A 144179-nucleotide genomic window follows, 5' to 3' on the forward strand; every position below is an offset into this window, starting at 1 on the left:
GATATCAATCACTGGATTGTCTGGTCCAGACTCGATTATTTACAGACCACCGTCATATAGCTGATATATTGCTGAGTTCGGCGTTAAACAACAAACAAACAAGTCCAGACATCTGAATGATGTCTTGTGTGAAATTGAGGCATTATCTGTGTGGAAACACCCATTCTCCTTGACAACCAGATATGTTTGTTGACAAAGTGATGCTCGAACGACTTGAATAAGACTTGCATGGACTGTCCATTGACCTGAGAGCATCCCCCAAAGTCTGGACAGGTGACTGGTGCTGGTTGTTTTGACTGTTAACCGTGTCACATGATTCCATCCATCACGTCACTGCCATGTTGCTGTTTTACTACCAAAGAGTTGCCATGACAACAAGGTTGGTACTGGTGCTGTTTACGCACTCTCTGTCTATATCATATCTATATTGTCTTCTAGGACAGCAGTATTATTCTACACTGGCATATATCTAAACAAGTAAGGTACTGACCATTTAATATTCTCTGGCAGCCAAGGATTTGTGCGAGTTAAGACTATTTCTTCTTCACTGCTCCGAAACATTCTATTTATTTTTCTGATATCAGCTGGCTTGTCTTGTTTGCAGGACTTCCAGCCTGTCCACTGAATAAATTACTGGTACCATTTGATTTAATGTTTTTCCTAACCAGCATCCTCTGGAAGAAAATATCTAATCTCATGGCCCAATGTCAAATGGTTGTTTCCTTATAGCACGTGTCCTTTACTGGGCTAGGTTTCTATCGCATTGCAAGGTCTTTCGCCATGGGAAGGCACGTGTCCTGTTCATATATAAAAACTTACCTTTCAAAAAGTGCTAGAACTTTTACTGGAGACCACTATTAGGATCTGAGCCAGAGCTATCTCATTTTGTCGCCATGACGACATTCTTGTCACCATGACCACAGTCACTATGCAGGTAATGATGTCTTTCTATTGTTTATGTAAATTAATGTTGGATATATGTGGGTATTGTCACGTGTGATGTTAGAGGCTATTAATGTTGTTACTATGTAGATGGCAAGCTTCTGTCAGTTTCAAGTAGAACTTGTATGAAATATAGTTCACTGTCACGTTTTATTTGGAATTGTATTCAGAATGCAATCTGTGGTCATACTTCAGTTGAACTTGTATGCTGAAAAGTCCAGTCATGATTCAGTAGAACTTTTATATGGAATACAAGCCTCTGTCACTCTTCAGTAGAATTGTATGTTTATCACGATTCAATGTCACGCTTCAGTAGATCTTATTTATAAAAAACAATCCACTGTCACGCTGCATTGTACTTATCTGTGGAATACAATCCACTGTCATGCTTCAGTAGAACTTATTTGTGGAATACAGTCCACTGTCGCGCTCCTGTAGAGCTAATTTGTGGAATACAGTCCACTGTCACGCTCTTGTAGGGCTTATTTGTGGAATACAATCCACTGTCATGCTACTGTAGAGCTTATTTGTGGAATACAATCTACTGTCACACTCCTGTAGAGCTCATTTGTGGAATACAATCCACTGTCACGCTCTTGTAGGGCTTATTTGTGGAATACAATCCACTGTCACGCTACTGTAGAGCTTATTTGTGGAATACAATCCACTGTCATGCTCCTGTAGAGCTTATTTGTGGAATACAATCCACTATCACGCTACTGTAGAGCTTATTTGTGGAATACAATCCACTGTCACGCTCTTGTAGGGCTTATTTGTGGAATACAATCCACTGTCGCACTCCATGTAGAGCTTATTTGTGGAATACAGTCCACTGTCACGCTCCTGTAGAGCCTATTTGTGGAATACAATCCACTGTCACGCTCCTGTAGAGCTTATTTGTGGAATACAATCCACTGTCACGCTCCTGTAGAGCTTATTTGTGGAATACAGTCCACTGTCACACTCCTGTAGAGCCTATTTGTGGAATACAATCCACTGTCACAATCCTGTAGAGCTCATTTGTGGAATACAGTCCACTGTCACGCTCCTGTAGAGCTTATTTGTGGAATACAGTCCACTGTCACGCTCCTGTAGAGCTTATTTGTGGAATACAGTCCACTGTCACACTCCTGTAGAGCCTATTTGTGGAATACAATCCACTGTCGCACTCCTGTAGAGCTTATTTGTGGAATACAATTCACTGTCACGCTCCTGTAGAGCTTATTTGTGGAATACAGTCCACCGTCACCCTCCTGTAGAGCTTATTTGTGGAATACAATCCACTGTCACGCTCCTGTAGAGCTTATTTGTGGAATACAGTCCACCGTCACCCTCCTGTAGAGCTTATTTGTGGAATACAATCTGGTGTAATGTATTATGCAATGTGCTGTAATGGTATAACCGGTATAAAGTCTTTGATAGGCATTTAGAAGGTGGAAGAACATGGAGACATGATACTGTTATTGATAACAATGAAGAAGCTGTTATCCATCAAAGTTTCATGTCTTCAAGAACTTGTTTTATATTTCTGTTTGATCAGTATGGTGAGCTGTGTCAGCTGTTTAAGCATGCTCCACCACCACTGTCAGGTTAATGCTGAAGGGACAGTTTTGTTATTTACAATGTATTTGATAACGAAAACAATATGAATATCCCCATTACATTAGGCACTCCTTATAGCAATGTCCCCACTACATAAGGCATTCTTTATAGCAATGTCCCCACTATATAAGGCAATCTTCATAGCAATGTCCCCACTATATAAGGCACTCTTTATGACCATGTCCCCACAACATTTAGCACATCATGATCATGGTACATACTATATGTTGATTCAGTAAGGAAGCTGTGATTGTGTTGTTTGATGTAGCAGCTAGGAGAGAGTGTGTTCTTGTATTGCCCACTGCTATACATGTTTCCTCCTGTAGGCTCCCCTGTACTGCCATGTGTGCCGCTGTGTACCTGCCTTTGTAGCACTGCCATCTTGAAGTTGTATTGATGAAGCGCTTATGCAGGCACAGGGACCATAGTCTTGCCAAGGCTGTCAACTGGATACCACATAATCTTTGGGCTTGGTGTAGGTCATTAAGGGGAAATACTAGTGCTGTGCATAGCTCGGTGGACACCTTGTTAACATGTCAAACTAAAGTACTGGGTTTGATTCCCACCCAAGTTATCCCCTGCAATCTCTAAATCTTTCCCTCATTTCCCACTCTCAAAGATCGCGGACCTAGCAAGTCAAGACCCTGGCCCCAGTGCAATATCCAACAAGTCTAATGCCGGCCATTAGCATAATATCCGCATTCCCCGCAAGTGTGGGTTACATATTCATAATATATATACATACATAATATATGGATTTATATAGCTGTGGTATTTACTGCCTTTTATTGGTGTATTATTTAACATGTAGTTTATTCGTAAATTATGTTGCTTGTTATACATATCCACTTTTATGCACAATCTTTTGTCTATGTGAGATTTGTGATATTGGAGGTGTTAAACAAAGGGAGACAACCCTGCTAAATACACTCTGTCAAATGACATATTTGTGTCAAGTCCCTGAAATAGTCAATGTGTTTTTTGCAGTGAGGTTTGCTTCATCATTATCAAATATTGTGATAGTTGACAGAAAAATGGAATCTCCCCAGCACATATCAGTGCCAGCGATGTCCAATATTTTCAATATTTACAGACTGCTTTTCAAATGACTGGAAGAGTCCCTGGCAAAGATTGGTTCCATCCCACCTTAAGTGATGTTCTTTATCAACGAAGTCTTCAATTTGTTTTTTCTTTGTTAATGAGCTTATCCTATACTCTGCTGTAGCTATTAGCGATGCAGTTGCTGCCGCCGTTGTGTAGCTCACTGTGTGCAATAAATAAATCTGTCAGTCAGCCACCTGTCTGTCTGTTGTTCTTAATGATGATCATAATGATGCTGATATGGCAATAACTTATGGAGTGAGGGAATGTTGTTTTGCACATTCAGCAATATTTGAAGCTCTGTCACGATTCTTTAACAGTTGAGCGTAGGCCACAAGAACAGGTGACTGAAAACATAAGCAACAATCTGGGTCATCAGGTCCTGATGATGCTATGCAAGTCACAGACACTGCCCATCCATCAGTAGTTTGGTCTCCTAGGGTTGGTGGGTTGGTTTGTTGTTTAACGCCGCACTCAGCAATATTCCAGATATATGACGTCAGTCTGTAAATAATCGAGTCTGGATCAGACAATCCAGTGATTAATATCATGAGCATCGATCCACGCAATTGGGATCGATGACATGCATCAACCAAGTCAGCGAGCCTGACCACCCGATCCCGTTAGTCGCCTTTTACTCGCCTTTTATGACAAGCATAGTCACCATTTACGGGAAGCATGGGTTGCTGAAGACCTATTCCACCCCGGAATCTTCATGGGTCTCCTCCTAGGGCATGGTATGAAACTGGCGTTTATGCATGTTCCTTAGCCAACACACTTATCTATCCACATTATTATAGATAACAGCAATAAGAGTCTCAGTGGTTAATGTGTACATACTTGAGGCCAAGTCGTCCTAGGGACTGTCCTGTGCAGAGTTATGTCACTTTTTTGTGCCAGAAACCTATGCTCGTTGGATCCAATCCCAGATTTCCTGATTATGTTGGAAACTTTGGAAGCAGGTCAAAACGACCTCATGTAAGAACGGCCCCAAAGGGTAAAGTCAAAACGGCCACAGAAAAAAGGTCATAATTGCCACAACCCATAGTGAAAAAGGCTACACTAAAAAGTCAGAACGCCACAGGTGAAAATATAGACTGCAAACCCAATTATGGTGTCACATGATTTGTTTTATACATAGTGTACATATAAGAAGGAATAACAGTTCTTAACTGACCTTTTTCACACTTCGCTACTTCCGGTTTGAAAGCGAGGCTTGGAGAGCAGAAGGTGAAGGCTGGATAGCACATGAAACACATGGAGATGTCAAGAAGGCACGCAATCGGGACCAATTGTGACAATTTAACCACCCCGTTACATGTATCGTAAGTATTGAACATTGTTCTTATTCTTATCATTGACAAACTATTCAACTGTTATCTGGTCTCCTTACCGATATAAAGTTTAGTCTGGCCGTTCTGTTGTGATTTCAATTTAAAATATCCATGACCACCTGGTAACTCCCAGTGCAGTTTATGGTAGCTGAACAGACTTAATACAAATGCTACTGAGATCTTGTAAAGAATAATTCATTGTTTATACACCATTAAGCCAAAATATTTAATGTGAGTTATAACAACTTTGTGGGTTGTATTTGAAGTCGAAATATCGACCTTTTGACCATATCTAGATATATGTCAGAAACTAACTAAATTGATATGTTGATATAATGTATCACTGTAATCTACTGAGAATTTACAATCGTAACAAATCAGAATTTTGCATCAGTTGTGTATTTGATGTAAATTGTAATGGACTCAAATGCGTTCCAATAAAATATTAGACCTCTAGATCTACTTGTGCTGTCAATATTGTGAAAGTTGTTATTTTGATTCTCAATGTTGACAGATTAGATACCATGAGGTGTAATATTTCAACTGAATTATTACATAAAAGGTGTTTAAATATTTGAAGTAAAGTACAGTTTGATCTGCAATTTTGTAAACAATATTTCTACCAAAATGATATTTACTTTACTGTACCAAATTAATTATGTCATGAAATGAACAAAAACCCAACTAATTAATGGCTAGTAAATGTTCAATCTACATGTGATCTTTATATAATTTACACAAACAGATAACTCTTTAACAGTTTGTATTCAAATATTTCAAATGCATAAATTGATATTGACATTACTATAAGCTTAAAGTATAAAAAGAATTATTTTTAATTCCAATGCGTATTGCAATCACAACTCATTTATTCTCTTTGTTTAACTGTGAAACCCATCTGGCTTTATGTCAACAAACATGTTTTGAAACTTTAAAAACAAAATGATTTCTTTTATGTAAGCAATTGCCATGCATTATTGATTATTAATCATATCAATTTATATGTAAGAATATAGTTGTGCTTACTGTGTCATTTGCAATAATTATATTGTTATTATGTAATATTTTACTATTGTTAACAATCTTTAGAACTTTAGTTTATTTCAATCAAGTCAAGTGGTGTGATCATTTTAATAATTTTTATAATTCAATCGAAACGAGAAATATAAAAAAATATAAATACATGGAGGAAATTTGTTTTCCTTGTCAAATAACGATGATAGCATGAATTTATCTCATCTTGTGATGTGACAAAGTTAATATTTTCAAGTCAAGATATCAACTTTAGTAATCAACAAGAAGAGATAAACATTATATTTGACAAAATAAATTCAAGTCTTATATTTTCTTTGTGATCTTCATGACCTTACCATAGTGTCAATGAGGTAGACTGTCTGTAGGCATGACAAAACGTGATATTTCACCTGATTTTGATAAAAATCATATTTATTTCACTCTAGCGAAAGTATGTTTTCAATATGGTCAGACTAAACAAAGTATGTCATGATTAAATACATACCGGTAATACAAATATCAAAACGTGTTTCATTAAAACAAGAGTAAATTTCTGTGTGATATTGATATAAAGAGCTGTAGTACACTGTCATTAAATTGATGCATCTGTTGAGTTTACTGTTTACACAGAATATACTGTTTGAGTTTTAGACATATCAGATGAATTGATGCCTTCAAGATTGTTCTAAAGTTGCATGTAATGTTACACACTGTGATTAATTTTCCTTAAATTTCTCAATTTGAGATGAATGTTGTTTTCTAAATAAGCACTATTTTGAGAGAAGGTGAATATGAATTGTTTATAAAAATATTTTATTAAAGTAGAAATATTATTACAATATTATTGAATTATTCATTTCAGGCCAGCGAGTCAACACAATGAAGTACTAGTATCCGGTGATGGATGTCTGGAGGAGCTTTCTGCTGACAGTAACACACTGGTTACAATGTGCGTCCTGTCAAAGGACGAGGAAGTGAAAAGCCATTTTCTTTCAATCAACAAATGTGCTTCCTGTCACATTCCACTTAAATGGGACAAGGAAGTTAAAAACCTTATTCACTCACAAAACAACATGGCGAATATTTATCAGACACTAAAAAAGCACATTGTACCATTTGTTTACAAGCAAGAAACATTATTTCTTCTCCTGGAATTTAATTAGGTGCTTTTGACTGACAAAGACAACCGGTCCATGTTAAGTTTTGAAAACTTATATTGTGAAAAATACAGATATGAAAATTTTGGTTTGTTAATCTTTGTTAAATATAAGAAATCCAGATTGTTCCATCAACATCATTTGTACCGATACATATATATTATCTTGGCTTGATTACCAATTGAAGTTGATTCTTTTTTATCTTTTGTTATTTTAACTGTACTCATATCTGATCAAGACATTTTCAAAATATTCAGGATAAATGTATTAGTAGCTTCCTTTTGATATACAATTACCTATCATCATACAGGATTAGGTGAGGGTGTTCAAGAAGTTGGTGGTTGTGCATTATTTATATTTATCAATTTTAGTTTCCTTTTAACTTATTTTAAACAGTTCACACATTATCACTTTTGTCGTGCACGGTGCAATCTCAGTCGGCAATAATCAGTTAAGTAAGTGATGTTTGAAGAACAAGTAAAGTATCATCTGTCATTGTACACACTGAATAGAGTTATCGCCCCTTCTGAATATATATTTTGACACACGAATTATTTTGTGAACTAATTTCATTTACATCGTAATATGTTAAGATGAAACTCATAGCAGAAAAAGTGTCTTTTGTCAACTGGACTCATGGCAAAACGATAGTGCGTTGTGCAGTAAACACCACTATGAAACGTGAAATAAACATGATCGACGATCTCGGGTTTGCCAAGCCACACACTGACTGAGCAAATTTGCAAAAGTACACTGGCGTGTTTCATGTTATGCGGTTCATTTGCAATACAAAACTTTTGTCATTGAATGTACTGTCACATTGTACCTATATGCCGACGAGGTTATGATAAAACAATCTATTTCTGAAATACGTATCTCGAAATAGCACCTTTCGATTCACTTCCGGGATCCTGACAGCAAAATGCTAATTCCAGTGTATTACAGGCATATTTTAGTTGGACCTCACGATTAAATGTGAAATATTTTCTGTATTAGATACAGAGGATACCATTTTTTTGTTTGTTTGAAATGTCCATCAGAGAAATGCACAACATGCTGTCTGTTCCCTATGAGCTGATGCGACTCACACTGCATGGAGCTATGCTCTCCAAGCCTCGTTCTCGATCCAAGATGGCGAAAGTGTGAAAAAGGTCAATAGCGCGACCCGTGAAGATCCGGGATAGAATAGGTCTTCATCAACCCATGCTTGCCGTAAAAGGCGACTGTGCTTGTTGTAAGAGGCGACTGTGCTTGTTGTAAGAGGCGACTAACGGGATCGGGTGGTCAGGCTGGCTGACTTGGTTGATGCATGTCATCGTATCCCAGTTGCGTAGATCGATGCTCAGGGTGTAAATCACTGGATTGTCTGGTCCAGAATCGATTATTTACAGACCGCCGTCATATAGCTGGAATATTGCTGAGTGCGGCGTTAAACGACACACAAACAATCTTAATCCGTACCATGTACGCCACTCAGAGAAACCTGTAGGCCGAGGGGGGATGCCTTCTTGTTTAGGGCAGGTACCAACTTGTGTAGACCAATGGATCAACAACAATGTGTGTTTGCAACCCTTGAATTGTCAAATGTATAATATTAAAAGTAGTTTTTTTTAAAGAAATTACAAAAATGTCCATACAGTTACACATATCTCCTGAGCTAAAGTTAAGCTCCAGCTACAGTGAACGAATCCAGCAACATTGATATTTTAGAATCATTTTGTCCGAATTGTTACATTATAGTGTCCCTATTGTTACATATATATCAAATTGTATAAAGCTAAGTCCCTGTTTTGGTAAATATCTTAGACAAAATATGACGGTACATTTTGTTTAATATGAAGCAATTTACCTTTACAACAGACTTTTGAAACTTTACTACAACGAACGAAGCAACAATTGATATTTCAGAATACTTTTGTCAAAACTGTTACATTTTATTGTTTTCAAATATAAAGTCAGTGATAATATGCCTTGACAAGCCAGAAAGGTTGTTGGTTACGGAAAGAGGCGCGTGGTGACGAATGTTACCGAGAATTTAGAAGCCTAGCCGCTCATTTGCTGATAATAAAACTCACCCAAAGGGACCTTCTCATAGTCTTCACGCAGAGAGGTATTGTGTCGGGTTGAAAGTATGAGTTTAATGACATTGGGCTTTCCAATTCCTCTCACGTTAAGCTGACGTGTTGAGGTGTGAGTCGTGTTTAGCCAAACTCGCTACTATCATGCTACAGGGCTGTAGGAGCGGCTCTGATAGCTCAAAGAAAAAAGCGTAATATTCCATCGAAACATTTGTGTATAAAATTATCTTGATTCTAAATTCAAAATTATCCTTAAGAAATTAAAACTTTGTGGATAAAAAATTCGGTGAGACGGGGTTTGGGTGCGGGGACGAAGGCACCGAGTTACGAAGGTTTGCGTGTCCCACACGCGACCTCTTCCTCTACGAGGTAGGAGGCGACTAACGGGATCGGGTGGTCAGGCTCGCAGACTTTGTTGATGCATGTCATCGTATCCCAATTGCGTGGATCGATGCTCATGATGTCACCCAGTGGATTTTCTGGTCCAGGATCGATTACTTATATACCACCGTCATATAGCTGGAATATTGCTGAGTGCGGCGTTAAACAACAAACAAACAAACGAGAGAGGAATGTGACGATTTTATGAATGGTTCCCCCACCTGTCACCTGTCATAAACAAACTGAAATCGATAGAAGCGTCCATACAATCTGTCCTTTGTGTAGTTTCATGGTGTGTCGGTAGACCTCTTGTCTCGTAATATCCCCTTTCAATTTGTTGTAGCTTGCGTATGTATTGTTTCAAACCAATGTCGCTAAACTGTTTGTACAAAAAGAAAATACTTTGAAATGAAAACAATGGCGTCAACGTAACACTATGCATGAATGACATCACGAGCATCAATCTACGCAATTGGGATACGATGGCATGCATCAACCATGCCAGAGAGCCCGACATCCTGATCCCGTTAGCTGCTTGTCACAAGCATGGGTTGCTGAAGATCAATTCCAAACCGGGTGTTCATTGGGTTATGTGTATATGGGTGAGTGAGTGAGTATGGTTTTACGCCGCTTTTAGCAATATTCCAGCAATATCACGACGGGTTACACCAGAAATGGGCTCTACACATTGTACCCATGTCGGGAATCGAACCCGGGTCTTTGGCGTGACGAGCGAACGCTTTAACCACTAGGCTACCCGACAGCCTAATGTGTTTATGGAAAATACTGTGAGGATATATCGGTTTTTCACCACCAGGGCAAAATATCGTTCTTGGGTAAAATACTTCAAAACGCCCCAACTGCGAGTATGTGTTTTTTTGCGATGAAACACTTATATTCTAATTGCGCCCCGTGTGTGGGTGTTGGTTGGCCGGCGAGCTGTGCCCGCTGGTGTGATGTCGTAATGTACGAGAGAACAGTCCACGTCATCTGTATTATTGTGTTGTGACCTCACGCAGTCAACTCTAGTTTTTGGGCGGGGGCACAGGTGGCCCAGTCGTCTAAGGCGCCGCAATTCGCTGTGCAGAGTTGTGTCCCTTGGGCACGCCAGGAACCTATGATTGTGGGTTCAAATCCCGGTTCGCCCCGATTATGTTTCTAGATTTGTCAGCACCATACTCGTGCTCGTGGGTTTCACCAAATTGGTAAACGTCTAAGGCCTACATCACTTCAGGCTTTCCTCCCACATTAAGCTGACACGCCGTGATATAACTGGAATACTGTTAACAGCGGCGTTAAACCGAAATCACTCTCTAGTTTGGGGGCACGGGTGGCCCAGTCATCTTGTCGCTTTGCAGAGTAATGTCCCTTAGGCGTGGCAGAAACTTATCGTCGTTGGTTCGAATCTCGAATTCGACCCGATTATTGTTCTAGGTTTGTCAGTACCATACCCGTGCTCGTGGGTTTCACAAAAGTGGTAAACGTCAGAGACCTGCATCACTTCGGGCTTTCCTCCCACATTAAGCTGACACGCCGAGCTATAACAGGAATACTGTTCAAAGCGGCGTTAAAATTAACCCACTCTCTCACGCACTATGACCGTGGGTTTCATCAAAGCGGTAAAGATCCGTATCATTTCCTGATTTCCTGTCACATTTAGCTAACGCGTCGTGATATAACGGGCACACTGTTCAAAACGGCGTTAAAATTAACCCACTCTCTCACTCACTATGACCGTCGGTTTCCGCATCATTTCCGGTTTTCATCTCACATTTAGCTAACACGTCGTGATATAACGGGAACACTGTTCAAAACGGCGTTACCAAACTCACTCGATTCTTGGTCCTCGGCGTGTTTTACTTGCAAGAGGCGATAAAACGAGATCGGGTGGTCAGTGTCAGTGATTGCGGGTCGCATTCCGTCGACGTGGGATAAAGGTCACTGGTTTGTCAGATCTAGACGGGGCGTATTTCCAGGCCTCCGTGAAATACCCTGAATTCTGCTGACCGGTGTGTATAACAACACACAAACAAACTCACACCAGTCTACCCTTGTAATTTTGGATTACTCTCGATCCATTTTCTTCTACCGTCCATTCCGCACAATTCGCTGATCTTGTGACTAAGAATAAGCTGATGGACAAATTGACTACTGTCAAACTCATAGTCGAGTATATCATAGTAACATCACCGTACGTACTATCGGGGCGGTCGGGTAGCCTAGTGGTTAAAGCGTTCGCTCGTCACGCCGAAGACCCGGGTTCGATTCCCGATATGGGTACAATGTGTGAAGCCCATTTTTGGTGTCCCCCGCCGTGATATTGCTGGAATATTGCTAAAAGCGGAGTAAAACCAAACTCACTCACTCACACGTACGTACTATCAGAGAGATCCGTGAAGATCCGGGTTACAATAGGAATTCAGCAACCCATATTTTTGTAAGGGGCGTCTATGCTTCTCGTCAGAGGCGACTAAGGGGATCAGGTGGTCAGGCTCGGTGACTTGTATCCCAATTGCGTGGATCGATGCTCATGCTATCAATCGCTGGATTGTCTGGTCCAGACTCGATTATTTACAGACCGCCGTCATATAGCTGGAATAGTGCTGAGTATGGCGTTAAACAAACAAACAAACAAACAAAGGCGTCAGAAGAATGGAGTCAAGCCTTGAGCAAACGGGTCGCGTCTGGGACCCGGAATTTGCAGCATCCTACTCTTGACCAACGTTTGGTCTCTAAACATGTGCAATTTTGATGGAAACAAGCAAAGTGAAGAGAACCCACACTGAGACGGGAGATTCTGAACCTCTGTTTAAACTAATCTTGCTTCATTTAGAGCTATAAGATTTTTTCGAGATTCTGGTATCATCACTATTTGAGAAAGATTCATAAACACATGCTTATAATAAAAGTCGGAATCGTACAATCGACTCTGTTTTGGTAGAGAATATGCATATGGAATATTTTTTTATGAATACAGAAAGGGTTACCAAACTTTATGGTTTGCGTCATTTTGACCCATCCTCCCGCATTTCCCCCTCACTAATACATTGCTACCTCGACTATTTCTAGCAGGTGATGTGAGGTGAAATTGGGTTTAACGTCGCGTCCAAGACTATTGCACTTATATAGCGACGTGTCTGCACGTGTGTGTGTTTGTGTGGCTGCTTTGTACTAGTCCGGACTGATGCCGATTTATAGTGTTAGCTCACTGAGATACCATGCCGCAGTTTAACATGAATACCCCACTCAGACACAGTATACTGACTCCGAGTCGACCAGTCCTTGTTTTAGCCCCTTAATGCCGATCACCAGACAGGGTAACAACAAGTACCATCTTTTAACGTCTTTTGGTATGCCGTGGCCGGGGATCGAACCCCGGACCTTCCGCTCTCCGGGCGGACGCTCTACCAGTAGACCACGGAGGCGGTCTATTTCTAGCAGGAATGAATTCATATCACTATTCTCCTTTTCGTTCCCGGCAACCTATTATTTCGTAATAGGCGACCTAGGAGATTAGGCGCTCTGATTCGGTGAATTGGTTGATTGCATGTCATCGTACCCGAATATGCACATAATATCAATCACTGGTTTGCCTGGTCCTGAATAATTACATTCAGTCGCCATAATATCTCGAGAGGGAGATTAATACTCAATAATACTCGCCCTCTCACTCGCTTTCTCATTCTCACTGTCTCCCCCAAAGTAACGAGATGTTTCGTAAAGTTATACTCAGAAGTATACAGACGACACACGAACACTGTCTATCAACACGTTTCTACTCACTGGTGTATTTACACTCGTAAACGAGAATGTCCTCACCACAAGAGTCTGAATACATAACAAGTCCACTTCCGTTTTATTGCCCTGTCTCAAATCTATTCGTGCTCCTCTCCGTACCTTTAACATGCTTTAGGCTTGTATTCTCCCACTCTCTGTCTCGTATCTTTTAGGCTAATATTCCCACTCCCTCCTCCCCGTATATTGAGGCTTATATTCCAATCTCCCCGCCCTGCATATTGAGGCTTATATTCCCACTCCCTTCTCCACGTTTCTTGAGGCTTATATTCCCACTCCCTTCTCCACGTATCTTGAGGCTTATATTCCCAATCTCTCCGCCCCGTATATTGAGGCTTATATTCCCACTCCCTTCTCCCCGTATCTTAAGGCTTATATTCTCTATATCTCCTCCCCGCATCTTGAGGCTTTTATTCCCACTCCTCAAAATTATTCACGCTCCTCTCCGTATGTTCGATGCTTATATCCCACCTCTCTCGATGCTATTCCTACATTTCTCCATATCATCCAGTTTTGAACTCAAGTTCAAAAGAGTCGGGAATGTGTGATCTACAGTGAGACTTGTGTTTGTGGAGTTATCTGCGGCCAAGTTCTAAAATAACGGAACACTGGAGGTCTTGTTGGGAATTTCCCCTGTTGACCTCTGTCTGTGTGGCAAGGTCACCAACACATTTTATCTAGCATCACATCACTTATGTTTACATTTAAAAATTAACTTTTGTTTGACGCCAGTTTTTTTCTCGCCATGTGGAGAAGTAGGTCTGTTGACGAGTGCGGATCTCGCCCGATTCCCGCCGAGGCCGGTATTACGATCAAATCTCGCTGAATAAGCGGAATAAATCCGATTTATAAAGTTAAGTCGGTTGGGGGATATAGAGACTCCTTTGTGTCGCCGCGAGGCGCCTTCAGCGTGAGATTTGATTTAAAAGAACTAACTGGGGTCGGCCAGACGTCATGTTTCCCTCTTGTAGCCGATGCCTTTGTTTCTGAATCAGTAAACTGCTGGCCTCAAAGAACTCTCCAGCCTCCCCTCTCCCCAGGGGGGGATGCGCCACCTTCATCGTGCTGTAAGACGTACATTAAACGGTTTCATACATCCTCATGGCGAGGTCTTCTACCTAATGCTGGAACACGGCTGGTTGTGGGAGAATGGGCGTTGTCGCACAACCTGTAGCCTTGCTCCAAGTCTGTGTTGAAAGTCCATGGATGTATATTAATTCTTCCTTATAATAGGCAGGTCTAGATAAGCGGACCATTCATCTAAGGGCGCCAGTCTCTCGGTTGCTATTATTTATATAATCTAGAAATTATGATTAACACTAATAAATATTGCTCAAGAGACTTGTGCAAGTCTACACGGACGGTAGTGGGACATGTTGCAATGACTTCAGTAATGTCGCCGTCTCCGCTTGAGGGAGAGACTAAGAGCCAGCAATATTCCTAACTCTATAACTGACGCTTGTTAATAACAAAGTAGGAGCCAGGTACGCCAGTGATTGACAGTGAAAGCAACGATGAGGGGAATCACAGCGGACAATATTCCATCTTTATAACTGATGCTTGTTAATAACGAAGTAGGAGCCAGGTACGCCAGTGATTGACAGTGAAAGCAACGATGAGGGGAATCACAGCCGACAATATTCCATCTTTATAACTGATGCTTGTTAATAACGAAGTAGGAGCCAGGTACGCCAGTGATTGACAGTGAAAGCAACGATGAGGGGAATCACAGCCGACAATATTCCATCTTTATAACTGATGCTTGTTAATAACGAAGTGGTAGGCAGGTACGCCAGTGATTGACAGTGAAAGCAACGATGTGGGGAATCACAGCCGACAATATTCCATCTCTATAACTGACGCTTGTTAATAACGAAGTTGGAGCAAGGTACGCCAGTGATTGACAGGGAAAGCAACGATGAGGGGAATCACAGCCGACAATATTCCATCTCTATAACTGACGCTTTGTTAATAACGTAGTATGAGCCAGGTACGCCAGTGATTGACAGGGAAAGCAACGATCCACATCGTTGGCACAGATTCAGCTAGATCGCACATTAAAACCACCCGATTCCAGTTTTAGTCGGCTGATGGTTTCCCGCGGACATAATATTCCCTGGAATCCCGACAGGACTGGCAGCTTTGGAGGAATCGGCGCTCATGCCGCAGAAAACTGGATAAGCTAGGTCAACGCGGTCTGGAATGTATAAAATTAATAAACCTAGACCAGGTCAACCACAGGTAGACTTTTGTGAGCATCGACCGACAAAGTCGGAGAACGTTGACACGCAAATCAACCATGATAACGGTACATAGCACTAACTCGCTCGATCGTCCGAACACAGGTGTGGCGGGGGACCCATTACTCCAGCACAGGTTTGAAGGGGGGCCCGGCCATTACTCGAACACAGGTGTCGGGAGGCCGATTATTCGAACACGCGTGTGACGGGGTTACCGTGAGGATTCCGGGTTAGAATAGGTCTTCAGCAACCCATGCTTGTCGTAAGAGGCGACTAACGGGATCGGGTGGTCAGGCTCGCTGACTTGGTCGATGCATGTCATCGTATCCCAATTGCGTAGATCGTTGCCCATGATGTCAATCACTGGATTGTCTGGTCCAGAATCGATTGTTTACAGACCGTGGCGTTAAACAACAAACAAATAATATGTGTGACGGGAGACCCATGACTCGAACACTTGTGTGACGGGAGACCCATTACTTGAACACACGTATGGCGGGGGACATTACTCGAGCATAAGTTGGTGAGGTGAGGTGAAATTGGGTTTAACGTCGCTTCCAAGATTATTGCACTTTTATAGCGACGTGCATGCACGTGTATGTGTTTGTGTGGCTGCTTGGACTGATTTCGATTTATAGTGCTAGCTCACTGAGTCACCATGCCGCAGTTTAACATGAATACCCCACTCAAACACAGTTTACTCCGAGCCGACCAGTCCTTGTTTTATCCCCTTAATGCCGAGCGCCAGACAGGGTAACAACAAATACCATCTTCTAACGTCTTTTGGTATGACGCAGCCGGTGATCGAACCCCGGACTTTCCGCTCTCCGGGCGGACGCTCTCCCACTAGACCACGGAGGCGGTCTCTCGAACATAACTAGGGCGGTGGGGTAGCCTAGTGGTCAAAGCGTTCGCTCGTACAATGTGTGAAGCCCATTTCCGGTGTACCCCGCCGTGATATTGCTGGAATATTGCTAAAAGCGGCATAATGCCATACTCATTCACTCCAACAGATGTGTGACGGATGACTCATTACTCGAACACAGATGTGCCGCAATATCCATTACTCGAACACTGGTGTGACGGGAGACTCATTACTCGAACACAGATGTGACGGGAGACCCATTACTCCAACACAGATGTGACTGGGGATCCGTAACTCGAACACAGATGTGTCAGGAGATCCAATACTCGTAGACACAGATGTGACTGGAGATCTAATGGTCCAACACAGATGTGATGGGATACCATTACTCCAACACATATGTGATGGTAGACCCAGTACTGCAACACATATGTGACGGGAGACCCAGTACTGCAACACATATGTGATGGCAGACCCAGTACTGCAACACATATGTGATGGCAGACCCAGTACTGCAACACATATGTGATAGTAGACCCAGTACTGCAACACATATGTGACGGGAGACCCAGTACTGCAACACATATGTGACGGGAGACCATTACTCCAACACAGATGTGACGGGGGACCCATTACTCCAACACAGATGTGACGGGAGACCATTACTCCAACACAGATGTGACGGGAGGTTGAACGTTATCCAATCACCCACAATACAGGTTCATAAAAAAAATAATGTAAAATATATTTCACCACCCAATACATATTTACTAATCTTGTCATATTGCCGTCGGATACCAGATGACTCATCTGCTCATTCCCTGAACCAAACTGAACCAAACAGATTCGGGATCGTGAATATATTGTGAATATATTTCCTGAGGGTGTGTGTTCAGTCTTCACTACTAAAAAATATTCCTGACAAAATAATGATCCTTGGTAGTTTTTGTTCAGTATAATTCAAAAGAGACACTAAGACAGGGAAAAACACTAATTAATTGAGAGATTGGAAATTCCTGGATTGACAACAAACACGAGAAGGTTGGCTAGAAAGTTTATTACATTCACGACGTATAAAAATAGTTCTCGCGCGCCAGCACGCGGGAAATATGAACGATGACATAAATACTGGAAACTAGATGGACGATGTGTATGTACAAGCAGCTATTTCCTGAGTGCTGACGCTAGCGAGATAACAAGACAATCTGGCCTTGAAACTCGCAGTTCTGGGTGCACCTGTACCCATCGGTCACGTGATCTATCATTTTTTGGGCCCGTTTTATTTTCCGTTAGTTGCGATGAGCTCGTAGAGCGTAACTTAGCATAACAGTTGTCTCAGCTTCAGTACAGGCTCAAAGGAACATGGATCATTTCTCCGTACCGCAGTGAGGTATCAGCGTCGTCTTAAAGATGTGTTTAAGTAAGAGTTACGACAGCGTTAAGAAGACGTTGGAACTGAGCTTAACATCGTTGCTTAAATCGAAGATAATCTTTATGTCAATCATAAAGACAGAGCCCATTCCTATACACGTCGTTGCGCAACGACTGTCGTAAGTCTATGCAAAGTGAAAGGAGTTACGACAGGTTAAGGTTACGATTGCTTTCGGAATCTTAATGATACGCACATCGCAACTCTCACAGTTAAGCAAAGGCTTACGACGGTTCGTAGCGCAGTGATCGTGTTGTAATCAGAGCTATCTATTCTAGCTTAGCTTACTCCTTCACCTTTCCACAGTTTAACTCGAACGTATTGAGATCGCTCTTTGCTTGATCTGTTATTAATTGAATGTTTTCTGAGAAAAGACTTCGTTAGTGTATTGAGCAGCAACATGTAATATTAGTTTGTACACACACAAGTAAGACACTATTATAACATGAGGACATGAAGTGACCACGTGACCAGCAGCAGTACATCGTGCACCTAAAACACAATTCAGTAGGATGATTGAATAAAGGCAGGTAAGGTAGAGAGCCTTGTAGTAGTACTGCTTCAAATGGGTCTCTCACTATACTATCTAGGAGTAACAGTGTACTTAATATAATGTCGTTATATAATTCATATATATGTACATGTATTGTTTAATTGTTGATGACGTACTTGTATAGGCGTGACGTTTAGCGTCAATTTGAACAGTGTCTTCTATATGACTGTATGTCGCTATCCTGTTTAGTGTCGTGGGCGTTTGTCACTTTAGTGAAACCTACGAGAACCTGAAGCCTTTTAAATTCCCGCTAGTCTGCAAGCCCGATGCCACTAAATTGTGCTGAGGACAAGTGAAAACCAATTATGGTATTCCTCATTTTTTTGTGCATTTGAATGCCAAAATTCTGAGCCAGTTCTCAAAGCTTCAATTTTGCAACTAAATAAAACTGACAGAAAAATTAAACAGAGTGAATAGTTTGGTCGCGTTCACGCAGAACTAGCTTCAAACTCTGAGGACAAGTGGATAAGGTTTACTCTACACTTGTCCTCAGGACAACGTATACGGTGTCGACACACCAGGGATCATACTCGGGACGAATCAGAGATTCTAACCCGTGACTAATGGCCCCTTACTGTAAAGGATACTCCGATCTACAAAAGATCGTAGCGTTAATGCTACACCTATATCTTTACACAGCCGTAACGTTAAGGTCGTTCACGCCTCAACCGTGCTCGTGGATTTCACAAAAGTGGTATACTAAAAGTGTCTACGCCTTGCGTCAGTTTGGGCTTTCACTCAATTCACTCACTCACTAAGATCGTAGAGTGGATCGGTTTGCTAAGTCTCTTAACATACCACCCTAGTCAGTAATGTGGTTTCCACAGCAACATAGAAATCAGTGTCGTCCTCTGGCGTTCATCCCTATTGTTGTCAGGTCGGTTTAGGACATAGCTTTATGCAGATAGGGAATACAGTGTTGAGAACGAGAGGGTTTTGTAATAATAAGATGATTTAATATATAGCTAAACAAAATGTAAAATATATCAAAGATGAAAATGTACATGCAAGTCTATACACATCAGTCTTTTGTCAGTGGCATTAAATGTCCTCCAAGTGCGCATGTCCGCGTTTACAACAACACGGAAAATGATTCATGTACTCAGAACATATGTCGTCGTATCGCACACGTTTCCAACGGAACGTCGTCAAGATAATTCCAATAAGACGTCACTATATATGGCGTTACTGATCGTTCGCTCCACGAAGACGTCAAGATGGTCCAACAAAAGGTCGCTTTATATGGCGGTACAAATGGGCCCTTCGTCAAGATGGTCCATCAAAAAGGTCCCTTGTTATGGCGGTGCAGATCGTTCCTTCATCAAAATGGTCCAACAAAAGGTCGCTTTATATGGCGGTACAGGTCGGCCCTTCGTCAAGATGGTCCAACAAAAGGTCCCTTGTTATGGCGGTACAGATCGTTCCTCCGGCAAGGTGGTCCAACAAAAGATCGCTTTATATGGCGGTACAGATCGGCCCTTCGTCAAGATGGTCCAACAAAAGGTCGCTTTATATGGCGGTACAGATCGTTCCTTCGTCAAGATGGTCCAACAAAAGATCGCTTTATATGGCGGTACAGATCGGCCCTTCGTCAAGATGGTCCAACAAAAGGTCGCTTTATATGGCGGTGCAGATCGTTCCTTCGTCAAGATGGTCCAAAAAAAAAGGTCGCTTTATATGGCGATTTTCCCAGTTCGGTCACAGCTGACCATAGTTGACTATACGTGAGTCCCATATAGCATCTGCAGATACCGAAGCCCTACAGCCATTCTCTTAGCGCCAAAGTCTCTCTCTTATAGCACATCACGTGTCCTTTATCAGGAGAACTGACGTCATTCAACCAAATCGCTTCCTTGGTACTGTGATACACGACCATGTGGCGACCGCGCTACTGTCTACAAGACTCCACAATGTATAGCAATAGTGAAGTTTCATGAAAGACTACTGTGAAATCACGTGATGATCGATCTAGTCCATGATATTTACAAAGTGACAGCAACATCCACGAGACCGGAAGTGAAGGTGTATTTCAAATGGCGGAGATCGTAGCGAGATCAATGATTTCAGGGATCGAACTTAAAACTAGCCCAGTAGCCCTAGAGCTGAGTTCGAGCCCGGATTTTCTCGTGGTTGATGGTATGCAAAATGCCAAAGACTTGTGAGTAGTAATTGTAAAAACACTTTTACCAAAGCAGTCATAGTTTCCAACACCATAGCTTGTGCTGTCATTAGCTCACGTGACCATGTCACGTGATGCCCGTGACGGAACCTCCTCCAAGATGACGTGCACTCTCGTCCGTGGAATGATTTTCAAAATTCACTGTTGTTATACGTCTAGTTATAACCTATTGCCCCGTTCTTGACGTCATCAACTGCACCGGCTTTGTAGAAACACACACAAACACACGAGGAGGCCTCCAATACTGTTGAGTCCTATCACAGTGGCGCTGTTCACACCATTCGGCGGATCGAGCACAGACAGAAACCCTTCACCTTTCTCCTCAGCCTCGTTACGAAGGTTCCCCGTGTTTCGTCCTCTGAGGGTATTGGTGTCGTTGAGCTGACTGAAGAGGTCAATCTGTGGCGGATCCGGGCACCCTAGCCACCAGCTGCCCACGTCTCTGGGGTAACCGTCATCAGCCTGCAGGGACACAAACATTAATATAGAAATATTATGATCGTCAGTGTTTCTCATTTGAGGATTTGGCGTCCACAATGGCTGTTGTAGGATCGCAATGGTTTAACTGGACACTAGGTTACATGATGTAGGTCTTCATGATCATCAAATAGTAAACAACAGTACTATGTCATGACTCTAGTAAACAATATTTCAGTTATATCGCGGCTCTAGTATTAATAGGGGCGGCCGGGTAGCCTAGCGGTTAAAGCGTTTGCTCGTCATGCCGAAGACCCGGGTTCGATTCCCGACATGGGTACAATGTGTGGAGCCTATTTCTGGTGTCCCCCGCCGTGATATTGCTGGAATATTGCTTAAAGCGGCGTAAAACCATACTCACTCACTCACTCACTCACTCTAGTAACAATATAATAGTTATAAATCGGCTCTACTAAACAGTATTACAGTATTTATATATCGCTTCTACTAAACAATATTAGAGTTAGACCACGACTCGAGTAAACAGTATTACATTTATATCACGGCCCTAGTAAACAATCTTACAGTTATATCAGGCCTCAAATAAACAGTATTACAGTTATATCACGGCTCAAATAAACAGTATTAGATATATCTCGACTCTTATAAACAGTACTACAGTTTTATGGCGGCTGTAGTAAACAGAATTACAGTTATATAACGGTCGTAGTAAAAAGTCATATCTCGGCCCTAATAAACATTATTACAATTATACAACGGCTTTAGTAAACAGTATTACAGTTACATCACGGGAAACAGTATTGCATTGTCGGTTCATATACTGAAAATACTGAAGACTTGTCAACTGCCACGGACTTCCTAAAGCCGACTACAGTACACTACGGTTATAACGAACACGCTTATAACGAACTGACGGATATAACGAACTTACTTTTTGGTCCCGACTATTTGCTGTAGTTATGCTGTATATGTTTATAACGAACTACGGTTATAACGAACTAAAATTTGTAGTCCCCTTGAGTTCGTTATAACCGTACTTTACTGTACATCGAAACTCCCGCCGTGGTAAAGTGTGTCACGTACTGCTTCTCTTAACCTGTATATAATAACGACAGGTGACCGTTCCACCTAAATCTTACGACAAACGACTTACCCTAAAATTGCTGTCATGGAAACGATAGTATTTGCTTCCCGTGAAGAAGTAAGTGCGACCATTCTTCCACTTGAACGCTGCGTCGGCTCCAGGGGGTATCCCCCGCCACACAGACATCGGCTTGGGGTAGGTTGAGTCCACCCGGTTGTCCGAGTAACGCCAGTACTTGTCACCTAAGTCACAGATAGAAATTCGGATAAGCCAGATGCATGTGTTACAACTTTGTCTACTTTTCCCCGTTGACGTTTACACTGTTACGTTGATTCCTGAGCGTAACATCAACGCCATCTTTGTCACGCAAACGTAGACATTTAACGTCAGTGGTCATGTTTCTTTCTACACGTTGTCACGCTACTATTTTAAATATCATGACGTCTGCTATCAACCGTTAATGTCTGCACAGTCACGTTACCATTTTAAATATCATGACGTCTGCTATCAACCGTTGATATCTGCACTGTCACGACACCGCCAGCTCTAATGTCACGCTGACGCTAAAGCTGTCACGTCAACGTCTACTCTATCCAACTTATACATTATTACGTCAATGTATGTGTTGTCACGTCAACGTCAAAACTGTCACGTTGATTATCAAAATGTCAAAATTAACGGCTACACTGTCACATACTATCATAACAATGTCTCTCTCATTGTTTCATTGTCACGTCATCACTGTCACGTCAGCGTCAATTAGTTCCCATTGATTCCCACACTGTCGCGCGACTAGGGAACGCTTTAACCACTAGACTGCCCCCAGGAAGGGGGATGGAGGGTTGGGTGTCGGCAGCACCTATGCATGAGGCGACAAAATTTGGAATCTCATGGGGAATATCGGAATGAACAGCCACATAGCAAACTATGCTGGTCGTAAATGGCGACGTAATGGATCGGTTGGTCAGGCTCGGCGAATTGATTGATGCGTGTCAACGTATCCCGACGGCGTTGATCGTGGCTCATAATATCACTCATTAAAGTTGTCTGGTCTAAACTCCGTTATTTACAGTCCGCCGTCCGCCGCTAGAACATTGCTGGATGTGGCGTTAAACAACAACATTACTATAGTGAAACACTGTTGTGTCGAAGTTGAAGGGCACTAGGTTAATACTTCGAGTTATCCGTAGTTCGGCACAACCTAAAATGATGACTAAAAAGGAATACGCAGCGACCAAGATTTACTTCGAGACAACCGTACGTTTGACACATTAAAGTTCGAGACAACGGTGTTTGACTGTATATGTTGCTAGTAGGCTTACTCCATGCGTGGAACTGTCTCTCTCAACTACGCCAACGGGGATCAATCTCCCGCCATATTCGCTATACCCACTGACGGTCAGCTGACCCGCTGTCGCGAGCTACCAGATCAAACAACTCCCGCCAGCTTCACTATCTCCACATACCGTCGGCTGATTGGTCGACGTGAACAATCAGACTGATACCACATTTCCACTGACCAAATCTAATATCGAAGCTTTCATATCGAATTAAACAACTATATTTACAGTATAGGTACTTGACAGTGTCAAGCCATCGTTTACTCCGCTTGTGACCACCGTCCAACGTCATCGACGCCGATAAAAGCATCCCTGTAATTCAATAATGAGCCCCCATCTCTGGAGCAGTGTATTATGGGTTGGGGCTAGGTCAGTTGGTACACAGTACAGACACCAATTGCTACCATATGATGGAAATAATTAAATTGGGACGCTGGCTTTGAACATTCTCATAGGATTCTTAATTAGATAATTATTCACGCATGGAGATATCATCGTTCCGTTGCCTATCAATATAGACATTAATTTGGTTGTACACTGTATGAAGCCTTTTCAGTCGACCTTCTGATTCTGATTTTGACCTTGATACGACTTCTCACCCCAGGATAAATGTAGATGCAGACACGTCAACTGACGTTGCTATTGGTTGACGTTTGGTACACGTTTTGATAGGTGATCTGTTAGTGTTGATGCACGGTCTGTTGTTGAAGTCACCTACCATTTGATATTCTGGTGGCCCTTGAAATACATTTCAACAAAATTGTCTGCGAAAAGTCTTAAAAAGTATAATTACGCTTCATATATTTTGCCTGCCACAAATTTTGCAAGGTGTTTTTCATAAAATATATTTAGGCTCGTTGTTTTAATAAAAAAGAATATCTGTTTTTGCAGCTGTAGCTGATAAAAAAAGAGGGAATAAACGGCGTTAAACCATACTCACTCACTCACTCTGAAGGGGTCAGATGGGCGTCACTAACAAAAATCGTTACGTTAACTTCAACTCATGTAAAACACATGCAGCTAAGAACATTCACCTCTTCACGAAATATTTCCTTTCATCAAAGATTCATTCACGGAATTAGGTAACATACACATGTTAATTAAAGATTGTTTGTTTGTTTGTTGGTAAACGCCGAATGCGGTCGGTAGGGTACACGAACAGTTTAAGCGTCGATTCGTCATGTCATTTACCTGGGTTTGATTCCCAACGTAATGAAGGACAACTGATATATATGTGAACCGGTCGAGGATGAACCATGAAATGAATCTCACAAGATACTTTGAACATATTGGTCCGGTTATATGACAGAGCACTGGAGTAGCCGGGGGGATAACTTTCGCTGGTCTCGTCGAAGGTAGGAGTTCCCCATGGGGTACATAGTGTGTCTTGGCACATTTATATAGAGGCAAGAACAAACCCACTCACTCTGCTGTCTTGCAATCCGTTTTGTGTTGCATTTATGAACGTAAATAAAGACATGTGCGTACTAATGCCTCTCGTGAGAGTTCACCGACCTTTCACGAAGTATGTCTTGCCGTTGCCGCTCCAGACAAAGGCGGCGTCGATATGGTCGGGGACGCCGCGGAAACCCTCCGTGATCTTTCTTCTGTAAACCAGGCGAAAATTGTAGAACTTCCAGTACGTCTCCCCCTGAAAGATAAGACAGCAATGCTAGAAGACATGGCAATATTGTCGAACTTAAGCTGAGGTTCCTCTGAAACACATGGAAATACTGTCGAACCTATAGTAAGTTTGCTGTAAAAGGCATGGCAATATTGTTGAACTTATGCTGAGGTTCCCCTGAAACACATGGCAATGATGTCGAACTTATGCTGAGGTTCCTCTGAAAGACATGATAATATTTTTCAACTTATGCTGAGGTTCCCCTGAAACACATGGCAGTAATGTCGAACTTTTAGTAAGTTCCCTCTAAAAGACATGACAATAATGTCGAACTTATGCTGAGGTTCCTCTAAAAGACATAGCAATAATGTCGGAAGTTAAAATATGTTTTCAATAGTTCAGCTATATGACGGCGGTCTGTAAATAATCGAGTCTGGACCAGACAATCCAGTGGTTGACATCATGAGCATCGATCCACGCATTTGGGATACGATGATAAGCATCAACCAAGTCAGCGAGTCCGACCACCCGATCCCGTAAGTTGCCTCTTATGTTAAGCACAGTCGCCTTTTATGGGAAGCATGGGTTGCTGAAGACCTATTCTACCCCTGATCTTCACGAGTACACAACGCAGTAGATCTCCCAGTTAGCGTGTTCCTTGAGTTTACAACTTATTATAAGGATGACAAGCGTTGGTTGGTGTTATATGAACATACATTGCATTGATTCCTGCCCTCACATACGGTCACCCATTTAAACACGAACTTAAATACAGAACGTGCTATTCAAACATCTTGACCACGGAAGGCCCAGAATGTGTTAGGCGCCACAGTTGGCTGAGCTGCGTCCCTTGCGCACGACAGAAACCTATGATCATGGGTTAGAATCCTGGTTCTCCCTGATTATGTTTCTAGGTTTGACACCATACCAATGCTTGTGGGTTTCACGAAAGTGGTAAACGTCTAAGACCCTCATCACTTCGGGCTTCCCTCCCACATTAAGCTGACACACCGTGATACAACTGGAATAGTGTTCAAAGCGGCGCTAAACTCAACTCAATCACTCACTCACTCCAAAAGAATCTTTGTTAAATTAATGGCCTTGCTATTTTAAGACGTGTTCTAAACTTTGTCCAACAGTATCACGGGGTCCGGAGTAACTGTTTAACTGTATGATGAGCCTCGGATGGCCACAATGCCTACTTTGTATTACTTAGGATGGAGATCAGTAGGACAGATAGGGCAACTCTCAGGACCACTGTCTGAGTCTTCGAGAGCGACCATACTCCGCGGTGAAGCATCCATCTCCAGTCGCATTCGTGACCAACTCGTGTTATTCCGGCACAAGCCGAATAGCGACTCGTACCCCTCTCATGGCCATTTTTTCGACTGGGTTCCGTCTGAGCGCAAACGGGCATAGGCAAAAGACATGCCGTGATATAAATGATGCGCATGCAATGGTTGTGAGTTGTTTGTGTGTCGGTGGGAGGGTGGGGGGTGGGGGTCCATACCGATTTCCTTACTCGGTTACGGCTGGGTTTCTCTTCAGCGACCATGCATGGAGTTCTGGTCGTCCTCTCCGACAACCGACCTTCTTCAGCCGCAGCAAATTGCATCTAACTTAGCTATTGACGTCCCTGGACGATTCACTAAAGGAATTCAATTTATCTAACTTGCAGAAACTTGACCTCCCAAATGTGTGCAAATCGCTGGTTGGAGACCCTTGAGCTCTGCACTGCGTCATCAGCGCAAGCAGTGTGTAGAGTCTGGCTAGTGTAGGACTATCGATCTCTTCACTTGGAGTCAGTGTGAAAGTATCTCCTTCTACTGAGCGGCGAGGTGCGAGAGGGTTCCAGAGGCGGCTGGCGAGTTAAACACCTCACGCGAGTAATGACTGCAAAACATATCCGCAAATACGTAACAGTTACTGTGGTAATCTGACAGAGTGACGTCAGACGCCAGAGTTAGCGGGACCTGACGTTCTGGTTGCCATGACGACGCGTCTCAGTGGCGCCCTCTATTGAGCTTGGGCCATTGGCCATGCTTCACAGTTCGGTGAATCTATTATTAAAGTGGGGATAATCTATATACAACACAATGGCGTCCGGTAAATGCTGATGACTCTTCCTGTTACGCAGAAGGTCCCGCGGCCAACTGTGAAATGTAGCGGAAAATAATCCCGAGAACTCTTAGATCTCAATCAGAATTCCACTGACATTTTTCAGTGTCGAAACAATGTGTTTTTGGCCGCTGATGGTGCAGAATGCGAGTATTATAAATCCCAATGTGTCGACAAAAGTCGAGCATATAGTATAGATAGGGAGCTCTTGGCTAACATAATGATTCCAGAAACACCTCCTCAATCAGGATCATACCATTCTAGTTATAAAAATGGGTGGCCCAGTCGTCTAAGGCACAGCAATCGCTCTGAAGAGTTGCGCCCCTTGGGCACGCCAGAAACCTATGATTGTGGGTTCGAATCCCTGTTCGCCCCGATTATGTTTCTAGGTTTGTCAGCACCATACCCGTGCTCGTGGGTTTCACCGAAGTGGTAAACGTCGGAGACCTGCATCACTTCGGGCTTTCCTCCCACATTAAGCTGACACGCCGCTATATGACTGTAATACTGTTAAAAGCGGCGTTAAACCAAACTCACTCACTCACTATTGCTATTCATGCTCCACGGTGAAGCGTCCATCTCAAGTCGCATTCGGAACCAACTCGAGTTATTCCGGGACAAGCCGAATAGCGACTCGTGCCCCTCCCTTTTCGACTGAGTTCCGTCTAAGGGCAAACGGGCATAGCTAAAAGAATTGTCAACTCGTTGCGTAATGGTCGCGTCTATTCCCCCGATGCTATTGAGAACACATCGGGATTCACAGTATTATAGAGTCTGATTGAACACCTTTAACTGTATCTCGGCTATGTTTTTAAATGCAGATATATGTAACATAAAACAAATATTCCTGAGGGATTCTTTGACCGCATTCTGCTTCTGGTTAGTCTTTTTCGCACATGACATTAATCGATACGGGGACGAGTCTTTTTGCAGGTTACGGAAAGGGGCGAGTGGTGACGAATGCTCCAGTCGCGATCTCAGTATTAAAGTGCCCTTTTTGAAATTGGGACATTGTCTCTGCGTAATAAGATTAATCATTAACTGCTAAAATGAAATGCATCATATAATTTGAGTCAGCAATCAAAAAGAGATTTTGAATTATCTAAATCAAGCATGCCATGGTTGCAACATTGGTCCGAGCATGACAAAGACTATTTCTGGTTTGCCTGCACCAGACTCGAACAATAATTCCGGTTCAGCTGCTGCCCTCCTCTGTCCCAGGATTTCATCTACATCTACATCCTGTTGGTATATACGTGGGTGTGGCCAAATGTCGTCACCATAACGTCTTGGTAAACACAAAGAGTCGAGAATATCACGTATTTCTTCTCACCTTGAAGAGAAAGGTGTAGCCGTTGTCCCAGTGTAGGGCGGCATCTATTGGCCCTGAAACTTCCACCCAGTCCCAGGAGATTTCCCTGGGGAACCCAGGCTCAATCCCCTTCCCGTTCAACCGGTAGTAGTACCGCCCTGGAACAACCATAGTCAAACATAGTTAGATACCGTTCAACCGGTAGTAGTACCGCCCTGGAACAAGCATGGTCAAACATAGTTAGATACCGTTAAACCGGTAGTAGTACCGCCCTGGAACAAGCATGGTCAAACATAGTTAGATACCGTCCAACCGGTAGTAGTACCGCCCTGGAACAAGCATGGTCAAACATAGTTAGATACCGTTTTACCGGTAGTAGAACCGCCCTGGAACAAGCATTGTCAAACATAGTTAGATACCGTTTAACCAATAGTAGCCCTACTCTGAGACAAGCATGGTCATACATGGTCAGAAACACGTTCAACCCATAGTAGCCTTACTCAGAGTTCGGAGAGCGGATTAATATATGAACTGAGTGAGTGAGTATGGTTTTACGCCGCTTTTAGCAATATTCCAGCAACATCACGGCGGGGGACACCAGAAATGGGCTTCACACATTGTACCCAAGTCGGGAATCGAATCCGGGTCTTCGGCGTGACGAGCTAACGCTTTAACCACTACCCGACCGCCCCTTATAAATGTAAAGCAGTGATGTCATTTTATCGTGTTGTTATCAACTGTACTTGGTCTGACAATTGCATAGTAAGTACTTATTTCTTAATGGAGTCTTATTCACGCCAGATAAAGAGATGTGTTTGTTTTAGAAAGATATGTCTGGCGTACATAACCAGATCTGTCTGGCGTATATAACCATTGTGGTTACGAGTCCCGAATACCGCATACATTGCTGGGGAGAAATGTTCCCTCAGGTCAACGCGGGTAGTTTATGATAGATAGCGTTGACTGAAAACGACCATGCTATTAAAAGATCATAAGTGAGCTCAAAATCAAAGTCTCTCACCTTTAAAAACGTACGTAAAACCGTCCGCGTTTTGTGTAATGGCGTCGATGGATGGATCTCGACATATACTGGGAATGGTGATCTTTGGACCCTCGGTGGGGCGTGGCTGTTCGGGGATGGGCTTCACTTCGTTGCGGGGACCTGAAACACATTTGTATGAGTCTGATTGGGTGTGGAATAAGGGTCTGTGTGGGGGTGTGGCCTCTCGGGTATGGGCGTCACTTCGTTGCGGGGACCTGAAACGCATTTGTATGAGTCTGATTGGGTGTGGAATAAGGGTCTGTGTGGGGGCGTGGCCTCTCGGGGATGGGCGTCACTTCGTTGCGGGGACCTGAAACACATTTGTATGAGTCTGATTGGGTGTGGGATGAGGGTATGTGTGTGGGGGCGTGGCCTCTCGGGGATGGGCTTCACTTTATTGCGGGGACCAGAGACACAGTTATAGGTGTATGGTTGGGTGTAGAATGAGGGTGTTTGGGGACGTGGCCTCTTAGGGGAATGTTTCATTTCATTGCGGGGACCTGAAACACAGTTATAGGTTTATGATTGGGTGTGGGATGAGGGTGTTTGGGGACGTGGCCTCTCGGGGGAATGGTTTCACCTCGTTACGGGGACCTGAAACACAGTTATAGGTGCAGGTTGGGTATGGAATGAGGGTATGTGTGTGGGGGATGGGGTGGGGTGGTGGTGGTCCCTGGGGGAATGGTTTCACTTCGTTGCCGGGATCTGAAACACAGTTATACATGTAGGTGTATGATTTGGTGTGTAATGAGGGTGTTTGGGGGCATGGTCGCTGGGGGAATGGTTTCACTTCGTTGCCGGGACCTGAAATACAGTTATAGGTGTATGATTGGGTGTGGAAACGTGTGTGTGTGTTTGTGGTCGCTTCCACTTTGTTGCGGGTACCCTAAACTTGTATAAAGCGGACACTTGACTTACCGTACAGCTCCTGTATTGCCGCCACGTCGTCGGGGTCCAGGCTAAATGATCTCTGGTAGCCCCGATAGAATGGAGCCATTAAAGCGGTACTGACGTCAGAGTGTGCGAGACCCAACGAGTGGCCAAACTCATGTGCCGCCACCTGGAAGAGGTTGATGCCTGAAATAAAGGGGAGATAACCGCTTAGAGGTGTGAAAGAGCTCTTGGTCTGTCATTTCAGCTGTCTTGTATTTCCTGTTTTCTAAAAGTTCGTGTTCCCGACGTTTCGAGGAACCAATACATCTAACTGAATATGTACCGATGTTTATGCAGGAAATTGATACCGGTATTACATAACCTGATAATCCGTTGATATTAATTCGGCATCATTTGGCGTATAAATATATTCAATAACACCAAAATTCATATATTACATTTCCAAGCACTAAATGTATTGTACTTCTAGGTAACGTCATCACTCCACATACCATCCGGTACAGAGATGGTCCAAGGCTCATCCAGATCAAAATGGGCGTCGCCCCCATATTGGGGGAAGAACGCATGCGCGAGGGTTCTGCCCCGCCCATCAAAAGGATTGCCGTCACCATGGGAACGACTGACAAATTTGACTTCAATATCAGCAGGCCCATGGCTTCGTCTTGTAAATCGGAGCGGCGTCACTTTGCTCCATACCTGAAACCGAAAGGCAGAATTGATAACATAATGGTGAGATGAAGTGGAATGGGGTTTAACGTCGCGTCCAAGATTATTGCACTTATATAGCGACGTGCATGCACGTGTATGTGTGTGTGTGGCTGCTTGTACTAGTCCGGACTGATGCCGATTTATAGTGCTAGCACACTGAGATACCATCCCGCAGTTTAACATGAATACCCCACTCAGACACAGTATACTGACTCCGAGCCGACCAGTCCTTGTTTTAGCCCCTTGGTGCCGAGCGCCAGACAGGGTAACAACAAGTACCATCTTTAAACATCTTTTGGTATGACGCGGCTCTCCGGGCGGACGCTCTACCATTAGACCACGGAGGCGGTCAGATAACATAATGGCTTTATTATGAACAATTGGTTTTATTTAATAGGAATGATAATTTGTTTTACTCGCCCTGCTTCGCAGAGAAATGTGGACGAGACGTACACTATAGGGACTGCAAATAATTGAAGTAGGCCATTTAAACCTCAAGTTGTATGATGGAGTTTGGTATAGCAATAACTGATTCATCTCTTTAAAGTAAAACAACATTTCTGTTTCACGTGACATTTATTGTATTGCGTGGATGAAGACGGGAGCTGGTCACCAGACCGAGGAGATGAAGCCCGATATATAGGTCTGTAGCATCATTAAATCTGCATGGTATCTAGAAGCGAATCAGCAGTCTGCTGGAGACTGTACGGGGTAATATGTCGGGAAAGTTGTTTGTATCAGTGCTCTTTGTGTGATGGAATAATGTGTCCTCGGACCTCTTGATGCGTATTTAGTCCGTAGTGAGGGGAAAGAGCCGACCAGTGCTTGTTTTATCCCCGTCATGCCCAGCGTCAGCCACGGTAACAGGTACCTTTTTAACGCAGTGAGTTACATTTATATTCACAAAGGCAGTGTTTCAGCTTTTGAATTTTGTTTATGTCATAACAACAGCAACCAACTGAGTTCGACACTGAGATATAGCAAACACTTAAAAAGAAGCATGTATGAAATTTTGATGTTACCTGAGAAACGGACACTTTGTGCTAACACTCTGACATCGTCATACCTTCCCTGGGACACGTGACTTACCTTTAACGCTCTGTCAACTTCCATCACAGTTTGCCCCTTGGACAGTTCCCGGCTGAACATGGTGATCCTGTACGTCAAGTCGGTCTTGGCCCACTTGCTTCCTGGGAAGAGACCAACACATGGTAAACACAATGGGGAACATGTGGCTTCATTGTCAGTATTGAGGAGGAGACCAACACATGGTAAACACAATGGGGAACATGTGGCTTCACTGTCAGTATTGAGGAGGAGACCAACACATGGTAAACACAATGGGGAACATGTGGCTTCACTGTCAGTATAGAGGAGGAGACCAACAGATGGTAAACACGATGGGGAACATGTGGCTTCACTGTCAGTATAGGGGAGGAGACCAACACATGGTAAACATGATGGGGAACATGTATGTGTCAACGATCATCATTGAGTTAGTTCCATCCGGACAAACATTGTAAATATACCGTGGATAAAGTTTCTTCATGAAACTGTTCATTTGGAATAATTCCCCTCTGCAGGTCGCACATAATCTTGAACATTGTAGTGTATTGCCATTGTGAGTAGTGTTACAGTTAGTAGTTTGAGCTACCTCGCGCTATGACGTAGTGAATGTCGTCATAACTGACCACATGTACTGCAGCCAAGACTAAGAATAAACGTGTGTAATGGTTGGTTGGTTGGTTTATTGTTTAACGCCGCACCCAGCATTATTCCAGCTATATGACGGCGGTCTGTTATTAATCGAATTAGGACCAGACAATCCAGTGATTAATATCATGAGCATCGATCCACGTAATTGGGATCGATGACATGCATCAACCAAGTCAGCGAGCCTGACCATCCGATCCCGTTAGTTCGCATCTTACGACAAGCATAGTCACCTTTTGTGGCAAGCATGGGTTGCTGAAGACCTATTCTACCCCGGATCTTCACGGGTCACGTGTGTAATGAGTCCTGATGTCTTCGTGGTTGAAGATTTATACGGAGATAGCCTTCAATGTGAGACCACGCGGAGAAACATCACAAACACGACATCAACCCATTTCACCCCACATCGCCTACTGATGCGGCGTTAAGCAACATTGACTCCTCCCTCCGGCGATGTTTCTGATGTATTTGCAAAGTTGGACTAATTAGGACTAAGGGAATTGCAGACAACAAGTCTAGGGCTTAGCCAGTACATGAGCAACGTCAAGATTAACACGATGTCCATATAGTCCAGGCTAATAAATAATCAAACAGCTTCAGTCTCTCAAAGCCCAGCTACTACGATCTGTTTATTTCGTAGTGTCTAAACATAGGGCCAATACATCGAGACACCAATCAAATCAAATCTTGTATCATTTGGTACATAATTCAAGAAACTAGTTCTTCCAATCAGCAGGTCACGAATGAGGTCATCAGTAAGTAGTGCGTTATAGTCCTCGTCTGCTGCTGATTATCAAACATTCATGTCACACCACACACTACCGGGAATGAATATTTAAAAGAAATAAAGCAAGTTCGACCATGAATTTGGAAATTACTCGATTCTGATTAGTCAATCAGAGGTTGTCAAATCACAATAAGTCCCCTGTGATTAAAACAGCCGATTTGACGGCCGCATCACCGCGCAAGCTAATATGCATAGAACTTTTTTCAGTCATCGTCGGTAGGCATATTTAAATAGGTATATCTACAATTATAGGCTACAAATTGCAAAGTTGTGGTTACCAAAATAGTCAAAGGTTGTGTGGCAACACATTTTGGGCAGAAAACACGATAGAAATCTACAAAGATAATGTATTTTAAGTTTTTGGGAAAACAGGGAGCATGGAATTTGGCGCTTTTATACGACTGTGACATATTTTGCGTCACATTGAGCGATATGACGTCATGATGGTGATGTGCGGTGTAGAACGAAAGCTTTACAAAACTTGCTTAGTTTTCTTCAGGGGTGCCAACCTCGTTAGCTAACGAAGTTGCTGATATGCTTTCAATGCCTGTCATATGTTCGAGTGAAGTATTACGGCGTAAACAAACTGCTTGAGCATGTACAGCGCCATGAGACTTGTCGGTGATTCTGTAATTCAGATCGACAACACACTCAAAACAATGGATTCATCCCACGCCGCTTCACTCATTATATTTGCTAACACCAAAGAGTTCGCGTTTTATTTAGTCATTGTAGGATGGAGACAAACATACTGTGTTTTCAATGCGGCGCGTTCGGTTTCAAAAGTTAGTTTTAGCGTGGTAAAATCTACAGGTAACCTAGCTCTTTGCTGAAAACACAGTAGGTCTACTCCTAAATAAACCATGCATACAGGTAGCAAATCAACACCTTGTTCATAATAAGCATCATTATCCAACCTTTCTTTCAGGACATATTGGTTCTAAGGTTTGAGTTAATGCCGCTTTGAACAATATATATCACGGCGTGTCGTTTGTATATACAGTGATACTCACTATTAAGGACGAGGAAGCGTAAGGGCCTTTTTTGGCCCATTGAAAATGTCAATTATTTAACTTCTTATAAACTTGAAATCTTCTTACACTGAGGGAAACTAATGAGGAAACGCTGAAACATCTAGGGAAATATGATTTTCTGTCAGTAGCGCGTATACGAATTCAACACGTCAGAATCAAATTTTGAGGTTAGTTTGTGTGCATTGTTTCCAAAGCGTATTTGGTCGACAGGGCTGGGATCCCATGATAACATATCATTTTACTGTGTCAAAAAAAAGTCTTCCCTTATTCATTTCTATCGGTAAAGCCAACTCGCCTTTCTTTCCCACACTTGCAAGTTTTGGACTTCTGACATAATAAATTCCATAAGAATGGCTAAAATGAGTGAAAAAGGCCGATAGGTTCGTCACTCAAAATGAATGTTTTGCCATATATTTGGAGGTGAGGTGAGGTGAAAAGGGGTTAACGTCTCGTCCAAGATTATTGCACTTATATAGCGACGTGCATGTACGTGTGTGTGTTTGTGTGGCTGCTTGTACTAGCCCGGACTGATGCCGATTTATTGTGCTAGCTCACTGAGATACCATGCCGCATTTCAACATGAATACCCCACTCAGACACAGTATACTGACTCCGAGCCGACCAGTCCTTGTTTTAGCCCCTTAATGCCGAGCGCCAGACAGGGCAACAACAAGTACCATCTTTTAACGTCTTTTGGTATGACGCGGTGGGGGATCTCTCCGGGCGGACGCTCTACCACTAGACCACGGAGGCGGTCATATATTTGGACTGCTGTATCTACATTTGCAAAGAAAGTCAGCTCAGGCCAAAGACCTGCTAATGTTCAAACATTAGAAAAACGCTTACCGGAAACATGTATAGTCAGGGTTTTTGACAGAACGCAGCCTTAGATATACATTACATCTTTTAAAGTCCCAAATATGAACTGAACCAAGTCAAATTCCCATGCATGTTAACACATAACTTTCATAACGATTTGAAAAGGCTTCCCCCTATTTCTTCAATTATGCAGATCTCGTGGGCCCAAAAGAGCCCTTGTCATGCCATGTTTTTTCCGTATCAATGAATCATGACGATACTATAATGCCCCTAAAGTTTATATAGAGAAATTACACCACGAGTGGATGTCAGATACCATTTATCTTACAACGAGTGGTTACACAACGTATCTAAAGAGCGAAAGGGTTAGAAACGTTTTTGAAACGAGTTGTAAGATAAATGGTATATGACAGGCACGAGCGCATTAATCTGTTTCTTACACCCCCTAAAATCGCGCCAATTTTGCATCGAATCGATGCATAATTTTTCTTCTCTCATGACCGCAGTGGCGCAGTGATACAAGGGTCATGAGTGTCATCACCCGGCTGACTGTTTACTACTCATACCAAGTGTGACCCTCCACAAAAATGTTTCCGCCATCTCTATCTATCTTATAGGCAATGATGATAATGCTAACTATACAAGATGAAAGAAAACGTATTAACACTCTGAAACCATAAAGTTTCGACACAGACGTTGGTGAAGCACGAGTTACTTATCAGTAGATTTCAATCTAGAAAGTAGTCCGTCATCATCTGACTATTGGTCAACACCATGGAGTAGCCAATCACGGACCTGGAATTCGATTTCACACATATGTTTGATACCAGGCGTTTCAAATGAGTGTGTGTGTGTGTGTGTGTGTGTGTGTGTGTGTGTGTGTGTGTAAGTAATAGAAGTTCGATGGCTCAATGGCGTTCCTAAAACCAGGAAATATGAGTGTATTGAACGCCTGGTTTGTCTTTCTTTGTTTGTTGTTTAACGCCGCTTCCTGCAATATTCCAGCTGTATGACGTCGGACTGTAAATAATCGAGTCTGGACCAGACAATCCAGTGATTGCCATCATAAGCATCGATCTACTCAGTTGGGATACAATGACGTGTAACAACCAGGTCAGCGAGCCTGACCACCTGATCCCGTTAGTCGCCTCTTACGACAAGCATGTGTTGCTAAAGACCTATTCTTACCCGGTTCTTCACGGGAAAAATCGTTTGGTAGACGGGTTTACGGACTCACAAGGTTTCGCTGTATAAAGATATCCATTGGAGAGGCTAGTTGGGCAGTGGGGGGCACAATCTAACTGATACAGATTACATCATTCAAAACAACACTCGTCCAGTTTTAAGCAATTTAAAGAAGAAAAACCAGGCACCCGCACCTTTCAACAAGAAATGTTCACTCGCAAAAAAATCGAAATTTTCGACATCAACACAAAGGTCCAGTCCAGTGTATGCGGTAGCTGGGAACGACTGTCTCGTAGAGACACATGGGTGATGATATGCATAGTTCATCCACACCACGTGTATAAGTACAATGTTCAAACCTCAGCAAGAACATATGTTGTTTCTTCTCAAACCTCAGACTTCAACCTTCAATTGATCCTGACTGATCTTGTCTCGCGAGATACGACGAGAGTAGATTGAACATGGCGTAGCAGGAGTTTCAATATTTGATGTTTGTACTGACAGACTGGCTGAGAGTTATTTCCTATGAGATGAGAGCGGTCAGGCAAAACCCGTGTGTATTGCTGTCGTCGTGAACGGCAATCTCAGGAAACACGTCTACAGTGAGGCGTCTCGTTTTAGTTTGATTTGCGGTTCCTTGAAATTCCTGTCGATGATTAATTACTTCAACGCAGGAAATATATTTTTTATATGTCTCCCCACGATGGTGTTATTCGTACTGTATCCCCGACACGACACATGACGTCATCACTAGTTTGATGACGACACTGCTTCTGACGTCATATTATACATTTGTGTTAGCAAAGTGTGAACATTGGCCACGATGAGGTGACAAAAAAGTGACGTCAAATCATACGGTATGACGTCATAATGTCCATTTAGTCCCCTGCAGCAGGCTCAAATCATTGCTGTGAGCCTAGGCTGAGGTCCCCCCCCCCCCACACACACACTCACTCCAGGTATAAATCATTCATTTACATTTTTACAGTATTCTACTACTGCTGCTCTGTTTTTGCCTGCAGTTCTGAAATGTTCAGATGACCACGTGACCCTCTGCTTACCCGGAAAGGTAGTAGGTGACTGTCGACATGCAATATTATTTGTAGACAGCTGTGCATGAAAAGATCTGCATATACTACTTTTGAATTAACACTTGACTTCACTCTCTCTTCACAAATGTGAAAGTACGTGTATGTTTAATTTTACCCTAAAATCAGTCAGATCTCAAAAACTTACTGTACTGTTTCACCAATTGTTTCTAATCATAACAATCACATCAGGTTTATGTCAAACTTCGAAGCATGAAAAGAATAAGATGCATTTATACAATGGGGTATACCCCTATCAAATACATATAGATGTTATTTCTCAATGAACTTATTTTCGAGAATATATTAGTTGATTTGGATTTCATAATATAGAAATCAGAGCATATCATAATTGAACACTGTATGTTGATTACATAAGATGTAAAATCCACACACTTCTGCCGTGTTTACCCTTTTACCTGGTACTGTCTGCAGTTACCATCTTCTGCTGATTCCTGTTTCACTGATGGTACGCGCACATGTTAAAACTATATTTTGTAGCTGTAAAGATTTTCAACACCCTATATTGTACTTGTGCATGGTGTTATAATGAGTGATGAGAAATTAGTCTGTCACTGCCTATTATAAACCAAAAGAGATCCTACATGAGATCCTAAAGAGATCCCCAACATGACGAACTCTCTTGAAATAATGTAGTGAACTGAATCAGACTGGTTTCAGCTGTTCTGTATCCCCGCACTAGGGCGAGCTAATATCACCCATTCTAGGGCTTCCCTGGGAGAAGTTCAACGTGTTCCTTTCATCCAACTTCCCTATTCTGGTATGAGTTCACACTTCCCCAGGGGTGACAAACGCTCGCCTGTCCCTGTTGTTTCCATATACCGCCACCTGCCTGGGGGTCTGGGGATGTAACTGTGGCTGCACATGGCGCCCAACCCAGCCCACTGGCTCAGGTGGGCCACAGCAACAACAACCCGCTGGCTCACAGGTGGGCCACAGCAACAACAGCCCTCTGTGTCCATGAAGTAACACTGGTTTTGAGGAGCTCTGTCGCATCTCGTTACCTCCCCTCAGTGCGTTCCTTGGAGGTGAGGTAAAACACTTATGACCCTCAGCCCTGGGGTGATGATGTGTGTGTGTGCGTGCGTGCGTGCGTGCGTGCGTGCGTGTGTGTGTGTGTGTGTGTGTGAAGGTGGGTAGGTGAGTTGGTCGGTGGGTAGATGGGTGGGTTGATGGGTAGATGGGTGGGTTGGTGGGTGGTGGTGGTGGTAGGCTGTGCGGGGAGCATTGAAAACACGTGGGGAACATTACCTTGACGTACAGAGCCACTAGCCCATCACCATGATAGAGAAAGATGATAATTGACAACCAAGAAATGAATAAAAGATTTCAAAAATTGAAAGTGGAGCGAAGGGGAAAGGGGCACACTACTCAAGCACTCGTAGCGAAAAAAAACAGAGGTAGGAATGACATAGAAACGAAAGTTGTCTGAAAATGGAGGATGCGCCCTCTGGTTCCAAACCTGCACTGTACATAGAAGGTTCTTGACCACTGGGTCAACCGTGCCCCCAACACCACCTAGCAGGGACAAAAGGGTAATCTCGGCTCCCTGACCCTCCACGCAGGGAAAATGACGTGTTGCGTGATGCATGTGATTGATTGATCCATGAAACTACAGACACAGATTGTGAGGCGAGCGGTAAACACTTTCCCCTTTTTCTGATGTCTTCAGTGTTGCTGGCGGAATCCCACTGTCGTCTTTGAAGATCCCAGTCATCCACTAACGTCTGTGTTGTATGCCAGCGTTATACTATCACGTATGCAAACGTTGCTATCACATATGCAGGAGATGCCATCACGCATGTCGGGGTGATTCAAGGGAAAGGAGATTGACATGCTTGTTTGATCATTTCCAGAACAAAGGCTGTGAGTAATACTTTGATATCACCCATACAATTATTATTTATAAGCCAGGTCCCAGGTGAGACATGCTCTTTCACTATGGACGTCATCTACACGATGGACGTCATCTGTGTACTATCTTACAGCCAGGCCACTTAACCGTCGCCCATCGATAAACTACTCCAAAGACGAAAACACCATCTAAACGCCAAGGCCATCCATCCAAGTACCATCTACAAATGTATAATACAAGCCATCCAATCAAGTGCTATATATAAGCCAGACCACCAACCTAAGTACCATCTATAAGGCCAGGCTACAATCCAAGTACCATCTGTGAGCCAGACAACAATCCAAGTACCATCTAAAAGCCAGACTGCTACCCAAGTACCATCTATAGGCCAGGCTACAATCCAAGTACCATCTGTTAGCCAGATCACCATCCAAGTACCATCTAAAAGGCAGACCACCAACCCAAACGTCATCTAAAAGCCAGGACACCAACCCAAGTACCATCTATAAGCCAGACCGCCACCCAAGTACCATCTATAAGACAGGTCACCATCCAAGTACCATCTACAAGCCAGACCACTAACCAAAGTACCATATATAAGCCAGGGCATCCATCCAAGTACAATCGATAAGCCAGGGCATCCATCCAAGTACCATCTATAAGCCAGACCACCAACCCAAGTACCATCTATAAGCCAGACCGCCAACCCAAGTACCATCTATAAGCCAGACCGCCTATTCAAGTACCATCTATAAGCCAGGTCACCATCCGAGTACCATCTAAAGTATATTTCTTGTGTCTCACGCTGTGAAATCTCATGAATGTTGCTCACTCACTCACTCACTCATACACCCAGAAATCGAAGTACCACCCATAAGCTCGGTATAAGATGCGAAACAAAGCTGGTATATGTGCACAGGGTCTAAACACTAGGACACAAAATACACGTGTTTGAATGGTTCGCAGGTGCAAAAATAGGGCCAAGAAGGTCACGTGACCTGGATGTAATCCATATAGCCTCGAGATTTACTCTCCAGGAAATAAGAATAATTTGGCGGCATTTTGAATCCATTCCCAATGACTGTACCCAATGCTACATGGACGAATGAAATCCATATGTATTTTTTACCATAGCCTAGAGCAAGTCACCATCGGGTGCTCGTTAAGAATTGTTCCCAGTAGCGGCATGTGTCATTCACAGTTTCACATTTCCTCCCTCGTATAATGCTGCGCTCAAATAGTTCCTATTTAGGATTGGGTCTCTCGAATCTGACATTGCCTCACACAAACAAGGTGCACGATTGCTTGTGAAATGGATAATTAAAGGAAATGCTTGGTGGTTTTGTCGGAAAAGTACAAGTTTAACTTTTCTAAAATTGCATAAATATATAATGGCATTTTTTTCGAGACAGGATCTTGTTCCCATTATATTAGCTCCGGTAGATGCATGGAGGCTATTCCGACAGCTCTACAGCAAACTTCCTCCGTATCTGGTGGCGGAACATGAACTGATGAGGCTGTTTTAGGAGTGTAGGAATTATGTTGGCTTCAGCATTAACGGACCATTCAGGTGCCAACGTCAACATTAGCGGCTCTGTCTTTTGACAAGGTCATCAGTGGTGGTTGAAGGTGCTGCCTTTACAGAATCAGCGACGGGTTGAACTTCTGACAACGTCATGAGTATTAGTACATCCGCGGCTAGCGTTAACAGTCGAATACATGCTGAATGTTTCCTGTGCTATTATCATTGCTGTGTACTGCTTAATGAGATACCAACGTCATCCGTGACAGATGAATCTGTTACAACGTCATCCGTGACAGATAAATTTGTTACAACGTCATCCATGACAGATGAATCTGTTACAACGTCATCCGTGACAGATGAATCTGTTACAACGTCATCCGTGACAGATGAATCTTTTACAACGTCATCCGTGATAGATGAATCTGTTACAACGTCATCCGTGTCAGATGAATCTGTTACAACGTCATCCGTGACATATGAATCTGTTACCAACGTCATCCATGACAGATTCATCTGTCACCAACGTCATCCGTGACAGATGAATCTGTTGCAACGTCATCCGTGTCAGATGGATCTCTTACAACGTCATCCTTGACAGATGAATCTGTTACAACGTCATCCGTGACATATGAATCTGTTACCAACGTCATCCATGACAGATTCATCTGTCACCAACGTCATCCGTGACAGATGAATCTGTAACATCCAGGTCACGTGACTCATCTTTAATCTGTTACAACGTCATCCGTGACAGATGAATCTGTCACCAACGTCATCCGTGATAGATGAATCTGTTACAACGTCATCTGTGACAGATGAATCTGTTACCAACGTCATCTGTGATAGATGAATCTGTTATAACGTCATCCGTGACAGATGAATCTCTTACAACATCATCTTTGACAGATGAATCTGTTACAACGTCATCCGTGACATATGAATCTGTAACCAACGTCATCCTTGACTCATCTTTAATCTGTTACAACGTCATCCGAGACAGATGAATCTGTTACAAACGTCACCCGTGACAGATGAAATTGTTACAACGTCATCCGTGACAGATGAATCTGTTACATCCAGGTCACGTGACTCATCTTTGATCTGTTACAACGTCATCCGTGACAGATGAATCTGTCACCAACGTCATCCGTGACAGATGAATATGTTACAAACGTCATCCATGACAGATGAATCTGTTACATCGTCATCCATGACAGATGAATATGTTACCAACGTCATCCGTGACAGATAAATCTGTTACAACGTCATCTGTGACAGATGAATCTGTTACCAATGTCATCCGTGACAGATTAACAAGAACTGGTCGGCACGAAGTCAGTATACAGGGCCTGAGTGGAATATTCATGTTAAACTGCGGCATGGTATCTCAGTTTGCTAGCACTATAAAATATATGTGCAATAATCTTGAACGCGACGACGTTAATCCCCATTTCACCTCACCTCATACAAAGGTAAACATGAGTCCAACAGTGTTCGACGAAATGCACGACACAACGCAATGATTGTAAACAAATGTCACACATGAAGCCAACTGACTGAACGTAGAGTCGGAAAATGTTTTCAAAGGAACTTAAATCATTAACGGAAACATTGAAAGGCCATTCCTCTCATCACATGTTGTTCTGCTAGGCGATCGATGTGAGAAGGAAGTGCTTCAGACAATGGGTACTCCTCGCTACGTCACTTCCGCCCAGTTATGCCGACATAGCATAAATGCACGTCATTAAGGCAGCTTGCTGCACGTAAAAGTTCGAGAAATGTTTTTTACAGCCCCACTGATCTGGACGGCAGCTGTACACAAAGCTAAACAAAGACTCTCTGGTCTCTATCGGGCACCCAACCACCCCCATCTAACGCCACAGAAAACGATGTTGAAAGACAGCGATGCTAACCGTAAAGGATGTTGACCGTAAAGGATATTGACTGTAAAAGATGTTGACCGTAAAGGATGTTGACCGTAAAGGATATTGACTGTAAAGGGGCATTAACTGCAAAGGATGTCAAAACTGTATACGAGGTTTACAGCTTATAATGTTCACTGTAAAAGATGTTAAAATGTAAAGAATATTATCTGTAAATAAGGTAACATTTTAAGGATGTTAGAACCATAAAGGATACTATTCAGGATGTTAACTGTACATTAACACTGCAAAGTAACTGTTAATGATGTTAAAACTCTAACGGATAATAACTGAGAGTGATATTAACTGCTGAAGATTTTTAAGCAGTAAAAGTTGTTAACGTAAAGGAATTTAACTTGTTGGATCTTAAACTTTAAAAGTTGTTGACTGTAAAGAATGTTACCTTGTAACGTATACCGCTTCCTCCTTGCGCCCCGGCTCATGTCGTCTTTGTCGCTGTTACCACAGCGTGGTAGACTCATTGTATCCTTTGTCTCCTTGTCCATCACACCTGCAACAACAAAAACACGTGGTCACACCTTCAATAAGCAATAAACACGTGGTTACCCCTTTTAACAAGCAACAGTCACGTGGTCACACCACCAACAAGCACCCACCACACGCGGTTGCCCCTTCAACAAACAAAAGTCACGTGGTTACACCGACAACAAACATCCACCGCACCATCTTCCCGAGACAAGGGAATTAACTGACTATAAAAGTCCAGTTTCCACCCTTGCCTAACAAGGCTGGTATTATGGAGTTACATTTTGGCTGGACTAACGAGTCTATGCATGGTCCCATCAAAATCGCGCAACGAAATTGAAATCCTGTTCGAAAACTGTCATGTAGATTTCGGTCGATTGCAGGATTTGTAAAGTATGTTCACCGCCAACTCGTTGTCAACACATTTTTCTAATCTTTTCATGTTTTTAATCAAGGTGCTCACGTGATTTGATGCACTTCGCTATGTCAGACCCGTTTCATGACAATATAGATCTTGATTATCGATCAGATTGTCATCACTGGGCGCCGCCATTTTGTTTGAAGCAAATGTAAGTGATTCCGGAGGTTTGAATCTGATTGGTCCATCGGGGAGGCATAGAAGGGACATAACTCGTAATAGCCACTGGTGGCGCTACGATCGAGCCCAGAAATACCAGCCTAGTTCGGCAAGGGTGGAAACTGGACTTTTAAAGTTAGTTAACTCCCATAATTTTGACTGCTGTCTCTGTGGGGGCATGATTTTGACTGATGTGAGTCCCATCAGTCTGTGAGGGCATGACTGTGACAGCTGTGTCCCATCAGTCTGTGGGGGCACGATTGTGACTGTTGTGTGTCCCATCAGTCTGTGGGAGCATGATTGTGACTGCTGTGTTTCCCATCAGTCTGTGAGGGCATGATTGTGACTGCTGTGTGTCCCATCAGTCTGTGGGGGCTTGAGTGGGACAGCTGTGTATCCCATCAGTCTGTGGGGGCATGATTTTGACTCATGTGTGTCCCATCAGTCTGTGAGGGCATGACTGTGACAGCTGTGTCCCATCAGTCTGTGGGGGCACGATTGTGACTGCTGTGTGTCCCATCAGTCTGTGGGGGCATGGTTGTGACAGCTGTGTGTCCCATCAGTCTGTGGGGGCATGATTGTGACAGCTGTGTGTCTCATCAGTCTGTGGGGGCATGATTGTGACTGCTGTGTTTCCCATCAGTCTGTGGGGGCATGATTGTGACTGCTGTGTTTCCCATCAGTCTCTGGGGGCATGATTGTGACTGTTGTGTTTCCCATCAGTCTCTGGGGGGCATGATTGTGACTGATGTGTTTCCCATCAGTCTGTGGAGGCATGGTTGTGACTGATGTGTTTCCCATCAGTCTGTGGGGGCAAGATTGTGACTGATGTGTGTCCCATCAGTCTGTGGGGGCATGATTGTGACTGATGGGTTTCCCATCAGTCTGTGGGGACATGATTGTGACTGATGGGTTTCCCATCAGTCTGTGGGGACATGATTGTGACTGATGGGTCTCCCATCAGTCTGTGGGGGCATGATTGTGACTGATGTGTGTCCCATCAGTCTGTGGGAGCATGATTGTGACTGATGTGTGTCCCATCAGTCTGTGGGTGGGGGCATGATTGTGACTGATGTGTCTGTGGGGGCATGAGTGTGACAGCTACGTATCCCATCAGTCTGTGGGGGCATGATTGTGACTGCTGTGTATCCCATCAGTCTGTGGGGGCATGAGTGTGACAGCTATGTATCCCATCAGTCTGTGGGGGCATGATTGTGACTGCTGTGTGTCCCATCAGTCTGTGGGGGCATGGTTGTGACAGCTGTGTGTCCCATCAGTCTGTGGGGGCATGATTGTGACAGCTGTGTGTCTCATCAGTCTGTGGGGGCATGATTGTGACTGCTGTGTGTCCCATCAGTCTGTGGGGGCATGAATGTGACAGCACTGTGAGGGCAAGCAGGGGAGATTGAGTTTAAATGTTACATCGCATTGGCAATACTTCTGCAGTCACACAACGACGAGGAGAGTGTGAGAGAAAACGATTGGGTTTAAATGTTACTTCGCATTAGCTATGTTTCTTCAGCCATATAGAGAAGAGTATGTGAGATTGTGTAAGTGTCCATGTGAGTGTGAAAATATGTAAGTGTGTGAGAATGTGATATGTGAGTGAGTGAGTATGGTTTTACGCCGCTTTTAGAAATATTCCAGCCATATCACGGCGGGGGACACCAGAAATGGGCTTCACATTGTGGAATCGAAACCGCGTCTTCGGCGTGACGAGTGAACGCTTTAACCACTAGGCTACCCTACCACCCCGAAAACAGTGAGTGTTAATATGAGTGTGGGAATGTGTAAGAATGATAGTGAGTGTTAGAGTATGTTTTACACAGCACAAGATCAAAATCAAGACGGAAAATCCCGAAACGTGGCTTCGCTACCCTATAAAACTTCGAAGCAGCGAGAACAATTAGCCAATAGGTCACCACACCGCCCCTAATGCGAGAGAGACGAAAACTTGACTCTAATGATGGCGCATCTTCTGTTGACTTGAGGTCAACATTTACCCTAATTATAAGCCACAACGCAAACGACTTCACTCAATGCACCGGCTGCGTCTCTAACTGCACTGCAACATCGTCCAAGAAGAAACGTCTTCAAAAGACAACAAACACGAAAGCTAATTTAAGAATTCTGTTGTAAAACAGCTATAATTTCAAGCTTACAACTCCCAGTGTTTGTCCTTAATCCCTGTTCGCCTCTACACAGACAGTGAATGAGTAGACTAGGAGCAGCACTAATGGGCCGTGTATTACATAACATCCCATTCCACGACAAGACGGCTCCCAGGGCCGTGGTAGACGATGCTGTGGTAAGGAAACTAAGCAGTGAGAACGTTAATTATAACCGAGGCAGTTTTTGTTGTTCGTCAGGATCAATATTTGTGGTGAACACTTCAACCACACTGTAGCCCTGAGGCGTCAATGTGGATTGTCAGATTCATTAATGTACATCTCCTTACGAGGATCTGTAGACTCACACGTTCATGTTCAGGGTGGTATTGAGATGGGAAGCTTAATATTTGATTTGGCCAGTATCAGTGAAAGCGAGGAGGTTTCATATTTAACTGCTTGGTCTTGTCGTTACGATTGGTGTTAAGGTTGGCTGAAAGGATGGTGTGAAGGCTTGTTTTACGGATGGCGTTACGATTAGTGGTAAGGTTGGCTGAAAGGATGGTGTTAATATAAGGCTGATATTACGGATGGCGTTACGATTGGTGTTAAGACTCATTATAAGAACATACTGCTGTGTCTCCTTTTCAAGAACTATTCCTTTCAAGCTTTCAGTATCAAACAACATGCGATTTGAATCGTATATGTCTGACATGGTCAGATATTATCTTGATATTATCAGCCATTTTAACATTATCTGAACTTTATAAGACACAATTAGGACATTATACGACACAATATGGGCATTATCATACACACTCCTCACTCTTTCAGACACTTTGTGTACATTATCAGACACCTTCCGAACTCTTTTAGACACTTTCTGTACATTATCAGAGACTTTCTGTACATTATCAGACACCTTCCGCACTATTTCTGACACTTTCTGTACTTTATCAGACACCTTCCACACTCTTTCAGACACTTTCTGTTCATTATCAGATACTTTCTGTACATTATCAGATACTTTCTGTACATTATCAGACACCTTCCGCACTCTTTCAGACACTTTCTGTACATTATCAGAGACTTTCGGTACATTATCGGATACTTTCTGTACATTTTCAGACACCTTCCGCACTCTTTCAGACACTTTCTGCACAGTATCAGACACCTTCCACACTCTTTCAGACACTTTCCGTACGTTATCAGACACCTTCCAAACTCTTTCAGACACTTTCTGTACATTATCAGAGACTTTCTGTACATTATAAGAGACTTTCGGTACATTATCGGACACCTTCCACACTATTTCAGACACTTTCTGTACATCATCAGACACCTCACGCACTCTTTCAGACACTTTCTGTACATTAACAGAGACTTTCTGTACATTATCAGACACCTTCCGCACTCTTTCAGACACTTTCTGTACATTATCAGAGACTTTCTGTAAATTATCAGACACCTTCCACATTCTTTCAGACACTTTCTGTACATTATCAGACACCTTCCGCACTCTCTCAGACACTTTCTGTATATTATCAGAGACTTTCTGTATATTATCAGACATCTTCCGCACTCTTTCAGACACTTTCTGTACATTATCAGAGACATTCTGTACATTATGAGATACTTTTTCGGTTCACTATCAGACACCTTGCGCACTCATTCATACACTTTCTGTACATTATCAGACACCTTCCGCACTCTTTCAGACACTTTCTGTACATTATCAGACACCTCCCGCACTCTTTCAGACACTTTCCGTACATTATCAGACACCTTCCACACTCTTTCAGACACTTTCTGTACATTATCAGAGACTTTCTGTACATTATCAGACTTTCGGTACATTATCGGACACCTTCCACACTATTTCAGACACTTTCTGTACATTATCAGACACCTTCCGCACTCTTTCAGACACTTTCTGTACATCATCAGAGACTTTCTGTACATTATCAGACACCTTCCGCACTCTTTCAGACACTTTCTGTACATTATCATAGACTTTCTGTACATTATCAGATACTTTCTGTACACTATCAGACACCTTCCGCACTCATTCATGCACTTTCTGTACATTTTCAGACACCTTCCGCACTTTTTCAGACACTTTCTGTACATTTTCAGACACCTTCCGCACTCTTTCAGACACTTTCTGTACATTATCAGACACTTTCTGTACATTATCAGACACCTTCCGCACTCTTTCAGACACTTTCTGTACATTATCAGAGACTTTCTGTACATTATCAGATACTTTCTGTACATTATCAGACACCTTCCGCACTCATTCATGCACTTTCTGTACATTATCAGACACCTTCCGCACTTTTTCAGACACTTTCTGTACATTTTCAGACACCTTCCGCACTCTTTCAGACACTTTATGTACATTATCAGACACCTTCCGCACTCTTTCAGACACTTTCTGTACGTTATCAGACACCTTCCGCACTCTTTCCGACACTTTCTGTACATTATCAGACTTTCTGTACATTATCAGACACCTTCCACACTCTTTCCGACACTTTCTGTACATTATCAGACACCTTCCGCACTCTTTCCGACACTTTCTGTACATTATCGGTCCCTTTCTGTACATTATCAGACACCTGTACATTATCAGAGACTTTCTGTACATTATCAGAGACTTTCTGTACATTATCAGAGACTTTCTGTACATTATCAGACACCTGTACATTATCCACTATTAAACATCACTCAGAAAATATCTGAACATCATCCACCATAAACTCATACACAATCAAGACATTATCCGTACATCATCAGAAATAAACAAGACATCAGTCAGACATCAATCAAATATCAATCAGACATAAATGAAATGTCAGTAAAACATCAATCAAACACCAGAAAGACAACAATCACACCAGAAAGACATCAATCACACCAGAAAGACATCAATCACACCAGAAAGACATCAATAAGACATTAGACATCAGTCTTCATCAGGGCTTGTTGGTGTTTGTCCTGTAGACTTACTGGTGAACCGACTCCAGTTTGGGGCGTATTACTATGTCGAGTGAGCAGTGAGAGGTGATGCGCGACAAGCAGCAAGCCGCTGCACTACCTCTGACGTAGACACACAACATCTGTAAACATTACAAGTCACGCTGTATGCCGTTTGAAGGACAACTTTGTAATTTAATTCTTTACAACTTGAAATTAAATAAAAATTCTGAAACCTGTGCATCTTGCGAGTTTCCATCTCAGAGGGATCGTAAGAAATGTATGAATTAAAATCAATAAAAATTAGTTTTATCTCATCCCGATCAAAGTTCGGGGAAGACGGAAGTGGAGATACATGTAAGCGTGGATGAAGGATTAGGAGGGACGGTAATTGGAAAACTTCCCCAGTCCCGCAGGAGTTACTCTGTACTTTAATTTGAATTAAACTTTTTGTCAGAGTACAAGAGGAAGTCTCTTTATTTATTTCTCAAGGATATCTTCAGTCGTTAGTTCAGAAGCATAGAGTAGGAAGAAGTGGTTTGGAATTGAGGCATGTTATTGTCAGTACCCACTTCTCCGTGAGGTCGTTTCCAAAGGTTGCTCAGACATCGGTCTGTAGTTCGGCAATATATACAATGTGTAAGTAGTTTGATCGCATTGTCTTTGAAAAGCCACGTGGGTTCGACGCCATATGTTGAGAGGGTGGGGGATGGAAACGAAGAAGATGGGGATGGGGGATGTGTGTTTGGTTGTGGTGGTGGGGATGGGGTGGTGGGGATGGGGGTGGTGTAGTGTGAAAATCTTGGGTTAATGCAACATCTGGTTCACCTGCCAAGCAATGGGGATGCTCACCACAGCATGTGCAAACTGTGTCTACAACTAAATAGTTATTTGGGTCTAAAGCTTGGTTTTGAAAGCAGTGGCATCTGCGGAGACAGCTGTTGGTGAGCGTCTAAAGTCGATTGATTCTTCTGGCATTTCTTGTTCAGTAAATGTTCTCACTCTCTCTGCGTGTCTAGAAGAAAATCGCTGATTCGACAAATTAAACAGCTTTGTCGCGTGAAGGAACTGTATCGATAGTAGGTGTCACTGTCACTTGTGGATGACGCACATTGATGAAGTGTCTGTTAGAAAAATAACCCGATTTTTAGGTGTTCACTGATGGCCGACAGGTGTTTACCGACGGACGATAGGTGTTCATTGACGGACGATAGGTGTTCATTGAATGACGATATGTGTCCACTGACGGACGATAGGTGTTCATTGATGGACGATAGGTGTTCATTGACGGACGATAGGTGTTCACTGACGGACGATAGGTGTCCACTGACGGACGGTATGCATCCACTGACGGACGATAGGTGTTCACTGACGGACGATAGGTGTTCACTGACGGACGATAGGTGTTCACTGACGGACGATATGTGTCCACTGACGGACGATATGTGTCCACTGACGGACGATAGGTGTTCACTGACGGACGGTATGCATCATCTGACGGACAATAGGTCAGGGAATATCTAGAGATAGCTTCTCTAGCACACCGGTAGGGAACATCTTGAGATGTCTTCTCTTGCACACCGGTAGGGAATATCTAGAGATGGCTTCTCTAGCACACCGGTAGGGAATATCTAGAGATGGCTTCTCTAGCACACCGGTAGGGAATATCTAGAGATGGCTTCTCTAGCACACCGGTAGGGAATATCTAGAGATGGCTTCTCTAGCACACCGGTAGGGAATATCTAGAGATGGCTTCTCTAGCACACCGGTAGGGAACATCTAGAGATGGCTTCTCTAGCACACCGGTAGGGAACATCTAGAGATGGCTTCTCTAGCACACCGGTAGGAAACATCAAGAGATGTCTTCTCTCACACAAAGGCAGGGAACATCTAGAGATAGCTTCTCTAGCACACCGGTAGGGAACATCTTGAGATGTCTTCTCTTGCACACCGGTAGGGAATATCTAGAGATGGCTTCTCTAGCACACCGGTAGGGAATATCTAGAGATGGCTTCTCTAGCACAACGGTAGGGAACATCTAGAGATGGCTTCTCTAGCACACCGGTAGGGAATATCTAGAGATGGCTTCTCTAGCACACCGGTAGGAAACATCTAGAGATGGCTTCTCTAGCACACCGGTAGGGAATATCTAGAGATGGCTTCTCTAGCACACCGGTAGGGGATATCTAGAGATGGCTTCTCTAGCACACCGGTAGGGAATATCTAGAGATGGCTTCTCTAGCACACCGGTAGGGAATATCTAGAGATGGCTTCTCTAGCACACCGGTAGGGAATATCTAGAGATGGCTTCTCTAGCACACCGGTAGGGAATATCTAGAGATGGCTTCTCTAGCACACCGGTAGGGAATATTTTGAGATGGCTTCTCTAGCACACAGGCAGGGAACATCTTGAGATGGCGTCTCTAACGTCCACATCAGGTGCAACTGCCCCCATTCATTAACATAGATTTACGACTTCTGAACCGGGCCCGGGAGGACTAGCTGCAGTAAGTGCACAGACTATTGGGTTTGCAATGTGACAGATGCCACGTTTCCGACACAACCAGCAAACTCCGGAAGTCCGCTCTTAGTACCTGTCTGTCTGGAGAAATACAATCACAGGTGAAACCTTTAGGAAAGGCATAATTACTCACGTTTTTTTTTGCGAGACGAAATAATGAGAAAACATTACGCTTGATGACATTTTAATGAACCGCAGAAGAAACGGGATACGTGAATTGTTCGTGGAATGTGCATGTCAGGTGTGAGAGCAACCATACCATTACTCAATGCAGGTAACAGGAAAACGTATACAGCCATGTAACAGATATACCAGACAGCAATCTAACATGTTAGGAGTGAGCGAGTTTGTTTTAACGCCGCTTTGAAAAGTATTCCAGTTGTCACGGTGTGTCAGCTTAATGTCTATGTCAATGTCACATATCACATATTATATACTTGTAAAGTAGTGTATCAGATATACGTGTATAGCCATGTGACACATATGCGAGTATAGCCATGTATCATATGTACGTGTATAGCCATGTGACACATATACGAGTATAGCCATGTATCATATATACGCGTATAGCCATGTAACATCCATACGTGTATAGCCATGTAACATATACGTGTATAGCAATTTATCATATATACGTGTATAGCCATGTGGCATATATACGTATATAGCCATGTAACATATATACGTGTATAGCCATGTAATATATATATACATGTACAACCATGTAACATATATACATGCATATCTAGGTGACTGATATACGTGTATAGCCATGTAACATATCTACGTAAATAGCCATGTAACATATGTACGTGTATATAGCCATGTGACATATATACGTGTATAGCCATGTGACATATATACGTATAGAGCCATGTGACATATATACGTGTATAGCCATGTGACATATATACGTGTATAGCCATATGACATATATACGTATAGAGCCATGTGCCATATATACGTATAGAGCCATGTGACATATATACGTGTATAGCCATGTGACATATATACGTATAGAGCCATGTGACATATATACGTGTATAGCCATGTGACATATATACGTATACATCCATGTGACATATATACGTATATAGCCATGTAACATGTATACGTGCATGTCTAGGTGACTGATATACGTGTATAGCCATGTAACATATCTACGTGTATAGCCATGTAACATATATGTCCATATCTAGCTTACTGATATATGTGTACAGCTATGTAACAAATGTACGTATACAGTCATGTAACACATATACGTGTATAGCCATGTGACTTATATACGTTTACAGCCATGTGACATATATACGTGTATAGCCATGTAACAAATATACGTATAGAGCCATGTGAAATATATACGTGTATAGCCATGTGACTTATGTACGTATAGAGCCATGTGCCATATATACATGTATAGCCATGTAACATATATGCGTGCATATCCAGGTTACTGGTATGTACGTGTACATTATTGTAACAGATATCCATGTACAGCAACGTAACAGATACGGGTGAATGGCCATGTATCAGATATGTATGTACATAAATGTAACAGATTTGTGTATAGCCATTTATCACGTCTACCCATGTAGTCATTTTTGTTAACGCCCCACTCAACAAAATTCCAGCTGTATGACAACATTATGTAAATAGACGGGTCTGGACCAGAAAAATCCAATGATCGACATCATGAGCACCGATCCACACAAATGGGATACAGTGACATGCAATCAACGAAGTCACCGAGCCTGACCACCCGATCTATTGAAACGACAAGCATTGTTGCCTGGGGCATACATTCATACCCAGAATCCCTACGAGGACAATGTATATGCGAATAGCTATCAGACAGGTATACGTGTATAGCCACGCGCGTAAATGATTACCCAGTAATACGACTGCTTTACGGCCTAACGCGTATCCCTACACGCTCATTACACTAGACGAAGGAGGTTATCAGGCTGAGATCGGCGGCTTTAATCGCCATACACATATGTGAGTGTCTAACGTGTCTACCAGAGCTCTACTGTCTGTCTGTCGCTATCTGAAACAAATCTGGCCTAGGGTCAAGATCTATAATCACAGATCCAAGTGTTTAGTAACCTAGATAATTGAACTGTGTCAACCATGAGGGTCTGTAAATGAATCACATACCGGAACCGGAAGTGGTAAGTTACGCGAGACGTCTGCCCAACAAGCACCGTAGTCTCGTGAACCTGTGGTCTGGCAATATCTTGGGTTTGCGTGGTAGGGTGTTGCAGGACCCATGGTAACATCAGTATCGTCTCTCCACGCTGTGATACACTAAGGATGTCGTCTGCGGGTAAGTGGTTTGTTGAGGGTCAATGTTCTGTGTGGTATTTATTGAGTGGAAACTTCAAGAAACATGCGTCAAATTTCAGTTAAACGTGGACGAAAGGATATGCCTTCAGGATAACAGAAACACTTGAAGTCTTAAACTAGTTATGCGTGGGTGAGTCTTTTTGCTTGTCCACTGAGATACCCTGCCGCAGTTAATGTGGGAGGAAAGCCCGAAGTAATGCAGGTCTCAGACGTTTACCACTTAGGTGAAACCCACGAGCACGGGTATGGTGCTGACAAACCTAGAAACATAATTGGGGCGAACCTGGATTCGAACCCACAACCATAGGTTTCTGGCGTGCCCAAGGGACGCAACTCTGCACAGCGAATCGCGGCGCCTTAGACGACTGGGCCACCCGTGCCCCCCATATGTATTGAGTGTATTAACAAGGTGGTCGACGGGACAAACGACAAAATTGTATGTCAGTATGATTGACACGACCATCACTACTAACAATACTATGCACTCCACCCTCACCCATCTATTCCAATTACCCCACGCCGTACCCAACTTACCCCTTACCCCATCGCTCTAAGCCACCCACCTGCTACCCCGCCCCTCACACCCGTCCAGTCCCTACTCATCATCACACCCTTCAATCCCATCCCCCCACCCTCACTGCTCCCCCACTGCCCCCATCAGGTGACCACACCTACTTAACCTCACAACTCAAGGTATATCAGCTTCACTAATAAAACAATTCCAAAACTTCGACTTCACATTAAACAAACTTCGGTCTGTTTCCCCAAGAACGAGTTACATAAACTTCGGAATTCAAACCAAATAAGCAATCTCAGTCTCCTTGAGCTTCACAGACACACAGGGGTTTGGCCAAGGAAAGGTTAATGCATTTTCGATACGTTTGTAAACACACCCGGAAGCTCCAACGTTTGCCCATATGCATTAGAGAGCCTGTGGTATCCTATGTGGAGGCAACGTTTCCCTTGCCACGTTGTCCTTGCCACAAACTGTCGACTGTCCCGCTGATTGAATCCGGTGGGGCCATGAGACAATATGGCCCGGGTAATTGGCCCCGCGTGGGTACACAAAAGTAGAGGTAAACCCAGTGACAGATACATATAAACCACTTGGGAAATAACAACATACTTTGAGAAAGACATTGCTCGGGCCGTGACCTTCGTTAAGAGGCGTTTACGCTGGAGATATCGGGAATGTATGATCGACGTGACGGCGCATGTGTAGATGTGTTAAAAAACACAAGCAAACAAACAATCACACGAGGCTCCGTGGCATCGTCTACGAGGCAACTCTTCTCATACCAGGGAATCCCTGAAGACCATTAGGCAATCGCTTCGGTTACCCAATCATATACCAGGCAGTCGCTTCGTATACCAGACAGTCACTTCGAATACCAGGCAACCTCTCAAAATACCTGAATATACCACAGAGACCCTTCAACTACCTGGAAACCCGTCCTACTACATATAAACCCGTCCGACAACATAGAAATCCCTTCGACTACCTCGAAATCCGTTTGACTACCCGGAAACCCGTTTGACAACCGAGAAACCCCTTTGACTGCCTAGAAACCCTCTCAACTACCTAGAAACGCCTTCGACTACCTAGAAACCCATTCGACTACTGAAAAACCCCTTCAGCTACCTAGAAACATCTTCCACTACCGATATACACCTTCCGCTACCTAGAAACCCCTTCCACTACCTAGAAACCCTTTCCACTACCTAGAAACACCTTCGACTATCAAAAAACCACTTCGACTACATTGAAACCATTTCAACTACCTAGAAACCCCTTCGACTACCGAGAAACCCCTTCGACTATCGAGAAACCCCTTTGAATACGTAGAAATCCCTTCGACTACTGAGAAACCCCTTCGAGAATCGAGTAACCCCTTCCACTATCTAGAAACCCCTTCGACTATCGAGAAACCCCTTCCACTACCGAGAAACCCTTCGACAATCGATAAACCCCTTTGTCTACCTAGAAACCCCTTCGACTATCGAGAAACCCCCTCAACTATCTAGGAAACCCTTCGACTATCAAGAAACCCCTTCGACTACCTAGAAATCCCCTCGACTACCGTGAAACCCCTTCGACTATCGAGAAACCCCTTCCAGTACCTAGAAACCCCTTCGACTATCGGGAAACCCCTTCGACTATCGAGAAACCCCTTCGACTATCGAGAAACCCCTTCGACTACCTAGAAACCCCTTCGACTATCAAGAAACCCCTTCGACTACCGAGAAACCCCTTCCACTACCGAGAAACCCTTCGACAATCGATAAACCCCTTTGTCTACCTAGAAACCCCTTCGACTATCGAGAAACCCCCTCAACTATCTAGGAAACCCTTCGACTATCAAGAAACCCCTTCGACTACCTAGAAATCCCCTCGACTACCGTGAAACCCCTTCGACTATCGAGAAACCCCTTCCAGTACCTAGAAACCCCTTCGACTATCGGGAAACCCCTTCGACTATCGAGAAACCCCTTCGACTATCGAGAAACCCCTTCGACTACCTAGAAACCCCTTCGACTATCAAGAAACCCCTTCGACTACCTAGAAACCCCTTCGACTACCGGGAAACCCTTTCGACTACCTGGAAACCCCTTCAAATATAGAAAAAAAACCTTCGACTACCGAGAGAAACCACTTCCACTACCTAGAAACCCCTTCGACTACCTAGGAACCCCTTCGAAACCTAGAAACCAACCATGAGATAAGGAACCTTATGGGTGAAACATCATACTTCATTTTATATTTCAAAACTACGGTATCTCAGGACCACAAAAATATACAAACATGTGGATTCGTTTTCTGCAAAGTCCCATTTTTTCAGATTTAAGACCGTTTATGTAATAATTGCAGTTTTTAGAGCTAATGTAAGATTAATTGAAAGTAGATAGGCATGCCGAAATGCTTTGAAATAATGTTTTCATTACGAACTAACGAGAGAAAAAAACAATATTCTTTTGACAGTTTAAACACTTGGCGAGTACGTTGACGTCAAACGTCTTTCTGTTTGACATCACAGCATAATCTTAGCACACTCAGGTCCATTTAGTCCAGGCAATCTATGCCATTTTTGCACTCAACTTTGAAAAAATTGCATAAAACATACTAAAAGTCCCAAGCAATCCCAGTTTGGGAAATATGTCTAATTAACACAATCCAATATGGCCACCAATTATCAACATATCTTCCATGTTTCAGATCAGGTTCAATGTTTCAATGAAAAAGCATGTGTTGTTTTGCTAAATAGACGTATAAAGTTTCTAGAAAGATATTTACAACTACTGAACGTTTTCGACTGTTGACAAATTACAAAAATTCAAGATGGCCGCCAATTTCAAGATGGCCGACATATTCCCTAAATGTGTGTTTAAACTGTTGAATCTTTTAACTCTAATACAGTGTGCTAGGACTTATATGCATATAACTTGGCACACTAACTCACTGAAGTATAGTATACAAACTCCGTCACCAGAGCTTTGGTGAGCTTCAGTACATGTATATAAGCTGTATATATGTGTTCTGTATCTGGAAAACAGTTCCAGTCAAATTCTAATATTAGTCATGTCACTTTGACATGTTTTTAGTACGGATCATTTGGAGGTGCCTATTAAAAGTGAACTATATTTTATGAGGGAGTACAGATGGAATCAAAATCAATATTAATTTCCCATAGGGGCTCGGCTATCGGTGAAATTATTTTCAGTATTCCACACTGAGGATGTTTGCTTCCTACTGGCGAGGTCACGCATCTTCCACAGTTTTCGTTTTGTGCTCATGCAACGTCACGATGACGTCATTCATTGTTTATGACATCATAAGCGATCTTATGTGACGTCATTCCAGTAATTGATTGATTCAGCTCATCGTGAAAGCAAAAGTTTTGCACATTCATAGATATTTATAAATAATGGTTCGTGACAAATTTCAGTCGGGAAAGAATCCGATCCTAGTACCTCGTAGGTTGCTTTCGTCAGGAAGCCAAAACGTCAGAACAAACGACAAGCTATAGGTAAACCCTACTCGTCTACGACAAGTTGAGCTAATAAAGCCCAGACAGTTGTGATACGTTCGTCCAACAATCAGTGATCCAGGAATAGAACTGGGTCATGCCTGCACATCAAGCAGCCCCTGTTTCATCAAGCAGGCGACGTTAACAAGAACGCCAGACGTTGCCGCTGTCCCGCCCTGTGTGTAATAGGTAGAACCATGAACTACTTGTATGGACGCGGGCCTCATAAAGCAAATGTATCGTGTGTAGAACGGACATGAGTGACGAGATTGGGGATGTGCAGGTAGTCGGGATGAAAATCAATTCTCGGGGGCAATGGGGAAAGGTCATTTAACGATGGTGCAGCAGCTGTAGCGCACAACGTGCCTCACATAAAACAGAGAAATTACAAATTAACGAGTCCGCGCCAGCGCTGTATGAAAGATAAAAAGAGACGCCACTTTGATGATATATTACTTTGAATGTATGTTGAGAACATGCCCTTCATATTTGATGGACCAGGTGGTTTATATAAGTGTGAGGATGTGATCTATTACAGTTGCTGAGCAAGAGGTAGTGATCGAGTGAGTGAGTGAGTGGGTAGGTGAATGAATGAGTGTGTGTGTGTGTGGGGTGGGTGGGGGGGGTGGGGGGGGGGGCTGGGGGGGGGGGGGGGTGGGGGTGTGAGTGAGTGAGTGAGTGAGTGAGTGCTCAGTTGACAATGAGAGCCAGTTCGTATGGCTATGCACGGCTTTTAGCAATATTCCAGGAATAATAATTAATGTAACCCCGAAGCACAGAATGATCGTGTCTAATAACTTTCCGATATATTAGCGGTTCTCAATGCTTATTGGTCATTTGAAGCCACATAGCGTCACCGTGCTGATCTATTGTTTATGAGTCACAAATTGATTACATTACGTCATCTGAACAACAGGGTGCCCTCAGTTTTCTGTAGGGTTGGGATTAACACAATTCCTTCACTCGGGACAGATAATCAGTAACCCCTCGATGCTCGGTGCTTGTTCTGTAAATACATTGTATGGTTCGACTAAAAGAGAGCCGAAAAGTATTAACTTAGGGTGGTGATCATCTGGGTGTTTCTCTTTACTGGTCGTACATTTCGTCTTGTACTATCAACCACTGGTTTGCGAGGTCGTCATTACAAAGCTGAAAAGTTGACGTCAAACACCTACTCACTCACTCACTCACTCACTCACTCACCGGTTTATACCACACCTATTTATTTATTTGTGTGTGTGTGTGTGTGTGTGTGTGTGTGTGTGTGTGTGTGTGTGTGTGTGTGTATTTAGCGACATCGTGGAATTTAAAGTATATCGGTTTTGTGTGGATGAGTGAGAGAGCTGTGATACTGTGGAATATCCCAGTCAGCTGTATATCTCAGATAGGAATAACTGACTTGCTGTAGAAACACTGTCACTGCACGTTACCATATATCCTGAAGTAAATATCCCTCCGCGGTACTCGTGTGATGAAGTCAGTATTACTCCGCGGTACTCGTGTGATGAAGTCAGTATTACACCGTGGTACTCGTGTGATGAAGTCAGTATTACTCCGCGGTACTCGTGTGATGAAGTCAGTATCGTGCCGTGGTACTCGTGTGATGAAGTCTGTATCACCCTATGGTACTCGTGTGATGAAGTAAATATCACTCCGTGGTACTCGTGTGATGAAGTCTGTATCACCCTATGGTACTCGTGTGATGTAGTAAATATCACTCCGTGGTATTCGTGTGAGGAAGTCTGTATCACACCGTGGTACTCGTGTGATAAAGTCTGTATCACACCGTGGTACTCGTGCGATGAAGTCAGTATCACTCGGCGGTACTCATGTGATGAAGTCTGTATCACCCTATGGTACTCGTGTGATGAAGTAAATATCACTCCGTGGTATTCGTGTGATAAAGTCTGTATCACACCGTGGTACTTGTGTAATGAAGTCAGTATCACTCAGTGGTACTCGTGTGATGAAGTCAGTATCACTCGGCGGTACTCGTGTGATGAAGTCAGTATCACTCAGTGGTACTCGTGTGATAAAGTCAGTATCTCTCAGTGGTACTCCAGTGATGAAGTCAGTATCACTCGGTGGTACTCGTGTGATGAAGTCAGTATCACTCGGCGGTACTCGTGTGATGAAGTCTGTATCACCCTATGGTACTCGTGTGATGAAGTAAATATCACTCCGTGGTATTCGTGTGATAAAGTCTGTATCACACCGTGGTACTTGTGTAATGAAGTCAGTATCACTCGGCGGTACTCGTGTGATGAAGTCAGTATCACTCGGCGGTACTCGTGTGATGAAGTCAGTATCACTCAGTGGTACTCGTGTGATAAAGTCAGTATCACTCAGTGGTACTCCAGTGATGAAGTCAGTATCACTCCGTGGTATTCGTGTGATGAAGTCAGTATCACTCTGTGGTACTCGTGTGATGAAGTCTGTATCACCCTATGGTACTCGTGTGATGAAGCAAATATCACTCCGTGGTATTCGTGTGATAAAGTCTGTATCACACCGTGGTACTTGTGTAATGAAGTCAGTATCACTCGGCGGTACTCGTGTAATAAAGTCAGTATCACTCAGTGGTACTCGTGTGATAAAGTCAGTATCACTCAGTGGTACTCGTGTGATAAAGTCAGTATCACTCAGTGGTACTCCAGTGATGAAGTCAGTATCACTCGGTGGTACTCGTGTGATGAAATCAGTATCGCCCCGTGGTACTCGTGTGATAAAATCTGTATCGCCCCGTGGTACTCGTGTGATGAAGTCTGTATCACTGTATACTGAATGTGTTCAATACCAGTCCGTAAGCCAGTATAAAAAGCATTCAGGCTTGTCATATTACCCATGGCCAAATAAAATGACCGATTATCAAACATACGAAATGTAGTGAAAACTGATTATTTCTGTTGAAGTTATCCTCCGGAATCTTGCCTTCGACTAGTTGAGCCAATAACACTTAAAACCTCATCCCAGATGATAATACGCGCCCCTTGGCTTCGGCATCGTTAAACGCACAGATCACGAAGAACGGCACTTCAATGTCGGTCAGCGCTGAACACGCTCTTCACAGATCTGCCTATGCCGCGATTCATCTTTTATTACAAGGACTGTATTAAAGGGAACGTATGTGTTCTCGGTCGGATGCTATCTGTCAATGATCGTACATCCTCTCTCTGAGGTCGACTTAACTGTCCCAGTACGATGGTGTCGGAGTAGACTTCCACAAGCCTCCGAGGCAATGAATATTAGTTTAAATCATAATTCCTAGATCATATACATAATACGAACGCGTTGTCCTAAAAAAAGACTGAATGCTTATCTGGACATGTCGATTATAAGGATAAAACAACGATATATCCATGGCCTTATAATTCAATGTAGCCTTGGAGCAAGGCTAGTGTTGGCGCTTTATCGGCGTTTGTAAAGCGTTTTGGCAAATGCTTTCTGAATTGAGTCAGAGAATCTTGTGCAGACCGTCGTCATTGTGAGGGTATCAATAACTGGTACTTGCTACGCCATGATGTATGTAAACATAGGCACAATATAGACACGCGACCATTAGGGGCTGGTAATTTATAATGGGGGTTTGATGTGTATGCGTGTGTGGTGGTGTTGGTGGTAGTTGTAGGGGAGATGGAGGTCTGAGGACTGTATCGTAAATTGCCGACTATCCATGTTTAATGTCCAGTATTCGTCGTCACACAGAGTGAGTGAGTAAGTATGCTTTTACGCCTCTTTTCGCAATATTCCACAATATCACGGCGGGGGGACACCAGAAAGGGACTTCACACATTGTACCCATGTCGGGAATCGAACCCGGGTCTTCGGCCTGACGAGCGTACACTTTAACCGCTAGGCTACCCGACCGCTCCTCCTCACAAACAAATGGGGGATGGAAGGGGGGGGGGGGGGGTTGTGGTTAATAGCCCCTTGAAGGTGTGAGGTCATTGTCACGATTAGACATGACTGACTTATCTGATAGGGACCGACCATTTGAAAGTAGTTCCTGAAAATGCAAATAAATATCCTGCAACAGTATGATGTGGTTTAGTTAAATAATTGTTTGGTTTGGAGAAAGAAAGTGTATGTCTGGGTGCGATTGCCGAGTGGTTCATATGCGTGTTACTGGACAAACTGAGAATATCCGAATCAGTGTTACAGGCTCTGCTGAAGACGTTCCAGTGGTGTGGATGTGTGTTATCACCTCTCTTCCCTGGACGCCAGATCAGAAGGGAGGTGTGAAGCCTCCTCAGAGTGTCACGCAATCAGGTGGCAGCACGGGCCACGACACGCACGGCGCAGCCTTCGTCACGTTACGGGCAGCAAAGGTCACGGCTCTCGCAGTAAGCCTTCGTCACGTTGCAGGCAGCAAAGGTCACGGCACCCGCAGTAAGCCTTCGTCACGTTACAGGCAGCAAATGTCACGGCTCTCGCAGTAAGCCTTCGTCACGTTGCAGGCAGCAAAAGTCACGGCTCTCGCAGTAAGCCTTCGTCACGTTGCAGGCAGCAAAGGTCACGACATGCACGGCGCAGCCTTCGCCACGTTACGGGCAGCACGGGCCACGACACGCACGGCGCAGCCTTCGTCACGTTACGGGCAGCACGGGCCACGACACGCACGGCGCAGCCTTCGTCACGTTGCAGGCAGCAAAGGTTACGACACGCACGGCGCAGCCTTCGTCACGTTACGGGCAGCAAAGGTCACGGCTCTCGCAGTAAGCCTTCGTCACGTTGCAGGCAGCACGGGCCACGACACGCACGGCGCAGCCTTCGTCACGTTACGGGCAGCAAAGGTCACGGCTCTCGCAGTAAGCCTTCGTCACGTTGCAGGCAGCAAAGGCCACGACACGCACGGCGCAGCCTTCGTCACGTTACGGGCAGCAAAGGTCACGGCTCTCGCAGTAAGCCTTCGTCACGTTGCAGGCAGTAAAGGTCACGGCACCCGCAGTAAGCCTTCGTCACGTTGCAGGCAGCAAAGGTCACGGCTCTAGCAGTAAGCCTTCGTCACGTTGCAGGCAGCAAAGGTTACGACACGCACGGCGCAGCCTTCGCCACGTTACGGGCAGCACGGGCCACGACACGCACGGCGCAGCCTTCGTCACGTTACGGGCAGCACGGGCCACGACACGCACGGCGCAGCCTTCGTCACGTTGCAGGCAGCAAAGGCCACGACACGCACGGCGCAGCCTTCGTCACGTTACGGGCAGCAAAGGTCACGGCTCTCGCAGTAAGCCTTCGTCACGTTGCAGGCAGCACGGGCCACGACACGCACGGCGCAGCCTTCGTCACGTTACGAGCAGCAAAGGTCACGGTTCTCGCAGTAAGCCTTCGTCACGTTGCAGGCAGCACGGGCCACGACACGCACGGCGCAGCCTTCGTCACGTTACGGGCAGCAAAGGTCACGGCTCTCGCAGTAAGCCTTCGTCACGTTGCAGGCAGCAAAGGTCACGGCACCCGCAGTAAGCCTTCGTCACGTTACAGGCAGCGAATGTCACGGCTCTCGCAGTAAGCCTTCGTCACGTTGCAGGCAGCAAAAGTCACGGCTCTCGCAGTAAGCCTTCGTCACGTTGCAGGCAGCAAAGGTCACTGCACCCGCAGTAAGCCTTCGTCACGTTGCAGGCAGCAAAGGTCACGGCACCCGCAGTAAGCCTTCGTCACGTTACAGGCAGCAAAGGCCAAGGCTCTTGCAGTAAGCCTTCGTCACGTTACAGGCAGCAAATGTCACGGCACTCGCAGTAAGCCTTCTTCACGTTGCAGGCAGCAAATGTCACGGCACTCGCAGTAAGCCTTCGTCACGTCACGACAGCAAAGGTCACGGCACGTGCACTGAATGTAATGCAGTGTCGCTAGGACCCTGAATAGCAGGTACAATATGTCAATCCAAGGACAGATAACGTCACGGATATCATGTTAAGGACACCTATATACAATAGCGGATAACGTTAGGGACACCCATATACAATAGCGGATAATGTTAAGGAAACCCATACACAATAGCAGATAACGTTAAGGACACCCACATACAATATCAGATAACGTTAAGGACACCCATATACAATAGCAGATAACGTTCAGGACACCCATATACAATAGCAGATAACGTTCAGGACACCCATATACAATAGCAGATAACGTTAAGGACACTTGTGTACAACAGCAGATAACGTTAAGGACACTTGTGTACAACAGCAGATAACGTTAGGGACACTTGTGTACAACAGCAGATAACGTTCAGGACTGAAATATGCAATAACCACAACCCATTATGAGACGTTAGTAAAACATCAGAGATAATCCACCAGTTCCTGCCATATTAACCAGAGCGCATCCCATATAAACTTCTTTTCTATCATTATTTCTGTGACCACGAATTCTAAGAACAGAAATATATGTGGCGACCGAAGCATCCCAGTCTTGTACACTGAATAGTACTGGTCGGTGTTATCGTCAAGAGGGAACCTGTTGCAACCAGAGACAATATCCATGCTTTGACAACTGTTCACGTCTCCTCCTGAAGACAGAGGTCGTCATATCGAACATTTCCACTGCAACTATATCAATACTGATGCTGATGCCAGGTCCGGAGGACGGAGGGGAGCAGTGTAGACAACAAGTCCACTCGTCAACAAAGTGTGGGCTCGATATCCCCGTCCCCTGCCTGGAATACATAAACAAGGGCCCCACCCACATCCTGGCGCACCCACGCACTCAGAGTCGTGTGTGGATGGTTTTTGTACGGAGATAACGATAGTTATATTACAATCGATAAAGTTCAGCAGATGATGCACACATGAAATGTGTTTCTCATCACAAACATACAGGTAGGTGCACTTGCACTGTCCTGTGTCTTGGACACAAGAGTGAGTATGGTTTTACGCCGCTTTTAGCAATGTTCAAGCAATATCACGGCGGGGAACACCGGAAAACGGGATTCACACATTGTACCCATGTGGCGAATGGAACCCGGTCTTTGGCGTGACGAGATGGCGCTTTGACCACTGGGCTACCTCACCGCCCCCATTTAGCAGAAACGAGAACACAGATATGTCCCACTGCTAAGGAACAATAACGAAACAAGTAATTTGAGACCTACCTGTAACATTTAGGCCGGCCATCCTCTGGAACTGACGAATGGCGTCCTTGAACGAGGCCTCTGTTCGTAAAGCTCCCGTCTTGGGATCTTGGGGCACGAGGTATCCATATTTTATGAGGTAACTCTGGAAAGGAAAATGAATATTTATTACTAACCAGCGGAAAAAGGTTACTGAATATGTGTGTGAGTGTGTGCGTGTGCGTGTGTGTGTGCGTGTGCGTGTGCGTGTGAGGGTGGGTGCATGCGTGCGTGCGTGCATGCGTTACATAGCTGCTTGATGTATTGATACATCTACCAGCGCGTCATCGGTTATCGCGCGGATCTCACCATCGAATGTGTGATGAGGGGTAGGAGTTATGATGCTGGGTACGACAAACGATATACTTAATCAAATCATGATTAAATGTATGTACACTGAACGATATGCTCAGACAAACCATGACAAATAAACGTACACTGTACGATATACCCAATCACATCATGGCACGATGTATGCTTACTGTACGAAAAACTCAATCACATAATGATCATGATACAATGTACGTTTACTGTACGATATACTCAATCACATCATGGCACAATGTATGTTTACTGTGTGATGTACTCAATCACATGAGGGCACAATGTATGTTAACTGTACGATGTACTCAATCACATCATAGCACAATGTTTGTTAACTGTACGATGTACTCAATCACATCATGACACAATGTATGTTTACAGTGTGATGCACTCAATCACATGAGGGCACAATGTATGTTAACTGTACGATGTACTCAATGACATCATAGCACAATGTATGTTAACTGTACGATGTACTCAATCACATCATAGCACAATGTATGTTAACTGTACGATGTACTCAATGACATCATAGCACAATGTATGTTAACTGTACGATGTACTCAATCACATCATAGCACAATGTATGTTAACTGTACGATGTACTCAATGACATCATAGCACAATGTATGTTAACTGTACGATGTACTCAATCACAACATGGCACTATGTTTGTTTACTGTACGATATACTCAATCACATCATAGCACAATGTATGTTAACTGTACGATGTACTCAATCACATCATGGCACAATGTATGTTTACTGTGTGATGTACTCAATCACATCATGGAACAATGTATGTTTACTGTACGATATACTCAATCACATCATGGAACAATGTATGCATTCTCTACGATATACTCAATCACATCATGGCACAATATATGTTTACTGTACGAGAAACTCATATACCAAGAACATAATGACACCATAATGTGCTGTATACTTATACACAAACAATACCATGACCCAATTCACGCACATATCGAACGCTACATTGTTACATCGCCTCTTTCAGTATGGACTTTAAATATAAAGAATCAAGCAATGACTTAGTAATAGTATCGATGATAAATAAGCGCGTCTTTGATATACATTACTCATTTGCCGCTGCCGCCAATCGGTTTTAAAGAAGTGGAATACACGACTTATAGACGCACGTAGACCATATCTATCGAAGTCATTGACGTCAGATTGTCTTTACTTCATATATAAGAGCAGTTATCTCAGTGTTGTGCCGCATCTTCCGCTGCAGTGTGTTGATACTTAATGCTCAAACAAGAGCAGATCGATCTCTAAGACTGCTATTTTGTACACGATGAATTATTACTGAGCCAATAGATTATTTGTAGGGGAAGAGACTCTCAGCTGCTCTTCCTAATGGAAGGTAGATGTTCCTGGACAGCTGCCAGTCTCAGTGTCCGACTGTATACACACGAATTGGGGATCGATTCCTGCAACAACCCACTGGTGTACCTAAATATTTATGATAAATACACACCTATAATTGGCGATTGACGTGTATTGTCCATCAAAGTTGACAGATTGGGGGAGGCTGGATGTTTTGGTCCAGTAGGGCAGGAAGACCGACACTGAGCTAATCAGAGATACCAGAATTAAGAATTGCTAGTTTGGGTGTATTTTTGAAACTTAGGATCCTTATTTCTTTAACTAGGCGAGGGGAGTAGAGCATGTTCTGGGAACAGTCCTGGACATGTCCTATATCAGTGTACATATTTACAGAGGGGAACGACCAAGGACATGTCCTTTACTATTTGTGGAAGCTTACTATCAACATAGTAGAACGAAATAAAACGTCAAGCAATGTGCATGTGTGCTGGATTGGAGTTATGGTGGGGATGATGCACACAGTTTGATTGTGGACTGGTGAATGATGATAATGATTGGTGGTGGTAGGGATGGTTTTTGTAGATGATGAGGATGATGATGATGAGGAGGAGGAGGAGAGCCAGGAGGATGATGATGATGACGATGAGGAGGAGAATGAGGATGAGGAGGAGAAGCAGGATGAGGATGATGATGATGATGATGATGATGATGAGGAGGAGGAGGAGGAGGAGAGCCAGGAGGATGATGATGATGAGGAAGAGGATGAGGATGAGGAGGAGAAGCAGGGTGATGATGATGATGATGAGGAGGAGGAGGAGGAGGAGGAGGAGGAGTGGAGGGTGGTTGTGATAGTAATGGTTGTCAGCGAACCAGACCACCCGATTACGTTAGTCGCCTCTGACGACAAGCATAGTCGATGATGATGATGATGAGGAGGAGGAGGAGGAGTGGAGGGTGGTTGTGATAGTAATGGTTGTTAGCGAACCAGACCACCCGATTACGTTAGTCGCCTCTGACGACAAGCATAGTCGATGATGATGATGATGATGAGGAGGAGGAGGAGTGGAGGGTGGTTGTGATAGTAATGGTTGTTAGCGAACCAGACCACCCGATTACGTTAGTCGCCTCTTACGACAAGCATAGTCGATGATGATGATGATGATGAGGAGGAGGAGGAGTGGAGGGTGGTTGTGATAGTAATGGTTGTCAGCGAACCAGACCACCCGATTACGTTAGTCGCCTCTTACGACAAGCATAGTCGATGATGATGATGATGATGAGGAGGAGGAGGAGTGGAGGGTGGTTGTGATAGTAATGGTTGTCAGCGAACCAGACCACCCGATTACGTTAGTCGCCTCTTACGACAAGCATAGTCGATGATGATGATGATGATGATGAGGAGGAGGAGGAGGAGGAGGAGGAGGAGGAGGAGGAGGATAAGGATGGGGTAGGGGTAGGTGATGGCCAGATGGATGTGACGGTGTCGTTATTGGTCGTGGTGGCACTTCTCCAACATTTGTATCAGGTCTTTATTAAATACTCTGTGAATATATAACCTGTTACTGTTGGCTAGATACGCTTCAATGTCTGTCTGCCCGTGTCTAGACTTGCAATGAGTGCCCTGTGTGACACTGAGAAGCTGCCTCTGTTTAATTAGGTAAAATAAAACTAGTTATAACATACTAGAGCGGGACAATAAAGCTGTATTTAGCAGTCAAGTACAGGGAAATTAGCCGATATATTTCTTCAGCGCGAGATCGGCGGTGTGGAAGAGAATATAGCGTGCAGCCACTATGTCCCTAGAGTGAGTGAGTGATAGTCGGTTTATGACATTATCAGCATTATCTCGACAACCCCACACCCTGGGATCAGACAAACTAGAGATCGATAATGTGCTCATCGACCCGATCACTCAATAAATCAGTCAAGGTGAGATTTCTTCCCTCGAAGCTAACCTGTCTTTGTGGTGTCACTTTACCACAAAAAGAAAATAGCGAGAAAAGATTCTCCTCAGAAGTGTCTGCAGGGCATTTTCGCTGAGAAAGAGTTGTGCCATTCGCAGGTGCGCATTTCAGTGGTGATGCGTGTGTGATTTCCTGTGTATAACATAAACGAACGCCATAAAAATTCAGTTTAAACGGCAGTACAATCGTAGGAGCCTCCATTAATGCTATCATGCTATCACGATACGTCGTAAATGCATCGCGGGTGTATACAAAATATGGATTCAGTGGAAATCACTAATGCTGCCTCGGATTCACAATATTATCTTAACATGAAACTCCTTATTTACACATTACTAATAACGCCATGTGAATGACGCTGTGAATAATGACGTCACGCGACTGGCGCCATGAATAATGACGTCACACACAACTGACGTCACGCTCTACTGCATGTGTACTACATGTTTAATCAGTGTGTACTGCATACAAACCACCTCCGTAGTCTAGTGGTTGAGTGTCTGCCCGGGAGGGGAGGGTCCGGGGTTCGATCCCTCGTCGCGTGATACCAAAAGACGTTTAAATATGGTACTTGTTACTACCCCGCCTGGCGTTTTGCATTAAGGGGCTAAAACAAGCACTGGTCGGGGCGGACACACACACACACACACGTTATATCAATGCATTAATCTGGGTCGCGACGTTAAACCCCAATTAACCTCACCTCACCTCACCTCAGGGGGCACGGGTGGCCCAGTATTCTAAGGCGCCGCAATTCGCTGTGCAGAGTTGCGTCCCTTGGACACGCCAGAAACCTATGAGTGTGGGTTCGAATCCCAGTTCGCCCCGATTATGTTTCTAGGTTTGTCAGCACCATACCCGTGCTCGTGGGTTTCATCGAAGTGGTAAACGTCTTAGACCTGCATCACTTCGGGCTTTCCTCCCACATTAAGCTGACACGCCGTGATATAACTGGAATACTGTTAAAAGCGGCGTTAAACACAACTCTCTCACTCACTCACTCACCTCACCTCACCTCTTATGCATTCTATCATACCGCTACAAGACTTCCTCCCCATTTACATATGAATAATATAATGAATTTCTATATAGGCATACACAAAGAACGGTAATGAGCCTGGACGAGGAATATAAAATCAGTCCCTAATACCTCATGAAGTGGGCACTGGTCAAGTGTTGAGACTAACCGGAGTCCATCCGAAGGTGAGAGGTCAACCAGTACCAGTAAATAGTTCCATTGTCATCTGGCCACGCACAGAAATATGACATCCTGCTTATTGGATGTATTCAGTCTGACGGTCATGTTAAATGTTGTCCTGTTATGGCTATTCAAATCATTTCAAAAGAACTCTTTGTTATCGACCATTAATGCAATGCAATCACAATGCCGCTGTAATGTTGTGTTCAACAAAGATCACTGGCATTGTAAGGTCATCGATCGGACAGTCAGTGGCACTGATCCAACCAATCACCCGCCCACCCCACCCCAAACACTACACAAACATACCCACTTTCCCAATTCCGGAACAACCCCCACGTCACGCTGGCAAACTGATTGTCACAAAGAATGTCAAAGATTGTCAAACTGATTAAGCAAATACTTAAACTGGCATATCAGCTAGAATCAACATGACATGATTTAACTCATTGACATTTAAAGGTAATTTCTAGACATCGTGAGGCTAAGTGAGTAGGTTGCTGTGCGATCATCATAATAAAAACAAATAAAACTAAACTAAAACACACCGATTTGATTCCTAAAAAAATGACCGGTATCCGTTCAAGTCTCGCGTGTTTATTCTTGGGAAATGTGCTCCTATTTAGATCAATGGGAAAGGCACGGAATGCGCCATCTAATGTTTTGATTGTCTTGAAATTTCAAGACACGTACATGTAGTTGAACATTCAATATCATATCTTGAAATTCAAAAGAAACTATGTTGAAAATTCGAGTTGTTATCTTGCAAATTCAAGTTATTAAGTTGAAAATTCAAATATATTGTGTATTCAGATAAACTTTAAAAAAGGCTTCACTTTCGGCTTTGATATAACACTGTTTCCAGATAGAAGCTTGAATATTAAAAATAGCATCTCGAAGTTTCATGAATTTGCAAGATAAAAAGATACCGTTTACAGTCCTAATGGGCTTCTGTGAGAATTGTAGCATCTGATCGACTTTTGGTATGCCCAGAAACAGTCTGTATTGGTGTTTTTCGATCTTTTTAAACTTAATAAAATGGTTGAAAATGAAGAATCAGAACTATTGCATTTTACAAGTTGATCCATACACACATTATAACTGGTTCTAGATTTTGAAACGGCTTGAGATATAAATTATTTTCAACCTTTAACCAGTTGTATTATAAAACCCCGGTGATGTCCGTAACGACATGCGCCTGTATCAACTACTGCATCGACTACTGCATCGACTACTGCTTCAACTACTGCATCGACTACTGCATCAACTACTGCATCAACTACTGCATCGACTACTGCATCAACTACTGCATCAACTACTGCTTCAACTACTGCATCGACTACTGCATCAACTACTGCATCAACTACTGCATCGACTACTGCATCAACTACTGCATCAACTACTGCTTCAACTACTGCATCGACTACTGCATCAACTACTGCATCAACTACTGCATCGACTACTGCATCAACTACTGCTTCAACTACTGCATCGACTACTGCATCAACTACTGCATCAACTACTGCATCGACTACTGCATCAACTACTGCATCGACTACTGCATCAACTACTGCATCGACTATTGCATCAACTACTGCATCAACTACTGCATCGACTACTGCATCAACTACTGCATCGACTACTGCATCGACTACTGCATCAACTACTGCATCGACTACTGCATCAACTACTGCATCGACTACTGCATCGACTACTACATCGACTACTGCATCAACTACTGCATCGACTACTGCATCGACTACTGCATCGACTACTGCATCGACTACTGCATCGACTACTGCATCAACTACTGCATCGACTATTGCATCAACTACTGCATCGACTACTGCATCGACTACTGCATCGACTACTGCATCGACTACTGCATCGACTACTGCATCAACTACTGCATCAACTACTGCATCAACTACTGTACCAACTACTGCATCGACTACTGCATCGACTACTGCATCGACTACTGCATCAACTACTGCATCAACTACTGCATCGACTACTGCATCGACTACTGCATCGACTACTACATCGACTACTGCATCGACTACTGCATCAACTACTTCATCGACTACTGCATCGACTACTGCATCAACTACTGCATCGACTACTGCATCGACTACTGCATCAACTACTGCATCAACTACTGCATCGACTATTGCATCGACTACTGCATCGACTACTGCATCGACTATTGCATCGACTACTGCATCGACTATTGCATCGACTACTGCATCGACTACTACATCGACTACTGCATCGACTACTGCATCAACTACAGCATCAACTACTGCATCAAAATGGGCACTATGGTCGTCATATCACTCACTCAAAGAATTAGAATAACGCTTAGTCTCTGAAAATACATAATTTTGATGGAAACAAATAGGTCCATTAACATTGAAAAGGAGCCCAAGCGGGATGGGAGATTCAAAACCTGAACCTGATGAAAATCTAGGCTTACTTCATTTAAGGCTTTTGCATAACACAAGGGGCTGGGCGGAAGGGAAAATGATATGGTTGTGGGATTAGACCGACTATCAAGAAACGAACGGGAAGTTAAAAGTTGGAATCTTCAAATCCATTCTTCACATTCTTCATAAAGAGAAGAACGCATTTGTCACTGTGCGCCCTAAATGACATTGAAGATGAATACCACTTCCTTCTTATATGCCCATTCTATGCAACATTAAGGGCTAAGTATATACCTGAATATTACCATGTCAATCCCAATTTCTTTAAATTCACATCTCTGTTAAACAACTCTAAGTACTTACTTTTACAAAAAGTATCGATGTACATTTATCATGCAATGAGACACAGAAAACATATTATTTTATAGACTCTACTACTCTGAATGTACAACTCATAAATGTACTATAGGTCTGTGGCCTCCATCAGTACAGAAATTAAGAAATTGAATCACACATTCATAGAAAACAGTCCCAACAAACTGAGGCCACACATTCTAGATGCAACCTCTGCAACAGTGATGACACCAGCTGTCATGGAAGTCCAGTTAATGTGTTTTCGCTGTAGGACAATGACCAATGGTTCATCAAAGCATAAGCTGGGGTGAACTTTCTTTACACCCAGGCAAAAACACCATGACCCGTGAAAGGCGTCAGTGAAGGCCACACATGATGGACACTCGACAATAAACGTCAGACAATTCAATATATATAAACACTGAACAAAAAAAGTCAGGGATGACTGATTTGGGGGATATTTTTGTTGTGAAGATTGAGCTCACAATTTCATAAACATATGCCCCCAAACTTTTTTGTTCAACATATGTTCTCTAGGTGTCGCATAATGTGGGTGTGGTGGATGGTTTTTCGTAGAATAACTGTACATCTGTGCGTGAGATGAATTGACTAAACGCTCTCCCTGTATAGTCGGTACACACACCCGGGGTAGGTGTGCCAGATCAATGAGCATATTCTACGCGAATCAAGAATTGAAGTGAGTGGGTGAGTGTTGTTTGACGCCGCAGTCATAGCGCAGCACACACACACCCCTTTGACAATTTAATGTTGTTTATAATAGGAAGGACAACGGATATCAGTTAAGAAATACGGAGGTCAGTTGAGATATACTGAGATCAGTTAAAAATACGGAAATCGGTTAAGAAATGAGTTGTTGAAAAAAACAGTTTTCGTTTTCTTCTTGACGATTTTGCGAAGATTTGATGTCATGAGGTTGTGGATCACAAAAAAACAGACATTATCGACTCTGGACAAGACAATCCAGTGATTGATAGCATGATCAACTACGACCATCGACTATGATCTTACAAGTACGTGTCTAAGTATTTAAGTGCCCTGATGACATTTACTTAATCATTCGCGTGAACCACCTTAGGTGCCTGCATAAATGACAACAAGTTATGAATACCATCAATGTTATCTGACAAGTTCTTGTTTAAATATAAAAAAAACCTATTTATTTAAAATGACTTTAAATGTCAGTACTGCGATTAAAATCTGCCAAGTTATAAATCGGTTTTTTCTGCCTTCTGAACACGCAAAGAACTCATTTGTAGCATAAGATTATATTTAAAACGTCGGAGGCGGATCGAAGGAGGGGGAGAAGGAAGGGGGTTGCCGTTTTTTTCTTGACTCAGTTACCACAGTTTCAAATCAGGTCCAAACAGTTTATGTTTACTACGTATACTAAAGGGTGAGTGAGTGAGTTAGGTTTAACGCCGCTTTTAACACTATTCCAGTTATATCACGGCGTGTCAGCATAGTCTGGGAGGAAAACCCGAAGTGATGCAGGTCTCAGACGTTTATCACGTCGGTGAAACCCACGAGCACGGGTATGGTGCTGACAAACCTAGAAACATAATTGGGGCGAACAGGAATTCGAACCCACACTCATAGGTTTGTGGCGTGTCCAAGTGACGCAACTCTGCACAGCGAATCGCGGCGCCTTAGACGACTGGGCCACCCGTGCACCCCTCCCCCTCCCTCTCCACCCGACCCGGACCCCCGACCCCCCCCCCCCTCCCTCCCTCCCCCGTATACTAAAGAAATATTATCTATTCCCCCAACGCATTGAATGTATTAAGGGTCTCGTGTTAGAACACATGGGCTCTCTGTTACCGGCTATCTTAGTGTTACGCCTGTCGTAAATAATATATTTTAATGTGTGATTACAATCGTCTTGGGGCTAAGGTCGTGGGGCCGGGGCGGCGGATGTCTCCCAGCGGAGCATGTATTACCTGGGTCGGGCGTTCTCACAGTCCGTGTTGTGACATCCGAGTTTATATTCATTCTAGTGTATTGCATCTTCATTCACTTACGTTTAGTCGCTTTCATAGAGTTGCAGGCCGGATGGGTAGAATTCGCCGTAATATTGCTGGACTAAAAGCTGAGTAAAACCCCACTCACTCACTCCATTGCGTTGCTGAAGTCTCGATTCGCACTGAGATAGCCTTCCCACGGGATGACACTCATGTGAGAGTGAGTGAGTGAGTGAGTGAGTGAGTGAGTGAGTGAGTGAGTGAGTTGGGTTTAACGCCGCTTTTAACATTATTCCAGATATATCACGGCGTGTCAGCTTAATGTGGGAGGAAAGCCCGAAATGATGCAGGTCTAAGACGTTTACCACTTCGGTGAAACCCACGAGCAAGGGTATGGGGCTGACAAACCTAGAAACATAATCGGGGCGAACCAGGATTCGAACCCTAAATCATAGGTTTCTGGCCTGCCCAAGGGACGCAACTCTGCACAGCGAATCGCGGCGCCTTAGACGACTGACCCCCCACCGAATCTAGACCAGTCTGTCCAGTGATTGATATAATGAGCATCGATCTACGCAGTTGGGATACGATGAGATGCATCAACCAAGTCAGCGAGTATGACCACCCGATCCCGTTAGTTGCCTCATACAAGCATTGCCACCTCTCACGGCAAGCACCGGTTCCTGAAGACCAATTCTAACCCGGATCTTCACTTGAATAATAATACATATGAATATGTATACACTTTTTAAAGCATACGATATTTTAACGACAAATTAAAGTACGGGTCCGTTGGTTCTTAAAGGAAATCATCGAGTGATGCCCATGGTTGGAAGACCTAAAGTGACACGTGACATTCTGTCACAGAGGAACTGCCTGTCTGCACACGACAAATGTGTTACAGCTAGAAGTTCGGACTTATGTTTAGATAAACTCACTGACGCTAGAAATCGTAACCTGACGTTGCCCAAAGACCAACCACTATTTTTTCTGATCCTGACTGGAATATTTAAATGCCGCACTAATTTATCTTGGATACTGCAGACTGTAGCGTTTAACAAACGCAAACAAACAAACAAACTTAAACACAACAAATTTCTCCTTTGAAGACATCGATCAAATGTCGAATTAACACGCGAGTCGAGATGGCTACAACGACTAGAAAGGAACAGAAAAACAACCGATCTTGTGCGGCAAACAGCTCGCGATGTGAAGATGTTTGAAATACACCGCAAATTTCAGCTTCAAAGAATTAAGTCTTCATCCGAAAAAAATCCAGATCTCCATCTCCAAAAGATAATTTATAGAAAAACAAATATGTCATCCCACCCGTCGTGTAAGTGTATGATATGTCACATCCAGAGTATTATGGAGAATGTGTTTTAAATCAAAATGTATAGAGTTGATCCACCAGACGGCGTTATCACGGAGCGGATCCGTTGTATGGATACACAACAGTGTAATATACGGGATTTAGATAGTTATATCTTGTCTTTATCAGTTTGAGTAAAACCACACAGGCACTCGTTGAATCGAGCAACAACCAACTCTGTGGACCTGTAAGCCAGCCATCTCCCTGACACAGCACCTGTAGAGAACAATTGTTTTCAATATATGGCCGTGTCCACGTTTCGTGCGTGAAGCACGTGCTGACGTTTCCTACTCGCGCCAGACCTGACTTCCGGTATGCTGTGGTAATATACAACTGCCCTCTCGCTCTCAGTTGGGTAAATAACGGTTGAAGTAATCTCCGTCTCGTGTCACACATGCGCAGAGCCATTCCGCTTTCCCCGGAAATGAAGTCCAGTCCGAGGCCAGCATATCAACACTTTGGGCATGTTTTTCGCAGGGGTCGAGTCACCAGGAAGTCATTATACCTGGTAACGGATATGAGAGCACATGCTCTGACTACCGGGAGACAGAACGCCGGGGACGCAGGCCCACAGACCGGCTCGACATGGGGACGGGTAAACTCAGAAATGAGCATATATTACAGAAAAAAACAGCTGTTAAATTACAGTTATAAAATATTATTAAATGAAAATTATAGTTATAAAATATCATTAAATGAAAATTATAGTTATAAAATATTATTAATGAGCGAAGAGGCTTTTATGCCAGGAACTACGGTAATCTAGACTTGACAAATATCATAGACTTTCATGGGTTGTATTGGATATGTTTGTTTCAGGGTCTGAATGAGAGACCACGTGACGAGTTACTTCTGTATGATTCTTACGCTACACCCGCACATACTGACAGAGGCAGGTGTTGCATGCCTAGGGGGTTGGCTGCAGTGAGTGAGTGAGTGAATGAATGAGTGAGTTGGGTTTAACGCCGCTTTGTAGTAATGTCACTTTTGTGGTGAGTGGCGGAAATGGGGAGAACCCGTGAAGATCCGGGGTAGAATAGGTCTTCAGCAACCCATGCTTGCCGTAAAAGGCGACTATGCTTGTCGTAAGAGATGACTAACGGGATCGGGTGGTCAGGCTCGCTGACGTGGTCGATGCATGTCATCGTATCTCAACTGCGAAGATCGATGCTCGTGATATCAATCACTAGATTGTCTGGTCCAGACTCGATTATTTACAGACTGCCGTCACATAGCTGGAATATTGCTGAGTGTGGCGTTAAACAACAAACAAAACTGGAAATAAGGAGATGGGGCTTGGCAGTGAGGCCGGGTGGGGTGAAGGGACAGGTTGAGGGTGAATTATGGGCTTGAAGTAGAAACGCGGGGATAAAGATGAGGGGTGAGGAGATGGGATAAGGCAAGGAGATGAGAGGTCAGATGGTGGGACAGGGGGCGGGGTTGGTGGGGTGGGATGGAGGAGATGTAATGTACTGATTTGGTGCGTTAATTCAGTGAGTGAGTGAGTTGGGTTTAACGCCGCTTTTAACAGTAATCCCACAATCATAGGTTTCTGGCGACGCAACTCTGCACAGCGAATCGCGGCGCCTTAGACATCTGTGACCCCCCCCCCCCCCCCCTCCCCCGTGTGTTAAAGAGGGCGTGGTTGATAAGATAGGGGGTACAGGAGACATATCTAACCTAATCATATAAAACTCATAGCTCTACCCGCAGCCATACCAGTCACTTCCTGGCTCCAGTTACCCACGTGTTATGTTTAATTGAGGCCACTAGCTCAGCCAACGATGTCAAATTACGAACTGGAAACAAACTATCCGATTACAATCGGATCACATACTCCATCGACTCTCTACAGTCCATTACCACACCTCCATATGAACACCCGTGACCACCCAGCAGCTTCAGCACGTGGGATTAATTAGCACGTGTACGTCATGAACGAACGTACTGCCAAGTCATCCCTGCAGCTGATGGTTCATGCCCAGTGTTTTCTTGTCATGTGTGATGTAGTAGCATTCTGTGTGAGAAACTGGCTTCTTGGTGCAGTGGCGCAGAACGAGAAATGTTGAGCACAGATGCCTCATACACAAGTGCACTACAGGATATGTGTGATATAATATCTCCATTCAACTCCGTTTCCCGTGAAGATCTGGGTTAGAATAGGTCTTCAACAACCCATGCTTGCCATTATGGGTGGCTGTGCTTGTCGTAAGAGGCGACTAACGGGATCGGGGGGTCAGGCTCGCTGACTTGGTTGATGCACGTCATATATCCCAGTTTAGTGGATCGCCGACGGTGTGGATCGTTGATCACATCAATTACTGGATTGTCTGGATCAGATGCCATAATTTACAGGCTGCCTTCAATCTACGGAACTGGGATACGATGACATGTTTCTTTGTTTGTTATTTAACGCCACACTCAGCAATATTCCAGCTACATGATGGCGGTCTGTTAATAATCGAGTCTGGCCCAGACAATACAGTGATTGAGATCATGAGCATCGACCCACGCAATTGGGATACGATGACATGTTTCAACCAAGTCAGCGAGCCTGACCAACCGATTCTGTTAGTCGCCTCTTACGAAAAGCATAGTCGCCTCTTCCGACAAGGATAGGTTCCAGCAGCTGAAGACCAATTCTGACCCGGATATTCACGGGGTAGCGGGAATAGTATTGCATGCGGTGTTAAAGAACAGATAAAGAAATCTCAATAGATGTTTATACGGCAGGACAACAGAACAACCTCTGCATCAACATCGCTTTCAAAGAGTGTTATATGTGATACCCCGACGTGATTTCTATTTTTACCTAGGAAAAGGTCATGTTCAGTGAATTCACCACTTTTCTTATTCTCTACATAGTTAAAAACAAACTGATTTCGAAAACATGTATCATTACCTGTCAAAAAGAGTGAATTTTTACGCCGCTTTTAGCAATATTCCAGCAATATCACGGCGGGGGACACCAGAAATGGGCTTCACACATTTTGTCCATGTCGGGAATCGAACCCGAGTCCACGGCATGACGAGCGAACGCTTTAACCACTAGGCTACCCGACCGCCCCCTGTCGAAAAGAAACTGTGCCACTCTCCCTCTGGGAAACTGTGTTGTGCTACAGGTTACTGGCTCATTACTTCTCAACAAAACTGTCGTACAAATATCAGAATTTATGACTGCCGTTCCACAACGCCATAGTGACTGTGCAGCGTGTCCCACTCCAACATAAGGAGTGCATCTACTCCCTCTATATTGACGTAACTTCCGTTCCAAAATATCCTCTTCCGGTATTTTACATTGGGTGGCACATCCTGGCATGCGCAGTGACTTTTTGATTGTATGAATGGCAAAGTTAACGTGTTACACGACCACGTGGTATGTATCACCGCGTCAAACGTCTGAATCGAGTTATGTAGCAAGTTTTGTGACAAGAAACGTTCAAAAACGTTTGTCCAAAACAACATTTTCTTTGACAGCGCGGCCAGAGCCTATGACGAGAACGTATTTCATTCATGAACTCGACCTACAGGTGTGAGGAAGTGCACAGTCTAGGAAGCAATCTGATATGGCATTAAGCGTAATGATGATTGTGTCTCTGTTTGCATCAGGATGGCTAATTATTTCCACACTGAGCTAGATAATCTTGCGTGGATAAACATAGAGGTAAGATAAGGGTTGAATGGATGCCAGAGGTCTTAAAAGTTTTGTTCTTATAAGAGTTTTGCTACATACGTATTGCAACGATCTGTAAAGTCGTCCTTCACCTTGACCTTGCCACGGAACAACGTACAGGAAGCAGATGGCCCTTTTCGTGGATATTTCACTGGCCCAACAAAATTTTAATTGTAAGCGATGATAAAACTGATGCTCCCATGTAAGCACGTGACTTGACTGCGACGTGAGTCACGTTATTATCGACAGTGGCAAGATGCCCCGATAATAGTCACGTCTGGAAGAAACCTTCGTTTTGCCATTGCTTCTAATAACGAGTTTAAGGTTTTATTAACATCATCATCATCATCATCATCATCATTATTGTTGTTGTTGATATTATCACTATCATCATCAGTAGCAGCAGTATATGTTATGATGTTTATCAATGAAACAGTTAATGTTAATGATTCTCCTAATTAATGAGTCAAATCACATAATTAATGCCCTAAAGTCATGACGTATGTGGGAGTCAAGATAAAACAGATAAAACCCCACAGAGATACAAAAATGTCTTGAAACGTAACAAGGGTAGACTGGCAGTTAATGCGGGGTTTCCGCCCCGAGTTTGTTTCTAGGTTTGTCAGCACCAGACCCGTGCTCGTGGGTTTCACCGAAGTGGTAAACGTCTGAGACCTGCATCACTCCGGGCTTTCCTCCCACATTAAGCTGTGATATAACTGGAATACTGTTAAAAGCGGCGCTAAACCCAACTCACTCACTCACTCACTCACTCACTATTGCGGGGTTTCAAATCCAAAAAAGCTGACACTTAGACGCCTTTGTATCATGCAACTGCTATACATGTACTTCAACTGTAGCGACGAAGCGTGGATATACACGTTATATAACATATCGACCAACCAGAACTCGCGTTCTCAACCAATGATAGTCCCCTATTAATATGCGGATATATTTGCGTATTTACCACTGATAGATACAAATAACACGTGGTATTCAAATTATGTCAAATTTACCCACACAAAAATACGTTCATTGCATGATTACCAAACGAGCGGCATTTATGGATGATGTACGCGCAGTAAGTGTCATAGGTCTTGACATGTGTCGCAGCTTCCGGCTCCGAATTTTGTCAATGCCATACGCCCCCTGGTGGCCACTTAGGTGTATGGAAACAACAAAATAGTCCAGTCACACTGCCGCTTGAATTAACAACAGGATAGAGCGCTTTGCAGGGTGAACGATTCCAATTGTCTTATACCGCTCTTATTTTGCCGCAACAACCAGAATCCTAAAGGAGATCGTGAAAGGGCATAATACTAGTAATAGAATGGAAAACAAGCGAAAGAAGCCAGCATAAGGAAAGCGAGATCGGTTGTGCGCAAATCAATTAGTACCGCGCCCGTAAACTGCGCCTCGTAAAATGTCCAGCTTTAAAGGTGAAGGTCGCTTCTGTCACACTACTTCCGGTGTGCAGGTTAACGAAGGTAAAACGAGTTGTAACAATGACTTGGACGAGTTCCACGTACATCAATACTTTTACTGCACCCCGCCACGCAAATAACAGTACTTCCATGTGTCGAAACATAACTACATTATAAGTTATGTATGAAGAAACGACAACTTGGTGTCAGGCAAAGTCCTTATCAAACCTATCTCACTTGGAGTCCCAGTATCACTCAACACACGAAGGGCAAATGTGGTTTTTTTAAGCAGTTAAGTTTTATACCCAGGATCAATACCCTCGTCCGTGTTGTCGGCCACGTCGTAGTTTGCTGTAGCTGATGCCGACTTCACAACTCCGTTAATGCATCTCTGACAGGTAACTATTTCAATGTGACGTTTGATATTCGAGAATTTAAATATCATCTGCTGTTGGAAGTGGAACATTAGAGCTTTAGACACTATTTTCATAGTTATATTTCTCCCCAAACCCCATGCTGAACATTTTGTTCAGACAAACGGTTCGAATGATGAAAACAGAGTAATTTGTCATTTCTTCACTTCACAAGTGGGAAGGCTTTAAGTGGAAGTACAATGTGTTATTCAAAGGGACGCATTTCTTGTTTTTGTAACAAATGGGAGCTTAGAGTTTGAGTTGGTAGAAATTAAACTGACAGTTTCTTTAAAGTGTTTGTCGGTTGTGATTGTTACAGTGTAGCTGAGATTATAAAGAGGCAAGAAGTTTTCACAGACTTGACAAGCATAGTGACCGAGCGCTCTTTAATCATCATCATCATCATCATCATCATCATCATCCTCATCCTCCTCCTCCTCATCATCATCATCATCATCCAGCATGGTTGATTAAATAAGGTTTTACGCCGCTTTTAGCAATATTCCAGCAATATCACGACAGGGGGACACCAGAAATGGGCTTCACACATTGTACCCATGTCGGGAATCGAACCCGGGTCTTCGGCGTGATGAGCGAACGCTTTAACCACTAGGCTACCCGACCGCCCCCATCCGGCATGGATGTAGGCCATCGGCCCATACAGCTTGTTCTTTGAATTACACATTTGCACTATTGTTTCTTAATGGCAAAGTATAAATACAAACATAGACATCAGTATGTTACATTTCTGTGCAGTGGGATGTACAAACATGTAGCATTTCTTGTAAAGGTTAATTTGACGCAGATCTGCATTGGCGTTGTACTTTTCAAACTTCACAAAAGGAGACACCAAGAATGGGTACACATTTTACTCATGACGGGATTGGAACCCGAATATTCGATTCGCAGAGTGATAGCTCTAAACACTCGATATGGACCATATGGGTGGCAGTGGCGTGTGTGTGTGTGTGTGTGTGGTGTGTGTGTGTGTGTGTCTGTGTGTGCGTGCGCGTGTGCGTGTGTGTGTGTGTGTATGTGTAGGGGGTTGGGGCAGTGGGGCTCTACGTCACAATATTCCAGCAATATCATGTCGGGGACAAACCAAACGGGCTTCGTCTCTGTCGGGAATCGAACCACAAGTCTTCTCCACAGGCCATTGACCAAATACATAGACGATTAACACCAAAGATAAAGATCATCATCATAAATATCATAATATCGCCACCTTGTGTGTGGCAGTGACTGATTAGATGTGATGTCTGTAACAGACTCAGAAGCCAATGTCGTTGAGAGAAGATCAGGACATAGCTTCTATTTTAGCATCGCTATTTGAGATCTTATTGCACCATGCCATCCCTGAAGAGTCAACTACGAGCGATATGGCCATTATTGCTTTGAGAATCTTCGCAACGCACTTGCCAGCCATCCATCAACAAGCATGCATTACCATTCCCTGTGATGTCCTTCTTACGAAAGTTACTTCCATTGTTCCCTGTACATTATCAAAGTTATTCAGAGTCCATTAAAAGATCTCCCACCAGAATAACCCAGCCTTTGAACGGGTAGCACAAAAATACACCTTGCAGATTCAAGGCGATACTAATCGATAAAACGGAAGGATACATCTGTCAGTATCTCTTGACTCGTTGGTTTTCGTTTTGAGGCGAGAGTTGCTGTAATGCACACACTCTATAACCTCCACTCCTGCTTTTCATCTCATTGTCGGGGTTTGCACAACTGTATATACGCGTCTATTGTATGGTGAAGTGAGGTGAAGTGAGGTGAGGTGAAATGGGGTTAAACGTCGCGTCCAAGATTATTGCACGTATATAGCGACGTGCATGCACGTGTGTGTGTGTGTGGCTGCTTGTACAAGACCGGACTGATGCCGTTGTATAGTGCTAGGCCCCTTAATGTCGAGCGCCAGACAGGGTAACAACAAGTACCATCTTTTCGCGTCTTTTAGTATGACGCGGCCAGGGATCGAGCCCCGGACCTTCCGCTCTACTACTTGACTTAGTCCTTTAGTATGGTCTATAAGCGAGCGGGTGAAATGGTTCAACGCCGCTTTGAACAGTATTTTAGTTATAGCACAGTGTGATAGCTTGATTGGGGGGGGGGGGGGGGGGGGTGATGTAGGTGTTAGACCACTTTGGCGAAATCCACAAATATGGGTATGGTACAGACAAACCCAGACATCGGATTCGAACCCACAATCACAAGTTTCGGACACGCCATTTTATAAGAGAACAATTACTCAAATACCTTCGGTTCGGTGCCTGAAATAATTCGCTTATACCCAAATAAGTAGTAGTGATAGAAAAACATGTTCTGTCCCCCCAACAAAAATCCAAGACAACCCATGCTTGCCGTAAAAGGCGACTAACGGGATCGGGTGGTCAGACTCGCTGACTTGGTTGATGTATGTCATCGATCCCAATTGCGTGGATCGATGGTCCTGATGTCAATCTCTGGATTGTCTGATCCAGACTCGATTACCAACAGACCGCCGTCATATAGCTTGAATATTGCTGAGTGCGGCGTTAAACAACAAACAAACAAACCAACCAGTCTACCTGAGACTTATACCGTTACTTGAATAACAAATGCGAGGATGTATATCGACGTGTCGCTTTAAAGCCATGTGTCCTTGAGAGCGTTAATCACATCGGTTAAATCGATAGACAGTCAGTGCGACTGCTGTCGTAATAAGATCGATAGTCAATCAGTTAGACCACTGGCGCCATAGGTGCAGCTCTAACAGAAACACACAACTGTCAGGTGCATGACGGGTAACGACCCAGGATACAAAACTGTTCAGGAACGGTAGACAATCTCGAATCATCAGAAGCTTCCCGTGAAGAACCGGGCCTTCAGCAACTTAACGGCGACAACAGCTCGCTCTCATGGTTGATGTGTGTCATCGTATCCAAATTGCGTAGATCATTGCTTATGACGTTAATCACTGGATTGTCTGGTCCAGCCTTGATTACTGACTGACGTCCCAGACGTTTACCACTTTGATGAATCCTACTAGCACGGGTATGGTTCTGACAACCCTACAGACATAATCGGGGAGACCCGGGATTCTAACTCATAATCGTAGGATTGTGGTGTGCTCAAGGGACGTAACTCTGTACTGCACAGTCAACTCTCGGGCAGGGCCCTGTTCCTCAAAGCGATCTTAGCGCTACGATGATCGTAACCCTATGTTAAAGTATGGGACTTACGATCACCTTAGCGTTAAAATCGCTTTGTGGAACGGGGCCGAGGACAGTATGGCTGGGAACGTCTACACGACGACAAAGTGACATTAAAGGGGTTTACTGAATAAACTGCCGGGCAAGAGAAAGTATACACTTTAAACTTGGATTTGCACAAACAATAACAAACGTTTTCTAACCATTACAAGGCTCAAAATAGTCGCCGAAAAACTGCAAACTTAGGTTTAAAACACAACTTGACACCGTATAGAAATAACCATCGAATTATCATTTTTCAAACATGGGTGTGTACTTTCTTTTGCCCGGCAGTGTATGCTGCTAATCCTCATGCTACCATTATTTCAACAACATTCCGAATGGGAAGGAGTTGCGTCATTTGTTATGACGTGAATCTGGGCAGGTAGTTACACGCCTAATGTAATAGCCGTTTATCAGTATCACAATTTCTTGAAGAAAATATACGTGCCAGCGCTGTTTTCGTAAATTTCAGTTCTTTACCATCGTCATTAACATCATTTCGGTTTGTAAGGTGAGAAGCACCAATTTCTTCATGAAATACAGTAATGACGTACCTCGATCTCCGCTCTGCCGCCCAAACGCAGTCAGTTTAGGCAACCCAAGTCTAATAACAACACTGCACCCATAGCCGTGTGTTTACAAACTGAACAAAAGGACATGTGCACTAAAGTGTTGCTGGTAACGCCCTCTGGTGGCCGGACTTCGTGTGAAGGTGTAATTTCCCCACAGCCTCCACGCAGACCGGCCATGTGGGGATTACTGGGTATTGATCATCCCTGTCTTATATAAGGCATCACATGCATTGTTGTGGCCTGCAACAATGTATGTAGGTACTGTTTCCATGGTGACTGATTGCAGTGCTACTAATTGATGAGTACTTCTACAGTCGCACGTACTTTGACGGACATTATTGAAGAACAAGGTGGGATCGCCATGACGATATGACGCGCAACACATGTAGGTTTAGAACGTTGGCTCGTCACGATATGACGCAGAACATAGTGGTCGTGTAGGTGTAGAACGTTGGCTCGTCATGGGGATATGACGCACAATATAGTGGTCATGTAGGTGTAGAACGTTGGCTCGTCATGGCGATATGACGCACAACATAGTGGTCATGTAGGTTTAGAATGTTTGATCGTCATGGCGATATGACGCACAACATAGTGGTCATGTAGGTTTAGAATGTTTGATCGTCATGGCGATATGACGCACAACATAGTGGTCATGTAGGTTTAGAATGTTTGATCGTCATGGCGATATGACGCACAACATAGTGGTCATATAGGTTTAGAACGTTGGCTCGTCATGGCGATATGACGCACAACATAGTGGTCATGTAGGTGTAGAACGTTGGATCGTCATGGCGATATGACGCACAATGTAGTGGTCATATAGGTGTAGAACGTTGGCGTATCGTCATGACAATATGACGCACAACATGACGGTCATGTAGGTTTAAAACGTTGGATTGTCATGACGATATGACGCACAACATAGTGGTCATGTAGGTGTAGAACGTTGGCGGATCGTCATGGCGATATGACGCACAATGTATTGGTCATGTAGGTGCAGAATATTATATCGTCATGACGATATGAGGCACAACAAAGTGGTCATGTAGGCGTAGGACGTTGGATCGTCATGACAATCTCTCTCTCTCTCTCTCTCTCTCTCTCTCTCTCTCTCACACACACACACACACACATAGAACTTGAAGTAATTCAAAATTCATTGTCAGGGAGGAAACAGTATTCTGTTTGCCGTTATTATGTTGTGATATGATTCTCTGCCAGACAATAGTGACAATATGCGAGAGTGTTACTGAACGAGACTCCGTCACACTCCGCGAGACACATCAAGTTACATGAGAGTTGTCATGCCAGGGAGAAATGCTTGCAGTAAATGTTCAAATGTGGGAAGCAAAACAAGTGTCATCAGGAGGAGTTTGGTTACTTCTACCCAACTGTAGGTTCATTGCCTTTGTATACCTGCAGTTCTGTGAAGAAATAAAAAAAGTCCAACTTGTCATGAAAACAAAATAGAAAATCCCATATTATCAAAATGCACCATGCAGTTCACTACTAGACTGATCTGTTCAGCAAGTTCACCTTGAATTACTCAATAGCTTAGGAGTTCTCTCCGGACACGAGCAAGTTTTTCGTTTTCGGTATATCAAAGTTGTTATGACCAGAAAAAAATGCATATCAATCCTAGATCAAACAGGCGCCAGTTCACCACTGGACTAATCTTTATAGCAAGTTTCAACAAGAAATATTCAATGGTTTACGAGTTCTGCACTGGGGACCAAAACCGGACGGAGGACAGACTGACCGACCAACGGACATGTAGATTGCTATACCCCCCCCCCCCCCCTCCCAACACACACACACACACACCCACCCCCACCCCCCCACACACATACACACACCACCCCCTCCGTGTATTAAAAACCCTCCGTTTATTAAAAATGTAGGTTAAAGCATATAAAAAATCTCAGCGACTGTACCGCATCGCTACCACCACACCAGCCATGAACTACTTCTAACTTGACACAAAGGCTTCAGTCGTCTAATTGCCCCCAGTAAAACATGCTGCAAGGTCAGTGACATGAGCAATTTGACATCACGAGAAACACAAGTACTGGGGAGGAGAAGGAGGGGGCGGGGGGAGTGGACGGGATGTATATACGAGATGGGGTGAAACTGGATGGGTCGGGGAAGGAAGAAATACATTACAACGATATGGCAATACGTTAGAGAGTCGCCGACTGAACACACAAACCACTGGGTGTATGAGCGGAGTATAAGCCTTGTATCCTCAGATGCTGGAGCACTTGGTCCGGCCCACATAATGGGAAGTCCTGATATATCGTGCAGTGGATGTAGATTGACTAGCGAACTGGGTCAGTCTTGGGTATTACACTGGCCAACTGTACGGCAGAGTTCGCTCTGTGTCGTGCCAGCACTTTTGGTCATTAGACTCCGCTCAATTATACCATATAGCCCCAACATCAAAGGCACACACAACACAGGGGACACACGCATGAAGCGGTATCACACAGGACTGTGGGAAGGTTGTCCGCAATATGCAATAGTCTAGCTATATCACGACTGCCTCGATACAATCTAGTCTGGAACATGAAACAGTTTGTTGTTTAACGCGCACTCAACAATATCACAGCTATATGACGAGGTCCAGTAAATAATCGAGCCCGGGCCAGACAATCCAGTGATTTGTATCATGAGCATCGATCTGCCTACGATGACATGCATCAACCAAGTTGAGACTGACCCCCAAGCCCGTTAGTCGCTTCTAACGACAAGCTTGAGCCATTCTAACCCGGATCTTCCCGGAACTCAGAGACTGAAGTCACACGAGCAATATAGGTGCTGACAGACCAATGGCCACATTCTTGACGAATCTGGGATTAAAGCGAGTGAGTGAATGTTTAATTACGACGCAGGCAGTTCTTGTTCATCTGTATAATGGCGCCATGTAAACTTTCGAGTCAGGGTTACACAAACCAACGACTGAACTCATGAGAAACTATCCACGCCGTCAGTGCACGAGGACACATAAACACACAATCAGTCAAGTCAGATTCAGATCATGGTATCACGACTCCTATTCATCCCTGATGCATGGTGGCCAAGGTAGCACAGGCCACAGGAGGACATACAATGCTTGTCGTAAGAAGCGTCTAACAGGAGCGCTTCGGCAACGGACCCGTGAAGATCCGGGGTAGAATTGGTCTTCAGCAACCCTTGATTGCCGTAAAAGGCGACTGTGAGGCAGCTACTGGGACCGGGTGGTCAGGCTCGCTGACAGGGTCGGTTTGCGATGATCGAGATATCACAGGTCCAGATTCCAGACCAGACTATGAAAGGAGTCGATTAGAGTGAGAAGTTGGAAGATGGAAACTTAGGTTGAAGCGCGAATATACTTGTATAAACATTGTTTTTATCATAAATAGTTTTGATGCCAACGTGTTCCTATAGCTAGAAGACCCGTTAAGATTCGGAATAGAACAGGTCTTCCGCAACCCATGCTTGCCGTAAAAGGCGACTATGCTTGTCGTAGGAGGCGACTAACAGGACCGGGTGGTCAGGCTCGCTGCCTTGGTCGATGCATTCCATTGTATCCCTATTGCGTGGATCGATGTTCATGATGTCAATCACTTGATTGTCTGGTCCAGACTCGATTATTTACAGACAGCCGTCATACAGCTGGAATATTGCTGAGTGCGGAGTTAAACAACAACAAACCAACCAACCAATCAAATCCGGAACATCCCCGGGGCTCATTGTTAATTGATTACTCTTTATGTATATTACCCAGCCCCGGGATGACTGTTATCTTATATTCACAGAACACATACAGTATACGAATTAACAATGCATGGCGTAGTGTATATTTTATTGTTCTTCATTTAAATGAATCCACGCCATTTGACTTTAACGTCGTAATAATTGATTTTTGTATTGTGTAAAGAATAATTGATCTTGATGACAGCTCCGTGAAATACAAATCAGGCTGCACAGACCCTTCAGTGACCTTGACCTTCTCTGTGCCGAACAAGCCCCAGCTTTGAAGCCGCGCGCAATGTACACAGTCTATGTTTTTTTTCTCAATCAACTTGGCAATCACGTTGTCCCCCAGGAACACCATCCATTTGTTTATTGATTTTTATTTGGCCTTCTACGATACCGATGTAGGATGCGCGTTCATCCTGTTTGTTATTGTATCACCGATGGGCGTTCTAATTCGCCTGGAGTCGGTGTCGGTGCGGGTTTGTACCCTTGTTACTGATGTAGCGAGTAAATGAGTAAATGGGGTTTTACGATGTTTTTAATATTTACAAGCATCCCCATGAATGGCTTCATGCACAATAGCGTTTAGGGGAGTCGAACCCGATACTTCATTAAGAAGCTTACCCACGAAGCTACCCCCACGCTCCTTAAGATCTGACAAATTTCTTGACGATAAAATAAACTAGTAATTGCCTCATTACTGTTATGGAAATGTATATTCTCAACTAACCCTCACAACACACACACACACACACACACACACACACACACACACACAGAGGGAGACTCTCTCATCATCCAAATTCACTATCGACGTGCACATGACTACCAAACTACCTCTCCCCCCCCCCAACACACACACACACATACTCACTCTCTCTCTCTCTCTCTCTCATCATCATCCAAACACCTCATACAAATTCACTATCGACGTGCACATGACTACCAACCTACCTCCCCACCCCCATCCCCACCACACACCCACGCACACACACGCACACACAACACACACACACACACACACACACACACACACACACACACACACACACACACACACACACACACACACACACACACACACACACACACACACACACACAAACTGAACGCCTGGAAGGCTGCTATTACTCTGAAAAAAATATCTCTAATATTGTTCATCAAATTAAAAAAAGGCGCAGCAATCTGTATCCCTATGGCACAACGCCATGCTGTTAAATTTAGTTATATCTGCCTTTTAGGCAAAGCGGACGTATGTGATCTGTCGTATCGATCGTGGGCAAAACATAACTTAACAGGCCTCGCTTGTTGAAACATCAATTCATGACAAGTCCTCCGATACTGATTCAGAAAGGTGTTGGATTCCAAGTCAGCCTGACTAGCGCTGTAGTCGAGATACGTCGCCAACTGGAATATCTCTTGTGCCTTTATTTTCTTATTACTTGGCTTACGGATATTAGGTCGAAAAAGAAAAAAACGATTTAATTTGTAATTTTTTATTATTTTTTTTTATCTCCGAATGGAATTAACTTAACACAGGTGAAAGAACTTGAGCTGATTCTAGTGTCTTTGTTGCTTCTAGCTTGTGTTGTTATTGAAGTTACGGCTAGGTTGGACAACAGGGAGGCTTGTTTCTGGCGAAGGCCAGTGTCGGTGGCATTGCGGGTAGAGTGCTCGCTTGTTCCGATATACTGACTGATTGTTGACCGACTATTTGATATGAATGGGGTTTAACGTCGCGTCCAAGATTATTGAACTTACATAGCGACGTGAATGGACGTGTGTGTGTTTGTGTTTGTGTGTATGTGTGTGTTTGTGTTTGTGTGTGTGTGTGTGTGTGTGTGTGTGTGTGTGGCTGCTTGTGCTTGTCCGCAGTAATGCCGATCTTGTTGTGCTACCCACCTGAGATACCATGCCGTGGTCTAGTGGGGAGTGGAAGGTCAAGGGTTCGATGGTAAAAGATGGTACTTGTTGTTGTCCTGCCTGGCGCTCGGCATTACAGGGCTAAAACAAGTACTGGTCGGCTCGGTGTCAGTATACTGTGTCTTAGTAGGCTATTCGTGTTAAACTGCGGTATAGTATCTCTGTGCTAGCATTGTAACATCGGCATTAGTCCGGACTCGTACAAGCATCCACACAAACACGCGTGCATGCACGTCGCTATATAAGTGCAATAATCTTGGACGCGACGTTAAACTCCATTTCACCTCACCAACCTATCAACCCGTCAATCCAGACGTTCGCCGTAGTAAGTGACCGACACCTTCTAATTCCCCTATGGCGCACAATCTGAACCTGCGCCTGTTTACGATGATTTTCTTGCCTACCTGATTCTGATTCTGTATTTCTCGATAGACCACCGACGGTGGTACAAGAGCATACATAAAGTACAGAGATAAATATACATCAAGAAGGTTGTGGGCATTTAGATTTAGCTTTCAAAGCCATAAATGCATATAATACATATTTTGATAGACGTTTTAGCTCGTTTAGTTTGGTTGTTGAAAATAGTCTTTTTAATTAAAACATATTTGACCAAGTTAAATATCTTCTCGGAAGAATTGAATGTCTTTTGTTATCAAAAGCTTGACATCGAAATATATAATGGAATTCATCTGTTATTGCTGGGTTGTTGGTTGGTTGGTTGGTTGGTTTGTTGTTTAACGCCGTACTCAGCAATATTCCAACTATATGACGGCGGTCTGGACCAGACAATCCAGTGATTGACATCATGAGCAATTGGGATCGATGACATGTATCAACCACGTCAGCGAGCCTGACCACTCGATCCCGTTAGTCGCCTTTTACGACAAGCATAGTCGCTTTTTACGGCAAGCATGGGTTGCAGAAGACCTATTCTTCCCCGGAATCTTCACGGGTCGAAATTAAATATAGATACATGTAGTTAGCTATTGGTGGGGAGTTACAGAGTGAACATAGACGTTGTTCCCCAGGTACCGGATTCCAGCTGCCAGTCTCGACTGGTAAATTGTGCTTATTTGTGCGAAATCATAAGAGCGGGCCAATCCAGACATTCGCCGTCGTTAGCTCACCGACACCTTCTAATTACCCTATGGCGCACAATCTGAACCTGCTGGTGTATACGATGATTCTCTTGCCTACCAATGTCCACCAATGTGATCTGGCGGGCACTGACTGAATTCATTCACCGGTCTAAGTGGGTACTTCAACTGAAGTGACAGTTCCTGATCCTGTGGTTACTTCCCAAGGAGTTCTTCATGTTTTGACATAAGGTCAAGGTGAAATGATGATCAAGGTCATTCACTGAACATGTTCACTTCCGTCCTCGCCATCAAAACAAGTCAAGATGTAGTGATTCTAATCAGTAAAGTAAAACAGTTTCAGAGTGAGTGAGTGAGTGAGTATGGTTTTACGCCGCTTTTAGCAATATTCCAGCAATATCACGGCAGGGGACACCGGAAATGGGCTTCACACACTGTACCCATGTCGGGAATCGAACCCGGGTCTTCGGCGTGACGAGCGAACGCTTTGACCACTAGGCTACCCGACCGCCCCAAACAGTTTCAGAAGCTGCCCGTGTATGTTGCACGTTCTGGCGACAGGCTTCTATAGGAACGTTCTGGCTATAGTTTCTTTCTTTCTTTCTTTGTTATTTAATGCAGAACTCAGCAATATTCCAGCTATATGACGGCGGTCTGTAAATAATCGAGTCTGGGTCAGAAAATCCAGTGATTGACATCATGAGCATCGATCTACGCAATAGGGATACAATGGAATGCATCGACCAAGGCAGAGAGCCTGACCACCTGATCCCGTTAGTCGCCTCTTACGACAAGCATAGTCGCCTTTTACGGCAAGCATGGGTTGCGGAAGACCTGTTCTATTCCGAATCTTCAAGGGTCTTCTAGCTATAGGAACACGTTGGCATCAACACTATTTATAATAAAAACAATGTTTATACAAGTATATTCGCGCTTCAACCTAAGTTTCCATCTTCCAACTTCTCACTCTATTCGACTCCTTTCATAGTCTGGTCTGGAATCTGGACCTGTGATATCTCGATCATCGCAAACCGACCCTGTCAGATATCGATGTTCTACCCAGTGTAAATAATGTGTTTAGATTGTACAAACAACCCCAGCGCATTGCTTTTGCCATAAAATAGAGTCCTAACCATGTTTTGAATTGTGTTAATAATATAAACACGTTCTGATAAAAAATATGTCCAGAAAATCGAGGTTTGGCGTTAGAACATTTCACAGTTTTGGCAACATCATGAATAGATGTCAGCTTCTTTATTATGAGGATGATTCGGAATATATGCTTCATCACTTGAAGGAGGAGGCATATATTCTGATGAAGGAGTAAGCATCTACTCCGAAACGTGTGTGTTCCTCATAATAAAGAAGCTGACATCCACACATATTCTCTCTCTCATGTCTGTCACTTCTAAATGCCATTCAAAGACTTAATGTGGTAAAGTACCCGTGTAGACCCATGAAGATCAGAATTAGAATACGTCTTCAGCAACCCATGCTTGTAACAGGCGACTAACGGGATTTGGCTGACTTGGTTGATGCATGTCATCGTATCCCAATTGCGTGGATCGATGCTCGTGATATCAATCAGAGGAGTGTCTGGTTCAGACTCGATTATATACAGACCGCCGTCATCTAGCTGGAATATTGCTGAGTGCAGTGTTAAACAAACTAACAATAGTATCTATGTAACGATTTATGGGTCAAACACCCAGTCCAAGCTTCACAACAGACCAGCATCAACACAAATGACCTTCAAATGAAAATGTGCCATATCAAATACTAATTTCAATTAATCATGAAACCTGTCTGGGGTACAAGACTCCCAAAGATCCATTTGCACCTAATCCCACAGCCGGGGGCCAACGCACAATGATCGACAGGCAAAGGTTGCGTTATTTAAATCAACAAAGAGTCACAGCGTTCCATATCTGGTAAACTTGCTGAGAGGTGAGTTTGAACAGGATTGACTTAACTGGTATTGAGATGCTCTGGCAGACTTTTGCGATGGTATTACTGCCAAAACTAAATGCAATAAATGATCGATGTTGGGACAATGGCAACATGCCAGGCAGAATATACGGCAAGGAGGGATGGAAGGTTAATAGAGAGACGCCGCCAGCACTGCGAACTCCTGAGGGAGATTTGGAGAGCAGTGGGCCCGATACTGCAGAGCTCATACATGGATAAAGCTGTTCCAGCACCTTTGGCCGTGCTAGAGTGGCGAGGGACCACCTGTGTAGGTATGCGAGATAACGCTGGTCGAGCACCTGCGGGAGTGCCAGAGTGCCGTGGGTGGACATTGCCATTACCAGGGCTAACGTTGGTCTAGAACCGACGGGACACAATTGCATACATCATTGATAGTGGTGTTCGAGAGCCATTGGGAGTGCTGGAGTGGCGATGTACTACAATTGCATATATATATTAATGTTAGTTGAGTGCGTTGGGGTGAGTTGGAGCGTCCAGGGGCTGAAGTGCATATATCATTGATAACGTTATTCGAGCACCTTTGGGAGCGTCGATGTACTACAATTGCATATATATCTTTGAGTACCTTCGGCGAGTAAGATCGTCGATGTTCCACAATTGCGTATGCCATAGACAACGTTAGTCGAGAGTCTTGGGGTGACTTCGAAATACTACCATTATGTATAAATAATTGCAATCGACATCCTGGGGGAGTGCGAGAGGTCCAAGGGGTCACCATAGCGTATGCCACAGACAAAGCTGACCGTGGCGTCAAGGGTCGTTATCCGCACCGCGCGCATAAATTTCATGACCACAATCAAAACACAAGTGAAAACACATTGTCTCCAGAACATTGAAAACAATAAGCAACAATGACTAGCCTCTGGACTCCGATCTGATCGACGTGAAGGCTTCTGTACAACCCGTCCTGCAGAGTATCGATGTTAGATTTGTGTTAGACATGCAAATCCACTTACCCTGGGTTACACCGGTCCTCACATACAGACTCGAGTGCTTGTTTATGTAAAACAACACATAACAATAGCCGGTAATTTGTATTGATACAAACACAGAGGGCTTGAGTAGGGTCAGATGAAATCGATGTCGCCTGGCCCGTTCTACAGTGTAACTGCATGTGTACAGGCGTGAGTGAGTGAATACGGTTTTACGCCGCGTTTAGCAATATTCCAGCGATGTCACTGCGGGGGACACAGAAATTGGCTTCACACATTATACCCGTGTCGGGATTCGAATTGGGTCTTCGGTCTGACGAGGGAACGCTGTAACCACAAGGCTACCCGACCACCCCCAGGCGATGAAGAGATCACTCAAAACTGCTGTCAACTCTCTGTAGTCCGGACCCCTGTAATCCACACACCCCACTATCGGGTCGCTTACTACTGGCAACGTGTATAACTTGTTCATCTGAAAACCCCTTAATCAGGAATATTTAAGCCGCATTAACGGAGATTAGTGAATACAATTTAACCCTTTAACACGAAGTCCACCGAACCATCGACAATACATCGAGCTGGCCATTGTTCGAGATAAGTGAAGCGCCGTTATTAATCAGTAGTACGAAGCATCTTTTGTCGGCGCCATCATGTGAAATCATCCTATGAGATACACTGATAAAGTAATTCGAGAGAGCAAGGTTTCACTGAAATGCGAATCGTTTAGAAAAGGTCCTATACAGCGAAACCTTTATAATAAGGACGGTATCACTAACAATGATATCGTGCGGGCTAATGGGTTACCGGATTAACAAATAAAGGATTAACGAATTATGGGTTCGTCTTTTTCATAACATGCTGAACAAAATAGGCAAGGGATCATGAATAATAATGGGATATTTTTTTGCATTATTGACTAAGCCCACAATTTCATAAAAATATAAATGACGCTCCCTTTTGTTGGATACAGAATATTTTGTTGGTCACTCCACCAGGACTACAATTTGTATCTGTAAAATGGGGAGGTAGACAATTGTTGTCTCATATATTTTCAGGGGCGGTCGGGTAGCCTAGTAGTTCAAGCGTTTGCTCGTCACGCCGAAGACCCGGGTTTGATTCCCCACATGGGTACAATGTGTGAAGCCCATTTGTGGTGTCCCCCGACGTGATATTGCTGGAATATTGCTAAAAGCGGCGTAAATCCTTACTCACTCACTCACTCATGTATTTTCAGGACATCTAGCATTATCCAGGGTACACTATTGAGAACAATGAGGCAAAATGATCAATTATTCAATTATGTTTGTATCTGCATCATTGCGGTTGAGAAACTATATTTGTTAACGTTGTTTCTGTCATTAGCATTGAACACGACAACTGGATGAAATATTGCCCTTCCGCCTCACAGAACAATACGGCAACTTGTTTAGCAATCAACTCATATTACCCCGCAAATCTATTTTAATTCAAAAGTTTATTCGCTTTGCGATGTAATGATCGCTTTAAAAAAACCAAGGAAATGACAGAGTTACAATAAAGCAAATAAAGCAATCAATACTGGAATTACTTTATTAAGTTCTTGTCTCTTATAAAATCAAGTGCTAATGCCGTAAGCGATGATAAGTTCACCAGAGATACGCTAACTCGGACTGAAATAGCTCATGGCCGAATGTTTAAAAACAGAAGCAAAGTATTAACGAATAGACGTTTACGATTTCATTTCTTATTGATTGAGTGTCAGCTAGATCAAAGCGATAGTTGTACGCTATAAATCACTACTAGCACACGGGTGTGTGACTCACCTATGGGAAAATCACTTTTACAATTCATCCTCGACTATCAAGGGTTTTATATTTCACTGCTACTGATAAATACCCCGAAGCCACCCGCCACCATAGCGTGTTTTCCAAAGTGACGTCACCACCTCCATATCTTGGTTTGCACGGAATTTCTCTCGCTGATGAGTGTAATTGCATTGAAAGAAACACTGTAGCGTCTTCAAAACGGCCCCAAAACGAGGCTATGGAAGCGAATGGGTCCAGGGTACTTAATAAGATAAATGAATTATGCCGCTGATAAACGAGGATGATTCCAAATGGTAATAAAGTCCTTGATGTACTAAAATGGTCAATGATATAATATAATAATAAAGAGGTGATCGGACCGGGGAAAACAGTGGTCGAGAATATGAGCTTCGAATCAAGCCTGCGTACGATGCGATATAACGGGATCACACATGTTTGTGAAGATAGTGGCGTTGCTTGAGTTGGTGGGTTCGCTGTGTTGAGGGTTGTTGACCACCATTGAGGCAGGTCGATTAACCTGGTACTGTGTTGTGTGTTCCACCTGAACGATATGCCTTAAGATTTACGTTGAGCAAACGACACATGGCGCTGTGGATAGAGCGCTGCAATTAGATGGAAGAGTTGCTTCCCCTAGCCGCACCAGGATCAAACATCCCCCTACCCCCATCTATGACCTTGGTTTTCCCTAAGTTGTTGCACATTCCAGTAGGGTCAGGACCTCACACAAATATCTCCTCGACTCGTCTCGAAAGGAGCTGTTTGTTGACAGAGGTGAGACGAACAAAAACATCCTATCTGGAACATAGCATTGTCTTCACGACTATATTTAATGCACGAATCACTGCCAAGACGTCAAGCGGACTTGATATGCAAACCAAAAACCCGTCGGTAATCGTTTTACAACAGCAAAATGCCGTTAAAATACCTATCACGAATTCCCGTCAGTCTGTTCTACCGAGGTAATGGTAAAAAGGTTCAGTTTGTATAATCATAAACTGCTTTGTGCGAAGCGTCAGAGCAACACCACTGATGCTGGCGGGGCTCGCGTATACAAAACACAGCACGAACAACAACACTGACTCACATAAGCGGCGGCGAACATAGCACAAGTACTGTCAGCGTTCCATGGATGCTTCATCCACCAACATCAGTAACCGAAGCATACCGTTACAATGTTAATTACCGCGCGAACTGATAGGAATATGGTTATGAAGATATTAGAGAGTCTCCGAGCCACCTAGTGCCAGGCGCTTGTACTGAGTATAGTTTGGCACTGCCCAGCAATATCAAGATGGACCCAAGCAATAGGCTCCACATTTTGTACCCCTGACGGGAATTGAACCAGGGACTTCGGCGTGACGAGCGGACGCTTTACCTGCTAGGCTAGCCCGTCGCCAACACGGCGTTGTGAACGTCAGTGATGGTGTTGTGGATACGTTACAGCGAAGAACGTATTTGTGCCATATTTGTATTGAAATATATATTTTGGTTTTCTTCATATGGTCGACGCGACCATGAAGCCCGCTGGTCGCTATTCTCGCCCCCCAGGGCCATTAAAGGGCCACTATGCTCCACCGTCTTTCTCCTGTTTCAAGTCTAGTTGCAGTTGTTGTGTGTATAAATTCGACAGTCACACCCTGTAATAGGGGTAATTGGTGGATGTACATCGTAAAATTTAATTAAGCAGGCAGTTGAAATGGCGTTTAATCAGTCAATCATGCAAGGACTACCAATTTGCCAGAGTCTAGTCCAACTTTAACACTGTACTGACAAATCTTAGACGGTACTAACGAGCGAGCGAATATGCTTATACGTCGCCTTTAGTGGGGAATCAAATCCAGGCCTTCGGCGTGACGAGCAAATGCTTTAACCACTAGGCTACCACACCGCCCCTAGACGGTAATAGGAACACACCATCAATATATAATTTGGCCAAAGACAACTATCTAGACTGCAAACAATTGGAGCAATAACAAACTCCAAAACATTCCAAAAGTAAAAACCTGTTCTTGAACACAAACAACTGGAAAAGATACGAGAATGTCATGTTCTTCTGGAACCGCCATAAAACAAGGGGGTCCCGCTATAACGCTGGTGCTAATTCTACGCTTCCCTAGCGTAGTGCTAGACTTGCAAAAGTCTCGTAGGCAAAAAGTAGCATTGTCATGATTTCTAGATTATATTTACAATAATAACAAGTTGTCCGCCCCAAAAGACGTCATTAAACTGACCGCATATCTAGACTTGCCTTACACCCATGGACTTATAATTCAGCACGGCCTTGGAGCAAGGGTAGTGTCGTACGTCCATGGTCGTACGTCCATGGTCGTACCTCTCTGGACACACCGACCCCTCCCTCCCCTATCCCCAACACCCCATCAACCTTAATTAACCGTTACTCCACCTTTGTACTTACCAACGTCAAGGCACTATTTTAACAACAGTCTGACGGTGATTTGATTTTGTTCGGTGGTAAATCTACCCATTGATTTTCTGACAGAGCCTGGTGTAAACACGATCTACAACTACAATCATGGACCTTGTTGATCGGCCTCCTATGTACATGCACGGCGTGGAGATACGTGTTCCAAGTCTCCGACTGCGACGCTGTACTTTCAAATCTATTATTACATTGCGGGACCACGGAGAGTGAGTGAAGTGGCTCATAGGAGTTAGTGTCTCTTATACTGAAACATCTCACTTACCACGCGCCTCGGTGCACTGCCTTCATCTCTACTTGAAATCTGTGCACAGTATTCTACACGTAATCCACGACACCTTACATTCTTTGTACACGGCTCAACACGTAACTTCTTTACTTTAAACTTTTGAGATAATTACCCATATACAGTATTCTACATGTAAACCATGACACCTTACGTTCTTTGTACACATCTCCACACTTCACTTTTTTACGTGAAACTTTTGAGATAATTACCCATATACAGTAAACTACACGTAAACCATGACACCTTACGTTCTTTGTACACGTCTCAACACGTAACTTCTTTACGTGAAACTTTTGAGATAACTTCTTATATAGAGTATTCTACATGTAAACCATGACACCTTACGTTCTTTGTACACATCTCCACACGTAACTTCTTTACTTGAAACTTTTGAGATAATTACCCATATACAGTAAACTACACGTAAACCATGACACCTTACATTCTTTGTACACGGCTCAACACGTAACTTCTTTACGTGAAACTTTTGAAATAATTACTTATATACAGTATTCTACATGTAAACCATGACACCTTACGTTCTTTGTACACATCTCCACATGTAACTTCTTTACGTTAAACTTTTGAGATAACTACTTATATACAGTATTCTACATGTAAACCATGACACCTTACGTTCTTTGTACACGTCTCAACACGTAACTTCTTTACTTTAAACTTTTGAGATAATTACCCATATACAGTAAACTACACGTAAACCACGACACCTTACGTTCTTTGTACACGTCTCAACAACGTAACTTCTTTACGTGAGACGTTTCAGATAATTACCCATATACAGTAAACTTAACGTAAACCATGACACCTTACGTTCTTTGTACACGGCTCAACACGTAACTTCTTTACGTGAAACTTTTGAGATAATTACCCATATACAGTAAACTACACGTAAACCACGACACCTTACGTTCTTTGTACACGTCTCAACAACGTAACTTCTTTACGTGAGACGTTTCAGATAATTACCCATATACAGTAAACTTAACGTAAACCATGACACCTTACGTTCTTTGTACACGTATCAACACGTAACTTCTTTACGTGAGACGTTTCAGATAATTACCCATATACAGTAAACTTAACGTAAACCATGACACCTTACGTTCTTTGTACACGTATCAACACGTAACTTCTTTACGTGAAACTTTTGAGATAATTACCCATATACAATATTCTACATGTAAACCATGACACCTTACGTTCTTTGTACACGTCTCAACACGTAACTTCTTTACGTGAAACTTTTGAGATAATTACCCATATACAATATTCTACATGTAAACCATGACACCTTACGTTCTTTGTACACGTCTCAACATGTAACTTTTCTAGAAGACTACAGACTCTTCTTAACTTGGTACAGTTACGTCAGCATGTATATTCTGAGCAGAGCGTGTTAATATTTTGATCCGGTGGGAAGGTAAGGAACTCGCTGGAGATGCGGTTCTCTTGTCACAATTCAGAACTTTTCTTGTTGAAGGTGCGAAAGTAATCACCCCGCTATGTAATAACTCCCAAACAGCCAATCTAAGCTTATACATAATATATGAATAGCATGTTGAGGGGAAAAAACTACAAACGTTAGTTTTTACATATTTCACAGTGAAACAAATATGAGACGCGAGTGGAATGCAAACGCCGTTAGACGTCCTACCGTAGATTCTCCAATACCATACATTGCCATGCAGAAAACAGAAATGGTAATTCGATGGTTATGTAATTGATACGGGTATCACAGTTGTGGTTTGTGACTACGTTTGCGCCTTTTTTAGTCCAGTAACGTTTTGATAACGGTTTCATAATTTTTTGTCAAATGCGATTTCCATGTGTATACTTCCTTTTGCCCGGCAGTGTACCAGTATACAGTAATACCGGATTTCCTCCATCAAATCTGCTGTTTTAAGTGATCAGTTGTAAACAACGTAGCATGAGCTGATGTCTTCATTGTCGTCACTGATGCAGCAGCATCAGCAGCATCTGTGTTAGACAGCAGACACAGCGACTCCCCGTAATGCGCCGCGATTCGCTATGCAGAGTTGCGTCCCTTTGGCACGCCAGAAACCTATGAGTGTGGGTTCGAATCTCGGATCGCCCCGATTATGTTTCTAGGTTTGTCAGCACCATACCCGTGCTCGTGGGTTTTACCTGCATCACTTCGGGCTTTCCTCCCACATTAAGCTGACGCGATATAACTTGAAAAGCGGCGTTAAACCCAACACACTCACTCACTCACTCCCCGTTATGAACTCACTGGCTGGCTGGGAGAGAATATCTAAGACTGCTCACATTTGCGACAGATGTCTGTCTGGTGCGATGAAAGCTGCACCGATGACCCCATAAACCCTCTACAACATATGCATATCAATCAGAATCTCAGTCACCACCGACAATCCCTCCCCTTCCTCTAACCAACACGTGGGCAGCACACGTTACCGTGCGTCTAACGGCAGTTCCCATTGGTGGACCTCAGGCTCTTCAACAAGCGGTGTGCGGAGTTAGCATACAACACAGCCAATACAATACCACTTGTCAGGTTGCTACTCCAAACACTGCATGGAGTGACGAAAAGTGCGTCTTCTGTACGGAGTAGATGTCGGTTCGGAGTAGATGCGTATAGTCTGCATATGTTTAACATGCATGTGCATATTTGATAAGATATAATCGGCATACAATGTGTATTTTTCAGTTCTCATCGTGTCTGTTGCAGCTGCCAGACACATCAATTATAAACATTAATGGATGCTGGTTTGACGCTATCTCAAAGTCTTTAACTGTTTGACTCTGTTTGACAGGACAAGTCAGATGGGTTACGATGTACTGCGCTATTGCGAAGAACACAAGGTCCCCGTTTCACAATGCGATCGAAGCGTCACGACAATCGTAATTCTATGCAGCACGACCGAAAGCAATACGCCAGTTATAACAGGGGGCACGAGTGGCCCTAGACTTGCACAAGATTAGGTAAATAATAAGAACGTGTTGTCCCTATGTGAGACCGGAGTCCTTGCTGTCCACATATCTAGACTTGCCTAATAGGAGGATAGAGTTACTACACATTCATGGACTTATCTTTCAGTACAGCCTTGGAGCAAGGCCGTGCTCGTGGGTTTCACCGAAGTGGTAAACGTCTGAGACCTGCACCACTTCGGGCTTTCCTCCCACATTAAGCTGACACGCCGTGATATAACTGGAATACTGTTAAAAACGGCGTTAAACCCAACTCACTCACTCACTCAGTCACTCCCTTCGGGCTTGCCTCCCACATCATCTGACACCCCGTGATGTAACATGAATACAGTTGAAAGCGGCTTTGAACCAAACTCAAAGCAGATATACTATGTAGTCAAGTCTTGTCTACATAAACAAGAGGTTGCATATGATCTCGGCTTTAAACCCGCCTCTTGCAACCGATCGTGCCAGGGGATATCCACGGGGAGATAACTCCATGCACCCAACATGCCCCTCCTTGTCCAATGTGGTTAGTCCATTCATGCGCGTCACTAATCAGACGCTGTCTTACATCTGTTATACGTATGTAGCAATACTTTTGTATTCATGTGTGAATGATGTACGCTGACTACAGCACGTCCCGGGACCCAAGGCAACAGGGGAGAGGGTGGGTAGATGTAAGATATATACAAACATACGTTCTGTAAACAAAGCCACGTGCGAGTGGTGCAATCTTGCGGGTATTCACGCGCACACACGGGGGTCTCCGACTGATGCCTGCCAAGGATCGCAGGAAAAGGATAAGATTTTAATCTGCTAACGAATTCAAATTAACTTCAAGGTGACGTTGACTTTAATGATCTAGCACAGCTGCTTAAGATAAACTTACTTCCACATACGAGTGTGTCTCTTGAAATTAATATAAAGATGGCATGGTCCTGCCAAGCGCGACCTGAGACGTCTTGTGTTAAACATATAGTCTTCCTGACCCCGTGTGATTTGCGTTCATCGCGAGAGCATCTACATATTTACATCCCATGTTCTTTTGTCTACTTCCTCTGATCCGCTGAGACACGGACATGGTTAGTGGTCAAGCCACGAGGAAAGAACGCGGACCTAGATGACCAGATGAGCACGGACATACCTGGAAGCCAGGGCAGTGCGGTCATACAGGTAACACAACTGTAATTACAGGTTACAGTATTCGTGTACAAAACTACAGGTTACAGGTCATGTACGTACTGACAATACTTTCAATGAAACAACACGCAATCCAAATACTCTAAATGACACAATACGCAATCCCAATACTCTAAAAGACACTACACGCAATCCCAATACTCTAAAAAACACTTCAAGCAATCCCAATACTCCAAATGACACAATACGCAATCCCAATACTCTACAAAACACTTCACGCAATCTCAATACTCTAAATGACTCTACACGCAATCCCAATACTCTAAAAGACACTACACGCAATCCCAATACTCTAAAAAACACTACACGCAGTCCCAATACTCTAAATGGTACTACACGCAATGGCAATACTCTAAAAAGATACTACGATTTTATTCCACTTGCAGCGACAATACACATTAATGCTACACGCAATAGCCACACACTATAGCACTACAGACAATGACACTGCGCGTTAATACTAACGCAATGACAATACTCTTTTATATACAACGCACAATGTCAATACTTCCCAGTGACACTGCGTGAAATAACATCTGCTTATATCAAGTCCTACACGCAATGGCACAACACGTTAAAATGGGAATACAAAGCGGTGTAATAGTACGCGCTGTGACACTACTCTAAGTACCACTACAGGCAATGAGAATACACTTTAATACTACATGCATGACAATACATTTTAATGATATATGCATGATAATACCCATTAATACTATATGCAAATGAAATACGCATTAATACTACGCGAAATGGCAATACGCTTAATAGTACACGCAATGACAATTCTCTAAATGACGCTACATGCAATGAAAATACACTTTAATACTATTTGCAAAGGAAACACTTTAATTCTACGCGAAGTGACAATACGCTTAATAGTACACGCAATGACAATTCTCTTAATGCCGCTACATGCAATGAAAATACACTTCATTACAATATGCAAAGGTAACACTTTAATTCTATGCGAATTGACAATACAACAGTACACGCAATGACAATACTCATAATGACACCATAAGAAATGGCAATACGCTTCAGTACTATAATCTATACGCGGAGTGACAATTAATCTTTAATTCTACAGGCAATGACAATTCTCTAAATGGCGCTACAAGCAATCGCAATACACTGCAATACCATATGCAAGGACAATACACTCTACTAGTACACACAGTAGCAATCAATATGCCTTATTACGACACGAATTGGCAGTACGCTTCAATACTACACGCAATGATAATACGTTTGAATTCTACAAGCATTGGCCATACATATAAATACTACCCTCGGTGCCTATAGGATGCCATCGATCGACAGTGACTATACACTATGATGCTAATCTTCATGCCAATATATCATATACTTCAATAATACGTCATGGTTTGATACGCTGTGATACTGGCAGACACGGCAATACGCTATAATGATAACGGCAGAGAAATACGCTGTTATAGGTGCAATAAAACTACAATCTATTATTGGCACGATACCTTATGGGTATACAAATGCATACAAATATGTTAGTCTGCATTAAACTAAAACGTGGAATACCCACCTAAGAAAGCGTGTGTACGTTACCATACACCAGGAATACACTCGCCCATACTACACGTGTAAACACACGCATACGTACCAGACAGGAATACACACATATAAACACAAAATAGACACAGGAAGATACACACATGCACATACACCCATATAAAAAACATACACTTAGCACAAATACACACGTGAATACATTGGACTGGTGTAGATGAGAGTATTTGAATTGGTGGTGATTAGTGAATTGTTGTAATAGCATTGATTGAAATCTATTTCTGTACCTATTCACTTTAGGCAATGTTGTGAAATGAAGTTTCTGTGATGCAGTTTGGAGCTTAGCTTTCATGATGAGATCGACACACTGCTATCAGATGCTGTGTGCAGTATCAATGCCTCTCTACGTCCCGATTGTGTATACGTAGAAACAGACCAGAACGATCACGTTTCCTACTTAACCCCTCGTTGTTGTATATAATCAAGAAGTTGGCACTCAACAATACATCGGCCAATCTGCAGCATATTCAATACAAGAAACACAGTCATTCTCCCGTCATTCAATATCTCGGAGACTAGGCAATATCGTGTCTTAGCTTCCCCGAGGTTTAAATGGATCGCGGGTTGTGGTTTAACACTGCTAATCAATAATGAGCTCTGAGGATTTGGTTACAATGTATAAGATATTCCTTACCATTCCATCCGAGCTCGAAGCTACGTTGTCTTGTGCTGTATCCGAACCAGCAAGAAACATCACCAACACTGTCAGTGTCCACGCCGTCCCCTCGGCGTTCATGACGAGAGACTACACCACCCGATGTCGATGTCGTCACCAGCTGCCTCTACCACCACACCCGGCAGCCAGCACACACACGCACCCTGATGTCGCCGGCAGTTAGGGTAGGTAGGAACACACCCCTCTCTCACCGGCCTCTCTCGAGTATAGCACCCTGCACTTCCAAGGTTAGCGAGAACTTACAACTCCCTTCCTCGAGCCGTTATCCGTCCTGTGAGGGAAAACAGACACGTATAGCACACACGGGAGCTTCACGTCGCTGTCAGCTGGCACCGTTGTTGCTGTGGGGAGAGAGCGGCGGTGTACGCGAGCCCGAATCCAGAATCCAGAATCTCATCTACCGTCTTGAAACCAACTTCGCCTCTCGACCGCCAGCCACTGTTAAAAGCGAGACCTGCTTGCGCTTGCTAAATAATTCATATACGGGGAATGTAATTTCTGTGTGGCCCGGCACACAAGAAATAAGTAATTGCTGTATAGGGATAGATGGAGCGAATGTTTTCCGCGAGACGAGCTGTGTAGCGCTCTAACTGCCCAGTGCTCGCCGCGCGAAGAGGGAAGAACCCACCGCTGCTTGTCGTCTGCTCCCGTGGTAGTTCAGCCTTCCTCTTCCTCGTCGTAGGGACTCTATGAAGCTGTGTCTCTCACTCCAAACTTACGTCCTTCGCCACGCTCAGTCTGCTGTACACTGCCATACTGCTCAAAGACATCACCCGAGCTGAAAACTATATAATAAATAAGTCACCACGAGCAACGATTGACATGTGCCTTTTATGGTAGTGCTATTTTTAGTGGTCGCGGGAAAGCCCCCTTTAAGTAGGTCAAAGCATGTTGTGACGTCATGTCATTTGCATTGTTGTAAGCTGAACCGACAATTTTTGGCGCCTTATTAAGCATGATTCATTTACCTACATTTAATCAACTTAACTGTACGGAGTGACCTCGCCGAAAGCGACTTGTGGTGTGTGAAGCTCGTGTATATAGTCTAGTGGTTGCCATATTACTACTTACATATAACATTTAACAGCGCGCATTACCATATTTACACCACATAATTTCGGATAATCATTATCCTTTGTTTACAAATACTGTGTTTCCTTCCCTCAGACAGACAGACAGACAGATAGACAGATAGACATATATTTATTAAAGCTGCACTTGTAACAAAAGATTACAATCAATCACTTTGCGATTTATGGAAGGCACTAAAACAATATAAATATAGTGAGTGAGTGAGTGAGGTTTAACGCCGCTTTTAGCAATATTCCAGCAACATCACGGCGGGGGACACCAGTAATGGGCTTCACACATTGTACCCATGTCGGGAATCGAACCCGGGTCTTCGGCGTGACGTGCAAAGGCTATAAATATAGGTATGTATATTATAAAGATGGATCGCTCCACGGACAGAACATAAGACAATCGGTGCAATGAACTCACTATTTTATCCTAAATTTAATTACGCCGCCGTGGTCTAGTGGTAGAGACTCCGCCCATAGAGCGCAAGGTCCGGGGGTTCGATTCCCGTCCGTGTCATACCAAAAGACGTTACTTGTTGTAACCATCCTGGGCCTCGGCATTAAGGGGATAAATCAAGAACTGGTCGGCTCGGAGTCAGTATATTGTGTCTGATTGAGATATTCATGTTAGACTGTGGCATGGTATCTCAGTGGGACCGCCATATTAGCACTATACATCGGACTAGTACAAGCAGCCACACAAACACACATGCATTCAAATCGCTATATAAGTGCAATAATCTTGAACGCAACGTTAAATCCCATTTCGCCTAAATTAAATTAACAAAATGGTATCGATATTTAGGATTGAAACTGGCTGATCTAAATGAACAACTCTTCATTCATGCGGTGGGGGGCACGGGTGGCCCAGTCTTCTAAGGCGCCCCGATTCGCTGTGCAGAGTTGCGTCCCTTGGGCACGCCAGAAACTTATGATTGTGGGTTCGAATCCCGGTTCGTCCCGATTTTGTTTCTAGGTTTGTTAGCACCATATCGGTGCTCGTGGGTTTCACCGAAGTAGTAAACGTCTAAGACCTGCATTACTTCGGGCTTTCCTCCCACATTAAGCTGACAGGCCGTGATATAACTGGAATACTGTTAAAAGCGGCGTTAAACCCCCCTCACTCACTCACTCTATCTAACGGGATCGGAGGGTCAGGCGCGTTTACTTGGTTGATGCATTTCGTCGTGTCCCAAGTGATTGGATGGATGCTCAAGAAGTCAATCACTTGATTGGCTCTCCGAGACTCGACCACCGTCATATAGCTGGAATATTGCTGAGCGTGGCGTTAAACAACAAACAAACAAAACATATTCCACTCGTGGGGTTCTTACTTTTTTAATGCATTTCACTGTTTTCGTAGTCATCGTATCATATACAGTAAACTACGTTTATAACGAACACGCCTACAACGAACTGACAGATATACAAACCATTTTTGGTCCCGTTCTTTCTCTGTATATATGCTGTATATGTGCTTATAACGAACTACGGTTATAACGAACTAAATGTTGCGGTCCCTTTGAGTTCCTTATAATCGTAGTTTACTGTATATCATAAAATTACATGGCATTACTTTATATTGCTAATATTACACATGTTCTATAATACGTTGGCACAAACTGTTGGTATGTTATTTTACGCCGCAGTTAGCAATATTCCAGCTACACGATGGCGGTCCCGCTTCTGTTTCATGTTAATTGCATTTAATATCGGCACACAGCTTGTTTCGAAAACTTGGATAATATTATAATAATGTATGTGGTATGGTATATATACTGAACAAACAATGTTAAGCGTCATTTATATTTTAGAACATATGTTTTTTGTAATGAAGACTGAGCGTATAATTGCATACAAACATCTGATGATCCCTAACTTGTTTTGTTCAGTATACCCTTAAGCACCTGAGTCGAATATGGGGTACTGTGTGTGTCTACTGGAGTGAGTGAGTGAGTATGGTTTTACGCCGCTTTTAGCAATATTCCAGCAATATCACGGCGGAGGACACCAGAAATGGGCTTCACATATTGTACCCTTGTCGGGAATCGAACCCGGGTCTTCTGCGTGACGATCGAACGCTTTAACCACTAAGCTACCCGACTGCCCCTATGTCTACTGGAAGATGTGTGTGTGTGTGTGTGATATGCCATGCCTCAGTTTGGTGAGGTGAGGTGAAATTGGGTTTAACGTCGCGTCCAAGATTATTGCACTTATGTAATTGCACCTATGTGTGTGTGTGTGTGTGTGTGTGTGTGTGTTTGAGTGGCTGCTTGTACTAGTCCGGACTGATGCCGATTTATAGTGCTAGCTCACTGAGATACCATGCCGCAGTTTAACATGAATACCCCACTCAGACACAGTATACTGACCCCGAGCCGACGAGTCCTTGTTTTATCCCCTTTATGCCAAGCGCAAGACAGGGTAACAATAAGTACCATATTTTACCGTCTTCTGGTATGACGCGGCCGGGGATCTCCGGGCAGACGCTCTACCACTAGACCACGGAGACGGTCACATGCCTCAGTTTGACATGAATACCCCCCCCCCCCCCCCCCCCCCCCCCCCCCCCCCCCCCCAAAAGACACAGTGTATTGACGCCAACCCGACCAGTCGTATTTTCAACCCCTGATTGACGAGCGCAGGAAGGGTAACAACACGTACCGTATTTTAGCGTATTTTGGTATGACGCGGGCAGGGGGATCGAACTCCCCAAACTTCCGCTCTCCGGGCGGGCGCTCTACCACTACACCACTGAGGCCGACTACACATCCGTCCTGGTCTCATTTCCTCAAGCATGGTAGCTGTACGACTGCGGTAAGTCGACGTTGGTGTACAGGACTTACGACAGTCACAGCGCTGTGATCGCTTTGTGAAACGAGACCTTGGGTTTAACCTAGACGACGGAAACGTGGAGTCATCATGACGCATTCGTCGACAAAATATTAATAACAAAAATAGATCATGACTGAAACATCTTTATCTTCTGGGACGTTTTGTAGGAATTAGTACTGACTCATAAGTCCTTTGAAGATCCGGGTTGGAATAGGTCTTCATCAACCCATGCTTGTTGTAAGAGGCGATTATGGGAGACAAGTGAGGGGAGACTAACGGGATCGGGTGGTCAGGTTCGCCGACTTGGTTGATGCATATCATCGTATCCCAATTGCGTGAATCGATGCTCATGATATCAATCACCGGATTGAGTGGGCCAGACTCGATTATTTACAGACCACCGTCATATAACTGGAAAACTGCTGCGTGCGGTGTTATACAACCAAAAAAAATGATTCATAAAGAAATATTGCATAAGATTTGATTCACTGGAAGTTTGATTAAGTTTATTTTGGATGAAAATCGCGTCCACTACACAGGATGTGAAATCATGAGCACCCATGATGCGTATACACGTATCTCAAACTATTTGCTGTAAAGTTTTGTGAGACTAACACGTGAATAACCGCCCATGTACCTTCAGCACGTACGATTGTTGAGACCAAGGTTTACAAACCGTAAAATATGATGTAATAAGTTGTGTGAGAGAAAATAGTTTTGTTTAAAAATTAATCTTTTAAAACCGATTGCTGTTGCTGGAAATATCGTGGCATTTAACACTTGTGACGCTGACCTTTGCCTACGACACTCGACACTGAGAGGTGATTTGGGGGGGAGGGGGGGGGGGGGGGGGGGGGGGGGGGGGTGTGATGACTGTAGACGTGGTCTTTCTTCTCTGTTTGATGTGTGCGTCAGAGGACCCAACATGTCACGTGGTCGACGTCTCAGACTCTCATGTCGTCCCACATTAGTCACATCAAACGCATTGTAAAAACAAACAAATTGTGAGATTTTATCAGGAAATATCTTCAACTAATGAATACTTGATATACAGTCAAACACCGTTGAAGGGACTTACGTAAATACTTCTAGTTAACCCAGGTTCGGCACAACCGAAAGTTATGAATTATAAAGGAATTCGCAGGGACAATACTATTACTCGAGACAGCCGTAAGTTTGACACATCAAAGTTGACACAACGGTGTCTGACTTTTAAAATTCATATTTTGCTATTTAATCGTATCTTGTATACTTTTCATATCATATTTTGTGTGTGTTATATTTTCCCCTTTCTTTTCAAATTCATTTATATTCAGTCATTCAATGTTGAATATTTGTTTATATTCGTTGTTACTGCGAGTCATTATTACGTCATGGAATGAACGTCGATCAAACAGAATTTCAAAGTTTGTCACACGCCAGGGCAGCATAGATATAAAACGACGGCGTAGATTGCGGTACCAAGGTGGGTGGGGCGTCAGAACTTGCAGTCACGCGTGTGACTCAGTGTGACATCACAGGGGACAGGGGTCGGAAGGTCCGGGGGACGGATGTCAACTTTGTTACACAATGTATCAGGAGATGCGTGTGTTTCAGTAATCATAATAACGCAATACATATCGGCGGAAATTGGACCCTAGTGATATCACAGCATTACAAATAATAATAAGTATGATAATAATAAATGTAAGGTCCTGTTAGTTACTGAATGAGTACGTGTGAGTTTTTCGTCGCTTTTAGCAATATTCCAATAATATGATTGATATCATGGCAGGAGACACCGGCAATGGGCTTCATACATTGTACGGATGTGGGGTTTGCGGCGTGCGGAGCGAACGCTGAACCAGGATACCCCACCGAAATACCCCAGCAATATGAGTGAGTGAGTGAGTTGGGTTTAACGCCGCTTTTAACAGTATTCCAGTTATTTGTCAGCTTAATGTGGGAGGAAATCCCGAAGTGATGCAGGTCTCAGACGTTTATCACTTCGGTGAAACCCACGAGCACGGGTATGGTGCTGACAAACCTAGAAACATAATCGGGGCGAACCGGGATCCGAACCCACAATCATAGGTTTCTGGCGTGCCCAAGGTCCGCAACTCTGCACAGCCTTAGACGACTGGGCCACCCGTGCCCCCTCCAGCAATATGATGGCAGTCTGAAAATAATCGATTGTGGACGAAACGCACCAGTGATTGATGTTTTGTACATTCCCTTCTTACTCCCAGTGGGTGAGTGAGTGAGTGAGTGAGTGAGTGAGTGACGACACACTCAGCAATATTCCACCTGTATGACGGCTGTCTGTAAATAGTCGAGTCTGGACCAGACAATCAAGAGGTTGATATCATGAGCATCGATCTACGCAATTTGGATCGATATCATAATTACATCAACCAAGTCGGCGAGCTTGACCATCCGATCCCGTTAGTCGCCTTTTACGGAGGCATGAGTTGCTGAAGATGTATTCTACTCTGGATCTTCAAGGGTAAAGGAACCATATATGGACATAAAGCAGGGAATTAATTTCCTTGTTACGTCGTCGGATATGAGTTGGATACATTTTAATATTTAAGTCTGTGTTATAAATAACTCACACACAATACAGGCCAACATTTACATAAAACGCGAGTTCTTTGTTCTCAGAGATCAACATGAATCATTTCGCCGGCGGCGGAGTCACGTGGGCTGTCACATGACTTGACCTTTCACTGCCATACCTGTCCAGCGCCATCACCACATGTACACGTGGTGTAGCAGATGACGTCACTTGGAAAAACAATGCTTTGTTCGTGTGGCATAAAATCATTTATCTGTAACGTGATATGTAAAAACTGATATTATATGCATCCTTTAACAATTTAAATCCAATTATAGTCATGGAATATAATATTCTTTAGGTACTGATGAAATGAACTCTCGGAATCGGTAAAAAAAAGACTTTAAAAATAGATTTTAAAAATAAGAACTATTGATGTATAATAGCATGCTTTGTGGAGGGAAACAAGGATGTTAAAATATACCTGTACTCATCTTCCATGTCTTACGGATAAGAAGAGAAACCAATGGAGGGATGCTGGACTCGATATGTACAAAAATAGACTGGAATTAGATCGAAAAACATAAAAAATGAGCATCACCTGCTCCGCCAAGGAAAGGAAAGACATTTCAAGTATGTGTGCGTCACCAACTGAACGTTCAGTCTCTTTTTCCTCTGCATCGCATAAGGAAGATTTGCACACGACTCCTTTCAACGTCTTATTTTAAATAACTGGTTTACGGATGTTTTTTTTTTCAACAACTGTAAGACCGCTGATCAAAACAATAACAAGATTATAATGAAGAAAAAACTGTCTGTATTGATCTCATGAAAGAACACGTCGGACGGGTGAAATAAAAAGATACATACAAATTATATGTTTTTTTGTATGAAAGGGCTACGGCACACTTACATTAATGTCATCAAATAAATCGTTATTTCGTTAAGTCTTAAGGTTAAGTCGAAGTTGTCACTGTTCTTACCATTTTAAGTTTTTATAATTGGATAAATTATTTCAGGTGGGATCAAAGAACTAATGTTCTCAAAATCCAGGAAGGGGACACCGAGCTCATGTGTGTGTAGTGTTCAAGGTCATCAAGGTCGGGCAGTGTCCGACAGTACTGTTTGTTTGAAGCTTAACGCCGCACTCAGCTATATCCCAGCTATATGACTGCGGCGATTAAATAATCGAGTCTGGGCCAGGCAAACCAGTGATAGATATTGTGAGCAACACATAGCCGCCGCGGTATGTCTACATGTTACACCAAATCACGGAGCCTGACCACCGGATCCATTTGTTCGCTTCTACGACCAGCATAGGTTTGTTTAGACCGGTACGTCTACACATTACACCAAGTCACTGAGCCTGACCACCGAATCCATTTGTTCGCCTCTTACGACCAGCATAGGTTTGTTTAGACCGGTACGTCTACACGTTACACCAAGTCACTGAGCCTGACCATGGGATCCATTTGTTCGCTTCTTACGACCAGCATAGGTTTGTTTAGACCGATACGTCTACACGTTACACGAAGTCATGGAGCCTGACCACGGGATCCATTTGTTCGCTTCTTACGACCAGCATAGGTTTGTTTAGACCAATTCTAACCCGGAATCCCCGCGGGGCACTGGACTATATTGATCCCAACAGCCCTTCGCCAATCGGGTTATGAGTAAGGAAAACAGCCTTCTATTATGTCCTTTATAATTTTCCAATTATTCGTATTACAGCGTATATCTACAATCTGTGTACTTTAATACGGGACGTCGACAGAAATGGACACCATTAATGCCCGGATGTAGGACTGATTTCGAGGAATATGAAATTGTATTCGGAGCCAATTCGTCCAACAACGAGCTTTTGGCAGTCGATGTCGCCATTTATCTTCAGCCATTCTGACGGCAAGGATGAGGAGACCCGTACTTATGTAAGCGAATATCCTGACGTGTGTATTTTAGGGCTCACCCCTGGCATTTCTGCTGGCAGTGTATACAGTTAATATCGAAACAAGGTGAACTCGGCGATTACCCCTTTTGTTTTTGTTGTAATGTTTAACATATCGAGTTTCTGAATCGTGCCGAGCCTTAAACCATGTCAGATAAAACACACTATCATTTTTTTTATTATTTTAATTGTTCACTAGCCTTGAACAGTAGTCAAATCTCATCATCTCCAACGTAAAGGGTTGATAATAATCTTTGAGCTATCAGTACATTCGGTCATCACAAATATTCGATCAAAACACCCTGAAGAGCAATATAAATTAGTGGGAAGTTTAAAGCAGGTTCTTTGGAAATAAGGCGTTGAACAGTGTTTTAGTTCTGGAAGATATATTGGCGTGACGTCAATTTAATCAAGAGAAACGCCAAAAATCATGCGTTTACTATCTGAATGAAAACCAAGGGATAATGTGCTGATTATAATCGGGTCGAGAAAGGGATTCGAACACACAGCTAACAGATCCCCGAAGCAGGGGCACAATTCTGCACATCGTTAGACTAATATCATTGGCCTCTCGTATTGCTATTCGAAGAAAACATTAAGAGAAAAGCTTATCAAACATACGTCCATTTACGTCATTTTTATCTAATTTATGTCCAAGAAGAGGCAAAAACGTGCAATCTAAATAAATCATAAGTACAGGTTTTTAATTTTTACAGTAACTAAAGAGAATCCTGATTTGTCCTGATGGGATTGTTCATGGTTTAAACTGAAGCCATCTTTGTGAGGTTGACAAAGGAAGAGCACGTGACAATTGTCACATGACAGTACGAACGCCCTGTGTTGGACTAGTGTCACGTGACAGCCAGATCTGCGCAGTGATATGACGTGTAAAGTAGAGCCGGCACAGAACAGAAGATATGAGATCAAGAAATAATGCGAGTTAATTCATAAGTGATTTGCTACCTTTGTATCGATTGTGACTGACTCATGGCTGAATCAGCGGCTATATCTGGCGGGCGAGCTATACATGATCAGCAGCCATTACGTACGTCATCATGATGTGTCTGACGTTACATCAGCTAGAGCAGTCACTTCAAGCTGTTTCCACACGTCTCCATACAATCCAGGGACTCATCGGGTTTACAAGGGAAACGACCGGGACCGATTAGCATTACTCTTAGCTCTGGTTCAACTGATTCAAAACCTAGTTTTGTCTGCTAATTTTAACCTTTTATGAATATCGATATGATTTAATGGGATATGGGTACCATAACGTGGAGCACAGCACACACCCCTCCCCGAAAACCACCTACCCCCACCCCCACCTCCCCACACAAACACCACCCCTGCATTAAACGCCATTTGTATGTCTCCAGTATGTGAGTGAGTTGGGTTTAAAGCCGCTTTGAACAGTATTCCAGTTAAATTTAATCGCGGCGTCTCAGCTTATGTGGAAGAAAGCCTGGTCTTAGACGTGTACCTAGAAACTTCTGGTATGTCACGACGTGTTAGTATAAGAACGAAAAGGCCACTGGACACACTGGGGTTTAGTAACTCTGAATAACTCTGAGCTTAACTGCCGTAAGACTGCGATTGTGGTGAACCCACATCATTTAAGACTTACGGGAGGGGTTTAACCTAATAATCGTTAAATGTCTGCGACCTGCGTCAGTTTGGGCGTTGCTGAACATCAAGCTGACACGCCTTGATATAACTGAAGTACGGAACAAGCATTGTTCACTGGCCACCCTGGGAAACAATGTTGGGTTTCTCCTTTCAAAGATAACATTTTACGATGTCTTGATGTAGTGACTCAAAAATATTATTTCACAAGAATCCCAGCCCTGCTTCACTCCTCCTTCCGTCCTCCCTACAAACATATACATGGTTAACATGAAGCGGTTAACCTACAGCATAGTCAACCTATAGTTAGTTAACATATAGCATATATATATATATATATATATATATACGTATATTTCCTTAACTTTTGCAGTTCAAAGAGAGCGTAGGTTGCTGGTTGCTAGGATAAGTGGGGATCGTGTGGTAGAAATGGTTTGTTGTCCCAGTAATATTCACATTGGCTCAATTAATGTACGCAACCCACGCTCTCCCCAAAAGTAACTCCAACCCGTCTTCTACCCTCAAGTAATCCCTCACACGCTCAATTCAACAATAACCACAACCCACACCAAAGACAATAACCCCTCCTTCAGCTAACAATAACCATACAACCCACAAACCCCCGACAGTAAACACACACACTCTCAGCCAACAATGACCACACTCACACACACACCCGACAGTAAACACACACACCCTCAGCCAACAATAACCACACCCACACCCACACACGACAGTTAACACACACACCCTCAGCCAACAATAACCACACCCACACACCCGACAGTAAACAAACACACCCTCAGCCAACAATAACCACACCCACACACACACCCGACAGTAAACACGCACACCCTCAGCCAACAATAACCACACCCACACACACACACGACAGTAAACACACACACCCTCAGCCAACAATAACCACACCCACACACACACCCGACCATAAACACACACACCCTTAGCCAACAATAACCACACCCACACACACACACGACAGTAAACACACACACCCTCAGCCAACAATAACCACACCTACACACACACACGACAGTAAACACACACACCCTCAGCCAACAATAACCACACCCCCACACACACACCCGACAGTAAACACACACACCCTCAGCCAACAATAACCACACCCACACACACACCCGACCATAAACACACACACCCTTAGCCAACAATAACCACACCCACACACACACACGACAGTAAACACACACACCCTCAGCCAACAATAACCACACCTACACACACACACGACAGTAAACACACACACCCTCAGCCAACAATAACCACACCCCCACACACACACCCGACAGTAAACACACACACCCTCAGCCAACAATAACCACACCCACACACACACCCGACCATAAACACACACACCCTCAGCCAACAATAACCACACCCACCCACACCGACGAATTAACCACACCCACCCTCAGCCAACAATAACCAACCCCATCCACACTCTCGACAATAGTCACTCCACCCACAATAACCGTCTCCCTCCTGAACCCCACCCGTCTTCCTCCTCACAATAACCCCACTCGTCGTCCTCCTCACAATAACCCCACCAGTCATCATTCTCACAATAACCCCACTCGTCTTACTCCCCAGAATAACCCCACCAGTTTCCATCCTCACAATAACCCCACCCGTCTTCTTCCTCACAATAACCCCACTCGTCGTCATCCTTACAATAACCCCATCCACCCTTATCCCCTGAATAACCACACCCGTCTTCATCCTCACAATAACCCCATCCGCCCTCATCCCAAGAATAAACCCACCCATATTCATCCGCACCCGTCGTCATCCCCACAATAACCTCACCGGTCTTGATCCCCACTCCCCCTCATTTCCAATAACCCCATCCGCCATCATCTCACTCACAAACTCAAACCACCCTCATCCCCACAGTGATCCCACCTCCCTCAACCCCAAAATAACACCACCCGCTCTCAACCTCACCTCAACAATACCTCCTCACACTGCAGTGTATTGCCGCTGACTTGTCGCCTGCAATCCCCACCCCCGCAAGTTTGTGGTGTCTCCACCGGTGAATAGGTTACCTTGCGGTCTATTTCGAGCCCGGCCCCGCCAGGAATAACGGCATCCCCTACTTATACCTTGTTGCGGCCACTTGAGTCCAGGTAATGTGTGATAAGTGGCCTAACCAGTCAATGGGGCGATCAAAGTTCTCGATATGGCACGGGCTGACCAGAATGGCTACATCTGTCGAGGTGCTCTGTAATCCACTCTCGCGGACGAGGCGTGTGGCAGCGTCTTTCAGGTGACAATGTTGGAAGCTGTTACATCTTGGTAGGTTGACGTGTTTTTCGAGAGAATGCTCGTTCATCTATGGCAGTTCGTTCTCTGTGAACCTGGACTATGTCCCGAAATACCCACAGCCCTTATCCATCCAACGCTACACATCCAAGTTCGTTCTAGCAAGTCCTGGAACTGTGTGACACTACCCACAACAATCCAGCACACCCAGGACGACCCCGCCACCACAGCACAAATCACCGCACAACAGTACAATCCATCGAACCGTAGCACAATCCATGTTACCACAGTACAATAAAATATCTACCACATCTTCACAACACCCCACCACACCCAAGCCCCACCCACCACAAACAAGCCCGACCCACCACACCCCAGCCCCCCCATAACAGCCCAGCCCGACCCACCAACCCAAGCCGAACCCACCACACCCCAGCCCCACCCATAACAGCCCAGCCCAACCCACCAACCCAAGCCGGACCAACCACACCCCAGCCCCACCCACCACAACCCAGCCCGACCCACAACAACCAATCCCGACCCACAACAACCCAGCCCGACCCACAACATTCCAGCCCGACCCGCAACAACCCAGCCTGACCCACAACAACCCAGCCCGACCCACAACAACCCAGCCCGACCCACCACACCCCATCACGACCCACAACAACCCAGACCGACCCGACACACCCAAGCCCCACCCACAACAACCAAGCCCGACCCACAAAACAGCCCAGACCGACCCACCACACCCCAGACCGACCCACAACAACCCAGCCCGATCCACAACAACCCAGCCTGACCCACCACACCCAAGACCGACCCACAACAACCCAGCCCCACCCACCACACCCAAGCCCGACCCACAACAACCAAGCCCGACCCACAACAACCCAGCACGACCCCCAACTTGACCAACCACAAGCAACCAGCCACAGTCCAGCACAATCCATCACACCCAATCTTGAGCCACCACGACCCATCGGCGCACAAAACAATCCACAATACAATCAAGCAGACCTAAGGACGATCCATCAAGGCATAACCAATAACATACCTAAAATATTCACCACACCCAATGACACACGACAACCACGTGCAATAAGCCGCTCCCAGCACAATCCACCAAATCTTAACACAATCCACCAAATGTGCCACAATCCAGGACTAACCACACCCAATCTCACTGTCCGGCATGTTCGAGCACTCCACTTCATCCGTGGACACTAAATCAAACATAACCCCCACTAAACCCCAACAAGAGAACCCACCACATCCAGCAGGTCCCGACACATCCAAGACAAGCCATTAGTTTCCCTTCACAAAGGACTAACCAAGCAAGACTACCATACCCCAGCAAAAATCACTCAACCTACCCATAGCACTGCCATAGCACAATGCAGTTAACCCCAGCATCACCCGCCACACCCATCCTCAATCCACCACACCCATCCTCAATCCACCACACCCATCCTCAATCCACCACACCGATTCACAATCCACCACACCGATGTATAGCACACCACACCCATTCACAAACCACCACACCCTAGTATAGCACACCACACCCATTCACAAACCACCACACCCTAGTATAGCACACCACACCCATTCACGATCCACCACACCCTAGTATAGCACACCACACCAATTCACAATCCACCACACCCCAGTATAGCACACCACACCCATTCATAAACCACCACACCCCAGTATAGCACATCACACCCATTCACAAACCACCACACCCTAGTATAGCACACCACACCCATTCACAAACCACCACACCCTAGTATAGCACACCACACCCATTCACAAACCACCACACCCTAGTAAAGCAGATCACACCCATTCACAATCCACCACACCCTAGTATAGCACATCACACCCATTCACAAACCACCACACCCTAGTATAGCACATCACACCCATTCACAATCCACCACACCCTAGTATAGCACAGCACACCCATTCACAATCCACCACATACAAACCAAGTCCAACCACCCAGTCAAAGGATATGAGTTCTTCGCCACACGTAAGCTTTCAGGGTAATTCTAGATGTCCCCGCCGTGAAAACGATGCTGCTTTATTAACTATACCATTAAACCCAGTTCGCCCACTCACTCACTCACTCACTCACTACAGTTAAACGTGCAAGTTGGCTTGAAGGCCCGACCATTTAATATTCTGGAACGGCAGAGAGGGTTAAATATTTGGAATAGAGATAAGATACTGTTCAGCTATAGCTACAAAACCAGATGTTTTATTTATTTAAATCTACGAGCCTGAAATTGGTTTAAAGAAAAACACCTTGCAACAGTGAGGCTGGCATTTTTGGCAACAACCTGTTCAATAATGATCGGGGACAATTTATTCTTTTTGATGAAATCCCAACAAGCAAAAAACAAACAAACAAACAAACAAACTACTCATGCTCTATATAGTGACTTGTGGTTACAATGGACGAATTAAGAGAGCATTCTTTGTCTTTACGACTGTCCGGAGTGTTTCTCACGACCGACATAAGCTCATTGAGTCATCACTCGTCATTTTCCGACCTCGGATCTTCGTAGAAGTAGAAGTAGAAGTGGATCCGGTGGCCACAATGGTTTCCGACAATGGTCAGCTCTCCGAGGAGTGATCACTTGGGCGGTCAGCGGACAGACTCTCTGCCGTAGCTCGATAGACATGGCACCTCGAACACCGCTGACTTCTAACAACATTCATTCACACTGACCAAGGTCCGAAATACCCATTTAAACATAAATGTATTTCCTGTCATTCAAATATAATTTCTCGTTTCTATTGAGATTTAGCACATGTTTACGGCGGCCCATAAGGGACATGGAGTCTGTTTTCAATATTTTGATATTTCAATTACTTTCATCGTAACCTTTTGCAAATTAACACAATTTGTCACACAAATATGTGATAAATCATGTATAAAAACAACCGAAAACATGGAAAATGTACTTTCAAGTAGTTATTGAATCGTTGAAGTGTGAAGCGAAAAAGTCAAATACTAAAATGAAAATGTCAAAAACAAAAACGAAAATGTCAAAAACAAAAGCGAAAATATCAAAAACTAAAATGAAAATACAGAAAACTATTTCCAACGCGGTGTAAATAGTTTTCACCGCGGTAGAAATATTATCACCGCGGTGGAAATAGATATCTGCATTTTCAGTTTAGTTTTTGACATTTTCGCTTTTGTTTTTGACATTTCCATTTTAGATTTTGACATTTTCGCTTCACTTTTCAGCGATTCAATATCTTCTTTATACACGATTTATCACTTATTAATTTTGTATGACAAATCGTGTTAATTTGCAAAAGGTTACGATAACAGTAAGTGAAATATCAAAATATTGAAAAACAGACTCCATGTCCCTTATGGGCCACCGTACATGTTATATAATGCCACTTTTAGTCTGGGTTATCTTGCAAGGGAACAGAGGTGTTCCTTGATTACGGAAGCTCTCCACACATCCCCCAACACCTTACACCAACGCGCCCGGCGCTTCGCCCCCTGCTCTTTACAAAGGGGGATCATGTTGAGTGGCGTTACGACGTCCTTCACAGGCGGCGCTCAATCATCAAATGAGTGTAATTATTCTCGGCGTAATGAAGATGTTGATATCACGGGAGGAAGAAAAGGTGAAATGACGACGTGAGCGGCATGCAGCGACCCAGGCAGCACTACAGCGTTGACGGCGACATTGATAGGTACTTTGACGTCGGTGGCGGTGACGAACGCTGTCTCCTGATTTGCTACAAGATCAACGGAGAGGGATCAGGGCGCGACATTCTCTGCACTCCAGTCAATACGATGGCATTCATACAATGGTATGCAAATGACAATCAGCTTTCTGGCTTTGTCAGAAGGGCAAAAGCATTATTTTTTCACGGGAATAATATAAGTAGGGGTGACTAACGCTATAGGCATGGGCCACGTTTCACAAAGCGATAGTAAATCAAATATTTTTACACAGACTTACAAAGTCGCAGTGCCCAGATAGCTTTGAGGAAGGAGCGGACACTAGTCAAAGTTGTGTCTTCATTCAGACGGTACTTGTATGATGAAGATATATCGGGCAGGAGTGAGTGAGTGAGTGAGCGAGTGAGTGAGTGAGTTGGGTTTAACACCGCTTTAAACAGTATTCCGCCTATGTTCACGGCGTGTCAGCTTAATGTGGGAGGAAACCCGTAAACCCGTCTAAAAACCTTTGGTCAGAGATCTTTCCAGTTCTGCGCTTCCTCGCAAACTACCACCTGATCTTAAGCTGTCGCCATCGCTTTCATCCTTTAAGGCTCATCAACTCCATCAACTCTACTCCCCCATTCATTAGCATTACTTGCTAAAACTATGTATCTCCATGAGCATTAACTTGGTGAATGGAATCTGGCGCAGTATAAATGGACTTATTATTATTATTATTTAAGTGATGCAGGTCTCAGAGGTTTAACACTTCGGTGAAACCCACGAGCACGGGTATGGTGCAGACAAGCCTAGAAACATAATCGGTTTGAACCAAGAACTAGCCCACAATCATAGGTTTCTGGCGTGCCCAAGGGACTTGAATCTGCATAGCGACCTGGGCCCCCGTGCCCCCTAATGAGTGAGTGAGTGAGTGAGTGAGTGAGTGAGCGAGCTTGGCTATTCCACCACCCCTATGTGAGGAGTGACATATACTATGAGTAGAGGCCAAGGACTTTCAGCTTATAGTTGTCTTTGACCTGATAGAGAGTTGGAGAAGATATTATTAGCACTTCAAGACAAACAATTATCAGAAAAGCGGTTTTCCATGTACACATTCAAATAAACCCATCACTGAAACTTTCCAGTCATGGAAGCCTATGCTACCATGTTTGCATTCAGTTGCAGAGAATTCAATCAATCTTTATTAGCTGCTTGATAAGCTAGGAACTGAATACTTAGCCAAGGGTTAGCCAGAATATGTTTAAGCAGTGAGCTAGATATACTTTACCACATCCCGATATATTAGTGAACCAGAGGCGTTTACCAACTATAGATTCTCACCAACAGTAAAACAGATTGAATCAAACTTCTGACAGATCGAGGGAACTTGATCGCAAGGCACTGCATCTTACATTTCGAATCTGCTTCTCATCCCGCATTATCCAATATTTATAGTCAGCAGTCGATATCCTATGCATTTATACATGTGAACTGTCATGGTGGATAAAAACCATGATACCAGATACCGATACTGAGTGGCATTTGCTCGCAACAAATAATCACAACACACGCAAACAGCACAATTCAATTTAGCTATCTGTCTCCCTTGTCGAACGTGAGTTGTGCAGCTGTCTCCGAGCACTGTCGGATTGTGTCTGGCGGGATGGCAAGTCAGTTGCCGTTCTTGTCCACCTCAGTATTCAAAAAGTATCTGTCATCGTCCTCAGCATTGCGGCAGGTGCCCGTCTTTGTCTGCCTTAGTATTACAAGAGGTGCCCGTCTTTTTCTACCTTGGTATTGCAAGAAGTGCCCGTCTTTGTCTACCTTGGCATTGCAAGAGGTGCCTGTCTTTTTCTAGCTTAGTATTGCGGCAGATGCCGTCCTTGTCAAACTCATTATTGAAACGTTTACCTGTTCTTGTCCGCATTCGTATTATAACAGAGGCCCGTCCTTGTCCGCCTCATATGGCAAAGATGACCCTCTTGGTCCGCCTTAGTATTGCAAGATGTACCCGTCCTTGTCTGCTTTGGTATTGCAAGAGGTGCCCATCTTTGTCTGCCTTGGTATTGCAAGAGGTGCACGTCTTTGTCTGCCTTGGTATTGCAAGAGGTGCACGTCTTTGTCCGCCTTGGTATTGCAAGAGGTGCCCGTCCTTGTCTGCTTTGGTATTGCAAGAGGTGCCCATCTTTGTCTGCCTTAGTATTGCAAGAGGTGCCCGTCCTTGTCTGCTTTGGTATTGCAAGAGGTGCCCATCTTTGTCTGCCTTAGTATTGCAAGAGGTGCCCATCTTTGTCTGCCTTAGTATTACAAGAGGTGCCCGTCTTTGTCTGCCTTAGTGTTACAAGAGGTGCCCGTCTTTGTCTGCCTTTGTATTGCAAGAGGTGCACGTCTTTGTCCGCCTTGGTATTGCAAGAGGTGCACGTCTTTGTCTGCCTTGGTATTGCAAGAGGTGCCCGTCTTTGTCTGCCTTAGTATTGCAAGAGGTGCCCGTCTTTGTCCGCCTTGGTATTGCAAGAGGTGCCTGTCTTTGTCTGCCTTAGTATTACAAGAGGTGCACGTCTTTGTCCGCCTTGGTATTGCAAGAGGTGCCCATCTTTGTCTGCCTTTGTATTGCAAGAGGTGCACGTCTTTGTCTGCCTTGGTATTGCAAGAGGTGCCCATCTTTATCTGCCTTAGTATTGCAAGAGGTGCCCGTCTTTGTCCGCCTCGGTATTACAAGAGGTGCCCGTCTTTGTCTGCCTTAGTATTGCAAGATGTGCCCGTCTTTGTCTGCCTTATTATTGCAAGAGGTGCCCGTCTTTGTCCGCCTTGGTATTGCAAGAGGCGCCCGTCCTTGTCTGCCTTAGTATTGCAAGAGGTGCCCGTCAGTTACAGTTAGATGTCGGTTTCCGTTTAGTTACGTGCAAGGGGCAATTATGGGGTTGTATTGGTTCTTAATTGGCTTTTGAGTGATGTGAAACATACTTGACTTCTAAGAGGCAGAATGTATCACAAGTAAGAAACTAGAACGCTCTCTAATACGTTGTCTAGGTATTCTGTTAATGTTGCAGTCAGGGCTCTGAAAGATGCTCTCCGCCTTGCTGTGGAGTGCCATGCTGCCATGCATTGCCGTATGGCGAAGACTCTGCTGGAGCTGCCGCGACAATAGGCATTATCTTCCCTGTCACGTTCTGGTATAGATTTTATGGAAAGCTTTTGTCAACCGAGGTTTCAACAGCTTTAGAGACGGGCTCAAGTTTGATATCCGTTGATCTTATTTTCGGCCAAGTTGTCTGGGTTGCAGACCCTGATTAAGCGTTTCTATCATGCGGAGGAGGTTTCATTAAACACCTGATTCCGTGTGGACCCTTTACTTAGAGCTCCATACAGTGTCAAGCTATGCTCAAAGTCTGCACCTAATAACTGCCCGTCTTCTTTCTGTCTCCAATCCCCAACACTGTCAAACAATAGGACGTCCTAATTGCGCTCCTCCGACTCAAGACACTTGTCAGCCTATCTAAGATGTCACATGGACACTTGTCAGCCTACACTACATGTCACATGGACATTTCTCAGCCTACACGAGATGACATAGATATACTTGTCAGCCTACACATGTCACATGGACACTTGTCAGCCTACACGAGATGACTTTGAGACTCTTGTCAGCCTACACGACATGTCACATGGACATTTGTCAGCCTACACGAGTTGACATAGAGACTCTTGTCAGCCTACACGAGATGACATAGAGACTCTTGTCAGCCTACACAACATGACACATGGACACTTGTCAGCCTACACGACATGTCACATGAACATTTGTCAGCCTACACGAGATGACATAGAGACTCTTGTCAGCCTACACAACATGTCACATGGACATTTGTCAGCCTACACGAGTTGACATAGATACACTTGTCAGCCTACACGAGATGAATAGATACACTTGTCAGCCTACATGAGATGACATAAAGACATTTGTCAGCCAACACGACATGTCACATGGACATTTGTCAGCCGATACGAGATGACATAGATACTCTTGTTAGCCGACACGAGATGACATAGAGACACTTGTCAGCCAACACGACATGTCATAGAGACACCTTTTAGGCCCAAGACGTAATATGTCATAGTATACGTATCAGTCTATTCAAGATTTCATGGCAACCTCCACTTTTATCTCCATTTGACTTCCCATCTCACCCCACACTATTCTCCAACTCATCCCACCAAAAACTATTCTCCCCACCCAAACCCACACTATTCTCCCCATCTCACCCCACACTATTCTCCCCACCCCAGACTATTCTCCCCACCTCACCCTTCACTATTCTCCCATCCTCACCCAACACTATTCTCCCCACCCCACTCCAAGCTATTCTCCCCACCCCTCACTATTCTCCCATCCTCACCCTTCACTATTCTCCCATCCTCACCCCACACTATTCTCCCATCCTCACCCCACACTATTCTCCCCACCCCACACTATTCTCCCCACCCCAACCCACACTATTCTCCCCACCCCACTCCAAACTATTCTACCCATCCCACACTATTCTCCCCACCTCACCCTTCACTATTCTCCCATCCTCACCCCACACTATTCTCCCATCCTCACCCCACACTATTCTCCCATCCTCACCCCACACTATTCTCCCCACCCCAACCCACACTATTCTCCCCACATCACCCCACACTATACTCCCTATCTCACCCGACTCTTTTCTCCCCATCTCACCCACTCTATTCTCCCCACCTCACCCTTCAGTATTATCACCACCACACCCTTCACTATTATCCCCCACCCCACCTCACTCGTCACTTTTCTCCACACCTCGTCCCACACTATTCTCCCCGCATAACCCAACACTATTCTCCCCACTCCACCTCACACTATTCTACCTATTCCACCCCACACTATTCTCCACGCCTCACCCCACACTATTCTCCACACCTCGTCCCACACTATTCTCCCCACATAACCCCACACTATTCTCCCCACTCCACCTCACACTATTCTACCTATTCCACCCCACACTATTCTCCACGCCTCACCCCACACTATTCTCCACACCTCGTCCCACACTATTCTCCCCACATAACCCCACACTATTCTCCCCACTCCAACCCACACTATTCTACCTATTCCACCCCACACTATTCTCCCCACCTCACCCTTCAGTATTATCCCCACCACACCTCACTCGTCACTTTTCTCCACACCTCGTCCCACACTATTCTCCCCCACCCCATCCTACACTATTTTCCCCACCCAAACCCACACTATTCTCCCTATCTCACCCTTCACCATTCTCGCCACCTCACACCACACAATTCTCCACACCTCACCGAACACTATTCTCCACAAATCGTCCCACACTATTCTCCCCATCCCACCCCACACTATTCTAACCACCCCACACTATTCTCCCCACCTCACCCCACACTATATTACCCATTCCACCCCAGACTATTCTCCATGCCTCACCCCACACTATTCTCCACACCTCGTCCCACACTATTCTCCCCAACCACACTATTCTCCCCACCTCACCCCATACTATTCTCACCATCTCACCCAACAATGTTCGCCCCCATCTCACCCAACAGTATTCTCCCCATCCCACCCCACACCATTCTCCCCACCTCACACCACACTATTCGCCCCCATCTCACCCAACACTATTCTCCCCACCTCATCCCATACTATTCTCTCCACCCCACCCCACACTAATCTCCTCACCCCACACCACCCCACACTATTCTCCAAACCTCAACCCACGCCATTCTCCCCACCTCACCCAACTCTATTCTCCCCACCTCATCCGACACTATTCTCCCCCACCCTGCAATATTCTCCCCACCCCACCCCATGCTATTTTCATCACACCACACCATTCTCGACCACTTGAACCCCCCTCATCATCCTCACTTGTATTCTCACTCAAGACGTCGCAGCTTGAGATGAAGATCTAGATTCTTTTATGATTTTTTTTTAGTTTAGCGATGCTTTTGCGGCTTGTAAAGGTCGGGTTTGATAAACACATCGAAATATGATAACATGTCGAAACGTGGGTAATTAAAACGTACACGTGTCCTTTCCTGGGAACTTTCCAAGACTCGTTGTCGTTGTTGTAGGTAAAGCCTAACGAGATGACACTCAGATTTCTTCAAATTTACAAAGGGTAAAGAGAATTCATTGCCGTTTAATAATAACATACACAGCATGAATCATTGAAGTAAGTTGGTGAGTGAGGTGGAACAACACAGAGTTGAAAGTACTGCAGATTTATCACGGCGTCTAAATGCTGAAGGAAGTCTTGTGAAACCCTTGAGCACGGGTATGATGGCGACAGACCAAACACTAGTTTAGTATACCCGGGTAAGCGGGCATTCCGTAAAATATAACGTGTTATAAACTTGCCTTCTTGATGTGAACACAGTTGTGTTTGATGATTGGTTAAAAGTCAGACATTTGTTTTAATTCCATGATGTGAATCGAACCTGCGACCTCACATATCATGTTAAGTTTTGTAACCTCATGTTTTCCCACTGAGCTATTGGGGCAGGCGATGTGTAATTGTTCAGATTATCATGTCATGACTTCATCTAGTCCAGGCTGCGCGTGTTTTTTCTCTCGCACGCTTTGAGCGAATTCCTTTTGTACCGCGATACATTGTATTGTTTCACTATAAGGTATACCGATGTTTTCTTATTTCTCCTGGTATTTCTTGCATTTAGACGGTTCATAAGCCTTCGGTCCTCAGCTATTTCCCTTCTCTCCGGGCTTACATTCTCCGTCAAGACCCCGTGGGGAGTTTCTAGCCATAACAAAGAGAATGTGACTCTGACACAAGGGTATCTAATCCTGTCACAAGGGTATCTAATCCTGTCACAAGGGTATCTGATCCTGTTACAAGGGTATGCGATCCTGTCACAAGGGGATGTGGTCATGTCACAAGAGAATGTGGTCATTTCACAAGGGTATGTGATCTTGTCAGAAGTGTATGTGATCCTGTCGCAAGGGTATGTGATCCTGTCACAAGGGTATGTGATCATGTCACAAGGGAATGTGGTCATGTCACAAGGGTATGTGATCTTGTCACAAGGATATATGATCCTGTCGCAAGGGTATGTGATCCTGTCACAAGGGAATGTGATCATGTCGCAAGGGTATGTGATCCTGTCACAAGTGTATGTGATCCTGTCGCAAGGGTATGTGATCCTGGCATAAGGGTATGTGATCATGTCACAAGGGGATGTGGTCATGTCACAAGGGTATGTGATCTTGTCACAAGGATATATGATTCTGTCGCAAGGGTATGTGATCCTGTTACAAGGGTATGTGATCCTGTCACAAAGGGGATGTGATCATGTCAAAAGGGTATGCGATCATGTCACACGGGGATGTGATCATGTCACAAGGGTATGTGATCATGTCACAAGGGAATGTGATCATGTCGCAAGGGTATGTGATCCTGTCACAAGGGTATGTGATCATGTCACAAGGGAATGTGATCATGTCGCAAGGGTATGTGATCCTGTTAAAGAGAATGTGATCCTGTCACAGGGGTATGTGATCCTGTCGCAAGGGTATGTGATCCTGGTAAAGAGAATGTGATTATGTCACAAGGGTATGTGATCCTGTCGCAAGAGAATGTGATCATGTCACAGGGGTATACGATCCTATCACAGGGATATGTTCTCCTATTACGTACATGAGACACTGAACTTTGACATTTACCTTTGTCTCCATGTCTTTGTCGTGCTGGTGTAGTTTAGTACCAGAATGGTTTTCAGAGGTCACATTTTATTGTAGGTGATTAAAGGTTGTCAATCACTCAGCGCTCTAGTGTCCGAGCGGCCAGTGACTGGGGTCAGCGGTCAAATGTATCTCTCCCAGGAATAGTCGTCAAAAGGGATAATATTAGTGGCATCGGTATGGCCGGTATGTATTTTATATACGTTCATGAATGTGTATGTTATATACAACAAAGAAATTCCCCTAGGCGTGAACTATTGACAGGCCTATGAGACAAGACTTCAGTCAAATGCACACAACACACAACCTCACTCAACCCATTAAACCCATTTAGGATTTATCTCCAAAATAACTATGACGAGCTATCATTATTTTATCGACAAAACAAATCTCAATAAACTTTGAGGACGAGTTGGGGTTCAAAACAAAGATATACAAGCCGGCAAAAGAAAGTATACACTTGATAATTGGATTTAGCCAAACACTTACATACGTTATCCAAACGATAATACACTGTAAAAATATGTTTAGATCCTAAACACAAACCTAAACATGTTCCTTGGAGGAGAGGGGTGTAGGTGAAACTAAACGAGGTTCAGGATCTAAAATACATCGGCAGCTTCCGTGTCGTGTATGAGAGAAATGCTATGCTTCATACTAGTACTGGAACAACACATTTGAGAACATAACACTTTTCTCAAACATGAGACACATTATTTTTTTTGCAATATATACTGGAACAATTTCAAAAAGACTCGATTGCGATTTAAAGCGTAAAATATGTAAACAAATTATTTGTACGTCATACCGTTATTTTAGAAGCCAGGCAGTTTCGATTATGTTGATGCACGCGCCTCCTCAAATTGTACTGCATCGCGTAAAATAACACACACCCATACAAACACTCACTCATAGACACAGACACACAGACACACAGACACACACACACACACACACACATTCACAGACACACACACATACTCACTCTCTCTCAAACACACACATATAGGCATAGACATACACAAACACACACTCAAACTAACACACACATAGATATACACAGACATACACACATACTTACACACACATAGACACAGACACACACATACACTCACTCACACACACATATAGACAGACATACACAGACATACTCACTCACTCTCTCTCTCTCACACACACATATAGACACAGACATACACAGACACTCACACATACTCACTCACTCTCACACACACATATATAAACACAGACATACACAGACACTTACACATACTCACTCTTACACACACATATATAGACACAGACATACACAGACACACACACACACATACTCACTCACTCTCACACATACATATATATATATAGACACAGACATACACAGACAGACACACACACATACTCACTCACTCTCACACACACATATATATACAGACGCAGACATACATGTACACAGACCCACACACATAATCACTCACTCTCACACACACATATATATACAGACGCAGACATACATGTACACAGACCCACACACATAATCACTCACTCTCACACACACACACACACACATATATAGACAGACATACACAGACACACACATACCCACTCACTCACACACACATATATATATATATATCTATATATATATATATCTATATATATATATATATAATTATATATATATATATATATATAATTACATATATATATATATATATATATATATGTTATATAGACACAGACATACACAGACACTCACACATACTCTCTCTCTCTCTCTCTCACCCTCTCTCTCTCTCTCACACACACACACATAGACACAGACATACACAAACATGTACTCAGAACAAATCGTGACAATACAACTTTATATGATCATTACTTCGCAATAGTATTATTGTGCTGTTGACCTACTCCAGGACAATAGCAAGGCAAGGACCTTTACCAACTTCACCTAATTATTGAAATTTCAACAAACCGGAACGTGATCAAGTGTCACTGTAGAAATATGTAAGAAGACGTGAGAGTACAGCCAGTGTCATACCGTGCATCATGGCGCGTGTATTATTGGTAACAGCAGATCGTGGCACAGTCAGTCTCAGGCCATCTTTATTTATTGAGTTGGTTTACGCATTTTCTTCGCAAAACTTGGGTCGGTAATGGAAATAAAAATGTTAATAACATTTGAACTTTCAATTATTTTTATAGTCTTTACAAAAATGTTAGGTCGGTAAGATGTTTTATATAATACAATTAAAAATTGTGTATTTCATATTTGTCATTTTTGTGAAGTGTTACATGAATGTTGAAATGTTTACAGCGCTTACATGAGTACAAAGCCACATTTTGTTTGTTTGTTTGTTGTTTAATGCCACACTCAGCAATATTCCACCTATATGACGCGGTCTGTAAATAATAGAGTCTTGACCAGACAATCCAGTGATTGATATCATGATCATCGATCCACACGATTGGGATACGATGACATGCATCAACCAAGTCAGAGCCTGACCTCCCGATTACGTTAGTCGACAAGCATAGTCGCCTTTTACGGCAAGCATGGGTTGCTGAAGACAAAGCCACGCACTGCCAGCTATATAGAGTACGACTGAAACTGCATCTCGCCCTGTAAGCATGTTGCAGTCAAGAAAACAAGTTGCGATTGTGTTTGCTTATGTGTTTACTGGGCACGGCCATAATAAAAAAAGTTTTCAACTGGAATTTTATTTTTCCACATTCCTGATCTCTATGGTCGGCAGATCAAGTAAATCAAGCAATACTGAATACAACGCCCAATTATTTGTTATTTTCCGTAAAGCTCATGACATCACGCAATTTAGTGTGCATTCAATGACCGGATATTACGGAACTTCATGACTCACGGTGCTGTGACACACAGAGAGGGACATCAATTAATGCACTTCCTTGTGTGTATTCCGTCTTTCTTTCTGATGTAATGTAAGTCGATACGAAGTGACGCGACCTTTACTCCCCAAACACTGTAACGATACGCTGCAGTATTAACGAGTCGACTTACAAGACACTGTTAGACATATTAGTCTGTCATGCGTACGCTGATATGTTGTGAAAATACTTGTCTTGTTACGCAGTGTTGACACGTAGATGCCCCACACGCCACTTTAACCCTTTTGGAGTTAAGGTGGTTATTATTCATAACGCTCTGTCTGAACTCGTTGGGAGGGGTCTGGAGGACTTGGCATATTAGCGTGTGAGTGCATTCGTGTCCGCTTTTGTTTGTTTGTTATTTAACGCCGCACTCAGCAATAGTCCAGCTATATGACGGCGGTCTGTAAATAATCCAGTCTGGACCAGACAATCCACTGATTGTTATCATCGATCCACGCAGTCTGTAAATAATCCAGTCTGCACCAGACAATCTAGTGATTGACATCATGAACATCGATCCACGCTATTGGGTTACAATGGCATGCATCGGCCTGATCCCGTTAGTCGCCTCTTACGACAAGCAAAGTCTGCGTGCGAGTATGCGTGCGTGTTTGTGTGCGTGTATGCGAGCGTTAGTTTTACGGCGCTTCTCGGAAGGTATGTGGGACTAGGTTGTCAATTACGACTGGATATTTGGTGACGCCGTATCCGATGCTGTGGGTCGATGCTCATATTGTTGGATCGCCGGTTTGTCTGCTCCAGGCCTTGCGCACGTTTCACCCACCCACCTGAACTGTACGTGCCGATAACACTGGTACTGTGATGTCCATCCTCCAACACGTACCACGAGCCTGTGACGTCTGACACCACGATGCTGTTGTCGATGACGGCATGATCCCCCGCCTCCATGTGAAGACATCGTTTTGTGAAACGTTCCATGGGAAGACATCGTCTTGTGAAACTTTCCATTTGTAGAAATCGTTTTGGGAAATTTTCCATTAGTAGACATCGTTTTGTGACACTTTCCGTTGGTAGACATCGTTTTGTGAAACTTTCCGTTGGTAGACATCGTTTTCTGAAACTTTCCGTTGGTAGACATCCTTTTGGGAAACTATCCGTTTGTGAATATAGTTTTGTTAAATTTTCCGTTGGTTGACAAGGTTTTGTGAATCTTTCCGTTGAGTAGACATCGTGTTGTGAAACCTTCCATTTGTAGACATCGTTTTGGGAAATTTTCCATTTGTAGACATCGTTTTGTGAAACATTCTGTTGGTAGACATTATTTTGTGAAACTTTCTGTTAGTAGACATCGTTTTGTGAAATTTTCCATTTGTAGTCATTGTTTTGTGAAACTTTCTGTTGGTAGACATCGTTTTGTGAAGATTTCAATTGGTTGACATCGTTATGTGAAACCTTCAGTTGGTTGACATCGTTATGTGAAACCTTCCATTGGTAGAAATCGTATGTGAAGATTTCCAAAGGTAGATCTCGTCATGTGAAATCTTTCTTTGGTACACCCCGTTATATGAAACCTTACATCGGTAGGCCATGTTAAATGAAACCTTCAAAGGTAGGCCCCGTGATGTGTCGCTTTCCAAGGGAAGATCCCTCTATGTGAAACCTTTCATGGTAGACTGTTTTATGTGGAACCTTTCAAATGTAGACATCGGGAAAAATGCCATGGGCAAAGTGAGTGAGTGAGTTGGGTTTAACGCCGCTTTTAACAGTATTCCAGTTATATCACGGCGTGTCAGCTTAATGTTGGAGGAAAGCCCGAAGTGATGCAGGTCTCAGACGTTTATCACTTCGGTGAAACCCACGAGCAAGGGTATGGTGCTTACAAACCTAGAAACATAATCGGGGCTAACCGGGATTCGAACCCTCAATCATAGGTTTCTGGCGTGTCCAAGGGACGCAACTCTGCACAGCAAATCGCGGCGCCTTAGACGACTGGGCCACCCGTGCCCCTCCATCGGCAGACATCATTACGTGAGTATCGGCATGACTAAGCAAGGTTATATGATTGCTGCCACTGCTTCATCGTATTTCAGAACTCCCGTGACTAACTATCATTAATCCACCGTGACAATCGTCCTTTGAGCACACGTGGCGTACCTCCATTAACAGGTGGGCGTAAGTGATGCAGGGTACCTCATTATGATTTCTACAACGCTGATCTGTCTCCGGTCGTTCATACAGGAATGTTATACAACACACAAAAAGTAGGGAAAAGGCGACAGGTAGCAACATTACCGTCACATATCATCAATCTAAGGCATGTTTTTTATTTATCTTTCGTCAATTCCAAAAGGCAAGACATTATCACAGCTTTTCGTACAAATGTTATCTCAGATTGGCTTTACAACTGCCGTGTTATCCGATCTCAAATACCCCCCACTCCCCCAGCCAGACAAACTCTGGGGCCAAAATAACCCACAAGGTCTGAAAAAAACGAGCAAAAAGCGAATTAATGTCACCAGTGAACACGCTTTGAAAATTTATTGAAAATAATTTCATCGTCAGAGGCAGGTTTGATAATCCAACATCACCGGGCTGTTAGCGTTGGACAATTTATTGAAGACAAGGTCAAAGGTTCTCTTAATCGTGTTTAGACTTCAGGAAGTCATATAAACATTCTTTTTTACGAGGCTTATAATGGGGTTTTATCGCGTGTGCAATATTTCTGATATTGTACCGCAGACATGATCTGCTCGACAGGTTGGTCGTTGACGTCAGTAAAAAATATCCCAAAGGATTGGTTACATTTCGAACGTCACGTAAACTAACAAATATGTATTTATCAATCTAAAACATGATATACCTGTGTTATTATGAATAATGTAGATGCGTCTGTCTGGTGTTTGTTTCTACCTTCTCACGGTCATAGCATCCAACACGTTACAGAATATCCAGGGTAACCCGTCGAAGCGAGTTTTTGAGAGAAGCTGTGATATAATATTTTTTCAAGGTTCTCTTAATACAGTGGAGCGTTAACCTCTTCACTGCAAAATGTGTTTAGAATGCAAACACATACAAGACTTGTTTAGTCACATTTGGTATTTTCTATAACGACATGTTAAGCTATCGCATCAAAGCATAAACACCACGTAAGCACAACAGCCCCACTATGTAAACATGTTTAGAATGTAAAAAACTTTTAAACGTATGTAGAATTAACACATGTTGATAAAAAAAGGCGACAAAACCCTTTCCATATTCATCTCTGCCAAAAGTTTGTTCGATTCGACTATATCATGAGTATGTGTTTATGAATCACTATCACATGGTGATAATACCAGGCACGTGTTCGCGAACAGGTGAGCGAATTCTGCCCCACGGGAGACACCCGTCACAAATACATGCAAAGGCAGGACAATTGTCGACCTGTAAAAATAACAAACACGGGAACATATGGTAAAAGTCAAAACAGCGAGGTGCCTCGGAAATAATTTTTGTCACTGATGCGTCAAGTTTGAAAATTTCCTCGTGTCTTCCATAAAATGTTTTTGGAAGTCTTTACTGAGGCTTTGATCACACAATTTCTGAGTAAACGTTTTAAGACGCTCTTTAAACATTGGAAGAAAGAGCATGCTCGATTGTACCTCAAAAGTCGTGACATGTAGATACTAAGGTCAGGAACTGCGGGAACATTGCTCGACATAAAAGACAAGTTGACTACTGGAAAGATGAAGTCATCCCTCTCGTCTTGTGTCACGTTTAAACATGCTAAGATTTTATAAATATGTTTTGAAAAAGTGCTCATGATTAAGCAGTAAGTCAAATACGGAGATAATATATAACATATATTGAAAATAGAAGTGCAAATCAGATTCACAGGCACCTGCATAACGCAAATATCACTTGCAACAATCTTGGTATTTAACTTTTCTAAGATAGCAATATTCAGATCTAGACGACGTACAGTAACGTTAAAAAAAACCAAAGAGGTCCGGGTGCGACCAATTGAGCTAGGTGCAATTGTTAACTACGGTGCGAAATAATACTACACTTTGGCACTATACAGACTTAGATAAGTCGCTACACAACAGTTCGGTTGTACAGTGCAACCATACCAGCACACATCCTTAAGATTTCTGGACAGTGATCGACAACTGCCTGTACCGACCTGCGAACGAAAGGTGTACCATTCATATTGTTTCAGATCGACATTCGATCTGGTTTGAAACATTGGCATTTGAATTATTTGTTCGCGAGGCATTGTTTCTAGATTGTTTCCAACCTGCATTTATATGTAAAGGCGAGGACCTGATCCTGTCATCAAACACTCAATGACAGCAGAAGTGTAAAGGTCACAGCCCGAGGAGATATGTCTGTCCAGCCACGGTATTACTTCCGGCTTGCGGGTCATGATCTCGGGAACTCACGATGAGGTCTCGCGAAGGCGGATTAGATGAGATTTAAAGTCAGTAAGTCATATGGCAGTTAGCCGTGAGTTTAGCAATTAAAGGCGAGGTTGTAGTCGTCGATGTGGCTGTTGCTGTATGTGGCGAGGTTGGGGGGCTTGGCTTGCGGCCGAGGGATGAGGTTAGCTTGAGTCACGTCCACGAAAGTCTGTCACGCCATAACGGTGGTCTCAGACCTAGTCGGTCCTCGGAACTCTGTCGGGGCCCGCCAGATTTTAATCACCTTGTTATTGTTAATTTTTTTACGTGAAACATGAAAGGGCGTAAAAACAACAAAACATAATTGAATATTTGGCTTGCTTACGAGCAGCTTCAATTTGACAAATTGAGTTTTCAACTTTATGTGTGTGAGTAAGACATACATATATAAAAACAAGGATGAGGCCTCGACATGCTGACTCAGCATAATATTTTACTGTGAACACAAAGGGATGACTATCCAAGTATTGCTGTTTTGGCCAATTCTGCAGGGAGGACTCGGTCGCAATAGATCAAATTCAGGGACCATAAACAGTCGTCAGATCTCACTAAATTCCTGTCGAAGATCGGGCTGTTTACGAGGCACACCCTGTATCATGTATAAACCGCCAGAAACATGTTTTTCGAGACTAAACACAAGCCTAAACACGATTCTTGTCCAATTGTGACCAATAATTCCTCTCTCTCTCTCTCTCTCTCTCTCTCTCTCTCTCTCTCTCTCTCTCTCTCTCTCTCTCTCTCTCTCTAGCCTGGCCGGCACACTGCGGACATCACCAAGTCACACCATATGGTGCCATGGCAACAGCGTCACTAACGGCAATCCCGCAGATAATGGAACTCCCTACTTCCTAAATGGTGTAACGCACCCATCACAGCATGCGTCAGATTTGGGATTAAAAGGACATGAATTTTAATTGCTTTAAAATGCACTGATTTAATTTACGTTAATTGATTTATATATTCCTGTCAGGAAGCGCCATGCTAGGCTGGACGTGTGTGCTGGCAGATGCCGACATGGCTGTGCGGTGGTCTACGATGGGACAACATCTAAAACACATTTCCGTAATAGGTATATAACCTGTATTGCTATATGTGTTGCCCTGTGACGTAGTGCCTATCCTTTTCAGGTCTAACAGTCCGAGCGGGTGGAAGTCTGGCTTGCACAGAGAGCTGTGTTCTGTAAAGATAAAGAGAGGTGGGCGGACACCAAGATAGTGTCTTTACGTCCGGTTGGAACATGTGTGTGGACACCAATATAGTGTCTTTAAGTCCAATTTAGACACGTGTGCGCATACTAAGATAGCGGCCCTAAGTCCGGTTTAGACACGTGTGCGCATAATAAGATAGCGGCCCTAAGTCTGGTTTGGACATGTGTGCGTGTCTTAACTATGTAAACAGTGAACAATCCAATAGAACCATCGATAATGAACTGCCTAATACAACCAGCAGAGCCAACGGTCTAAAAAGAACTTCCTACATGCACAGTGAACGGCCAAATCGAACATGTCATAATCAACGGCCAAATCAAACATGTCATAGTCAACGTCCTAATCAAACATGTCATAGTCAACGGTCTTATCGAACATGTCATGGTCAACGGTCTAATCGAAAATATCATGGACAACGGTCTAGTAGAACCAGTCATGGTTAACGGCCTAATCAAACATGTCATAGTCAACGGCCTAATAAAACATGTCATCGCCAACGGTCTAATCGAACATGTCATTGTCAACGGTCTAGAAGAACCAGCCATGGTCAACGATCTAATCGAACATGTCATTGTCTACGGTCTAGAAGAACCAGTCATGGTCAACGGTCTAATCGAACATGTCACGATCAACGGTCTAATCGAACATGTCACGGTCAACGGTCTAGTAGAACCAGTCATGGTCAACGGTCTAATCGAACATGTCACGATCAACGGTCTAATCGAACATGTCATGGTCAACGGTCTAGTAGAACTAGTCATGGTCAGGGGTCTAATCGAACATGTCATAGTCAACGGTCTAGTAGAACTAGTCATAGTCAACGGCCCATTCGAACATGTCATGGTCAACGGTCTAGTAGAACCAGTCATGGTCAACGGTCTAGTAGAACCAGTCATGGTCAACGGTCAAGTAGAACCAGTCATGGTCAACGGTCTAGTAGAACCAGTCATGGTCAACGGTCAAGTAGAACCAGTCATGGTCAACGGTCTAATCGAACATGTCATTGTCTACGGTCTAGAAGAACCAGTCATGGTCAACGGTCTAATCGAACATGTCACGATCAACGGTCTAATCGAACATGTCACGGTCAACGGTCTAGTAGAACCAGTCATGGTCAACGGTCTAATCGAACATGTCACGATCAACGGTCTAATCGAACATGTCATGGTCAACGGTCTAGTAGAACTAGTCATGGTCAGGGGTCTAATCGAACATGTCATAGTCAACGGTCTAGTAGAACTAGTCATAGTCAACGGCCCATTCGAACATGTCATGGTCAACGGTCTAGTAGAACCAGTCATGGTCAACGGTCTAGTAGAACCAGTCATGGTCAACGGTCAAGTAGAACCAGTCATGGTCAACGGTCTAGTAGAACCAGCTGTGGTGACGGTAGACAATGCACTTGGTTGTAGTGTAGTGTCAGGGCATATTGTAGAATAATTTAATTTTTGTTCGCAGTGTTTTGTGGATTTTTTTTTTCTCTCGTTAGTTCTCCTTCACGTAATAAAGCTTTCACCGAAATCAGTTATGTGTTTTTTAATACTAGCCTGCCTTATCTTGAATGAGTTGAGGCAGATAGACGTTCCTCATTCTGCAATCTCCGTGGTGGATGAAAGAAACGACTGAGGAAAATGTACTCGCGTCGATAGTGAAGTGAAAGGAATGGCTACTCAGACAAAATAATCACCTTGCTATTTTGATAAAAGGGAAATATTTAAGCAGAAACAAAACATCTTATGATCTCATTACTTCTGATAGGCAATTAGAGAGAGCTGGTATGGTTCGACGCCACCATTAGCAATGTTGCATTTCAATTTCATGGCGGGGACAGGAACAGTCAGCTTCACACATTATACCCCTAAGGGAAACTGAACCTGGGTATTAGGCTTTAACCTAGGCTAACCATCCACCCATGTAGACAATAAGAAAAGACCCATTGCCCCGCGGTAGGACCTACTCATGTGAGTGAGTGAGCGGGATTAACTTGGGTCGAAAGCAAAACTGATGTGACACAGGTTGTGGATGTTTACCATTTTGATGAAACACAAGCACGTCGATTGAGAAGGGTTGCATTCGAACGCACAATCTGAGGATCCTGGTATGGATCAGGGGCGTAACTCTGCACATTGAATTGCGGTGCCTGTACCGTACAACTCGTAACCCCAACCTCATGTGATCCACACCGTCGTTTGACATCAACCAACTGGTCAATCCGTTGGTTTTTTTGGCACTCATTTCTGTACACATGAGTGAGTGCGTGAGTATGGTTTTACGCCGATTTTAGCAATATTCCAGAAATATCACGGCGGGGGACACCAGAAATGGGCTTCAAACATTGCACCCATGTCGGGAATCGAACCCGGGTCTTCGGCGTGACGAGCGAACGCTTTAACCGCTAGGCTACCCCACCGCCCCTCTGTACACATGAAGCAGTCATTGTGGCTATTTGATCCACAATTAAATAACAGCTAGCTGGCATCCATACTGCACACCAGTTCTGCTTGTAAATTTCAACGAGGCAAGGTCGCAAGGATATGCCTTTACACAATTTTCTGTTTATAGGGAAACGTTTATTTTACAGTTCCTAAGTCTTAAGGCAAATAATCATGTTTACAGGCATAACAAGTGGCGTCAGAAAAAAAGGTCGACTAACACCATGACGTCATTGAGATGACAGGTAATTAGCCGTGTATAACAGCCTATGTTTGTTGTAAGGGGCCTGTCTGCACGTGCTGCCACTTCCCAGGGTGCAGTGAGTGGCGGTGACAGGACTTCCGGTACAAATTAGTTCTGATTAATTAAAGCGGAAACAGGTAAATGATCTGGGATAATTCAGCAATTATGTAACAGATGCGCGTCCATGTTTTCTTTGGGAAATTTCCTAATTCATCAGTTTCGCATTTGTTTAATCTAATCTCTTGATCTCTGCGATGAAGTTGAATGATGCTCCCATCTCGCACCCACGCGCAGAGTCTGGTACACACGTGGACCCCAACACACCACGCTTGTCGTAACAGTGTACACACATCGAGGATTGCTCTCTGCTGTGGGTGAGCGAGTGAATATCATTCCTTGTAGTATTCGTACTTCACCAAGGCACTTGTCAGTTGTGACTGGGATGGACAAATAAGCAGTGACTGCCCGCCCCGAGAAACGTCGACACCGTCAGGCCGCAACGACACACGATGAAATACATACAGAATCAGACACTAAGTCAGGTCAGAAGATACACAGTGTATGGACATGTATGAAGAGCTGAGATCTATTCTGCCATAGAATCCCAACGGGAAGACAAGTATTTGGGGTTCTGGGGATCTACTCTGCCTTAAACTTCCAATGGGAAAACATTTAGTTGGGGTTCCTGTGATCTTTTCTGAGCTGGAATCCCAACGAAAAATCATGTATTTGGGGTTTGGGGAATCTATTCTGCCCTATACTCCCAAAGGGAAAACATGTATTTGGGGTTTTACTGTGATCTATTCTGAGCTGGAATCCCAACGAGAAATCATGTATTTGGGGTTTTGGGAATATATTCTGTGCTAAACTCCCAAAGGGAAATCATTCATTTAGGGTTCCTGTGATCTATTCTGAGCTGCAATCCCAACAGCAAATCATGTATTTGGGGTTCTGGGGATCTTTTCAGCCCTAAACTCACAACGTCAGATTACGGGTTCGAAATCTTAATCCCTTTAATCTTATGAACACGCCCATAGCATGTGACATCATAAGTTACGTACATTGCGTGTTCTATTCAACCGTGTGATAATGTATATTATTTAATTCTCTTTGACAATGTAATGAATAAATAAGTATATTGCAAAGATACAATGATTTCTTTACTTATACCCGTTATTTCTTTATGTAATGAATGGGACAAAGAATATGTGGTACAAAACATAGATCAAAGGTTTATACACCGCCGTAGGATTGCAATGTGTGACGGTATCGTTCCAGCATATTTACACACATCCTGAACATAATGTTAAAAAAACAAATATTATTACACAGAAAACTGTTAATACTAATAGATATATCTTTGTAGATAAGATATTGTTTTTTGTTCTGACGAGGGTCATCTTCCCGAGGCAAGAGAGTTAACTGACTTTAAAAGTCCAGTTTCCACCCTTGCCGAACTAGGCTGGAATTACTGGGCTCGATCGTAGCGCCACCAGTGGCCATTATGAGTTATGTCCCTTCTAAGCCTCTCCTAAGGACCAATCAGATTCCACCTCTCGTATCACTTGCGTTTGCTTCACACAAAATGGTTGCGCCCGGTCAGGACGATCTGATTGATAATCAATATCTATACTGTGATAAAACGGGTCTTACATCGCGAAATGCATCAAATTACGTGAGCACCTTGATTAAAAACATGAGAAGATTTGGAAAATATCTGCTGACAACGAGTTGGTGGTGCACATGATTTTCAAATCCTGCAATCGACCGAAATCTGAACAACAGTTTACGAACCGGATTTCAATTTCGGTGCGCGATTTTTATTGGACTATGCATAGACTCGTTAGTCCAGCCAAAATGTAACTCCATAATACCAGCCTATTTTGGCAAGGGTGGAAACTGGACTTTTATAGTCAGTTAACTCTCTTGCCTCGGGAAGATGGACGAGGGTTGGTCACTGACGCACTGATTGGTTGGGCCATTGGTCCTGATGAATAACGCAAGGACAATGACAACATTGTGAGTACAACAACCAATTCAGAACTTCTCCAATACAACTTCACGTCTAAACAACATGATCGATATTCTCTCGCTGGTAAGGAAATAAATAACCATGCTTTCATATATTCTGAATTACATGTTTTAATGTCTCATTATGTTCATACACAGAACAGCCTGCTATCATGTTGTCGATGAATACAGAGGGAGAAATCGTTTGTTTACATGTCATGCGTTACAGTTGTCAAAAAAATAAAACAACAGGTTGGTTACAATAGATATTGATTGCAATGGATGGGTAAAAATAATTAACATAATAACGAGTAAATAGGCTTAGGAGACACGGTAAAAACATAAGATGGTATACTATATGTACAACTTGGTAAAGCTAATGATTAGAATAGTGCTACAGTATTATATAAATACGACCTTGCACTCAGCGTATTTAGAAAACAGGTTAACAGTTCCCTTTAAGCTAACTTTTTATCATCCGTTAAGGTTGTTAAAATTTGGTACACTGACACTTTAGTTTGATAAACGTCAGTCACTTAAGTCAGACTAAAAAGGACAGGGAATTAAAGTGCTTCAACAGTATTATTAATAATAAAACAATGTTGCCAAATTGTAATTAAAGCGATTGGTTGTCTACTATAACGGCCTGTGTCTACTGCGGTCGGAGGGAACTACCTCTGAATATTACTAATACTCGGCGCTGGTCTCTGAAACATATGGTTCTTCAACACAGGCGGTCTTGCGTTTCCATAACTTGCACATGTCTCTAAAGGCAGTAATTATTAGTTTAGATAATCAGTTCCAGATGATATTAATAATAAGAACAAGATGTCCCTATAAAAAAACTTGGCGTCCTTATCTAGACTTGCCAATTATAGGGGTAGAATTACTGTACACATAGAAACTTCTC

The 144179-nt window shown here is 43.7% G+C and overlaps 1 protein-coding gene across 1 annotated transcript; it reads right to left on the reverse strand.

Annotated features, from left to right (window-relative positions):
• Nucleotides 1-17559: 17559 nt before the first annotated feature.
• LOC139447182 (matrix metalloproteinase-16-like) lies at nucleotides 17560-107086 on the reverse strand. The gene is made up of 11 exons (XM_071228395.1): nucleotides 106255-107086; nucleotides 65315-65438; nucleotides 43583-43690; nucleotides 32320-32420; nucleotides 31014-31218; nucleotides 30547-30705; nucleotides 29608-29748; nucleotides 28608-28744; nucleotides 25048-25183; nucleotides 22262-22434; nucleotides 17560-21132 (listed from the first exon to the last, which is right to left on the reverse strand). The coding sequence occupies exons 1-11, from the start codon at nucleotides 106354-106356 to the stop codon at nucleotides 20860-20862; spliced, it is 1659 nt and encodes a 552-aa protein (XP_071084496.1). The 5' UTR covers nucleotides 106357-107086; the 3' UTR covers nucleotides 17560-20859.
• Nucleotides 107087-144179: the final 37093 nt, after the last annotated feature.

This window comes from Haliotis cracherodii, unplaced genomic scaffold, assembly GCF_022045235.1.
Source record: "Haliotis cracherodii isolate W230 unplaced genomic scaffold, xgHalCrac1.p SCAF_7, whole genome shotgun sequence".
In the NCBI taxonomy this organism is placed as follows: Eukaryota; Metazoa; Mollusca; class Gastropoda; order Lepetellida; family Haliotidae; genus Haliotis; species Haliotis cracherodii.

Coding starts and splice junctions, on each gene's coding strand:
- LOC139447182 (XM_071228395.1), bottom strand. CDS start 106,356: ATGAACGCCGAGGGGACGGCGTGGACACTGACAGTGTTGGTGATGTTT. Junction 29,749..30,546: donor GGCAATACAGGAGCTGTACG/GTAAGTCAAGTG, acceptor AATGTGTTTCAG/GTCCCCGCAACGAAGTGAAG. Junction 25,184..28,607: donor GCTACACCTTTCTCTTCAAG/GTGAGAAGAAAT, acceptor CTTATCTTTCAG/GGGGAGACGTACTGGAAGTT.